This window comes from Hevea brasiliensis, chromosome 1, assembly GCF_030052815.1.
Source record: "Hevea brasiliensis isolate MT/VB/25A 57/8 chromosome 1, ASM3005281v1, whole genome shotgun sequence".
In the NCBI taxonomy this organism is placed as follows: domain Eukaryota; kingdom Viridiplantae; phylum Streptophyta; class Magnoliopsida; order Malpighiales; family Euphorbiaceae; genus Hevea; species Hevea brasiliensis.
The window spans coordinates 118,713,965-118,858,143 of record NC_079493.1 but is presented as its reverse complement, the minus strand read 5'-3'; the positions used below and the strand labels follow the sequence as shown (position 1 = coordinate 118,858,143).

General features: G+C 31.4%; 11 protein-coding genes, 1 long non-coding RNA gene, 2 other non-coding genes and 3 pseudogenes across 15 annotated transcripts; 14 read left to right on the top strand and 3 right to left on the bottom strand.

The window, feature by feature from the left end:
• The first annotated feature begins 3,127 nt into the window (after positions 1-3,127).
• Positions 3,128-12,260, top strand: LOC131180908 (uncharacterized). Of its 2 annotated transcripts, none has more exons than XR_009149584.1 (3): positions 3,128-3,564; positions 11,435-11,491; positions 12,065-12,260. It is a non-coding gene; the product is annotated as an uncharacterized LOC131180908 (long non-coding RNA). The 2 variants fall into 2 exon arrangements; XR_009149585.1 differs by lacking the exon at positions 3,128-3,564 and adding an exon at positions 10,284-10,689.
• Positions 12,261-13,165: 905 nt separating this feature from the next.
• On the top strand, positions 13,166-14,299 carry LOC131183775 (uncharacterized). The gene is made up of 3 exons (XM_058154358.1): positions 13,166-13,607; positions 13,703-14,204; positions 14,290-14,299. Exons 1-3 carry the CDS (start codon positions 13,166-13,168, stop codon positions 14,297-14,299), a joined length of 954 nt encoding a protein of 317 aa, XP_058010341.1.
• An 887-nt stretch (positions 14,300-15,186) lies between these two features.
• On the top strand, positions 15,187-16,507 carry LOC131183773 (putative UDP-rhamnose:rhamnosyltransferase 1). Its single transcript, XM_058154351.1, has one exon. The coding sequence runs from the start codon at positions 15,227-15,229 to the stop codon at positions 16,505-16,507; it is 1,281 nt and encodes a 426-aa protein (XP_058010334.1). The 5' UTR covers positions 15,187-15,226.
• A 23,135-nt stretch (positions 16,508-39,642) lies between these two features.
• LOC131169776 (small nucleolar RNA R71) lies at positions 39,643-39,750 on the top strand. The gene has a single exon (XR_009140683.1). It is a non-coding gene; the product is annotated as a small nucleolar RNA R71 (small nucleolar RNA).
• A 4,672-nt stretch (positions 39,751-44,422) lies between these two features.
• On the top strand, positions 44,423-46,111 carry LOC131180907 (putative UDP-rhamnose:rhamnosyltransferase 1). The gene has a single exon (XM_058149118.1). The coding sequence runs from the start codon at positions 44,507-44,509 to the stop codon at positions 45,896-45,898; it is 1,392 nt and encodes a 463-aa protein (XP_058005101.1). The 5' UTR covers positions 44,423-44,506; the 3' UTR covers positions 45,899-46,111.
• Positions 46,112-50,614: 4,503 nt separating this feature from the next.
• On the top strand, positions 50,615-51,694 carry LOC131183772 (uncharacterized). Its single transcript, XM_058154340.1, has 2 exons — positions 50,615-50,958; positions 51,073-51,694. Exons 1-2 carry the CDS (start codon positions 50,615-50,617, stop codon positions 51,692-51,694), a joined length of 966 nt encoding a protein of 321 aa, XP_058010323.1.
• A 956-nt stretch (positions 51,695-52,650) lies between these two features.
• LOC131180906 (putative UDP-rhamnose:rhamnosyltransferase 1) lies at positions 52,651-54,203 on the top strand (annotated as a pseudogene).
• A 4,309-nt stretch (positions 54,204-58,512) lies between these two features.
• LOC131180905 (putative UDP-rhamnose:rhamnosyltransferase 1) lies at positions 58,513-60,245 on the top strand. The gene has a single exon (XM_058149103.1). The coding sequence runs from the start codon at positions 58,627-58,629 to the stop codon at positions 60,016-60,018; it is 1,392 nt and encodes a 463-aa protein (XP_058005086.1). The 5' UTR covers positions 58,513-58,626; the 3' UTR covers positions 60,019-60,245.
• Positions 60,246-60,299: 54 nt separating this feature from the next.
• On the top strand, positions 60,300-67,732 carry LOC110642121 (putative UDP-rhamnose:rhamnosyltransferase 1; annotated as a pseudogene).
• A 12,832-nt stretch (positions 67,733-80,564) lies between these two features.
• On the top strand, positions 80,565-83,560 carry LOC110642116 (probable disease resistance protein At5g63020). The gene has a single exon (XM_058149093.1). The coding sequence runs from the start codon at positions 80,682-80,684 to the stop codon at positions 83,265-83,267; it is 2,586 nt and encodes an 861-aa protein (XP_058005076.1). The 5' UTR covers positions 80,565-80,681; the 3' UTR covers positions 83,268-83,560.
• Positions 83,561-98,860: 15,300 nt separating this feature from the next.
• On the top strand, positions 98,861-99,471 carry LOC131183766 (probable disease resistance protein At5g63020). Its single transcript, XM_058154325.1, has 2 exons — positions 98,861-99,126; positions 99,204-99,471. The coding sequence occupies exons 1-2, from the start codon at positions 98,861-98,863 to the stop codon at positions 99,469-99,471; spliced, it is 534 nt and encodes a 177-aa protein (XP_058010308.1).
• A 35-nt stretch (positions 99,472-99,506) lies between these two features.
• On the top strand, positions 99,507-101,299 carry LOC110635718 (probable disease resistance protein At4g14610). The gene is made up of 2 exons (XM_058154317.1): positions 99,507-100,405; positions 100,711-101,299. Exons 1-2 carry the CDS (start codon positions 99,507-99,509, stop codon positions 101,297-101,299), a joined length of 1,488 nt encoding a protein of 495 aa, XP_058010300.1.
• A 14,100-nt stretch (positions 101,300-115,399) lies between these two features.
• On the bottom strand, positions 115,400-115,473 carry TRNAN-GUU (transfer RNA asparagine (anticodon GUU)). The gene has a single exon. It is a non-coding gene; the product is annotated as a tRNA-Asn (tRNA).
• Positions 115,474-125,434: 9,961 nt separating this feature from the next.
• LOC110646949 (uncharacterized protein At1g15400) lies at positions 125,435-126,018 on the top strand. Its single transcript, XM_021800576.2, has one exon. It carries the CDS (start codon positions 125,598-125,600, stop codon positions 125,967-125,969), a length of 372 nt encoding a protein of 123 aa, XP_021656268.2. The 5' UTR covers positions 125,435-125,597; the 3' UTR covers positions 125,970-126,018.
• A 746-nt stretch (positions 126,019-126,764) lies between these two features.
• On the top strand, positions 126,765-131,705 carry LOC110646956 (probable polygalacturonase At1g80170; annotated as a pseudogene).
• A 298-nt stretch (positions 131,706-132,003) lies between these two features.
• LOC110646955 (peptide deformylase 1A, chloroplastic/mitochondrial) lies at positions 132,004-134,815 on the bottom strand. The gene is made up of 4 exons (XM_021800582.2): positions 134,340-134,815; positions 133,334-133,423; positions 133,156-133,223; positions 132,004-132,519 (listed from the first exon to the last, which is right to left on the bottom strand). Exons 1-4 carry the CDS (start codon positions 134,772-134,774, stop codon positions 132,279-132,281), a joined length of 834 nt encoding a protein of 277 aa, XP_021656274.2. The 5' UTR covers positions 134,775-134,815; the 3' UTR covers positions 132,004-132,278.
• A 6,220-nt stretch (positions 134,816-141,035) lies between these two features.
• Positions 141,036-142,652, bottom strand: LOC110646950 (glyoxylase I 4-like). The gene is made up of 3 exons (XM_021800578.2): positions 142,330-142,652; positions 142,086-142,191; positions 141,036-141,467 (listed from the first exon to the last, which is right to left on the bottom strand). Exons 1-3 carry the CDS (start codon positions 142,482-142,484, stop codon positions 141,207-141,209), a joined length of 522 nt encoding a protein of 173 aa, XP_021656270.2. The 5' UTR covers positions 142,485-142,652; the 3' UTR covers positions 141,036-141,206.
• Between the last annotated feature and the right edge of the window lie 1,527 nt (positions 142,653-144,179).

The window sequence follows — 144,179 nt, the reverse complement described above, 5'->3', positions numbered from 1 at the left end:
GATTAATATGTATTATTTTTTATTTTAATAATTTAATATTCGTTTTATTTTACTTTCCTAAGATTAATTAATGCTTATTACTATTATTATCTTTATGGCCAATTTATAGCCATTTAACTAAAATGGCCAAGTAGATAGAAAATATTTTATTGCTATAAAAATTAAATTTGAATACTTTTGTTATCCTTTTTCAATTAAATAATATTTAATTATAAATTAATTTTTTTATTTAAATAGTATTTATTTATTTAGTTATTTTTTGTGATCTTATAATCAATAATCGTATAATTTAATCAATTTAAATTATTTCATATATTTAATAAATATTTTTATTACATTGTATATTTTCTATTATTTTTTTATAAAATCTTTATAAAAAAATTTAAGAGACAAAAAGCGTAGTCTATATAAAAAATTATAAAAATAAAATATAGAGATTTTACTTATTTATAATTAGTATGTGTTATTTTTTATGTTAATAGTTTAATATTTTTTTATTTCACTTTCCTAAAATTAATTAATTTTTATTATAATTATCATTATTACCAACTTGTTTTAATTGAGATAGTTAAATAAATATAAAATATTTTACTAGTATAAAAATTGTATTTGAATGCTTTTGTTATCCTTTTTAATTAAATAATATTTAATTATAAATTAATTTTTATTTATTTATTTATGTATAACATGTCATGTGAGACATGTGATATATATCAAACGCTCTATTCTCATCAAATATATCATTTCATCTCAATTCTCTCAAATCCTTTTTGATTTGTACTATTTTTTATTATTTTTTAAAAAGTTATTAGTTATTATTCTCAAAATTTATTTATTTAAATATATTTAATTATTAAATTTTTTTTATAAATTTCTTATTTAATATTTTTTAAACTTTTATATATTTTGTTTCATTATAATTATATATTTAATGTAATTATAATTAATATTTTGATTATTCATATTTTATTATCATTAATTTTTAATAAAATTATTTTTAAATTTAATTAAATATCTATATTTTTAAGTATAAATTATCTTTCAACTATATTTTTATATAAAAGTAGAATTTTAAAAATAAATTATAAATATAATTGCATAAAAAATTTAGCTACAAGTAAATATTATTAAAAAAAGAAGTTATAGTATTAAAATTATGGAATCTGTCTTTTGAAAAATAATATATATTTTTAATATTTATTATATTAATAGAAAATAGCGATATTTTAAAACTTTAATTTTTATAAAATGTATTTATTTTATATTATAAATTTATGTTAAGTGATAACTATTTTTGTCAAAGAATTATTTTATAAAAAACATATCAAATTAATAAAAGAAATTTATACTTAGATATAGTATTTTTAAAAAATAATATAATAAAATATTATTTTTAATTAATAATAATGTTATATATTTTCAATTTATATAAATTATGAGATAAAATATAAAAATTTTATGAAATTTAAATTATATTTTTAATAATTTACTTTTATTACATTTGAAATGAAATATTTATGAAAATTACTATTAATATATATATATATATAAATAATTAAATAAACATTTTAATTAATTATATTATAAATTAATTAAAAATCTATTATTATAACAGGTAAAAGTTTATTCAAATTAAATTAAATAAGAGAAAAATTTTAATTTAAAATTAATTTAATAGTAATAATTTATTTTATTTAAAATATAATTAAAAATTAAATTAAAAATATAAATTTTAAATTACTCATGCATAATATTAATATTATGCTAGTTTATATATATATATATATATATATATATATATATATATAATTAAAAAAAAAAAAAACCTAGAGAGCACTACTCAAAAAGGCAATACCCTGTTGGCATGTGCTCAATATTAGCTGTATCATTCTCTCGCTCCAGAAAATTAGAAAGAGAAGCTCTCAAGTTCTTGTTTTCTATTTTTCTTTTTTCGAGACACAATTATTCCTTTTTCATTGTCATTATCTTCTGTCCCTCTAGACAGGGAGGCTCATTAATAGCTTGAATAGTGACTTTATCCCTCTACCTCCAACTTAGGTGTATGTATTGCTTATTTTTGTGTGTTGCATGCTCAACGGATCTATGGTACTGAGGGACATGGTAGAAAACCGCAGTGGTGTCATTTGTTTAGTTGTGTTTCGTTTTCTTTGCGTCTGATGTTGCTATTGTCCTTTAAGGGTTTCCTTGAAAGTGTAACGCTCGGCATCTCTAGAGTCAAAGAGCCTAGGTGAATGAAAAGCCGAGGTCTGTTTGAACAATGGTGAAAGTGAGTGAGAGGTAAATAAAAGTAAGAAGGGGTAAGAAACTATTTTACATTTATTTGAGAGGAAGTGAGTTAATGTTTATTCCTCAAATTTTAATTTCTCTTACACCTCAAATAGGAGGGTAAGGAGTGATTACAGGAGAGATATAAGAGTTATGAATATTTCTATTTATATATCCTTTAATTTACCCATTTTTCATTTTTTCAAACATAAAAAATATACATTACCTCTCTTTACTTTTCTGTTAATTCACACATTCCTAAACATGAGGTTTTTTTTTTTATTATTATTATTACAATTCTCCTTACTCTTCCCCTTCTTTACCTTTATTTACCCTTCTATTACTTATACTTTCTTCACTCCATCCAAACAAACCTTAAAGAAGGCGAATGTAATACATTGCCTGAGGTCTTTTCCCCTCTCCTAATTTTTTTAATTTAAATATATTGTAAATCTTTCATTAAAAAAATATACAAGATCACCTGCTAAAATATGGGGAATTTAAGTGTGCCATTGTCTCCAATTTTTTTTTTTAAATAGATATATTGTAACTGTAACTCATTGTAACAACTAGGAAAAAAAAAATGATTTGACTGTTGGCATGTGACAGTGGGTTTCCACTGTCACTGCCAACATTTAAAAAAAAAAAAAAAAAAATATATATATATATATATATATATATATATATATTTCAAAAACGGGAGGACCCCCCCCCCCCTAATTTTCCCTTCTCTTCTCTCCTTCCCTCTTCTTCTTCTTCTTCTTCTTTCTTTCTCCGGCGACCTCCCAAGCGGCTCCCCACCGGGCCGGCGACGGCCAGACACCAGAAAACGGCAGCAAGAGAGGGAGAGGAGAGAGAAAACGCGCGCACAGTGGGCAGCGGCTTTCCGGTGCGATTCCGGCTTCATCCGACGTCCGATCGAAGCGATTCAGGTGGCGTTGGAAAGCTTGTTCCGAGAGCTTTCTTTTGATACTCATTTTGCAACAAATGGAGGTCGGATGAGTGAGCCATGGAAGAGAGAAGTTTCGGGTTTTTCAAGCATTTTTGTCAGATCTACGACGATCCGACCGTTGGATCGATGATCCGAGACCACCTATGGACTGAGGAAGAGGAGAGGAATATGGTGGTATGATCAGTTTCGGCAAATGTCACCGGCGACCGGTGGCCGGCCACCGTGCGCGATGGTTCCGGCGATCGCCGGTGGGCTATGGAGATGATTCAACTTCCAGAGGCTTCCTCATAAATTTTTGAAATTTTTGAGACACAGATAAACTTCGGGTAAGACAATTTTTATTATTTCTCTGTCTGTGGAGCATAAATACAGTGTTTCTTAAATAGAAAAAATTGGAGAAAAATTCTAAGAAAAATATATGATGAAAGTAAAATTATTTGGAGATATTCTATGGTGTTTGTTGAATTTTTGAGTGATTGTAGAATATTTTTGAAAAAAATATAGATGGAATTTACTTAGATTTTTAGCATATGGGCATATAAGATTATTTGAAATTAAGATAATTAAATTTTATATAATTGGTTGAAGCTTGAGGATGGAGGTTTAAATATGTGAATATTTAATTAGGTTGAATTAAGAATATGTTAGATGTTAGAAACTTATGGAATCGAGTAAAATTCTTGAATAAAATATTCATGGGTGATTAGAAAATTATAATTCATTTTACAATAGCCTTATAATATTATTAAGGACCGCGGGGCAAAATTTTAAAATTTTTAGAGCTTGTTTGAGTGGATTTTTGAAAAATGTCAATTATAGGGACTAAAATGTAATTTTTAAGATTTTGAGTATTATCTGATTTGGAGGGCCCAGGAGGGGTCATGTGATATTGATGAGATGTGATTGTGGAAATTGAGAATTTAGAAGTGTTATTTGAGCCTTTTTGCAGGTTGGGTAGGTCCCAAGTATAGGGGAAACTCCGCCGGATTTCCGACATGAATTAGGCTGTCTATTGCCTCTTTAGAGTTTTATCTTAACTTAGTACTAATAAATTTATAATTTAATTATTAGGTGATCGAGGTCAGCTATTTTTCTGCATCCAACAGCCACAATAGTCATCGGTGTACTGTGAGTAAAATATTAATTTTAATTGTAATTTCGATATTATTATATGTTCAGGCATGCCCATGCATCACTTATATGTATGTATCTATGTAGTTAAACTCTAGGCACGTTTTATGTTGCATTCATAACTGTGAAAGTGCCATGTGTGTTGTTGTGGTAATTTGGAGCAGTGTGCGTGCGTTGGCGTGCGTGTGATGTGGTGTGGACTATGGATAGGACGGGTAGACACGGCTTAAGATCTTCGCTGGGACCCGGTCCTTCGGGGTAGACACGGCTTGAGTTCTTCGCTGGGACCCCGATTTGGTTATTAAGTGGAAGTCCGAGCTGAGTTCTTCGCTGGCACAGTTGGAATTAAGAGAGCTGTATAGGGGATCAGCTCCCATATATATTATGATTGATATTACTGGTTGCGTGAGTGCTCCAAATTACCTTTTTGCTGTTATGATGTGAAAATGTTGCCGATGTTGCATTTCACTCTTCAGGGTGCATTGGCTTTAGATAGTTATAGAGATTATGGTTAAAATTGATATTTTACTCTCTGAGTCGAACGCTCACTCCTGTTCAATATTTTTCCAGGCCACAGGAGGAGACATTTTTCAGAATAACCTATCTCTTTCCTCACAGGTTATGAAAATATTACTTAACTGTATTATTATTATCTAAATTTGTAATTTAGAACTCCGCATGTACTAGTAGTAGCATTAATCCTGTCAGGGATTGCATGAACTTAAGTTTTTGAATTAACAAATGAAAAATTTTTATGAGTTTTAAATAGTTTGTAAATGGTGTAACAGGGTTGAGCTGGGCTCCCCTAATTTTAGTTTTTGATAATTACTGGGCTAAGTTAGCCCGAAATAAAGTTATAACAGCTTAATTTAAATTATTTCATATGCATATTGGGCCTAAATTATGGGCCTACTCATGGGTTGAGGAATAGTTAGGCTTACTACGGGCCTCGGGGGCTTTAGGCTGGCCCAGGTCCTAGTGCCGGTCCGGCCCATAGGTTGGGTCGTGACAAATGTGGTATCAGAGCTTAGGCTCTAGATTCATGGGAAAGAATATACTTGGGAGTGTAAAAGGAGTCTTGTTAGGATGTTACATGCGGAGTATAGGATTCTGTTTTGTCTTTTTCTGTAATTCTTTGCTTTTAGATTCTGCGTTATACCTCGGGAAATATAAAAGTTCCTTAATTAGTGTATTCATTTTCGTGGAGTACATAGAAATGTGAAATAGAGTTAGTAGACATGTGAGGTCCATCATGACGATACGTACTCCAAGAAATGCTATGTTTCTGTCTGTATGGGTTTAAATGGTGTGCCCATTTTGTGCAAAGCACGAGTACATAAAGGTGAGTCTTGAAAGTACAGTTGCCCTAGATAAGGATGAGAATACCACTGCTGGCAGTCATCAGTGGATGACCCAGTCAGAACAAGTTTATGATAATAGAAGATTCAAGAGAGATAAGAGATTAAGAGACCTAGTCTGTCAGGACGTATCATAGTAACTATACAATGTTCTCGATGTCTGCTCTGTAAGCTGCAGATTACTGTACCAAATTGAGATTATTGTGTAGAGCTACGTACATCCCCGTGGTGCTCCATAATGAGGGTGTTTGCGGATGGCTTCTGTTTTGGTACAGTTATGCCAGAACAGAGTCTATATTTGCAGAGGAGTTGGGAACTCCTGGTTAAGAGTCTAGAGTTAGAATATTGAAAGGTCGTAGTTGGGTGATTACTAGAGTCAGTGACTCAGTTACCCTAGCATGAGCTAGAGTTACATCAAGAGTTGCTATCAGACCAGAGGTTTCGGACTAGTTGCAAAGTAAAGGTGACACTTATAGAGTGAGATCATCTAGTCTTCAGTATGGAATTTTGGATCGTTTTTGTAGTATGACAAACATTTTGCTTAGAGCTTAGTGAGAATAGTATACCTTGTGTGTATCAGTATGGAAGAAAGTACAATCCTACTACCTAGAGAAGGTCGAAATTATGAATTGATGATTTACAGAGCTATGATATGATAAAAAGGACATTAATTTGACATGGTTTTGGGCAAGGTGGTAAATGTAGTATCTTTGTTGCAGCAAGTTAGGGTATAGTCCTATCTTTTCAGAAGGGATCGAAAATTATTACTAATAATGGTGACCAACAAAACAGTGCCCCAAATGGGACTGTAGAGTGTGGTAGAGAGAAGTTAGCTCGGGTATCCTGCAGAGGATACATGTTTCATTATAGGAATCATATATAATCAGATCACAATGGATGTAAATCCTTTGAATTGGATGACGGGTTTGGATGCCCGGAACCTTAAGTTTTGGCTAATTGAGTAAACATGGATAATAATAATAATAACAAATAAATAAAATTACTGCAGAATCAGTTCTCGAGGTGGTAAGGGTATTATGTAAGCTAAAGGATAAGAATAGAAATCATACGATAAAGGTATGACTGCAATTTCCTGAGTTCCTTTCTAACTTCATATTGTTCAAAATAATAGTATAATCTAATTATAATAGTGTTAAGAGTAATAAATTAGCGAAGATAAATTGTAGAAGGCCAATGGATAGAGAAAGTGCAGAATGAAGGCTTGGACAATTGGTGCCAGATCCAATATAATCTAAATGCCAGTAGAAGTACTAGCTAGAGTGGTCAAAGGACCAAATCTGAATAGCACAGATATGTGATAACGTGGTAAAGACTCTGAAAGATATAGTTAGAGGTACAGCTGTCATGTTAGGAAGAAGAATGGAACTAGGGATAGAATAGGTAAGTTCTATTTTGGGTAAGACAAAAGAAATAAATGAAAGGACAATCTGAAGGACGCATAATAGAAGGAACAAAGTTAAGATATAGGGTAAGCTAATCGTTATTATTGGCAAGGTGAATGACAAGGATGGAGAACTCAAAATGGGACCATATTAGTGAGAATAGTGATAGAGGTGTGGAATTTAGTAATGTGATACTTATAGCATGATGTAGTTGAGGTCGTGTCAGGAGCTAAATTATAGAGCTTGGAGTTTCATGATTGGATCATACTCTATCTATTCTCTATTTTCTAAAGTGAAGTGGATAGCAATGGGGCAAGATTCTTTTAATTTGTTAACAGTATCAAGAAGATTAGGCGAGGAATACAATAATAATGAGCAAAAGCTAGAAGGTGTGCAGTGGTATTGCGGATTATCTAATTAGGCAGAGACAAAATAGTTAGTAAGTAGTAAGCTGAATAAAAGTCAATCTAAGGGATCAAATAGGTATTATGAGAGGAAAAGAATGATAGACAATGACACATAGGCTTTAGGTTAGACCTTTGAGATAGTGAGAAGGTAGTTAGGGGTTCGTTATGAATGATAGGCAAACATTTTTAATGTGACCAACAGAATCTCTTTGCAGTGAAGCAATAACGACAGGACAACAGTAGGGGTAGAATGAGAAGTGACAAGTATAGGTGGTTATAAATCACTAGAAAGTTCAAGGATCAAATTAATGACCATAGCTAAGGGTGGAATTAGTGTTGGAAGAATCTATTAGTAAGAGAAATCTTTCAGGAATCAACAAAAGTTAAGGGCACAATATAAATGATAATAGATATGAATCATAGGTCGAGTATAAGTAAAGTTAATAAATTATAAAATATTATGTCAGGAAGGACAATGGTACGGTAAAGGGTTCATGCAGATGATACCTTATAGGTAGAGCACAATTGTGCTAAGAGATGATGAAATTTGAAGAGAAAGACCAAGAAACATAGGTTAAACATTATTATATGGACAATCGAGCGTAGTTGAATATAAGAGTATTTTTCTTTCTTTTCAAGTTTAGTTTGTGCTTTTGGTTCTAGAAGGTTATATAAGGAACATAGACTGAGTCAAGGAGACCTAGTTATTTAAGAGTTTGGTAGGCACCGATCCATACACAATTTCCTGAGATGAGAATGACAGTAAGTGCATACTTAGTGTTAAGTATGAAAGGATGATCAGAGTAATAACAGGAGTTAAATCAAGCTAATTACTAGGGCTTACAACCCTTTTGAACTATAAGCTGAAGGAAGTGCTAATTGCTAATGAGTTAGAGTGAATAGAATTGTTGCTAATGGGAAAAGTTGAGACTGAAGTTTGGAAAGCTATGGGCAGTATATGTGATTATATTAAGGAGAATGAATACGTGAAGTATCTTGTTTAGAATTAAGGCATGACACATATTTCCCACAGCCGTGTTAGTTCAGATGGAACTTATAGTTTATGGGGCTCATATTCATCCAGGATAAGCAATTTCCTACTAAGGCTGGTAGGGAATGATAATGTTCTGATAGTTAAGTTGGAAAAAGGGGATACAAGAAAAATTTTCTATGGTTAATTACAAGTGTTACATAAGGTGAAGAATGTGCTGGTAAGAGTAAATCATAAGGTTAGAATTCTAGAAGTAATAGAACTAGTAATCAAGATAAGACTAAGAAATAAAATGAAAGTTAAAGTTGATGATGGGATAGACATTCTTGAAGGAAAAGGTTTAAGGATGAGATAGGACTAAAATTAAGGAATAAGTACAACAGGTTGAAAAGATATCAACAATACCAGAAATAGGAAAAGGGAAGTGGATAAGATGCAAATGACAGGAAGAAAGCTCGATAGAGCCAGTTATAATGATGAGGATAAGGAGGAATAGGTATGGTAGGAACACACTAAGGGATGTTTAAAATAAGTTATTATGAGATGATAGATTAAAGGAGTAGTGGAGCCTCGATCTGAGTGCCAATGTGTCAGAAGTAGGCCACATAATAAGAAGCTAAAGGAAGAAGTCTAGATATTTCCATTCCAGAGAAGGAGTGAGAATTGATAAAGTCGCATGGATTGAGTTGTCAGGGAATATAAACACTTTTGTTACCTAGAAGGAGAGATCCAGTTTACTTTCCAATGTTGATAAATGATACACTTGGCCCTTGGAGGAGACTCTACCTGACTAATTACATAAGATGGATAGAGGTTGGCCTAAGTACCTTAGTAATGACACAAAAGAGATTAAAAATTTGGAGTATCATGGAAGTGAGAAGATTTATAGGTATTGACCACTGAGGTCATAAGAAGAGTGAAGATCTCGAACAAGATGCCTAGATTAGGTGCTACAGGAAAGCTACTCATAGGATACCACGAAATAAGGAACATAAGTTATGTCATTGGGGAAACAGAGTTTATTAAAACAAAGGAATGATGACTGAAGTCACCAAGAGACATGTTGAGGCGTAATAAAAGTGAGGTAAGCACCAAAGTTGATTGAAGTTATGAGACATCAAGTCTAGAACAGTGAGGTATAGCGAATACTTGAAATGTCAGAAAAATAGTCAATGAATAGTTATAAGATAAAAGCCCTCTAGAAGGAGATGATGACAATATGACACTATAGTAGAATCAGAGAGCGATAAAATGTCATATATAATATACGAAGAGTTTGAAGAACAAATATTTTACCAATCTCTGTATAGCTGAAGGAGTAATGATTGCACTTGTTCTAATAATCTTCTTTTCCTCATTTCTTTGTTTATTTGAAAATTCGAGGACGAATTTTTCTTAAGGGGGGAAGAATGTAACAACTAGGAAAAAAAAAATGATTTGACTGTTGGCATGTGACAGTGGTTTTCCACTGTCACTGCCAACATTTAAAAAAAAAAAAATAAATAAAAAAAAAAAAATATATATATATATATATATATATATATATTTTTCAAAAACGGGAGGAGGACCCCCCCCCCCCAATTTTCCCTTCTCTTCTCTCCTTCCCTCTTCTTGTTCTTCTTCTTTTTTTCTTCGGCGACCAGCCGGCGACCTCTCAAGCGGCTCCCCACCGGGCCGGCGACCCTCCGGCGACGGCCAGACACCAGAAACGACGGCAAGAGAGGGGGAGAGGAGAGAGAAAACGCGTGCACAGTGGGCAGCGGCTTTCCGACGCGATTCCGGCTTCATCCGACGTCCGATTGAGGCGATTCAGGTGGCGTTGGAAAGCTTGTTCCGAGAGCTTTCTTTTGATACCCATTTTGCAACAAATGGAGGTCGGATGAGTGAGATATGGAGGAGAGAATTTTCGGGTTTTTCAAGCTTTTTCGTCAGATCTACGACGATCCGACTGTTGGATCGACGATCCGAGACCACCTATGGACTGAGGAAGAGGAGAGGAACATGGTGGTATGATCAGTTCTGGCAAATGTCACCGGCGACCGGCGGCCGGCCACCGTGCGCGGTGGTTCCGGCGGTCACTCCGGTGGGCTATGGAGATGATTCAACTTATAGAGGCTTCCTCATAAATTTTTAGAATTTTTGAGAAACAGATAAACTTCGGGTAAGACAATTTTTATTATTTCTCTGTCTGTGGAGCATAAATACAGTGTTTCTTAAACAGAAAAAATTGGAGAAAAATTCTAAAAAAAATATATGATGAAAGTAAAATTATTTGGAGATATTCTATGGTGTTTGTTGAATTTTTGAGTGATTGTAGAATATTTTTGAAAAAAATATAGATGGAATTTAGTTAGATTTTTAGCATATGGGTATATAAGATTATTTAAAATTAAGATAATTAAATTTTATATAATTGGTTGAAGCTTGAGGATGGAGGTTTAAATATGTGAATATTTAATTAGGTTGAATTAAGAATATGTTAGATGTTGGAAACTTATGGAATCGAGTAAAATTCTTGAATAAAATATTCATGGGTGATTAGAAAATTATAATTCATTTTATAATAGCCTTATAATATTATTAAGGACCGCGGGGCAAAATTTTAAAATTTTTAGAGCTTGTTTGAGTGGATTTTTGAAAAATGTCAATTATAGGGATTAAAATGTAATTTTTAAGATTTTGAGTATTATCTGATTTGGAGGGCCCAGGAGGGGCCATGTGATATTGATGAGATGTGATTGTGGAAATTGAGAATTTAGAAGTGTTATTTGAGCCTTTTTGCAGGTTGGGTAGGTCCCAAGTATAGGGGAAACTCTGCCGGATTTCCGGCATGAATTAGGTTGTCTATTGCCTCTTTAGAGTTTTATCTTAACTTAGTACTAATAAATTTATAATTTAATTATTAGGTGATCGAGGTCAGCTATTTTTCTGCATCCAGCAGCCACAATAGTCATCGGTGTACTGTGAGTAAAATATTAATTTTAATTGTGATTTCGATATTATTATATGTTCAGGCATGCCCATGCATCACTTATATGTATGTATCTATGTAGTTAAACTCTAGGCACGTTTTATGTTGCATTCATAACTGTGAAAGTGCCATGTGTGTTGTTGTGGTAATTTGGAGCTGTATGCGTGCGTTGGCGTGTGTGTGATGTGGTGTGGACTATGGATAGGACGGGTAGACACGGCTTGAGATCTTCGCTGGAACCCGGTCCTTTGGGGTAGACACTGCTTGAGTTCTTCGTTGGGACCCCGATTTGGTTATTAAGTAGAAGTCCGAGCTGAGTTCTTCGCTGGCACAGTTGGAATTAAGAGAGCTGTATAGGGGATCAGCTCCCATATATATTATGATTGATATTACTGGTTGCGTAAGTACTCCAAATTACCTTTTTGTTGTTATGATGTGAAAATTTTGCCGATGTTGCATTTCACTATTCATGATGCATTAGCTTTAGATAGTTATAGAGATTATGGTTAAAATTGATATTTTACTCTTTGAGTCGAACGCTCACTCCTATTCAATATTTTTCCAGGCCACAGGAGGAGACATTTTTCAGAATAACCTGTCTCTTTCCTCACAGGTTATGAAAAGATTACTTAATTGTATTATTATTATCTAAATTTGTAATTTAGAACTCCGCATGTACTAGTAGTAGCATTAATCCTGTCAGGGATTGCATGAACTTAAGTTTTTGTATTAACAAATGAAAAATTTTTATGAGTTTTAAATAGTTTGTAAATGGTGTAACATGGTTGAGCTGGGCTCCCCTAATTTTAGTTTCTGATAATTACTGGGTTAAGTTGGCCAGAAATAAAGTTGTAATAGCTTAATTTAAATTATTTCATATGCATATTGGACCTAAATTATGGGTCTACTCATGGGTTGAGGAATAGTTAGGCTTACTACGGGTCTCGGGGGCTTTAGGCTGGCCCAGGTCCTAGTGCCGGTCCGGCCCATAGGTTGGATCGTGACACTCATTAAAATAATAATAATAATAATAATAATAATATTTTACTATGGAGTAGAGATATTATACTTTCCAAAAAAATATTCTAAAAGTGAAAATAATAATTAAACAATATAAAATTTAATTGTCTATTTAAAATATTCTATAAATAAAAAAAATTTAAAATAAAGATATAAAAAAAATTTAAGGCACTATCAATTATTTTTTATTTGTGTCAATAGTTAATGAAAATATTAGATGATCAAGTTGAATTAGACGACTCAGCAAAGAGCAAATCTGTTGAAGAAGCTAAAGCATAAATTGGAGGCAAAATTAGTTACCTGAAGAAGTTAATCAGTTCACAATATGTGGTAGTTAATTAATTAATTGTTTTGATTAGTTGTAGAGTTAGTTCTCCAGCTCAGCATAGCAGTAACTTTCTCTCACTTATTTATATGTACTTGATCTGATACAAATAGTATGTAATCCTTCTCTTTTCAAGAATTCAATAAAAGTTCTAAAACTTTCTCCCAAATTCTCATATGGTATCACAGCTTTCTTCCTTCTTCTGTGAATCCTTTGCAAGATCCTTCGAGCCACTACTATTTGCATCCCAATGAAAATCCAGCCTTGGTGTTGGTTTCTCTAGTTCTTACGGAATCAAACTATCACACTTGGTCCAGATCTATGAAGAAGGCATTGATGTCAAAGAATAAACTCAAGTTCGTTGATGGCTCTTTGACAGTTCCTGCCAAAACAGATCCTCTGTATTCTGCATGGGAGAGATGCAACACAATGGTACTTTCTTGGATTGTTCATTCACTTTCTTCTTCAATTACTCAGAGTATTCTTTGGATTGACAAAGCTATTAATGTTTGGAATGACTTGAAAGAACGATTTTCTCAAGGAGATATGTTTAGAATATCAGATTTACAGGAAGAAATTTTTTCTTTGAAGCAAGGGGATCGGTCTATTGCAGATTACTTTACTAAGCTAAAAATCCTTTGGGATGAGTTACTTAATTTCAGGCCTTTACCAGTTTGCATTCGCCCTAATCCGTGTACTTGTGATGCTATTACAAAGATGAAGGGATATCTAGAGGCTGATTATGTGATTAGATTTCTAAAAGGTTAAATGATCAATAATCTACTGTCAGATCATTGATAATGATGATTAAGCCATTTTCATCCATTAATAAAGTTTTTTCTCTTGTTATACAACAAGAAAGGCAGTTAAATCCAGTCAATTCTGTTAATCCTTTCACTATTAATGCGATGGAGTCTAAAGTTTTTGTTAGCAAGGCAGTTAATGGATCGATGGGTAATAGGCCTCCTTATTATCAAAAGCCTGGTGCGCGAAATGCTTACAATTCAGCTGTTGTTGACACTAGATTTTGCACTAACTGTGGCAAATCTAGACATACTGTAGAGACGTGTTACAAGAAGCATGGGTTCCCTCCTGGTTACAGGCGTGGTTATAATGCTTCTGCCAACAATATAATGGCAGATGAATCACAACAGCAATATGAATCTAACCTAATTTCCTCTCAACCTCAGTCTGGTACAAGCACAGGTCAAGAAGATTCAGGTTTAGTCCAAAAGAATTACGAAAATTCCAGCATTGGTTTATCACAAGATCAGATTAAGGGGTTATTAGCATTGCTTCGATCAGCACAATTGGATCCAAAGTCTCATTCCATAAACCAACATGTATCTACTTTTAACTTGTATCTTCTTTCTCATCACTATAAGGTATTCACACTTCTTTGTCATGTCTTACTTTTTCTTCAAACCTGTGGATTATTGACACAGGTGCTACTGATCACATAACTCATTATCTTGATTCTTTTAGTTCCTATAAAAATATTACATCAATTTCGGTTACTTTGCCTAATGGTTCCAAAATTCTTACTAAAATTTCTGATATTGTTCCTTTGTATTCCACTCTAATCCTTCATGATGTTCTTTACATACCTAAATTTTCTCTCAATCTTTTATCTATCACCAAACTCACTTCAAATATAAAGTAATAAAAAATAAAATAATAAAATTTCTCTCTACAAAAATAAAAAAATAAAAATTTAAGGAGAACCTTTCCTATTTTGAAAAAATCTTTCTTCCAAAATAAGTATAATACTTCAACAACCCAATCCTTATCTCAAAAAACTTTCTCCAAGCTGCAAGTTTCAGGATTTTATAACAATTTTTCTTGATCAGATAAAATTGGGAGACTTATCTTCAGAATTAAAGGACTGACGATATTCTTCAAAGTTACATAATTTCTCGCCCCGTCACCACCTCAGTCTTTCTCTCTCTTCATCATTTTTGCCTTTTTTGGAAACAAAGGGAAGACAATATAGCAAACACAGATGCTTAATCACACAAAGCCAGGGAGCTCACACCGCAGCTGTCATGAAGAAGGAGCCCACTGATACCATGGGGATTGGCATCGTCCCAAGTCATTTTTGTTTGTTCATCATTATTGTTTGATATTAAATATGTGTTACATTTTTATTAGTCGAGAGAAATAAATCATCTTTAATGACTGGTTACGACGAGTTTAGCTAATATGATTCCCCTTGAAAGTAAGCGTGCAAAATGAATAGAGAAATAAAAAAAACAAAGTTGCAGAACATATATATTCATATTATAATAATGCAACCGATACCGCATATTTATATGAAATTTAATCTGACAAATCTGCAAAAACAAAAGAATTCACTGGAACAGCAAGACTCATTAATTCAACATGAGTGAAGCTAAAAAGCTGCATGTTGCTTTGTTTCCATGGCTAGCATTTGGTCATATAATCCCATTCTTTGAGCTCTCCAAGCTTATAGCCCTGAAGGGTCATAAAATCTCCTTTATATCCACTCCTAGAAATATCCAGCGTTTGCCAAAATTTCCTCCAAATTTAGCACCTCTTATCAATTTAGTGAGCCTCCCTTTACCCACAGTTGAACATCTCCCACGGAATGCAGAGGCTACTACTGATATACCTTCCCACAAAACTCCATACCTCAAGCTTGCCTTTGACGGCCTCCAAGGCCCTCTGCTTCAGTTTTTACAAACTTCTACTCCAGATTGGATCATCTACGACTTTGCTCCGTACTGGTTACCTTCCATTTTGGCCAATCTTGGGATCTCCGGTGTCTTCTACAGTATGTACGGTGCATGGACTCTATCTTTCTTTGGATCATCATCGTCAGCCATGATTAACGGTGAGGATCCAAGGACTGGACCAGAGGATTTCACTGTGCCTCCTGAGTGGATCCCTTTTCCTTCCAAGATCGCATTTCGGCTCCATGAGGCAAAGCAAGCTTTCCGTAATCACTTTGAGGTAAACGATTCGGGTTTCTCCGATGTGTTTCGTTTAGGTTCAGTAATGGGAGGTTGTGATGTTATAGCTATACGGAACTGCAATGAGCTAGAAAGTAACTTTTCGAGGCTTGTCGGGGAGCTTCACAGCAAGCCTGTACTTCCAACAGGTTTGCTGCCGCCTGCAGACTTTGATGGCAGCAGGGACCAAGATGATGTGTGGCTTACAATAAAAGAGTGTCTAGACAAGCAGAACAAAGGTTCTGTGGTTTACATAGCATTTGGAAGCGAGTCGGAACTGAGTCAACCCGAACTACACGAATTGGCACTTGGGTTGGAGTTATCAGGGTTGCCATTCTTTTGGGCTCTAAGGAAGCGAGATAACTCGGTCAAGTTACCAGATGGGTTTGAGGAGCGAGTCAAGGGACGTGGAATAGTGTGGACGAGTTGGGTTCCTCAACTCAGAATTATGGGTCATGAATCGGTGGGAGGATTTTTGACTCACTGTGGTTATGCTTCAATTATAGAGGCACTTTACTTTGAACTTCCATTGATTATGCTGCCAATCTCTTTAGACCAAGGGTTAATTGCAAGAATTTTTGGAGAGAAGAAGGTGGGTATAGAAGTAACAAAAGATGAAGATGGGTCTTTTAGGAGGGAATGGGTGGCCGAGTCGCTGAGGTTTGTTATGGTTGAAAAGGAGGGGAATTGACCGTACAGGGTCAATTTAAAAAATAATATACCGAAACGGGGTAGAATTTGAGAAAATTACGGGAAAGGGGTGAGAAGGCCAAAAAACGTTAATAAAAATAGCGTCCTAACACGTAGACGCTATTTAAAATAGCGTCCAAAGAAAAACGCTATTTTGAATAGCGTCCTCGCGTAAAAACGCTATTCAAAATAGCGTTTTTACGTGAGGACGCTATTCAAAATAGCGTCCTCATGACAGCGCCCAAACCACAGCGCCCGAAGCAAGCCGAAGCAGACGTGAGGACGCTATTCAAAATAGCGTCCCCACGACAGCGCCCAACCCACAGCGCTCGCAGCAGCCGAAGCAGAAACCGAAGCTACCTGAAGGATGAAAAACGCTAATATGATTAGCGTCCAAGACTCTCCGCCGGCAAAGAATAAAAACGCGTCCTCAAGCATGAAAAACGGTAATCATATTAGCGTCCCGAGACTGATTTTGTAAATATATTAAATTTATAATATTTTGATCGATCATTTAATTATAATTATTTATTATATTTTATAAAATATATAGATTGATTTTGTTTAAAGTTTATTTTATATTTTAGTAGTAGTAATATTTATTTAATATTATATATTTATGAAATTAATTTAATTTATATATTCTAAATAGAATATAATTGTACGGTTTAAAAAATATTTATATTCAAAAAATTAATTTTATATTTTTGTAAAAAAAAATTTATTAATCATAAAAATATTTCTTAATTTATAGATTAAAAAATATAAATGTATAATATTTGAATATATTTGATTGATAAATTTAAAATTATGTTAGTTATAAAAATTAAAAGTTATTAAAGTATAACTAATATTAATTTTTATTCTTATTATAATTATGGATAATATATTTTCTTCATAGCAATTAATAAATGTAATTACTTAATTAGTTTTAATTACTTTATTATTTTCAAATTAATTAAAAATATATATATAAAATGTTTACTAACATGCCATACGAGCAATTGACTTAAAGCAAGATATAAATTAAGATAAGTATTCATAATTATTATACAAATAAAAATAAATATTTAAATTAGTCATGTGCCACAACCAGGTCTTCGAATATGTCGTCTCGATCGAAGAACTCGATGTTGTCCCCTTTCTTGCTGCTCTTCTGGATCACCTTGTGCATCTTGGGGTTGGCCAGGTTGCCCTTGTTGTTGTCCTGATGATTCCCCCCCTGCAGTATAATGCATAGCACCTTGTTCATGGTGTCCAAATAGACCTGCACCAGATGGAATATGGCCTAAGGCACCAGACTGATATAGTGCATAGTATTGATCTGAACCATATCCGCCAAATTGACTCGAAGCATATTGTGATGGCCCAATGCTAGATGGTCTGCCAAATGGAGCAAATAAGCTACTCATTGGTGTATGTGGTCACGACTCAGTGAAGTCAAATGTGCTTCTGCTTTGCACATGAGAATGATATGTCATCCATGGTGTTGATGGGCTAGGTATTTATGGGGTAGGCATCCAACCAGTATAATGTGGGGGGATAGTTTCTGAATATGGTTGGAATACTGTGGATGGACTAGGATGAGACGGTGCTGGAGCTAAGGGAATAGGACCAGCGCGATGCCATGCGTAAAGGGTGAAATCGGCAGTGGGGGCATAACATCATCAGGTGGAGAGGATTGACGCATTTGATGTTGACGACGTCGAGGAGGACGTGATTGACGTCGTGCTGGTCTACGTGAGGGGCCAGGTTGGTTGATGGGTTGGTCCTCTTCCAATTCATCATTAAAAGATTCTGATTGAGGTTCAGACTGAGGAGGTGGCATTTGTCAAAGCATACTTTCTTGTTCCAGAGCAATCATCTTTTTTCTTTATGTACGCTTAACTTCTGCCACGTTTTGTGTTGATGGATTTTGTAATTTTATCAAACAATCCTCAATTGCGTCCTCCTGTAAAAATAAAAAATATATACATAACGTTACATTTTATGTTAAAAAATACAAAATTATTATTATAAGTATTTAATAATGAAAAAAATACATGTTGTTAATCATTACCACACAACCAATAGCAGCTCCACTTATTGAGATCCAACGTCTACCAGCTCGACGGTACCACTCCATATATTCAGAATGATGGTGGAGTGGTTGTCCCATTTGTTGCCCTTGAACAATATATTGTTCTCGCCTATTCCAACGATGAATATATGTTGCATGGTGATGTGCCCAATTACTCTCACTGAGTCGGAGAGTAATATCGTGCAACTCATCTGTTTGCATCGGTGGTGCTGGAATAGGCTGGGCCAAACCAAACTGCCTCATGACTCTGTCAGGTTGGTGCCATTCAATAATATGAAAGCAAATTAATGGCACCACTGTCTTCCAACTGGGACGACCTTGGATACACATGTCTGGCAGCTCATCCAATAATTCCTCACTATATGGTTCCCAAGTGATCTGCAAGTGAATATTAGCAAAACATGAAGTGATTATAAAGGTACGGAAAAATATAACATATTATTTTAAGTCATATTATTACATCTTCAGGTCGCATCCGGTCAAGGTTGTATCGAATTTATGGCAGTACATGAGTTGTTACTTCAGTGATTTGTCGAGCTCTACTCCACCTGTTAGTTGATAAGAAAATTAAAAATATAATACAATAAAAGGCAATTTATTCATTGCTTAATGGATAAAAATATAAATTTAATGACATACCTAGCACCTAGAGGTGCATCATGAGGAGCTGATGGATCCCTTATTGATGGAGAGATTATTTTAAATCTCTCCCAAGCCCAGATCTGCAAAATGAATAGTGGTCCTGAAATCTCCTTTGTTTCAGTAACAGCAACACGGCATAGCTCACGATAAAGGAAGGCTAAGCAAGCTCCACCCCAACTATATGTCCTAGCTTCCCTCAAGTCTTCTAGAAGGGGTAGAAACATCAAGTTGACACGTGAGTTTGTCTTGTTGGGAAATATCGAACTAATGAGTCGTAATATGAATGCTCTTGCATGCCATAATACGGTTAAATCATCAGCTTGATGTGGAATATCTCCAAACTCATCAACTAGCCACGATAATTTGAGTGTATGTCCTCGGATCATTTCTGGGGGTGGTCTAGCTCCCAATAATGTCTCACAAACTTACGGCGATCGGCGTGACATTCGATTCTGAAGACCCATGTACTGGTAAACCGGAAATAATGCTGACATCCTGAAGAGTGATTGTGCACTCACCAATTGGCATCATAAACGTATGGGTTTCCGGTCGCCATCGCTCAACAAAGGCATTGATCAGGAATCAAGAGAAAAAAACCCTAGTCTAGCAATACTAATAAATCCAGAATCACGAAGATGAGGAACAATTCGGTCATCAATGTCAGTATGTAATATTAGCCCCTGCCTCCTGCATGTAACCACTTCATGCTCAACTGTACCATTCCAAATCCCTTCAGAACGGTGTTGTGGCCGAGTCGAAGAAGCTCTTTATCAATTGGACCAGGCACAATGTAATCTCTTCTTTCTTGTTGTGTAGTCATACCTATTTAGTATTACAAAATATACATTTTCAATGGATCTTTTGATAGGTAAAACAATGCACATATGTTTCTTGTACATTAATTAATACACGAATGGTAACAAAAACATATAATGAAGGAATTAAATTATATAAATAAACATAGTCAATACATTACTTAAAAGTACAATATTGTTGAGTACATCATCAAAACATATAAATATACATGAAAAACACATATAAATATTACAACTAATTAGGTCACCCTGACTATTTGATTCACAGGACATGATCTAATTAGCTCATCATAAAGGTCTTTGTCCAATGTGTAGTTGATTTTAGGTAACATGGGCTTCAACAGAGTATGTTTGTTACTATCACGAATTTTTATACCAGTTGACCAGACACATTGTCAAGCGTAGCGACAACTAGCATATTCTTTTGCGAATCCCTTAATTAGCAGTAAATATGATGGGGTACGGTTAGCTTCTAATTTTTGCCATACGCGGTCAAGTATACCCTTGTCGTAGATATAGCTAAAAGCTGACCTTAAAGCCAAATATCTAGGTTTATCTGTTAATAGCTCTCCTTCCCATATGATTTGTTGAATGAGCCCGTTGACCCTTATCATATGCTTAACAATGCAGAGTAGGTAATTCCCTGTAGTTGAGGGTGTTACTTCCATTGGTAGATTAATCAAATTCTTAATTAGTCCATGTACCCTTGCTCTTTGTTGTTGATTGACAATCCTTTTTGGAGTGCGCATTATACGAGCCATTATATTATCTACGACATAAACAAAATGGAGCACAAATAAATATATGAGAATCACATGATAATGCAAACATTATGGGAGATAATGTACTTGATAATAATACATGTTACATTTACACATAAAATTAAAATATAAAAATAAATACATTCCGCAACAATTTATAATAATGATACATATTAACATAATTAACTTATGTTGTTCCTTCGCATGTGACAATTTTTTTTTGTGTGTCCTTGTACATGACATAACGAACAATGATTTACACTCCAATCCATTTCATTCTTCTTCCTTGACGAAATTGGTCGTCCTTTAGACCTTTTCTGGGTTGGGTCAGGTAGAAGAACTGGATAATTATCTGTTGGCCAATCATCAGGATGTCCAAGAGCATGAAACTGCCACTCATAGCACTTAAGTGTTTGCTCCAATGTGTAATAATTTGAAACGTATTGCTCATAATTAATTGACATTGCTTGGCATGCGGCAATCACATGAGAACATGGAATGCATATTTCTTCAAACTTCTTGCATGTGCATTGCCTTTCATCAAGTTTGACCACATGCTTCGTTTCAGATCTTCCCTTCCAAACTTCAAATTCACCACAATCGCGGTTAAAGATTCGGACATTATATGAGCTTGCTTCATTTAAATTGTCAAGTAATATTTGACGACATGCTGGTGTAAATTTGAAGCCCATTTGCAGTTGCTCACGGAGGGTCGTGCGGCGTGTGTCAAAATAATCAACACACTGGAAAAATATTTTTTCTACCATTGCAGTTATGGGTAAAGCACGGATCCCTTTGAGTATTCCATTAACAGACTCAACAGTATTAGTTGTCATGGAGCCATAACGTTTCCCTCCATCATGAGAACGTGTCCATTTTTCCAAAGGTATCTTTGTAGCCCATTCAAATGTATCAGGATGCTCATTCTTGATTGTGTTCATGGCCTCATAAAATTTTTTTTTTCCAATTGTTGTGCTGTAAAAATAAAAAAGCCATGTTATTTGTTGGATACACATGTCAACTTTATATTTAGATTACAGTAACAATAAATAGTCAACTTAGAAAACTAACCTGCCTTTCGGAGAGCTTCTTTCATATTAGTATTCTTAAACTTTGTGTTGTAATTCGATGATATGTCTTAAGCGATGATCGATGATGCCCAGAGAGTGCCACCAATCATGATTAATTGCCTTTTTTATGGCAAAAAGTCTATCTGATATAACACATATTCCATTACGATCATCACAAACACCCTCAAACAAGACATAAACCAATCCCGGTTCCTTGTATTTTCACATCGACTATTGCCCACACAATTGGGAAAATATGGTTATTACCATCAAGTGTTGTTGCACAAAATAAACATCCTTTGTACTTTCCATATAAAAAAGTTGAGTCTATGAATATAACCGGTCGACAGTTCTTGAATCCTTCTATTGTTTGTTTATATGCCCAAAACATTCTATCGAAAACTCGATAAGCAGGATCTAATCTATTATTAACAAAAAAAGGATCATCTTCAATCAAGAACATACTTTCAGGGTTCTGTTTGCACAAAGCAAGCATAAATTGTCGCAACCTTCCGTAAGATTCGTCCCAATCACCAAAGATCTTAATAATTGCATCGTGCCTAGCCTTCCAGGTCTTTCGATAACTTTGCATATATAAAATCTTATCTTTTATTTCGATCGTAACGCTCCTATCTTCACATTGGGTTGTTCACGTACAATGGCGAGAATGAAATCAGATATAAATTTGCTATCCAATTGCTTATGATCTTGTGACAGTGATGGATTAACACATGTATGTGGTCCATTATATCGCGTAATTTTCCATTTATCACTTCCTTTCCCTCGTGAGGCACGCAATCTCCACTTACAATTGCTCGTTGTGTCTTTGCACCTGATGGCATATGTTCTACTCTTTGTCTCCTCATTACAAAACTCATGGTGCCTATGTAAATGATATTCTTTGGCAGCTTTTTGGACATCCTCTCTAGATGAGAATATCATTCCTAATTCAAACTCTTTTAATGGATCCCACATTGAACTACATCGTGGTGTTGACCATGGATCAACCGTTAGCAATGAAAAATCTATTTCACTATAATGCGGAGGAGGGACAAGCGGCATTATTGGGTTTGCAACATGAGTATTATAGTAAAAAGGAAAATCTACTACTAACTCATTATGATGACCACCATCCTCATTCATGTCCCATCATCACTATCAATCCATTCTTCATCGACTCGCATCATCCTCATCATCATCGTGACAATAATCATTGCTAAGCGGATTCAAAATCATCCGTACACTTCAAGTGCTTCAAAGGTAACAATTATTTGATGGGCCCGCTTCATCAACAACATTTGCAGATGGTCGAAAAGTTTCAATATATAATTCAATCGATGACATACCTCCAATTTCATCAATGTAATTAAACATAATATTCACATCGTCATCGTTTGTCAAACCCATGCAATCCCATTTAAATGAGCCATTTTTTTCAATGGGTTGTCTGAATAAGATTTTCGATATAAATTCATGTCCACCTTTAAGATTAATTCCACGGACAATTTTCATTCCTAAAGTACCAAAATCCATACGTTTACCAATAGTAATGACGGTTGATGAACCCCCATAATATTCATAGCCTTCATCATTCATAATGATTTCTCCATCCCAATATAAAGTAGCAAAACTTGGAATTGACATATCTGATAAAATAAAAATCTTAACAACTATCAAAGATAAACGGTCAGTTGACAATACGTTTTACATTGTACATTACTAATTTTTCTATTTTTTTAATTTTAATTAATAAAATAAATTAATATTTTATTTCTACTAATTATATTTTAATTAAATATGCAATGATTTCGACATATTTTTATGTTACTCTTGTTTTAATTTTTTAATCATATTTTAATAATATTAATTTTTTAAAATAATTACATATTAATTGTTATATTGAGTTTCACAATTTTTTTATTTTATTATTTTTTATTTCTTCCATATTATCTAAATCATATAATTTTATAATTTATTTTTATTAATTACATTTTAATTAAAATGCTACTTATTTTTTTTGACAATTTTTTATATTACTAATTTTTCATTTTTTAATAATATTTTATATAAATTTATATTTTATTTTTATTACATCCTTTTCTATAATATATTATGAACACAATTTTCTATTAATAAAGAAATTATTTTCAACAACATTTTACATTACTAATTTTTCTATTCTTTTAATTTTAATTAATAAATTAAATTAATATTTTATTTCTAATAATTACATTTTAATTAAAATGCTACTTATTTTTTTTTGCAATTTTTTATATTACTAATTTCTCATTTTTTATTAATATTTTATATAAATTTATATTTTATTTTTATTACATCATTTTCTATAATATATTATGAACTCAATTTTCTATTAATTTTTCCCTTTCTTCTATAGCTTTTACTAATTTTTAAAAACTTAAACTATTATTTTATTTTATACTAATATTCTCTGTTCAACTTATTAAACTATTATATTATGAGATACAAAAATTATATGACTTAATATAAAATTTATTTTGTAACATAATTTACATTTATAATTTTTATTTTCTCTTTCCTAACATTTTCTTAATACTACAAATTTATATTATTTTTTCTTTACCTTCTTTACTATTATACACTAAAAATATAATTTTTTGTATTATTTTTCCCAATAACTAATACTCATTTTATCAGTATTATGCTATTACTATATATATATATATCAACTTGCTCACAAACATACCAACATGCATGCATAAAAAAAATATATATATATTATTTTCAGCATAATAATTATATTAACACTCAAGCATTTTATATATTGCATGTTAAAACTTGTAACGAAAATTTATTTCTTAAGGAATATTACATTTTTTTCACAATAATATACATTATTATCACCTAAGCATTTCATATATTATATGTTAAAAATTATTAAACAGTCAAAATACATACCTTAATATAATTTTTTTTCAAACTTCTTCTTTCTTTCCTTGTGATCTACCACTGCCTGCACCTTACTCTTCTCCTTCTTGCTCCACCCGAGCTGCTCCACCAAAATGAGACAATGGATGAGGGAATGAAGGAGCGAGGGAGACGATGGACGAGGAATGAACGAGAGCGAGGGGCTTGAGGGCGAAATGAAAGCCGTAAATGAGAGCGCAGGGAGAGAGAGCAGGAGTAGAAATGGTGATTAGCATGAACACGGGACGCTAATAAAAATAGCGTCCCCCCTTCACTGAAGATTCCTGAACAGATTGGACGGGGCGGATCAGCATGGGACGCTAATAAAAATAGCGTCCCGCGTGCAGGAAGATTCCCTGCGCAGATTGGACTTGCGCCAGGCCAGGCTTGGGTGGGAGGAGGCTGCAGCGAGGCTCGGGAGGACACGGTACGCTAATATAATTAGCATCCGGAGCAGATGGGACGCAATATTCCTCCCGTGCTGCAGTGGCTCATTCCGGACGCTAATATGATTAGCGTCCAAGTTTCGGGTGCTATTATGAATGGCGTCCCTTGTTCAGACGCTATTTTGAACAACGTCCCACGCGGTGACCACTGCAACCCGCCCCCTCTTGGTAATTTTTTTTGGTGTTAGCCTATTCTGGTATTTTTCCATTATGAGTTACCTTAGTACGGTCATTTGCCCTGAAAAGGAAGGAAAACCCTATAGAGACGGAGCAAAGGAGATGAAGAAATTAATTGCAGATAAAGATGTTCATGATCGATATGTAGACCATTTTATTGAGTTTATGCAAAATCACCGAGTTGCTTGAAGTTGTTAACCATGTATTATTTACAAATGTATGCATCATTAATTATGTATGGTTGGATTGTTGGGCAGTGCGGGGGAAGATTATACGTTGAGTTTTGGTTGTTTACCGTGCCTAGTTTTGGGTTTGATTGTTGATTGCTTAGATTTTTTGTGGTTTTCTTTTCTTTGTCATGAGAATGAGAGACTTTGGTACTGGTATATGCATACTTGGAAAATTTCAGGATTGGAAAACAGAAAATCTGTAAAGAACTTTTTTAGGAGATTTAGAAACTTTCTGGACATGCATGCCTTCAAGGCCACAATATTAAAGGTGGAAGATATGGCTTCATCCATTTGCACAGAAATGGAAATCTAGCTGAATGGATTAGGCGAATTCATAATTTGTTTATTGGATCATACAAAATATAAGCTAATTTTGCCAATTATTAAGAAGTTCACAATCATTTTAATAAATATAGGGATGAAAAATCTCAAGCTTCAACAAATTCAAAAATGGGGGACTTGAATGTAGGGTGAAGGGGTGCTTACCTACCTTTATCTCCTGATTCTGAAGAAGGACCTTTAGGTTCTTGGGATGGGGTAATGGAACTAAAATTCCTCCTGGAAAGAATGAATTTTTGGTAGAGCAGTTGAAGTATTTGAAACATTTAGATAAGCTGAATGTGAACATAAAAAGTTATGCAGAAGGTTTTTTAAGCTCCCTCAAGCCACAGGGCTGCACTCAAGCTCTCTCCCTCCAGTTCCTTGTTGGTTCTAACCAGATAAATATTTCATTTTTAGAAAATGTGAAGTTTTTGGAGTTATTTTGGATTACTGATTGCGACAGCTCGGAGGAGTTGAAGATTGGCCGGATAAAACTTGGAAAGCAGATAACAGTGTTTATATGGGAATACGAGGTCGGTTAAAATTGCCATGGTAACGAAAATTTTGTAACTTGCAACAGCCGGTATCTAAATTAAAAAAGGAAAAATTATTATTTTACTTTTTTTAAAAAAATAATGTTACTTTTCTTTTTCTCTTTGACATTTTTAATTTCTTATGATCAAATTAATACTTATTTCTCAATAAAATTATTTTATTGTTAATATAAATATTATTTATCAATTTTATATATTTCTATTTGTTATTAGTTTTTTATTTTTAGTTTAAATTTTATTAAACTTTTAATTTAATTTGTACACTAAAAAAAATATAGTAAGTTGCAATGAGGTTAATCCAAATAACAATTAATAATTGAATTGATAATTAAATTAATTAAATTTTAAAAAAAAATTTAGTAATAACTATCAGTTGCTAGTAGAAATTAATTTAGTAATTGAAATCGATTGATAATAGTAAGTAAAAAATAATCAGTTATAAAAAATTTAGTGTCTTTAATTTTATAAATTTACAACAATTTTATAAATTGATTGCTATTTACAACTAATTTAGCAACGGAAAAGTCGATTGTTAATTTAAAAAAAATTATAAAAAAATTAAATATTCAAATAACAAATAAAAAATTCAAAGAAATAAATGGTTCAAAATTACTAAAATAATAAATTATCAATGAAAAATTAATACTAAAAATTAATATAAAAATATTACAAAAAAAACTACTAAAAATAACTATTATAAAAAAATATTAAAAAAAATAAATATAACAAGATATTTATAAGAGAAATTACTAAAAAAATTACCATATATATATATATATATATATATATAACAAAAAATTACTAAAAATTAATATTACAAACAATTTACTAACAAAAGATGTATTTATATAAAAATTTTTATTTTATGACAAAGAAAAATAAATTGAATAAAAAATATGAGAAAAAAAAGAATAATGAAAAAAATAGATAAAAAAAGGATGATGTAGAAGAAAATAGATGAAAAAGAAAAAAAATGATGAAGAATAAAATATATGAGAAAGAAAAAGATAATAAAGAATAAAATATAAGGGAAAGAAAAAGATGAAGAAGAAAATAGATGAGAAAAAATGATAAGAAAATATATGAGAAAGAAGAAAATGATGAAAAAATATGTTAGAAAGGAAAAGATGATAAATAAAATAGATGAAAATAAAAAAGATAATAAAGAAAATGAGAGAAAAGAGAAGAAAGAGAAAAAAAAGTAGTAGGAAAAGAAAATTAGTAGTAACTTATATAAACGAATTAACAAGCTATATTCGGTTGCTAATTTCTTTTAAAAATTGGGTAGAAATTTTTGATGAGAAAATTTTACAACCAATTTCTATTTGATTGCAAAATCGGTTGCAAATAAAAAAAAATAGGTGAATTTTTTTTTTGGAAAAAAATAGGTTGCAAAATTAGTTATTGATAGTAACTGATTTTAATTGATTATAAAAAATAATTACTATTAGCAATCAATTCACAAATCGTTTACAAACAAAAAAAGTAAAACAAAAAATTGAGCGAGAATTTTTTAGGGGAAAAAATTAGTTGCAAATGATTTTAATCGATTGTAAATCAGTTGCAAATAAAATAAAATATAAATCTATTACTATTAACAACTAATAAAGAATCGGTTAAAAATAACAATCAATTTTTACAATCGATTGTAAATCGATTATTAACTGTTGAGTCAATTGAAATAATTTTTTAATTTAGCAACTAATTTCTTAAATCAATTAATAGCAATGAAAAGATTTTGATAACTGATTTCTTAATCGGACTAATTAAGAAATCAATTGTTAACGTATATTTAAGATTTTTTTAATATCGATTAGCAATTAATTATAAATCAGTTGCAAGTAATAACTAATTTAATAATTAATTTTTAAATTGATTGTTAAATTTTTAAAAATTAATTATTTTATTAAAAATTAACATTATAAATTAATTATAAAATTGATTGTTAATAGTAATTTATTATAAAATTAATTAATTTTTTAATAGTAATAATCCGTTGTTTTTTATTATTATTATTATTATTATTATTATTATTATTATTATTATTATTATATAGGTATTTTAAGTGTATATGACATGATGTGATATTATTATCTAGACAAAAAAAGAGCACTTTTTAAATCGTGCTGCCCTCCCACTTATGTTTCTCATCTATTTCTCTGGTCCAGAAATAGCACCACCACCTGTAATAACCTAAAATTATTATTATTATTATTATTATTATTATTATTATTATTACCTTGAAAAAGAAGCATAAGATAATAATTTCTTTTATTTACCTATAAATCTATTGTTGTGGGGTTTAGGGATTTTTTAAAAAATAAAATTAAAATAATCTTATAGTACTAGAATAAAGTTGAGGAATAGACATGAAATAATTTTTAAAGTTGAGAGACAGATGAAATAATTTATAATTGTTTATTTGAAAATATGTTATTTTTATGCCAAAGGTCTTTTAAGCTCCCTCAGGCTACAGAGCTGCAGTCAAGCTCTATCCTTCCGGTTCCTTGTTGGTTCTAACCAGATAAATATTTCATTTTTAGAAAATATAAAGTTTTTAGAGGTATTTTGGATTACTGATTGCGACAACTCGGAGGAGGTGAAGATTAGCCGGATAAGGCTTGGAAAGGATCTAACAGCACCCAACCACTTGATGCAATAAACACCATTACTATAAAATCTTAAAACTTTAATTTTATTGCTAAGAAAATTTCACTGATTTCGCTTAGTCAATTTTCTGTTTTTTTGGAGGCCTCCTCTATCCCATCCGGACAAGAGTCCTCCCACCGGCTCGAAAAGTTTGGTTATCCTCTCCTTTTTTCGAGTTGGGTTGTAAATATATTTTATGATTCTTTTTGATGGCAGATTTGTGGTGATTGTTGAGGGCTTTTCATGATTTGCCAGATTAGTTGTTGTTTTATGAGTGTTGTGTCTCAAAACTTTGTTGTCCCTTTCCTTGGCTCTGTTGTTCTATTGCAAGTGCTTGGAAATTGAAAGTAGAAGAGCTTTAAGAAATTATGCTTTTTTTATTCTCTCATTGTATAAAATATTTACAATGCATTTACAATATATATGAATATAACTAATAAAAATATACAACTTAATTCTAGGAGTTTGATTTGTACAGACTTGATTTTAGGAGTAGATTCTGAACATAATCAATGAAAATTTGACTCCAAAAAATCTGAAAATTTTCTTTCCTTTCCAGCACTCCCTCTCAAACTGGTGAATAGATATCAACCATTCCCAGTTTGCCTATATTAGACTCGAAACTTGATTTCAGCAATGCCTTTGTTAGTGCATCTGCTTCTTGTAGTTTCGTGGGAATATATTGTAAGCTAATTAAACCTTTCTCAAATTCTGATTTGATGAAATTTCTATCAATCCTCACATGTTTCATTCTATCATGTTGAATAGGATTTTTAACAATGCCTATAGCAGATTTGCTATCACTATGTAACTTCATTGGACCTTGTATAGGAATCCCCAATTCTGTTAGCAATCTTTCTATCCAAATTAATTCACAAATCCCTTGAGCAATTGCTCTATATTCTGCTTCTGCACTGCTTCTTGCCACCACAGTTTACTTTTTGCTCCTCCATGTCACTACATTTCCCCATATTTTATTACAATACCCAGTAGTAGACTTTGTGTCAATTGAACCTGCCTAGTATGAATTTGCAAATCCTTCAACATCTCTTCGTTCATTCTTCTTAAAAAACAAACCTTTTCCTAGTGTTCCTTTTAGATACCTTAGAATTTGGTTTACTGCTTCAAGGTGTCTCTTTGTAGGAGAGTGCATAAACTGGCTCACAACACTTACACTATAAGTTATATCCAGTCTTGTAAGTGACAAATATATTAGCTTCCCGACCAATTGTTGATACATCTTCATGTCCATTGGAGGATCATTATCAGTTAGCTTGTGTCTCTAATTTCGCTCAAGAGGAGTTCCGGTAGGTTTGCACCCAAGTTTTCCACTTTCCTTTAGGAGATCGAGAATATATTTCCTTTGACAAATAAAAATACCATGTTTACTTCTCGCAATTTCCATTCCAAGGAAGTATTGTAGCTTCCCAAGATCTTTAAACTGAAATTCAGCTTGTAAGCATCTCTTGAGCTTTTTAATCTCTTGAGTATCATCTCCAGTTATTACTATATCATCAACATAAACTATTAGAATTGATTTTCTTCCATCATCTGCTTGCTTTAAAAACAAGGTGTGTTTAGCTTGCCCTTGCTTGTAGCCAAACCTAATCATAGTACTACTAAACCGAGTGAACCAAGCTCGAGGGGATTGCTTCAACCCATAGATCGATTTTTTTAACTTGCAAACAATACCTAGTTCTTTATCTCTTTCAAATCCAGGAGGTAATTTCATGAAAACTTCTTCCTCCAAATCACCATTAAGAAAGGCATTCTTGACGTCCATCTGGTACAACTCCCAATCAAGATTGGCTGCAAGAGATAACAAAACTCGAATAGAATTCAATTTTGCTACAGGTGCAAATGTTTCTTCATAGTCAAGGCCATAAGTTTGAGTGTACCCTTGAACAACCAACCTTGCCTTATATCTTTCAATCTGTTTATTTGACTTCTGTTTCATAGAAAAAATCCATTAGCATCTGATTAGCTTCTTTTCTTTAGGAAGATTGACTAATTCCCATGTTTTATTATTTTCCATTGCTTTCATTTCTTCCATTACAACAGATTTCCATTTTGGATCACTAAGAGCATCTTGGATGTTTGTGGGAACATTTATACCATCAATTTTTGAAATACATGCTCTATAACTTTGTGACAGCTTGCAATAAGAGAGATAATATTCTATTGGGCACTTAGTACTAGGTTTTACAGATCTTACTCCTTTTCTGATAGCAATAGGAACATTAAAATCATCAATTGAAACATTACCTTCTTGTGGTGGAACTTCAGTTGAAGGATTTGCCTTCGATTCCAAAGATTGGTTTTGAAGAGAAACTTGTGGTCTACTAGTTTCATCTAGATCTAGTTCTCACCCTTGATCTATTTCCTAGATTGAACCAAACTGATTTGAAGATGTTTGAATTTGAGAAGGTACCAGTGGAGGAGCTGCTGGAAGAGAAATAGATGGATCCCAATGATTTTCTTCACTTAATTTCTCCCCCTAAAGAGAAGCATTGGGATAGAAACTTTGATGCTCAAGAAAGGTTACATCATATGAGATTATAAATCTTTTAAAAGAGGGACAATAACACTAGTAACCTTTTTGTGTAGGTGAATAACCCAAAAAAATACATTTAATGGCTTTTGGGTCTAGTTTCCCATGGTTTGGATTTGTGTTATGAACATAAACCGTACAACCGAAAACTCGAGGGGACAATGAATTTAAGATACGGACATGAGGGAAATATTTTTGTAAACAGTGTAAAGGAGTGTGAAAGTGAAGAGTTTTTGAAGGAAGCCAATTAATGAGGTATGCAGAAGTTAATACAGCCTCTCCCCAAAAACAATGTGGGACATTAGAAGTAAACATAAGGGAACGTGCAACTTCTAAAAGATGACAATTTTTTCTTTCGGCTACTCCGTTTTGTTGAGGAGTATAAGCACATGAGGTTTGATGAAAAATACCATGCTCAACAAAATAATCCTTAAGATCATGTGCAACATATTCTTTCCCATTATCTATTCTAAGAATTTGAATAAATGATTGGAACAGATTTTTGACCATTTTGTGAAATTGTTTGAAAATGTTCCCAGCTTCAGATTTTTCTTTTAAAAGATACACCCAACATACACAAGTGTGGTCATCAATGAAAGTAATGAACCATCTTGATCTCGTGATATTAGAGGACCTTGTTGGCCCCCAAATATCACTGTGGATAAGATGAAAAGGTTTTGAAGATTTGTAGGAATGACCAGGTTAATTATTCCTTGGTTGTTTTGCATTGATACAAGACTCACACTGGAATAAAGAGGGATCTTTATTGATTAACAATTTTGGATATAAGTATTTTAGATTATGAAAACTAGGATGACCAAGGCGTTTGTGCCTGATGTGGCCCAACCGCAAGTGTACGGGTCGTACAAGTAATATAGAAAAGATATCGTTCCCACGAAGAGTTGTGTTTATGATTGAATTTTTGATATAAAAGTTAACTAAATTGGACTAATTTTGAAATTAAAGCAATAAATTGATGGGTATTGGAGTATGAAATCTATATATGCAAAATTAATAATCTATCCAACAATGTATCAATTAAACTAAAATCGCATCAATTTAAAATAAGCAAGTGAAATATGGCAAAATTTAAAATGGCAAGCAATTAAATTTGATTAGAAATTAACAATTATAAAAAGGCGATTCCAGAGTTTGGGATTTCATATTCGAGCTATTTTGGGATTTTTAAATTGGTTATCCAATCTCGTGGAACTTACGGGTTTTAAGGAGATTAATTCTTAAATCCTTTGAATACCCTTTCGAGTGGGACAAAGAGTGCCTTAATCAATCTAATCCTACTTTCGTGGAGTTAGAGTTAATTAAGACCCATTAGGTTCTTTAATTAATCTGTGAATCCTCTTAATCCTTAGCCTATTTCTAGGTCTAAGTTAATTAAGTCCAATTCCTTGATTATCTATCACAGGGCCTTCTCCTTTCGGTGCCTCAACCATGGATTAAGAACATCACTTAATGGGATCTTACACTAAGCATGTCATTAAGCACACAAGAAATGAATAAAACTCATTAAGACCACAAAATATGGATTACCCAATCAAAATCCACAAAATATCTCAAATATTACAACCCTTACTCCAGAATCAAAGGAAAACTACTCACTATCCATAATGTTTACAAGATATCCTTAGTTTGTATGGAAATAAAGCTTTAATCTAAGCTAGGAAACAAGAAACTAAACACTAGAAATGTAGGAAAAATGTAAGAAAGGAAAGAAATCTCCAAATCTGATTGGAAATGGTGTGGGAGAGATTTGTGACTCTTCAGCTGCCCTTTTGCTCCTCCTCCTTTCCTTTTTTGCTGCTCCTCTTCTTCCTTCCCCCTAAAATGGGAAATAAGGCTATTTATAGCATTTTCTGACACGGAGCCCTAAAATGGTGTGTTTTAGGAGGAATTTTCTGAGGGAATCTTCTGCCAGCTCATTAATGAAACCTTTGTGGAACTGCATAAGTTATGCAATCCCTTATGCAGTTTTCGGCTGGTTCTGGTTCACTTATGCGAAACTGCATGACTTGGTGCATAGGTTATGCACAATTCCGTGAGATTGCATAAGGGAGGCGTGAATCTGCATAAGCCATGCACTCTCCTTATGCACCATTCCGCAGGTATTGGAACAATGATTTTCCTCCTTATGCAGATCTGCATAGCTTATGCGGCAAGTTATGCACAATTTGGTCAATGCATATTTCAGCTTGAAAACTTGTTTTTGACATCTTTGGCTGTAGAAGTCACTCCTCAATGGCAAAATTTATCTTCAGTCCTTCAAAAACACCATTTTTCCTACAAAACAAAGTAAAAATTACAAATTAATCCAAAATTGACAATTATGAAAAACTAACTAAATAACTAATGAAATTAGCTAAAAATGACTAATAATAAAATAAAATAGCTATGAAATTAGACCTAAATGACTATGCAAAATGTATGCATCAAATACCCCAAACTCAAGCTTTTGCTTGTCCTCAAGCAAACTTTAAAATATGATGCAAAAATTTTTAGGGGTACCTTATCCAAAGAGCTATGAAAATCACCTATTAAAGTAACTTAACACACCTTTAGCCATACCAGCAATCCATATACCCATCCTTCAAAATGCAAAGAATTTAATGCTTATCCAAGCTTTCACCGCTTAGCCATCAAGTCAATTATCATTCAAAATCCCCAAACCAACCAATCAAAAGAGAGAGTCATGCTCAAAAGGAATTCTAGGACCATCAATAACCAAAGTGTCTCTATATAGAATGATGGAATTAAATGAATGAATGGATAATTTTCCAATCCCATAGGCAAATTCCCTACTACTATCTCCACTAATGTAGCAAGTACAATCAAGAGATCAAATGTCTTTTTAGGGATGTGATGGGGCTATGGGGTTCAAAATGAGGCTAAGAAGAAAAATGGGTAAAAAGGGTTCAAAGCATGAGAATATTTTCAATTTTAAAACATAAGGTACACTTCTTATTTTATTATATTTTTTTCTATTTTTATATATTTATATGGGGGAGAGAAATTCACAATGAGGATTGTCAAGTGCTAGCATATTTTACAAAACACATAAAAATGGAGGGACATTTTGATACTTTAAACTTGTATCTTGCATTTTCTTTTGATGATTGTCCCTAAAATTTGCCACCCCCAAACTCATTTCTTTTAATACTTTGGGTGGATTTCTTTCAATTTGTATGACAATAGTGAAAAACACATATACTAGCACTTTTACAAGATGACAAGCATTTCTTCTCCCTTTTATTGAATTTTTTTCTTTTTTTTTTTATGTATCTAATGTTATAAATAATTATTCTTATGAAAAGGGTTGGAGTGTTTGGTTCATTGGCTAGGTAACAATAAGGATTTCAAGAAAAATTAGGGATAAAAAAAGGCTCAAAGGGGTTTGCAAGGGTCAATTTTAATTAGGAAAAGGGCCAAAGATTTAAAATGAGAAGGTTTAAAATCAAAGAATGCCTAATCATCTCTCTTTTCAAGTACAAGCTGGTATTTCACCTTGAAAGGTTTAGAAAATTTGTTCTAGGATTGGTGAGACATCATTTGACTACCTTATATCCAATAACTCCCTCTAAACATTCCAATCTCTAAAGGACTAGTTGGGTGGCTTTTTAGCTAAGAAGATATAGGCAAGGGATAGACACTTCAAAACCTTGCACCTCTTAGGAAACTTTCAATCCACAAACCCAACTAAAGGTAAGTCAAATCACTCTCATAGGTAACTTTTCAATGCTCAAGGGATTTGGCAAAAGATTTTAATGCATGATGCATGATTCCTAAAAATGAGCAATGCATTAACTAAATAGAGGAGATCTATTTGTCTATTTGTGTGCAATGTGTACAATTTCTAAGTGATGTATAATGTGTGTGTAAATGTGTTATGTATATGTATGTATGGATGTATATGTAAAATATTTACAATATATGTAATTAGAATGGGATGAGATGCTCCTATACTCAAAATGTGAAAAATGTATGAAAAATGTAGCAAAAATCAAAATGTGCACCCCCAAACTCAAAATTAGACATTGTCCTCAATGTCTCAAGCAGTGCATTATCAAAACTCAAAGCAAATAATAATTACTAGGAATTGTGAAATTTAAGAGTAAAAAGAAAAAGTTACCTGGTATAGAGCAGATGAGAATTCAAGAGATAATGGGGATGCATAAGAAGCTGCACAGGTTATGCAGAATAAAGTGCTGTCCAGAACATGTGCATAAGGAGGGTGCATAAGCCGTGCGGTTCTGCATGAGTGCCATAAAGTGCTGCAAATTGACGTGGGGGGAAAAAGGAGTGAATAGGAATATCGGGAGGTGGAGGTGGGAAAATGGTGCCGAAAACAAATTTTGATTTGAACAGGGCATGTGTTAAGGCTGCATAAGTGAAAAGTGAGTGTGCATAACTTATGCACTCTCTTATGCATATTTCGGTGGGTGATAAAAAAGTGTGAAAAAATGATTATGCAAGAGTGCATAGCTTATGCGCTAACTTATGCAAGTTTCGGCTTGTTTTGAATTTCAGAGAAATAGGTCATGCGGAAGTGCATAAGTCATGCACCCTCCTTATGCAGGTCTCGGTAGGTTTTGGCTTTTGGGGAGTGTGGTCATGCAGAAGTGCATAAGCTATGCACTGTCCTTATGCAGGTCTCGGCAGGTTTTGGCTTTTGGGGAGTGTGGTCATGCAGAAGTGCATAAGTCATGCACCCTCCTTATGCACCTCTCGGCAAGTTTTGAAATTTGGGGTTGGTGGTTATGCAGAAGTGCATAAGTCATGCACTCTCCTTATGCACCTCTCGACAAGTTTTGGAATTCAGAGTTTTTGATCATGCGGAAGTGCATAAGTTATGCACTCCCCTTATGCAGATTTTGGTGGAGAGAGAAAATGCAGGATTTGAAGTCATGCAGAAGTGCATAAGTTATGCACCCTGCTTATGCAAGTTTCGGTAGGTATGAAATTTGACAAAAATGTGGCTATGCAGAGTTGCATAAGCTATGGACTCTCCTTATGCAGTTTGCAACAGGGGTGAAAATGGCAAGAATTGTGGTTATGCAGGATTGCATAAGCTATGCAGTTACTTATGCATAATTCAACAAGATGGAGAGAACAATTAAAAATGATTTGCAAGTGTGAAAAATACCCCAGAATGAAGAAATATAATTCTATGAAGCATAAACCATGAGAAATTTTCACCAAAAACACATCAATATATACAAAGTCCATCAAAATTTCATCACACAAGCTTGTAAAAATGGATCCTGCATAAAAGACCTTTGTAAACCATGCCATTTTGACTCAAATCCTGTAAATCAACATTTAACACATTAAAACTTAATAAAATCTGCATAAAGTTACATTTTTCCACAAATGAGAAATGACTCCCCAAGTTATGCCAAGAAAATGCAGCATATCCACCTTGAATCTCACAATCCAATTAAGCTCAAAACTACAAAAATGACCACCTTACCACCACATAAACATGATAAGCACAAATACTTAAAAATTACACACCCAACCTCACCAAGAATATAAGTTATCTGCTGCAGACCCCCTCTTTGCTGCAGAATGTCATTTTTTTTCTCTCTGCATAAACCAGGTAGCAGACCTGCACAGGTTATGCAGCAAAAATCAATCAATTTTGGGAGAGTTTAAGGACAAAATTTTCAGGTTAAGAATCACTCCAAAGATTCTGACCTTCCTCCATTGAAATACATCTACAAGGGACAAGATTCAACAATGTCAAAAATTGAATTTGGGGAGATTTAAGATAAAAACAAAAGCTATGTAAATAAAAGTAAATCAACAAAAGTAAAATAAAAGAACTTGGGGTGCCTCCCAAGAGCGCTAATTTATAGTCCTTAGCTGGACTCTTTTCATTTTTCATGGTGGCTGAAATTGGAATTTATTGCCTCTGTTGCCAATAAGTGCTTTAATGAATCTATACTTCATTTTCTTTCCATCACATGAGAAGATCCTTGTTGCTTTGTCTAAAAATCCGACCATTTCTTTCTTGACAACCTTTGGTGCATCTTTTTCTTTGAGAGATGGTTGCTTTACTTCACTTTTCTCCACTTGCTCAACTTGAAAGATTAGTGCCATAGGACAAGGTGGATTACTATTCAAATATTGTGCAAATGCAGCCTCTTTTGGATTTTCATCATTGATACTCCCTTTATGGATAAGACAACTTTCAAGAGAAGCCTTCGGATAGCTCTTTCTAAAGTGCTCTTTTACTAACTCATCAACTATATCAATTCTCAAACAAGAGTCTACATCTTCACGTTGCTTCTTCTTATCATTGCCAATGTTGAAGACTAAATGATCCTCTCCGACTCTGAGAGTAAGCTTTTCACCTTTCACGTCAATCAAAGCACCAGCTGTAGCCAGGAAAGGCCTCCCCAAAATGATTGGCATATGAGAATCCTCTTCCATGTCCAAAATGACAAAGTCAACTGGGATGTAAAATTTTCCAACCTTCAGTGGTATATTTTCCAAGATCCCTTCTGGATATTTAATTGATCTGTCTGCCAACTGAAGAGAAATGTGGGTTGGCTTAAGATCTCCCATGTTAAGCTTCTCATAGATGGAGAGGGGCATAAGGCTTACACTAGCCCCTAAATCACATAAAGCTTTTACAGAACATGATTCCCCAATGTGGCATGGAATTGAAAAACTCCCTGGATCCTTGAGCTTTGGGGGAAGTTTCCTTTGGAGGATAGCATTGCATTCCTCAGTTAAGGCTACAGTCTCATAATCTTCAAGTCTTCTTTTGTTTGAGAGAATTTCTTTCAAAAACTTAGCATAAGAAGGCATTTGGGAAAGAGCATCGATAAAAGGCACATTTATATATAGCTTCTTCAAAACCTCTAAGAACTTCCCAAATTGCTTATCAAGCTTGGCTTTTTGAAATCTCTGTGGAAAGGGAAGCTGTGGCTTGTAAGGCTCTGGAGGTATATATTTCTCTTCTTTCTCTCCAACCTCCTCTTTACCTTTTCTTGCACTCCCTTTTTCACTTTTTTGTTTTTCATCTCCCTCAAAATCTTCCTCATTTTCTCTCTTTTCAACTTTTTCACTCTTCTCATTATGCACTATTTTACCACTCCTCAGTGTGATGGCATGACATTGCTCCCTTGGATTTTCTGTTTGACTAGGAAGTTTCCCCATAGAATTGGTACTTGATGAGCATGCTTGTTGTGCAATCTGATTTTCCAGCATCCTATTGTGTGTTTGCATTTGTTCCAGCCTTGCTTTCATCTCTCTCAACTCTTCATCACGCTTAGTTTGATTAGCAAGAATTTGTTGTAATAAAGCCTCGGTGGTGAAACTTTGTTCTTACTGTCTTGGTAAAGGTGCAGGATTTGCATTCTTTTGCTGAAAACTAGGTGGTTGTTGCCTAGGTTGTTGGTATTGATGCCCTTGTTGTTGTGGTGGAAAGTTCTGAGTTGAAACTTGATTTTGCTGATTCTCCCATGAAAAATTGGGATGATTCCTCCAAGCATATGAAGGATAATCTACTTCACTGCTCATTGTTCCTTCTGCATAAGTAACTTGTTGAGAACTTCCAGAACATGATGATGAACTGACTAGCATACTTAAATCCTCCATTTTCTTAGCAAGGACATTAGTGAGTGCATCAAATTTGGCATTGATCATGTTGAATGGATCAAGCTCATACATTCCAGCAACTTGCCTTTTTTGAGTTGGAGTTGACCCTCTTAGACTACTCCATGGATGACTGTTCTTTGCTATTTTCTCTAATAACTCATAAGCTTCATCTTCATGCTTAATGATGAATTCCCCTCCAGTTTGAGCATCAATGATTCCTCTGATAGCAGGAGTGACATTTGTGTAAAAATTCTGGTTTATCATCCATTTAGGAATGGCATGATGTGGACATTGTCTCTCCAATTCCTTCCATCTCATCCATGACTCATAAAGAGTCTCATCTTCTCTTGGTCTAAAAGCAATCATTTGATTCCTCAACTCTTGAGTTTTTCCAGGTGGAAAGTATTGTGCAAGAAATGCATCAGTGAGTTGCTCCCAATTTGTGATGGAGTTGTGAGGTAAAGAATCAAGCCAATCCAATGCTCTATCTTTCAAAGAGAATGGGAATAGCTTCAATCTTGCTGCATCATCAGATACTCCATGTTGTTTTTGCATGTCACAGATCATAACAAACTTCTTAAGATGAGTATGAGGATTTTCTGAAAGATGACCTCCGAATTGAGAATTCTGAATCATTTGTAGTACTCCAAAATCCATCTTATAACTGTTTGCATCAATTCTTGGTCTTGCTATACTCTCTCTTAAATCATCAAAATGAGGAAATGCGTGATCCATCATACTTCCCTTAGGCACATTAGCATTTACAACTTCTTCACCATGAGCTGCATTTTCATTGTTTCGATCATTTTCAACATTATCACCACCGATTCCAACTCTTTCTTCAGCCATTTCTTGTTCAATTTTAGCTGCTCTCAAAGCTTCTTTTCTTTTTCTGGTTTCTTTCTTGTTGGCTTTACAAAACTTCTCAATTTCAGGGTTGAGCAATAAGGATGTGTCACTTGTACTTCTAGCTCTTCTCATAAAAGATTAAAAGTACCTGAAAAAGAACAAACAAACACAAAATGAAAAGATAACAAAGATAAAACTATAAACAACTAAAATAATCAAGAATTCAATCTTAAACAGACAACTCCCCGGCAACGGCGCCAAAAACTTGATGTGGCCCAACCGCAAGTGCACGGGTCGTACAAGTAATATAGAAAAGATATCGTTCCCACGAAGAGTTGTGTTAATGATTGAATTTTTGATATAAAAGTTGACTAAATTGGACTAATTTTGAAATTAAAGCAATAAATTGATGGGTATTGGAGTATGAAATCTATATATGCAAAATTAATAATCTATCCAACAATATATCAATATCAATTTAAAATAAGCAAGTGAAATATGGCAAAATTTAAAATGGCAAGCAATTAAATTTGATTAGAAATTAACAATTATAAAAAGGCGATTCCGAAGTTCGGGATTTCATATTCGAGCTATTTTGGGATTTTTAAATTGGTTATCCAATCTCGTGGAATTTACGGGTTTTAAGGAGATTAATTCTTAAATCCTTTGAATACCCTTTCGAGTGGGACAAAGAGTGCCTTAATCAATCTAATCCTACTTTCGTGGAGTTAGAGTTAATTAAGACCCATTAGGTTCTTTAATTAATCTGTGAATCCTCTTAATCCTTAGCCTATTTCTAGGTCTAAGTTAATTAAGTCCAATTCCTTGATTATCTATCACAGGGCCTTCTCCTTTCGATGCCTCAACCATGGATTTGAACATCACTTAATGGGATCCTACACTAAGCATGTCATTAAGCACACAAGAAATAAATAAAACTCATTAAGACCACAAAATATGGATTACCCAATCAAAATCTACAAAATATCTCAAATATTACAACCCTTACTCCAGAATCAAAGGAAAACTACTCACTATCCATAATGTTTACAAGATATCCTTAGTTTGTATGGAAATAAAGCTTTAATCTAAGCTAGGAAACAAGAAACTAAACACTAGAAATGTAGAAAAAATGTAAGAAAGGAAAGAAATCTCCAAATCTGATTGGAAATGGTGTGGGAGAGATTTGTGACTCTTCAGCTGCCCTTTTGTTCCTCCTCCTTTCCTTTTTTTCTGCTTCTCTTCTTCCTTCCCCCTAAAATGGGAAATAAGGCTATTTATAGCATTTTCTGACATGGAGCCCTAAAATGGTGTGTTTTAGGAGGAATTTTCTGAGGGAATCTTCTGTCAGTTCATTAATAAAACCTTTGTGGAACTGCATAAGTGGACTGCATAAGTTATGCAGTCCCTTATGCAGTTTTCGGCTGGTTCTGGTTCACTTATGCGAAACTGCATGACTTGGTGCATAGGTTATGCACAATTCCGTGAGATTGCATAAGGGAGGCGTGAATCTGCATAAGCCATGCACTCTCCTTATGCACCATTCCGCAGGTATTGGAACAATGATTTTCCTCCTTATGCAGATCTGCATAGCTTATGCGGCAAGTTATGCACAATTTGGTTAATGCATATTTCAGCTTGAAAACTTGTTTTTGACATCTTTGGCTGTAGAAGTCACTCCTCAATGGCAAAATTTCTCTTCAGTCCTTCAAAAACACCATTTTTCCTACAAAACAAAGTAAAAATTACAAATTAATCCAAAATTGACAATTATGAAAAACTAACTAAATAACTAATGAAATTAGCTAAAAATGACTAATAATAAAATAAAATAGCTATGAAATTAGACCTAAATGACTATGCAAAATGTATGCATCAGTGCCATAAGATGACATCAGAATTGGACATGGTGGACATGGAAAATATTTCATGAATACTAGACTTCAAAGGAGAACCGGTGAAGTAATAAAGACCATTTCATTCCTCAGCATTGCCAATCATCTTCCCCGAAGATAGATCCTGAAATTCACAATGGGTAGGAAAGAAGGTTAATGAACAATTTAGATCTTTAGTGATTCTACTAACACATATGAGATTATATTGTAAACCAGGTACATAAAGGACTGAATGTAACTCTAAGTCACTGTATGATACCCTTCCCATACCAGCAACGGGAGAGTTTTTTCCATCAGCCACTATAACATTAATGTTACCATTACATTTTTTATATTGCATCAAAATTTCTAAAGAATCGGTCATATGGTCTGAGGCACCAGTATCAATAATTCATGCCTCGCAATTATCATTTTTAGAGACAAGAAAAGCTTGGATATTACCTCGCTGAGCAATAGTTGCCACAGAAGTGGATTGACTGACTTCAGAGTCTTTGAATGGTTGAGATGGCTTCAATAGGTTCCTCAATACTTCTAATTGTTCAGTTGAGAATGACATGGAAGAGTTGGTTCTTTGGATTTCTATGGAAGACTGTGCTGCATATGCTGACTTTTGCTAACTTCATGGTTTCCAATTTGCTAGCTTTCCATGGATTTCCCAGCACATCTCTTTTGTATGATATGGCTTATTGCAATGGCCATACCACAATTTATTTTCTTTTGATTTTTTATTGTTGCTGTTGGTTGAGATGACTCGATTTGTTAGGAAAGCCGAACTATTTTAAGTGTTGGAATTAGGGGAACTGTGAAGCATAACTGTCACACCTTATCCCTCCGTAAGGCACAACATGATCATGTAGAATATCTAATAAATTATCGAACTTCGCCTACCGATAACTCATTAAATACACTAAAAGGAATTTTAAATAAATTCAATTCATTTTAAAGTGAAAAGTGATGTTAAAACATTATTAAACAGCCTTTAGTTGGAGTTTATGTCATAAGCAAATATTTTGATAAATTTGATTTTCTGCAAATTTTATAAAAATTTCGGCAGAGTACCAGCTGTATTTTGAGAAAATAGTTCTTTAAAACATGAAAAGAAAGCACTTTCAATACAAATTTTTCATTCTCAACTTCAATACTCCTCAATCCAACACAATCTCAATACATTTTCAATATCCATCAATTCTCAATTCAACACAATTTAAAATAAACATTAATTTTATTTAATGTATCCAATATAAACGCAAAAGTCTTAATCTTACGGAAAATAAAACAAAAATAATATCATTACAATTATACTATACAACTGCTCAACTAGTAAAAAAGATACATATAAACAAAAATATTTACATCAAACTAAATTAAAATTGTTTAAATAATATACCCATGCAAAAATCCTCAAACGGTGCTTTCCTGTCACCAGAGCAGCTCACTCTGTTACTTTGTCCTTTCTCTTATCTGCGACAGCAATAAAAATCCATCGCTGAGCAAACACTCAGTGGTGCACAATAAAATTTTAAAATAGCTGAACATAAAAAGCATACATTGATAAATATATTTTTAAATCCTTTCACAATCACACTTCATGAAATTGATATAAACTTTTACAATATCATTTTATCAAAATAATTTATAAATCACAGTGTTGTCAATCAATACATAACTTAGGTCATGACACAAAATTTTCTATCAATATCGTGTTGCACACCACGACAAAGCAATCTCAACCCCATTAATCAAAATCAATGAGGGAGGTGACTAGCTAGCTATATGAGTACTCATCCAATCTCAACCTCAAACTGGCAAGCCAGAGAGGGAGGAATATAACCAATATCAACCCCATTAATGGAGGAGGAACATAGTGATATTGCCAATGGAGGAGGAACATAGTCATATTGCCATGCCAAGTGTGAATTTAAAACCAAATTTAAAATCATAGTGTTCAAATATTTCATACAAAACACTAATAAATTTTCATTCTAAATTTCTATTTACAAAATAGGCAACACCACATTTCTCAAAGCTATAATAAACATAAATTACTCATAATACATGTTTAAATAAATTTTAAGTAGAAAATAAAAAAATAAACAATTATTGTGCACAAACTTCGTATATGAGCTTTCCTTACTTCACTCTCGTTTAATTCCTTCCTTAGAATGCTCTTTCTCCACTGAAATATAATATTAAAATATTTTAATATTTATTCAAATTTTATCTAACCATAAAAAAAGATTTTTTTATGATAATGCAACGGAGATTCGATGCCATATATTTATATATAATAATGCAATCGAGATTCGAGACCACATTTACTGTAATTTATTTAGAAACTTAATTGGACTGATCTACAAAAGAATTCACTGGAACAGCAAGACCCAGCAATTCAACATGAGTGAAGCTAAAAAGCTGCATGTTGCTCTGTTTCCGTGGCTAGCATTTGGTCATATGATCCCATTCTTTGAGCTGGCCAAGCTCATAGCTCAAAGGGGTCATAAAATCTCCTTTATCTCCACACCTAGAAACATCCAACGTTTACCAAAAATTCCTCCAAATCTAGCACCTCTTATCAATTTAGTGAGCCTCCCTTTACCCACAGTTGAACATCTGCCACAGAATGCAGAGGCCACCACTGATATACCTTCCCACAAAACTCCATACCTCAAGATTGCCTTTGACGGCCTCCAAGGCCCTCTGCATCAGTTTTTCCAAACTTCTACTCCAGATTGGATCATCTACGACTTTGCTCCGTACTGGTTACCTCCCATTTTGGCCAATCTTGGGATCTCCGGTGTCTTCTTCAGTATGTACGGTGCATGGACTCTATCTTTCTTTGGATCATCAACGTCAGCCATGATTAACGGTGAGGATCCACGGACTCGACCAGAGGATTTCACTGTGCCTCCTGAGTGGATCCCTTTTCCTTCCAAGATCGCATTTGGGCTCCATGAGGCAAAGCGAGCTTTCGGTGATCACATAGAGGTAAACAATTCGGGTTTCTCCGATGTGTTTCGTTTAGGTTCGGTAGTTGGAGGTTGTAATGTCATAGCTATAAGGAACTGCAATGAGCTAGAAAGTAACTTTTCCAGGCTTGTTGGGGAGCTTCACTGCAAGCCTGTGGTTCCAATAGGTTTATTGCCGCCTGCAGATTTTGTTGGCAGCAGTGACCAAGATGATATGTGGCTTACAATCAAAGAATGGCTAGACAAGCAAAATAAAGGTTCTGTGGTTTACATAGCATTTGGAAGCGAGTCGAAACTGAGTCAACCCGAACTACACGAATTGGCACTTGGGTTGGAGTTATCAGGGTTGCCATTCTTTTGGGCTCTTAGAAAGCGAGAAAACTCGGTCAAGTTGCCAGTTGGGTTTGAGGAGCGAGTCAAGGGACGTGGAACGGTGTGGACGAGTTGGGTACCCCAACTCAAAATTATGGGTCATGAATCGGTGGGAGGATTTTTGACTCACTGTGGTTATGCTTCAATTATAGAGGCATTTTACTTTGAACTCCCTTTGATTATGATGCCAATCTCTATAGACCAAGGGCTAATTGCAAGATTTTTTGGAGAGAAGATGGTGGGTATAGAGATAACAAAAGATGAGAAAGATGGATCTTTAAGGAGGGAATCGGTGGCTGAGTCGCTGAGGTTGATTATGGTTGAAAAGGAAGGAAGAGGCTATAGAGACAAAGCAAAGGAAATGAAGAAATTAATTGCAGATAAAGATATGCACGATCGATACGTAGACCATTTTGTTGAGTTTATGCAAAATCACCGAGTTGCTTGAAGGCGGTAACTCGACATATTATTTACAAATGTATGCACCATTAATTGGCTCATTAATTGTATAAGTATGTTTGGATTGTTTGTTGGGGTAGCGCAGGGGCAGATTTTATGTTTAGCGTTTGTTGTTTAAGGTTCTGTTGCTATTGTTGTTTCTGCTGATCTTGTATCTATATTTTCTGAAATTTAGTTCCTGCCTCTTCTTAATAAAAGTTTACTCCATATCCAAAAAAAAAAAAAAGATAGTGTAAATGCTAATTGTCGTCTGCTAGATTATGATTGATGAAACTATGAATGACAAAGGTTTGTTTGTATAAATATAATCTACAGTTTATAATAACTAAGTTGATCTTAGATTCAAAAAAATACAGTAAAATATTTTCTTGATATTTAATATGCATATATATTTTATTAATAGAAATTAGAGGTTGATGAAAATTAATTTCATTTAGATTTCTAAAAAAATTATGTAAGAGTAAATAAAAATCAATTTAGCGCATTAGTTATTCATTGCGAAGGATAATGGAAAGGAACCATGCTGCATTTTTCTCACTTAAAAAGAAAAAAATAATAATAATAAATAAGCATTTATGATTTTAGTAGAGCATTAAATATTTTGTAATTAAATGTAATATATAAAAATTATTTATATTATTTTATAAATACTAATTATTATTTAATTTTTTATTTTTCTTTTAATTATTATTATTATTTACAATATTACCTTAATATTTATGATTTAAGTTATTATTTTTTTTAAAATTTGATTTTTAAAAATTAAGACATTTTATGACTAAATGTAATATTTAAAAATTATTTATATTATTTTTTTATAAATTATCTATACAAAAATATTATTTGCCATATGTTACCATCTATAATAATAATAATAATAATAATAATAATAATAATAATAATAATAATAAGTCAACATTAAATTATTTCATATTTTTAATAAATATTTTTGTTACATCGTCATATTTTATATTATTTTTATTATGAAATTTTTACTAAAAAATTTGAGAGATAAAAAGTATGGTCTACATAAAAAGTTATAAAAATAAAATATAGAGATTTGACTTATTTATGATTAATATGTATTATTTTTTATTTCAATAATTTAACATTATTTTTATTTCACTTTCCTAATATTAATTAATACTTATTACTATTATTATTTTTATGGTCAACTTATAGCTATTTAACTGAAATGGCCAAGTAGATAGAAAATAATTTACTACTATAAAAATTGAATTTAAATGCTTTTGTTATCTTTTTTTCAATTAAATAATATTTAATTATAAATTAATTTTTTTATTTAAATAGTTTTTATTTGTTAGTCTTTTGTGATCTTATAATCAACTATCGTATGATTTAATAAATTTTAAATTATTTCATATATTTAATAAATATTTTTATTATATTGTATATTTTTTATTATTTTTATTATAAAATCTTTGTCAAAAAATTTAAGAGACAAAAAGTATGATTTATATAAAAAGTTATAAAAATAAAATATATAGATTTTACTTATTCATAATTAGTATGTATTATTTTTTAAGTTAACAATTTAATATTTTTTTATTTCACTTTCTTAATATTAATTAATTTTTATTATAATTATCATGTTTTAATTGAGATAGCCAAGTAAACAGAAAATATTTTACTGTTATAAAAATTGTATTTGAATGCTTTTGTTATATTTTTTAATTAAATAATATTTAATTATAAATTAATTTTTATTTAAATAATTTTCATTTATTTATTTATGTATAATATATCATGTGAGATATGTGATACACAACAAATGCTCTACTTTCATTAAATATATTCGTTTCCTCTCAAATTTCTCAAATCTTTTTTTATTTGTACTATTTTTTATTATTTTTTTAAAAATTATTAGTTATCATTCTCAAAATTTATTTATTTAAATATATTTAATTATTAAATTTTTTTATAAATTTCTTATTTAATATTTCTTAAACTTTTAAATATTTTATTTCATTATAATTATATATTTAATGTAATTATAACTAATATTTTGATTATTTGTATTTTATTATCATTAATTTTTAACAAAATTATTTTTAAATTTAATTAAATATTTATATTTTTAAGTATAAATTATCTTTTAACTATATTTTTATATAAAAGTAGAATTTTAAAGATAAATTATAAATATAATTGCATAAAAAATTTAGCTACAAGTAAAGATTATTAAAAAAAATAAAGTTATAATATTAAAATTATGGAATTTGTCTTTTAAAAAATAATATATAATTTTAATATTTATTATATTAATAGAAAATGGTGATATTTTAAAACTTTAATTTTTATGAAATGTATTTATTTTATAATATAAATTTATATTAAGTGATAACTATTTTTGTCAAAAAATTATTTTATAAAAAACATATCAAATTAATAAAAAATATTTACACTTACATATAATATTTTTAAAAAATAATATAATTGAATGTTATTTTTAATTAATAATAATGTTATATATTTTTATTATTATTAAAGTTAAATAATTCAATTCATTATTAGTAATTTAATCTTTTTTATTATATTAATAACAAAAAAATATTATATTTACATATTTTTAAAATTATATTATTTTCTCGTTAATCTAATATATTTTTTGTAATTTATAAAATATAAATTTCAATTTATATAAAATATGAGATAAAATATAGAAATTTTATGAAATTTAAATGATTTTTTTAATAAAGTACTTTTATTACATTTCAAACGAAATATTTATGAAAATTACTATTAATTTATATAAATGAATTAAATATGCATTTTAATTAATTACACCATAAATTAATTAAAAATTTATTATTATAACATATAAAAATTTATTCAAATTAAATTAAATAAGAGAGAAATTTTAATTTAAAATTAATTTAATAATAATAATAATTTATTTTATTTAAAATATAATTAAAAATTAAATTAAAAATATAAATTATAAATTACTCATTCATAATATTAATATTATGCTATTTTACATATATATATATAATTAAAAAAAAAAAACCCTAGAGAGCACCGCTCAAAAAAGCAATCGCCTGTTGGCATGTGCAAAATATTAGCTGTATCATTCTCTCGCTCCAGAAAATTAGAAAGAGAAGCTCTCAAGTTCTTGTTTTCTATTTTTCTTTTTTCGAGACACAATTATTCCTTTTTCATTGTCATTATCTTCTGTCCCTCTAGACAGGGAGGCTCATTAATAGCTTGAATAGTGACTTTATCCCTCTACCTCCAACTTAGGTGTATGTATTGCTTATTTTTGTGTGTTGCATGCTCAACGGATCTATGGTACTGAGGGACATGGTAGAAAACCACAGTGGTGTCATTTGTTTAGTTGTGTTTCGTTTTCTTTGCGTCTAATGTTGCTATTGTCCTTTAAGGGTTTCCTTGAAAGTATAACGCTCGGCGTCTTTAGAGCCAAAGAGCCTAGGTGAATGAAAAGCCGAAGTCTGTTTGAACAAAGGTGAAGATAAGTGACAGGCAGATAAAAGTAAGAACGGGTAAGAAACTATTTTACATTTATTTGAGAAGAAGTGAGCTAATACTTATCCTGTAAATCTCAATTTCTCTTACACCTCAAATTGTAGGGTAAAGAGGGATAACGAGAGAGATATAAGAGTTATAAATATTTCTATTTATATACCCTTTTATTTACCCCTTTTTTACTTTTTTAGACATAAAAAAATATATATTATATTTCTTTACTTTTCTATTAATTCACCTATTCTCAAATATGATTTTTTTTTATTATTATAAATCTCCTTATCCTTCTCATTCTTTACCTTTATTTACTCTTCTATTATTTATACTTTTCTTACTCCATCCAAACAGACCTTAAAGAAGGCGAATGTACGTTATTGCCTAGGTCTTTTCCCCTCTCCTAATTTTTTTAATTTAATTATATTGTGAATCTTTCATTAAAAAAAACTATACAAGATCACCTGCTAAAATATGGGGAATTTAAGTGTGCCCTTGTCTCCAATTTTTTTTTTTTAAATAGATATATTGTAACTGTAACTCATTAAAATAATAATAATAATAATAATAATAATAATAATAATAATAATAATAATAATATTTTACTATGGAGTAGAGATATTATACTTTTTAAAAAAATATTCCAAAAGTGAAAATAATAATTAAACAATATAAAATTTAATTGTCTATTTAAAATATTCTATAAATAAAAAAATTTAAAAATAAAGGTATAAAAAAAATTTAAGGCACTATCAATTATTTTTTATTTGTGTCAATGGTTAATGAAAATATTAGATGATCAAGTTGAATTAGACGACTCAGCAAAGACCAAATCTGTTGAAGAAGCTAAAGCCAAAATTGGAGGCAAAATTAGTTACCTGAAGTAGTTAATCAGTTCACGACATGTGGTTGAGAATAGTTATTTAATTAATTAATTGTTTTGATTAGTTGTAGAGTTAGTTCTCTAGCTCAGCATAACAGGAACTTTCTCTCACTTATATATATGTACTTGATCTGATACAAATAGTATGTAATCCTTCTCTTTTTAAGAATTCAATAAAAGTTCTAAAACTTTCTCCCAAATTCTCATATGTTATCAGAGCTTTCTTCCTTCTTTGTTTCTTGAAAAGCTGTTTTTTTTTTTTTTTTTTTTTTTTATTTTTTTTTACTTCAATGAAGAATTTTTTTTATGGAAAATTCTTCTATGAATCCTTTACAAGATCCTTCGAGCCACCACTATTTGCATCCTAATGAAAATCCAGCCTTGGTGTTGGTTTCTCCAGTTCTTACGGGATCAAACTATCACACTTGGTCCAAATCTATCAAGAAGGCATTGATGTCAAAGAATAAACTCAAGTTCGTTGATGGCTCTTTGACAGTTCATGCACAAACAGATCCTCTGTATTCTGCATGGGAGAGATGCAACACAATGGTACTTTCTTGGATTGTCCATTCACTTTCTTCTTCAATTACTCAGAGTATTCTTTGGATTGACAAAGCTATTAATGTTTGGAATGACTTGAAAGAACGATTTTCTCAAGGAGATATGTTTAGAATATCAGATTTATAGGAAGAAATTTTTTCTTTGAAGCAAGGGGATCGGTCTATTGCAGATTACTTTACTAAGCTAAAAATCCTTTGGGATGAGTTACTTAATTTCAGGCCTTTACCAGTTTGCATTTGCCCTAATCTGTGTACTTGTGATGCTATTACAAAGATAAAGGGATATCTAAAAGGGTTAAATGATCAATACTTTACTGTCAGATCACAGATAATGATGATTGAGCCATTTTCATCCATTAATAAAGTTTTTTCTCTTGTTATACAACAAGAAATGCAATTAAATCCAGTCAATTCTATTAATCCTTTCACTATTAATGCGATGGAGTCTAAAGTTTTTGTTAGCAAGGCAGTTAATGGATTGATGGGTAATAGGCCTCCTTATTATCAAAAGCCTGGTGCGCGAAATGCTTACAATTCAGCTGCTGTTGACACTAGATTTTGCACTAACTGTGGCAAATCTAGACATACTGTAGAGACGTGTTACAAAAAGCATGGGTTCCCTCCTGATTACAGGCATGGTTATAATGCTTCTGCCAACAACATAATGGCAGATGAATCACAAGAGCAATATGAATCTGACCTAATTTCCTCTCAACCTCAGTCTGGTACAAGCACAGGTCAAGAAGATTCAGGTTTAGTCCAAAAGAATTATGAAAATTTCAGCATTGCTTTATCACAAGATCAGATTAAGGGGTTATTAGCATTGCTTCAATCAGCATAATTGGATCCAAAGTCTCATTCCATAAACCAACATGTATCTACTTCTAACTTGTATCTTCTTTCTCATCACTATAAGGTATTCACACTTCTTTGTCATGTCTTACTTTTTCTTCAAACCTGTGGATTATTGACACAGGTGCTACTGATCACATAACTCATTATCTTGATTCTTTTAGTTCCTATAAAAATATTACATCAATTTCGGTTACTTTGCCTAATGGTTCCAAAATTCTTACTAAAATTTCTGATATTGTTCCTTTGTATTCCACTCTAATCCTTCGTGATGTTCTGTACATACCTGCATTTCCTCTCAATCTTTTATCTATCACCAAACTCACTTCAAATATAAAGTAATAAAAAATAAAATAATAAAATTTCTCTCTACAAAAATCAAAAAATAAAAATTTAAGGAGAACCTTTCCTATTTTGAAAAAATCTTTCTTCCAAAATAAGTATAATACTTCAACAACCCAATCCTTATCTCAAAAAACTTTCTCCAAGCTGCAAGTTTCAGGATTTTATAACAATTTTTCTTGATCAGATAAAATTGGGAGACTTATCTTCAGAATTAAAGGACTGACGATATTCTTCAAAGTTACATAATTTCTCGCCCCGTCACCACCTCAGTCTTTCTCTCTCTTCATCATTTTTGCCTTTTTTGGAAACAAAGGGGAGACAATATAGCAAACACAGATGCTTAATCACACAAAGCCAGGTAGCTCACACCGCAGCTGTCATGAAGAAGGAGCCCACTGATAGCATGGGGATTGGCATCGTCCCAAGTCATTTTTGTTTGTTCATCATTATTGTTTGATATCAAATATGTGTTACATTTTTATTAGTCGAGAGAAATAAATCATCTTTAATGACTGGTTACGACGAGTTTAGCTAATATGATTCCCCTTGAAAGTAAGCGTGCAAAATGAATAGAGAAATAAAAAAAACAAAGTTGCAGAACATATATATTCATATTATAATAATGCAACCGATACCGCATATTTATATGAAATTTAATCTGACAAATCTGCAAAAACAAAAGAATTCACTGGAACAGCAAGACTCATTAATTCAACATGAGTGAAGCTAAAAAGCTGCATGTTGCTTTGTTTCCATGGCTAGCATTTGGTCATATAATCCCATTCTTTGAGCTCTCCAAGCTTATAGCCCTGAAGGGTCATAAAATCTCCTTTATATCCACTCCTAGAAATATCCAGCGTTTGCCAAAATTTCCTCCAAATTTAGCACCTCTTATCAATTTAGTGAGCCTCCCTTTACCCACAGTTGAACATCTCCCACGGAATGCAGAGGCTACCACTGATATACCTTCCCACAAAACTCCATACCTCAAGCTTGCCTTTGACGGCCTCCAAGGCCCTCTGCTTCAGTTTTTACAAACTTCTACTCCAGATTGGATCATCTACGACTTTGCTCCGTACTGGTTACCTTCCATTTTGGCCAATCTTGGGATCTCCGGTGTCTTCTACAGTATGTACGGTGCATGGACTCTATCTTTCTTTGGATCATCATCGTCAGCCATGATTAACGGTGAGGATCCAAGGACTGGACCAGAGGATTTCACTGTGCCTCCTGAGTGGATCCCTTTTCCTTCCAAGATCGCATTTCGGCTCCATGAGGCAAAGCAAGCTTTCCGTAATCACTTTGAGGTAAACGATTCGGGTTTCTCCGATGTGTTTCGTTTAGGTTCAGTAATGGGAGGTTGTGATGTTATAGCTATACGGAACTGCAATGAGCTAGAAAGTAACTTTTCGAGGCTTGTCGGGAGCTTCACAGCAAGCCTGTACTTCCAACAGGTTTGCTGCCGCCTGCAGACTTTGATGGCAGCAGGGACCAAGATGATGTGTGGCTTACAATAAAAGAGTGTCTAGACAAGCAGAACAAAGGTTCTGTGGTTTACATAGCATTTGGAAGCGAGTCGGAACTGAGTCAACCCGAACTACACGAATTGGCACTTGGTTTGGAGTTATCAGGGTTGCCATTCTTTTGGGCTCTAAGGAAGCGAGATAACTCGGTCAAGTTACCAGATGGGTTTGAGGAGCGAGTCAAGGGACGTGGAATAGTGTGGACGAGTTGGGTTCCTCAACTCAGAATTATGGGTCATGAATCGGTGGGAGGATTTTTGACTCACTGTGGTTATGCTTCAATTATAGAGGCACTTTACTTTGAACTTCCATTGATTATGCTGCCAATCTCTTTAGACCAAGGGTTAATTGCAAGAATTTTTGGAGAGAAGAAGGTGGGTATAGAAGTAACAAAAGATGAAGATGGGTCTTTTAGGAGGGAATGGGTGGCCGAGTCGCTGAGGTTTGTTATGGTTGAAAAGGAAGGAAAACCCTATAGAGACGGAGCAAAGGAGATGAAGAAATTAATTGCAGATAAAGATGTTCATGATCGATATGTAGACCATTTTATTGAGTTTATGCAAAATCACCGAGTTGCTTGAAGTTGTTAACCATGTATTATTTACAAATGTATGCATCATTAATTATGTATGGTTGGATTGTTGATTGCTTAGATTTTTGGTGGTTTTCTTTTCTTTATCATGAGAATGAGAGACTTTCGTACTGGTATGCATACTTTGAAAAATTTCAGGATTGGAAAACAGAAAATCTTTAAAGAACTTTTTTAGGAGATTTAGAAACTTTCTGGACATGCATGCCTTCAAGGCCACAATATTAAAGGTGGAAGATATAGCTTCATCCATTTGCACAGAAATGGAAATGTAGCTGAATGGATTAGGCGAATTCATAATTTGTTTATTGAATCAAACAAAATGTAAGCTAATTTTGCCAATTATTCAGAAGTTCACAATCATTTTAATAAATATAGGGACGAAAAATCTCAAGCTTCAACAAATTCAAAAATGGGGGACTTGAATGTAGGGTGAAGGGGTGCTTGCCTACCTTTATCTCCTGATTCTGAAGAAGGGATTTTAGGTTCTTGGGATGGGGTAATGGAACTAAAATTCCTCCTGGAAAGAATGAATTTTTGGTAGAGCAGTTGAAGTATTTGAAACATTTAGATAAGCTGAATGTGAACATAAAAAGTTATGCAGAAGGTCTGTCCCTCAAGCCACAGAGCTGCACTCAAGCTCTGTCCCTCCAGTTCCTTGTTGGTTCTAACCAGATAAATATTTCATTTTTAGAAAATGTGAAGTTTTTGGAGTTATTTTGGATTACTGATTGCGACAGCTCGGAGGAGTTGAAGATTGGCCGGATAAAACTTGGAAAGCAGATAACAGTGTTATATGGGAATCCGAGGTCGGTTAAAATTGCCATGGTAAAGAAAATTTTGTAACTTGCAACAGCCGTTATCTAAATTAAAAAAGGAAAAATTATTATTTTACTTTTTTTAAAAAAAATAATATGCTACTTTTCTTTTTCTCTTTGACATTTTTAATTTCTTATGATAAAATTAATACTTATTTCTCAATAAAATTATTTTATTTTTAATATAAATATTATTTATCAATTTTATATATTCCTATCGGTTATTAGTTTTTTATTATTAATTTAAATTTTATTAAACTTTTAATTTAATTTGTACACTAAAAAAAATATAGTTAGTTGCAATAAGGTTAATGGCAAATAACAACGAATAATTGAATTAATCGTTAAATTAATTAAATTTAAAAAAATAAAAAATTTAATAAAAAATATCAGTTGCTAGTAGAAATTAATCTAGTAATTGAAATCGATTGATAATAGTTAAGTAAAAAATAATCGGTTGTAAAAATTTAGTATCTTTAATTTTATAAATTTACAATAATTTTATAAATTGATTGTTATTTATAACTAATTTAACAATGAAAAATTCGATTGCTAATTTGAAAAAAAATTATAAAAAAATGGAAATTTCAAATAATAAATAAAAAATTCAAAGAAATAAATTGTTCAAAATTACTAAAATAATAAATTATCAATGAAAAGTTAGTACTAAAAATTAATATAAAAATATTACAAAAAAAAACTACTAATAATAACTATTATAAAAAATATTAAAAAAATTAAATATAACAAGATATTTATAAGAGAAATTATTAAAAAAATTACCATATATATATAACAAAAAATTACTAAAAATTAATACTACAAACAATTTACTAACAAAAGATATATTTATATAAAAAATTTTATTTTATGACAAAAAAAAATAAATTGAATAAAAAAATGAGAAAAAAAAGAATAATGAAGAAAATAGATAAAAAAAAAAGGATGATGTAGAAGAAAATAGATGAAAAATAAAAAAAATAATGAAGAATAAAATATATGAGAAAGAAAAAGATGATAAAGAATAAAATATATGAGAAAGAAAAAGATGAAGAAGAAAATAGATGAGAAAAAATGATAAAAAAATATATGAGAAAGAAAAAGATGATGAAAAAAATATGTTAGAAAGATGATAAATAAAATAGATGAAAATAAAAAAGATAATAAAGAAAATGAGAGAAAAGAGAAGAAAGAGAAAAAAAAAAGTAGTAGGGAAAGAAAATTAGTAGTAACTTATATAAACGAATTAACAACCTATTTTCGATTGCTAATTTCTTTTAAAAATTGGGTAGAAATTTTTGATGAGCAAATTTTACAACCAATTCCCATTTGATTGCAAAATCGGTTGCAAATTAAAAAAAAAAATAGGTGAAAATTTTTTTGGAAAAAAATAGGTTGCAAAATTAGTTCTTGATAGTAACTGATTTTAATCAGTTGTAAAAATTAATTATTGTTAGCAATCAATTCACAAATCATTTGTAGATGAAAAAATAAAACAAAAAATTAAGCGAGAATTTTTTAGGAGAAAAAGATTAGTTGCAAATGATTTTAATCGATTGTAAATCAGTTGCAAATAAAATAAAATAAAAATCAATTGCTATTAACAACTAATAAGAAATTGGTTGGAAATAACAACTAATTTTTACAATCGATTGTAAATCGATTACTAACTGTTGAGTCAATTGAAATAACTTTTTAATTTAGCAACTGATTTCTTAAATCAATTACTAATTTTAAAGTTGATTGCTATTAATAAAAAAATTTTGATAACTGATTTCTTAATCGGACTAATTAGAAAATCGGTTGCTAAACATATATTTAAGATTTTTTTAATATCAATTAATAATTAATTATAAATCAGTTATAAATAATAATTAATTTAATAATCGATTCTTAAATTGATCGTTAAATTTTTAAAAATTAATTATTTTATTAAAAATTAAAATTATAAAATTAATTATTAATAACAATCAATTATAAAATTAATTAATTTTTTAGTAATAATAATTCGTTGTTTATTATTATTATTATCATTATTATTATTATTATATAGGTATTTTAAGTGTATATGACATGATGTGATTTTATTATTTAATAATTCGTTTCTCATCTATTTCTCTGGTCCAGAAATAACACCACCACCTGTAATAACCTAAAATTATTATTATTATTATTATTATTATTATTATTATTATTATTATTATTATTATTATTACCTTGAAAAAGAAGCATAAGATAATAATTTCTTTTATTTACCTATAAATCTATTGTTGTGGGGTTTAGGGATTTTTTTAAAAATAAAATTAAAATAATCTTATAGTACTAGAATAAAGTTGAGGAATAGAAATGAAATAATTTTTAAAGTTGAGAGACAAATGAAATAATTTATAATTTTTTATTTAAAAATATGTTATTATAGATTAAAAGAATTTTTTTGAAATAAAATTAATATTGAGAGATCCTACCGTAATAAACTAAAGCGAGACGAACATTTAATTACCTCCAAAATAGAAGGATGAATATGTAGACCATTTTATTGAGTTTATGCAAAATCACCGAGTTGCTTGAAGGCTTTAACCGTGTATTATTTACAAATGTATGCATCATTAATTATGTATGGCTGGATTGTTGGGCAGGGCGGGGGGCAGATTATACGTAGAGTTTTGGGTTTGATTGTTGGTTGCTTAGATTTTTGGTGGTTTTCTTTTCTTTGTCATGAGAGACTTTGGTACTGGTATGTGTACTCTGAAAAATTTCAGGATTGGAAAACAGAAAATCTTTAAAGAACTTTATTTGAGGATTTAGATACTTTCTGGACATGTATGCCTTCAAGGCCACAATATTAAAGGTGGAAGATATAGCTTCATCCGTTTGCACAGAAATGGAAATCTAGCTGAATGGATTAGGCGAATTCATAATTTGTTTATTGGATCATACAAAATGTCAGCTAATTTTGCCAAGTATTCAGAAGTTCACAATCATTTTGATAAATATAGGGATGAAAAATCTCAAGCCTCAACAAATTCAAAAATGGGGGACCTGAATGCAGGGTGAAGGAGTGCTTACCTTTCCTTCTCTCCTGATTCTGAAGAAGGAACTTTAGGTTCTTGGGATGGGGTAATGGAATTAATATTCCTCCTGGAAAGAATGAATTTTTGGTAGAGCAGTTGAAGTATTTGAAACATTAAGAGAAGCTGAATATGAACATAAAATGTTATGCAAAAGGTATTTTAAGCTCCCTCGGGCTACAGAGCTGCACTCAAGCTCTACCCTTCCAGTTCCTTGTTGGTTCTAACCAGATAAATATTTCATTTTTAGAAAATATAAAGTTTTTAGAGGTATTTTGGATTACTGATTGCGACAACTCGGAGGAGGTGAAGATTAGCCGGATAAGGCTTGGAAAGGATCTAACAGCACCCAGCCACTTGATGCAATAAACACCATTACTTTAATCTTCAAAGTTTTTCGCTTAGTCAATTATCATAAAAGATTTTTTTATGATAATGCAACCGAGATTCGATGCCATATATTTGTATATAATAATGCAATCGAGATTCGAGACCACATTTACTGTAATTTATTTACAAACTTAATTTGACTGATCTACAAAAGAATTCACTGGAACAGCAAGACCCAGCAATTCAACATGAGTGAAGCTAAAAAGCTGCATGTTGCTCTGTTTCCGTGGCTAGCATTTGGTCATATGATCCCATTCTTTGAGCTGGCCAAGCTCATAGCTCAAAGGGGTCATAAAATCTCCTTTCTCTCCACACCTAGAAACATCCAACGTTTGCCAAAAATTCCTCCAAATCTAGCACCTCTTATCAATTTAGTGAGCCTCCCTTTACCCACAGTTGAACATCTCCCACAGAATGCAGAGGCCACCACTGATATACCTTCCCACAAAACTCCATACCTCAAGATTGCCTTTGACGGCCTCCAAGGCCCTCTGCATCAGTTTTTCCAAACTTCTACTCCAGATTGGATCATCTACGACTTTGCTCCGCACTGGTTACCTCCCATTTTGGCCAATCTTGGGATCTCCGGTGTCTTCTTCAGTATGTACGGTGCATGGACTCTATCTTTCCTTGGATCATCAACGTCAGCCATGATTAACCGTGAGGATTCACGGACTCGACCAGAGGATTTCACTGTGCCTCCTGAGTGGATCCCTTTTCCTTCCAAGATCGCATTTGGGCTCCATGAGGCAAAGCGAGCTTTCGGTGATCACATAGAGGTAAACAATTCGGGTTTCTCCGATGTGTTTCGTTTAGGTTCGGTAATTGGAGGTTGTAATGTCATAGCTATAAGGAACTGCAATGAGCTAGAAAGTAACTTTTCCAGGCTTGTTGGGGAGCTTCACTGCAAGCCTGTAGTTCCAATAGGTTTATTGCCGCCTGCAGATTTTGATGGCAGCAGTGACCAAGATGATATGTGGCTTACAATCAAAGAATGGCTAGACAAGCAAAATAAAGGTTCTGTGGTTTACATAGCATTTGGAAGCGAGTCGGAACTGAGTCAACCCGAACTACACGAGTTGGCACTTGGGTTGGAGTTATCAGGGTTGCCATTCTTTTGGGCTCATAGAAAGCGAGAAAACTCGGTCAAGTTACCTGATGGGTTTGAGGAGCGAGTCAAGGGACGTGGAACGGTGTGGACGAGTTGGGTACCTCAACTCAAAATTATGGGTCATGAATCAGTGGGAGGCTTTTTGACTCACTGTGGTTACTCTTCAATTATAGAGGCACTTTACTTTGAACTTCCTTTGATTATGATGCCAATCTCTATAGACCAAGGGCTAATTGCAAGATTTTTTGGAGAGAAGATGGTGGGTATAGAGATAACAAAAGATGAGAAAGATGGATCTTTAAGGAGGGAATCGGTTGCTGAGTCGCTGAGGTTGATTATGGTTGAAAAGGAAGGAAGAGGCTATAGAGACAAAGCAAAGGAAATGAAGAAATTAATTGCAGATAAAGATATGCACGATCGATACGTAGACCATTTTGTTGAGTTTATGCAAAATCACCGAGTTGCTTGAAGGCGGTAACTCGACATATTATTTACAAATGTATGCACCATTAATTGGCTCATTAATTGTATAAGTATGTTTGGATTGTTTGTTGGGGTAGCGCAGGGGCAGATTTTATGTTTAGCGTTTGTTGTTTAAGGTTCTGTTGCTATTGTTGTTTCTGCTGATCTTGTATCTATATTTTCTGAAATTTAGTTGCTGCCTCTTCTTAATAAAAGTTTACTCCATTTCCAAAAAAAAAAAAAAAAAAAAAAATGATAATGTATATGCTAATTGTCGTCTGCTAGATTATGATTGATGAAACTATGAATGACAAAGGTTTGTTTGTATAAATATAATCTACAGTTTATAATAACTAAGTTGATCTTAGATTCAAAAAAATACAGTAAAATATTTTCTTGATATTTAATATGCATATATATTTTATTAATAGAAATTAGAGGTTGATGAAAATTAATTTCATTTAGATTCCTAAAAAAATTATGTAAGAGTAAATAAAAATCAATTTAGCGCATTAGTTATTCATTGCGAAGGATAATAATAATAACAATAATAATAAATAAGCGTTTATGATTTTTGTAGAGCATTTAAGTAAATTTAAATTAAATTTTTTGAGTTAAACAAATCTTATGCTTTTAAATAAAGTCAAATAAATTTATTTTTAATAAAATATTATTTTTTTAATTTTAAATATTAAAAATTATTTATTAATTTTGATTAAAATAAAATTTAAAAAATTTGAAAAACATGATAACAAAAATTGTTTAATATTAAAATTATTATTTTATAATTTATTATTTAAAAATAAAAAAAATTTATTATTAAAAAAATAATATTTTATTAAGTACGCATTTATTTAGTATTAATTAGAAAATATATAGACTTATTTGGTTTAAAATTTAATTTTTAATTTATTTAACTCTTTAAGTGAAAGTGTAAGGATTTATTTAATATATGTATAAATATAAAGTAATGAGGTATTAAAAAAAATGATATGTGATATTTTTTTGAAAAGTTTACTGTATGTTATATTTTATAAATATTTTATTTTATATTAATTATTTTTTATTTTTTTATTTTTTTTAATTATTATTATTATTTATAACACTACTTTAATATTTATTATTTAAATTATTATTTTCTTTAAAATTTAATTTTTAAGAATTAGAACATTTTGTAATTAAATGTAATATAATAAAAATTATTTATATTATTTTATAAATAGTAATTATTATTTAATTTTTTTATTTCTTTTTTAATTATTATTATTATTTACAATATTACCTTAATATTTGTGATTTAAGTCATTATTTTTTTTTAATTTAATTTTTAAAAATTAACATATTTTATGATTAAATATAATATTTAAAACTTATTTATATTATATTTTATAAATTATCTATACAAAAATATTATTTGCCACGTTACCATGCATTATAATAATAATAATAATAATAATAATAATAATAATAATAGAATTATTTTATATCCTTAATAAATATTTTTACTATATCGTTATATTTATATTATTTTTATTATAAAATTTTTGTTAAAAATTTGAGAGATAAAAAGTATAATCTATATAAAAAGTTATAAAAATAAAATATAGAGATTTGACTTATTTATGATTAATATGTATTATGTTTTATTTAATAATTTAATATTCTTTTTATTTCACTTTCCTAATATTAATTAATGCTTATTACTATTATTATCTTTATGGCCAACTTATAGCCATTTAACTAAAACAGCCAAGTAGATAGAAAATATTTTACTGTTATAAAAATTAAATTTGAATGCTTTTGTTATCCTTTTTCAATTAAATAATATTTAATTATAAATTAATTTTTTTATTTAAATAGTTTTTATTTGTTTAGTTATTTTTTGTGATCTTATAATCAACTATCGTATAATTTAATTAATTTAAATTATTTCATATATTTAATAAATATTTTTATTACATTGTATATTTTCTATTATTTTCATTATAAAATCTTTGTTAAAATATTTAAGAGACAAAAAGTATAGTCTATATAAAAAGTTATAAAAATAAAATATAGAGATTTTACTTATTTATAATTAGTATGTATTATTTTTTATGTTAATAGTTTAATATTTTTTTATTTCAATTTCCTAAGATTAATTAATTTTTATTATAATTATCATTATTATCAACTAATGATGTTTTAATTGAGATAGCTAAGTAAATAGAAAATATTTTACTGTTATAGAAATTGTATTTGAATGCTTTTGTTATCTTTTTTAATTAAATAATATTTAATTATAAATTAATTTTTATTTAAATAATTTTTATTTATTTATTTATGTATAACATGTCATGTGAGACATGTGATACATATCAAACGCTCTACTCTTACCAAATATATTCGTTTCATCTCAATTCTCTCAAATCTTTTTTTATTTGTACTATTTTTTATTATTTTTTTAAAAGTTATTAGTTATCATATTTATTTAAATATATTTAATTAATATATATTTAATTATTAAATTTTTTTTTATAAATTTCTTATTTAATATTTCTTAAACTTTTAAATATTTTATTTCATTGTAATTATATATTTAATGTAATTATAACTAATATTTTGATTATTTATATTTTATTATCATTAAATTTTAACAAAATTATTTTTAAATTTAATTAAATATTTATATTTTTAAGTATAAATTATCTTTTAGTTATATTTTTATATAAAAGTAGAATTTTAAACAATTTTTTTTAAACAGATATATTGTAACTGTAACTCATTAAAATAATAATAATAATAATAATAATATTTTACTATGGAGTAGAGATATTATACTTTTTAAAAAAAATATTCCAAAAGTGAAAATAATAATTAAACAATATAAAATTTAATTGTCTATTTAAAATATTCTATAAACAAAAAAATTTAAAAATAAAGATATAAAAAAAATTTAAGGCACTATCAATTATTTTTTATTTGTGTCAATGGTTAATGAAAATATTAGATTATCAAGTTGAATTAGATGACTCAGCAAAAAGCAAATCTGTTGAAGAAGCTAAAGCCAAAATTGGAGGCAAAATTAGTTATCTGAAGTAGTTAATCAATTCACAACATGTGGTTGAGAATAGTTAATTAATTAATTGTTTTGATTAGTTGTAGAGTTAGTTCTCTAGCTCAGCATAGCAGTGACATTCTCTCACTTATATATATGTACCTGATCTGATACAAACTGCATGTAATCCTTCTCTTTTCAAGAATTCAATAAAAGTTCTAAAACTTTCTTCCAAATTCTCATATGGTAGCTTTCTTCCTTCTTTGTTTCTTAAAAAGCTTTTTTTTTTTTTTTTTCACTTCAACGAAGAATTTTTTTCCTTCTTTGTTTCTTGAAAAGCTGTTTTTTTTTTTTCACTTCAACCAAGAATTTTTTTAATGGCAAATTCTTTTGTGAATCCTTTGCAAGATCCTTCGAGCCACTACTATTTGCATCCTAATGAAAATCCATTTTAATTGATATTTGATCTATTTTTTTGTGTTGTCTTAATTCAAAAAGTGTTATGAAGTGTTTTAATTATGTTAGAAAACTTAGACCATTAGGTAATTATAACTAATTAGGAATCTTAACCCTTTAGGAGATTAGAGTTAGAATTCAATGTAAATTGTCATTAATATTTTCTTTATTTTTTTATTTTCTTTAGTTTCTTTATTTTTTATTACAAATAAAATTGGTAAGTAGCCCTGAGGTAAGTACGCATTTGCGTGGAGCTTATATGGAACTAAACAGGAGTAAGCCAGGGATATCATTACCATACTAGAAGAGAATGCCCTTTTTTAAGGGTCGCTTGCCCCAATGGCAACTGCATTTACCAACAGGTAAGTAGCTCTAGACTTGTCGAATAACCATTGGCATGAAATTGTAGTAATAATAGAACTTTTATTTGGTAAATTAAAATTAACTTCGTTTTTAATTTAACTAACTTTTACATATAATTAATTTAAATAAATATTTTGTAAATTAAAATTAATTTTATTTGTAAATTAAACTAATATTGGCATGTAAAATAAATTTAATTTAGTACTTGATAATTGTATAATAAATTTGCATGTTAGAAATCTTTATTAGGTTGTGATTGTTTGGGCCTTATATGAGATTAGAATAAATTACACATGTACATAATTAACTTAGTTTAATTATCCTTAGGGTAACTTGGTGAAAATTAATTAATTAGGTTAAATAGAAACATAGGGTTATTTGAAATTGAATTTATTTGTAAATTAAATTCTCAATAATAAATTAATTTTAGTCATTTGGTAAATATCATTTAAATAATTAGCAACCCCATAGATAGGAATTACTTGTGCATGAAAATTGTGTGTAAACAACAACCCTTTTGTGAATTACTTGCGTGTGTAGGATTAAAATTGCATTTTCTTAGGATAAAGTTTAATAAAGGAATAATAAACAAGACTTCTAGAAACATTAGTAGAGGACTGGCACTTGAATTAACGAGGTTAGACCAGGCGTAAGGGGTGCCTAACATCTTCCCCTTACGTACCCACTATCCTGAACCTAGACATTGGGCTATGGTAATGACGGTTGGGGAAACTCTGCAAGGAGTAAGTTGCTATCTATGACCCTCGGAAGAAACACTTAATATGTCTTGGTTATTACCCGGGTGGCGACTCCTGTCTATCTATGCCTTCGTGGCATAAATCCTTAGTATTGTGGTAGTGTTATGGGAAGACGGTACTTACCAGTGGTTTGATTCTATTATGATTGTATGGAGTGCATATCTAGGAAATGCTGTCTAAGGAGGTGGTACTTAAGTGAGACCATTGTGACTTCACCATCTTTCCTGGGCATTACCTGGTGCATTTTATATAATTCTAATGGATGATATTTCGCCTTACGCCCCCCTCCTACATCCATATTAGAAGTTGAATTGTTTGATGTGTGGGAAATTGATTTCATGGGGCCATTTCCATCCTCAAATGGGAATAAATATATCTTGGTAGGGGTAGACTATGTATCTAAATGGGTAGAAACTATTGCTACACCTACCAATGATGCAAAAGTTGTGGTGAAATTTTTGAAAAAATTTGTTTTGACTAGATTTGGTGGCCCACATGCCATAATCAGTGATGGTGGTAGCCATTTTTGCAATCACCAATTTGAAAAATTGATGAGAAAGTATGGGGTAAAGCATAGGATTACCACACCATATCACCCTCAAACAAATGGCCAAGTAAAAATCACAAATAGAGAACTTAAGCAAATCTTGGAGAAAACTGTCAGCAAGTCTATAAAAGATTGATCCCTTAAGTTAGATGACACTCTTTGGGCATATATAACAGCCTTTAAAACCCCCATAGGAACTATACCTTATAGATTAGTTTTTGGGAAATTATGCCATTTGCCCGTAGAGTTAGAACATAAAGCTTATTGGGCCATAAGAGCAATCAATTTTGATTTACAAGCTACTGGACAAAAAAGATTTTTGCAACTTAATGAGTTAGAAGAATTGAGACTTGATGCTTATGAAAATGCTATGATCTATAAAGAAAGAACTAAAAAATGACATGATAAGCATATCAAGAAATAGGAGAAAAAGAAGGAAATTTTGCAAGAGAGAGAGAGAGAGGAAGAGGAGCACGTGAGATCGGTTTTTGACAGCAGCAGAGGACGCCTTCTGCAACACTCCAGCAGCAGATTCTTCATCATTTTACTGGGTTTTTCTTTCCCTTAACTTAGATTTTTATTATTTTTTCATTTTTATACTTGGGTTTGTCTTGAAACCATGATTTGTGAATAGATCTTTGAGATTCTAGATATGGATTTGTTTGTAAATATTGCTTTGTGTTATGGTTTTTGAACTGATTTAGTCATTTAAATGAGATTTGCTGTATTTTGATTTATTACTTATGAGCTTGTTGCCTTACTTGATGAATGGGCCCTCATTAAGTTAAGTTTTAATCCTTGACAGATGAACTGAAAAGTGAATGTTTGAGATAGATAATCTTGCAATAACCTTAGTTTTCTTGGTGTTAAAGATAAGCTACGAGGATTAAGGGGACTTTCAAAATTAATTAGAGCTTTAATTGGGTTTTTGTCAGGTTTGAAATACTGTGAAAACAGAGTTTGATTTGATAAATACCAACTTTGAAATGCGAAAAAGGTTTCAAAGAACTAAGAATTGATTTCCCTCGAAATTGCAATTCTCATGTGTTTAGCTAAATTGGGGATAAACCACATGCAAACAATATTGAAAATCCTATATCTAGAATCACTTTAATTTTTATTGAATTTAGATTTAATTCCTTCCAAATTTCATAATTAGCAATTTCAATTTAAATTTTAGTAATATAGTTTAATTAATTAATTAATTAATTGTTTGATTTAGCTTAAATTCATCAAATATCAATTTTAATTTTAAATTTCATTTTTAATATCTTTAAATTTTAGTACTCTAATTAGCTTACTCCTTTAATTCCAATTTAAGTACAATTCCCTGTGGGAATCATATTTTTAAAATTATATTACTGTGACCCGTGCACTTGCGGAAAGCTATTTCACAGCATAACATCAAGGTTCAGTAATGGGAGGTTGTGATGTTATAGTTATACGAAACTGCAATGAGCTAGAAAGTAACTTTTCGAGGCTTGTTGGGGAGCTTCACTGCAAGCCCTTGCTTCCAATAGGTTTACTGCCGCCTGAAGATTTTGATGGCAGCAGTGACCAAGATGATGTGTGGCTTGCAATCAAAGAGTGGCTAGACAATCAAAATAAAGGTTTTGTGGTTTACATTGCATTTCGATGCGAGTCGGAACTGAGTCAACCTGAATTACACGAATTGGCACTTGGGTTGGAGTTATCAGCATTGCCATTCTTTTGGGCTTTAAGAAAGCGAGATAACTCGGTCAAGTTACCAGATGGGTTTGAGGAGCGAGTGAACGGACGTGGAATGGTGTGGACGAGTTGGGTAACTCAACTCAAAATTATGGGTCATGAATCGGTGGGACACTTTTTGACTCACTGTGGTTATGCTTCAATTATAGAGGCACTTTACTTTGAACTTCCTTTGATTATGTTCCCAATCGCTATAGACTAAGGGTTAACTGCAAGATTTTTTGGAGAGAAGATAGTGGGTATCATGGTTTTAAATAGCACTCGCAGTTGCAATCGCGGTCTCAGGTAATGAAAATGGGCCCATAACGGCCATAACGTAACTGTAACGGCCTGGTGCTACGTAAATTATTTTGAAAATTTTGTAAAGTTCATGAAGTGAATAATATATATATATATATATATATATATATATATATATATATATATATATATATATATATATATATGCCCCCTGCCTGTAACGACCAATAATGACCGTTACTCGTTACGTAATAGCTGTAGTGGCCGTTACACCCCTAATTTTTTTTCACTGTTAAATAACGATTTTATCAGTAACAGTAGTTGAAAATTCCTGTAAATAACGGCCATTACGTAATATAATGACTGTTATTTCATTCCATGGTGGGTATAGAGATAACAAGAGATGAGGAAGATGGGTCTTTTAGGAGGGAATTGGTAGTCAAGTCACTGAGGTTGGTTATGGTTGAAGAGGAAGGAAAAGCCCCTAAGGACAGAGCATAGAAGATGAAGAAATTAATTTGCAAATAAAGATGTTCATGATCGATACGTAGACCATTTTGTTGAGTTTATGCTAAATCACCGAATTGCTTGAAGGCATGAACTCAACCATATTATTTACAGATGTACACACCATAATTGTGTGTGTGTGTGTGTGTTTAGATGTTGGGCAAGGTTGGGGTAGACTATGCGTTTAGGGTTGGCTTAATGTGCCTAGTTCTGTTGCTATTGTTGTTTGGTTTCTGCTGATCTTGTGTTTTCTGAAATATGTACTTATCTAGTTCTCTTCTTAATAAAAGTTTACTCCATTATTTTTTTTTTTATTTCTCAACCTACTATTTAGATTAAGTGTAACATGATTTATTAATGCATGGTATTGTTATTTTATTATTAATATGTTTGAAAGATGATATAGTATAGAATGATTTAATAAGATAGTATGGTATGATAAAATAAATATAAAAATTATTAAAATATTTTATTATTATTTTTAAATATATAAATGATTTAAAAATATTTATTTAAATAAACTATTAATTTATAAGTAATATTATTATAATAATTAAAGATATATTTTATATTTTTTAATTAATTACTAAATATGTCTTATAAATATATAATATTAAAACCATATAATTAAAAATTTATATATTATGCAGAGATAAAATAAAAAAAATAAAAATTTAAAATTATGACAAACCACTAATTTAATGGTTTGAAAAGCTTTTACAATCCTAAACTAATATTTTTTAGGAATAATTTTTTTAAATATATAGAGTAATTACACCATACAATATAAAATCATTTCAAACTATAAACTAAAAATAGTGTGAAAAAACAGTTCTTATGTACCAGGAACTTTAGAGTTCTTCAATTATAAATTCTTAACTATTTTAATTTTTCCTTATTTTGCCATTGTTGTGCTTTGTTTCTACCTATCAATCTGTTTCAATCCTTTTTGGGTCTCGTCTCATAGCGATAATTTTGATCAAGTACGTGGTCGTCATTTCAAAAGCTCTCGATTTCTTTTCCAAATTGTCCTCGGCAATTACTGAATATAAACAATAAAAATATTCAGTAAAATATCCAAGCAGAAAACCTACTCTGCATAAGATAACAAAAACAAGGGCAAACAATGCGTGGATAATTTTGCTTCTTGATTGTTTTCTTTTCTTTTCTTTATTCTTTCCAATGAAATTCAGATCCATCTTTAATTTTTCTTTATATATATATATATATATATATATATATATATATATATATATATATATATATATATATTCTTTGTTCTTACAAACAATGAGTGTCACACACGTCTAAATTTTATAAATATATATTAATCAAGATTTTGATAGGTTGATTATATTTTTTGAAATTATGAAATTTTAAGTTTGAATTTTAATCAGAATTAATTATAAAAAAATAAAATTAAATATTTTAATAAAAATTAAAAAAACATACCCTTTCTTGCTTTCTCTATCTTAGTTCCTCAGACCTTCAATCAGCTACTAGAATTTGATATTGCTAATTCTGGCTCAAATTTTGGCATTTTGTGAAGGTTGCAGTTTGTGAGAAAATGGAGGAAATATTCAGTGCTGGAAAATTCAATGAAGTTCCAGATGTGGGAGAAAAACCGACGGCATTGGAAGCGCTCGAAGTTCTTGTATTAGAAGATCTGCTACAACTGAAGAGTATATATTGTCCAAAATGATTTTCAAAAAATTCAACGGTTGAGTTTTTTTTTTTCTTTTTTTAATAACTTGAAATTAAATAAAATAATTAATTTTTGTCCAATTCAATTAAAATCTTTTTTCCATAAGTTATGATTTATTTATTTATTATTATTATTATTATTTAGAATTAAGGAATCGTTAAGATGAGATAAACAATAAGGTTGTGCACTGTTTTTAAAGTCTCAAACTGATCTGAGAATTGCACCAAACTTATAGAAATAACGTCAAATTGAAATTATTTTGATATTTTAATTTATTTTTTAATTTTTCACTAAAAATAGAATTAAAATTGTATCGAAATCAAATCAAAACTTTAAATTTATTCATATATTTTTCTTATATTTTTCTAGATGTATTATATATTTTTAATATAATTATATATGTATATTTAATTATGAATTAAATATAATTTAATATTTTATTTTATTTTTTTATTTTTTAATAATTTTAGTTATAAATATATTAAATTATCTTATAATTCTTAATTATAAATATACTATTATATATGTTAATTTATAATTATATTTGTACTTTATAATTAAATATTATATAATTACTAAATATTTAAAATATATATTATGATATATCTATAATACTATATTATATAATATACTTAATTTTAAATTATATATACACTTTATAATTAAGAATTATATAGTTTAAAATTCATTAAAAAGTATATTACATAATATATTATCCATTAATAACTTAATAATTGAAATATGATTTTTTTAAATAAATAATTACATAAAATTATTTTAAAAATAAAAAATCAAATTAAAATTGTATCAAATTAAATCAAAATCAAAAGATAAAGAATTATATCAAATTAAAATTGAAACAATAAAAAATTAAATCGACACTATACTAAAATTTTAATTCAATTTGAAATCTGCTTAAAAATTTTAGCGATTATACTAATACAAGTAGACTCCAAATCCAACTAGAACAGTACATTCTTAACAAATAATGGTGGAAAAATAAAAGTAGTACAACTTTAATTTGATAACCTTTAAAATCTCTTTTGTCAAATTCTACGGTAAAATGCTGACGTAGGTTATTTCAAGAGGCTAATTATTAGATACACTAAAAATATTAAAAAATAATATTTTTTCTCTCACAAAAAAATAAATTTTTTTTATAATATAAAAAAAAGTAAATCTTACACAATTATAAAAAATAATATATAAATATTAAAAATATACCTAATAATTTCCCGTTCCAAGAATAAAAAAAATCATCTCCTCTTCCCGTGACAATAACTCTCTCTCTCTCTCCCATCACTTTGTCCTCTCTCTCTTTTCAATAGTAAAATAAAATAAAAAAAGAATTATTTTTTAATCTATATTTTTTTTTTCTTTGAAATATTCATTATCTTTCCATCGTCCATCTAGGAAAAATGAAATGCTACCTCTCTCTCTCTATGAATGGCGGCTTTATTACTCGAACCTATGTTGAAGCATAGATACAAGTACGTATCACCACTTAGCTAACCCTTCATAAATATTTAGTCAAATATTTTAATAAAATTAATTATTCAATTAATTTATTTAAAAAAATACATTATTTATTTATTTTTAGTATGTGAATTATTAAGTCCTTCACATCATCTTTTTTATTAATTAATTTAGTTAAATAAGAGAATAATTATAATCATTAACTGAATAGTTTATATAGACTAAATAATTATATTATTCAAATTAAAATAAAAACGAATGGTTGAGTTAGAAAAAAACTTACTTTAAAATAATGGGGGACTAAAAAATTTACCAAAAAAAAAACAAAGGGAAAAGATAGTGTATTTTTCAAAATAAATAAAATAAAAAATTAACTCTATTAAAATAAAGAGATTAAATAATATTTTTTCCTAAAATAAATCTTATCAAACCAAAAAAACTTCCTCACTTTTAACTGCTTCCATTTTCCAATTTCCATAACCAAGCCTCCGATCAAAATCAAGCAATCGCCCAACCCCAAGGCTAAGACACTGACCTCCATGGCATGATCACAGGAGCATGGATTTTTTCCTTCCATGTTTGAATTTCTGTTTTCATGGAGCATGGATGAAGCTAATTTTTCATTTGGCTAAATGACCAGAACTTTGCTATTTTGTTAAAACTTGTCCAAAGCCTTGAATTTATCGACGATTTTTTTTTTATTTAAAATGTTGAACATCTTGGCCAAAAATTAAAAAAGTATCCAATTTTTGTTTAGCCTGAGTTCTTCATGAATCCAAAATACAATTATATAGAATCTATGTATTTAATAAATAGATCTTATCTTATATGTTATATTTTAGGTCCATGGTGAACCGAGTCTTAAATAAGACCTGTTGTTTTTGACTTACTAACCTGTGATTACTATATCTTTTGGGGTTTTCATTGAGTATTTACATTTTGGGCTGGTCTAGAAACAAATGACTGCCATTATTAAAGACGTTTCTAGCAAATTGGTACATTTTTTAGGATAGCATTTGGAATTCTAAGTTGTTGTGTGGAGGTGAAGCTTTCTGCACAGGAGCTGCAGTGGTTGTTAATACTGTTGGTAGTGTAACCTATCATCAAACGAGGAAGATCGGCTTGTTCTAGTGATAAAGGAATTACATGAGAGCGTACGTAATAGATAAAATAGAAGGTGAAGGGTTTATGATCCACATTGATAAAATAAAGAATTGACAAAATTGAAAATTTAGACAGTCTCGAGACAATTAAAACTAAATTAATTTATTGCAATTTTGAAATTAATTCTAATTAGGTTTTGTCCACGCAAAGCGTTAATATAATCACTATTAATTAATATATTATTTAATTGAATAAAGATATAATTATATAGCTTTTTCTATATATTTATATTTAATTTACTTAAAATTTTTTAAAAATAGCATGAAAACAATTGTGAAAATATAAAAAAAATAAATATGAGGAATAAATAATAAAATAATAAAATACATATAAATAAATTCTTAAACGATGAAAATTACTTAGTAATATTTATGCCTTATTCATCATCTTTGTCTAATGTCTTGGTTACTAAAATATCATTTAATAGGTTTGAGAGAAAATTTTAACTAGACATTTACTTTTAATTATTCTAATATTAATTAAATTATATCTATCATCATAAATTTTTTATTATATAAAATTAAGCACAAAATATAATTATTGTGAAAAGTAAAAAGGCCTTGCATTGATTTATATAATTTATAATTATAATTCTTAATTTTTTTTAATATTAATTAAATTATAAATATTATCATAATTTTTTTTATTAAAATCTTTATAAGTCTATTCGTATTTATATATCATTATATTTCATTAATTGATATTGTAAAATTGTTAGGAAAATAGGAATAAAATAGGCAAATAAGAAAAAAATCTTATCAAGCACCACTCGTAAATTTCATTTTGAAATTAATTTTATTATATTTATATGATTATTTAATTACAATACAGCATTTTCTTTACAATATTAATTTAATTTTAATTATTTTACTCATTTATGATTTCAGTAAAAGATTGTTACTTTTTTTACATCGTACATTAATTTAATTTGACCGAATACAAATTTTACTCTGAACTTCATTAAGAAACGTGTTGACACTTCAATCTTTTATCGCAGCACATAAGACGCATAATTTTTATTTTTAATATTATTAGACATGTTTTTGGTAGAGATAGCTTGTAAAACACGAGCGATTTAACATATGTGTAAAATGCATGATGATATTTAAATTTAATTTATTATAAATTTAAGATATATATAATAAAATTAATTTATTAAAAATATAAATTTTATATATTTATATTTTAAATTCATAATAAATCTGATTTAAGTTACTGCATCCATTCTCAATTTCTTTTATTCTTCCTTAGTGTTGTATTTGCATCTCGTGAATACAGAAGACGAGAGAAGTATCAATGAGGATAATTAGAAGAAAAAATGGAGGGCAAAATAGTACAATTAAGAAGAGGTTAACCATTAATATATTCTTTAATTATTTAAAATGCCACATAAACTTATTTTTAATGCCACGATAAAATGTGAAGTTATTTGTATTTGATATATAAGTGTCTTGAATCCACAAATTTTAAGAAAAAATTTTCGTTCCTAATTAGAATAAATACCAAAAATAATTAATTGTGTCAAAAAGAAAAATAAATGAACAGTATAAAAAGAAAAGAATACCATTATTTTTTTTTATTAGGGGAATCCATGTCCATTTTGTAGTCTACAAAAAAATTAATCTTTTCAAGATTCGTTATTATCCTTTTTAACAATATTTTTTCCAAATATTCACCATATTTCTTTTTATATAAAAATTAGTGGTAAAATGCATATTCTGCCAATTTAATCTGGATTCTACCGTGTAACTCTCATCCTTAAAGTAGTGAGATTGATAATCTATATTAACACTTGGATTTTTTTTTTTTAGACTGGATCTGCTATAGACTCAAGACACAGAATATATGGTGAGATTCACGACCTATCATGGACCTAAGACACAGGATGTGTAGACACCATATTTTGGTCGACCTCCGAAGTCAAGGAACTTTTAAACCTTTTAACTTTATTGGCCGCTCTTAACCGATGTCCCCAATCACAAATAGCTTTTCCGGACTCACCGATTGCTCGTCCCTGGGACAAACCGATCTCACACTTAAGTTAGTTTGTCCTCCGATCTCTTGACCTCTGTCAGATGAGTTCGAGACAATATCAGGTCTCCGGACCATCCAATCTTGCCTACTAATGTTTTCCGATCTCTCTGAGTACAAACATCGCAGAGCTTCGCTTGACTAATGTCACGATAGGGCTTCTCGTTTGAATGGCCCAGATGTTCCTTAAAATGAAGTTTTCTATCCGGTCTAATAATGGTTCTGATCTTAAGAGTTCAAGTCAATGTCAAATCTTTGCAATTCTAATGTTCTGAAGTTTCATCCGGTATTTGGTTATGACTTAGTCCGATCTCAGGTTCACGTGTAATGTTTTTCCGATCTCTTATCTCCTGATTAATAGTCGCTTTCAAGTTTAATGTTCAACTATGTTCAAACAATTAAGTACTCAGACAATTTGGACGCTTGCCGATCTCATCAAGAAATTGAACAAAAAAAAAAACTATAATGCATTTCAAAGTAAAAATTTACAAGTCATTCGGCTGGAGGGTCTCCCCCAACGTGCTCTCCAGGTACATCATCATTTCTCTCATTCTCTCTCTCTCTCTCGGGCTCCTCCTCGCTCCCTTCTTCATCTCTAGGAACAAGATCCACCATCCAGGAGAAGTCTTCCTCAGGATAGCGCCTTTCAAGCTCGGCCAGAAGATCGCCATGAGCATTCACATAAGCACCAGCTTCCCTTATCACGGCTTCTTCTTCTTTCACTCGGATCTCCTCAGTAAGGCCAGTGACATGGCAGTTTGGAAGGCCAAGCTTTTTCAAGTTCCCGCTCTAGTTCAGCAATCCTGTCCTCATAAGTCTTTGTCCGACCCTCAATCTCGGTAATGTAGTCCTGAGCAGACGAAAGCTAGGATCTGGCGGAAGTCGTGTCCTGGACTGCCTTTAGAATTTTCTGTCTCAAGAGATGAGCCTTTTCTCTGATTATGTGTTGATTCACAAGGCTCTCTACACTCAAGCTCATCGTCTGAGCCAGGAGATCGTCAATGCTATCCAGAGTCAGCCTATTCCGGTCATCCTGGAAGTAGATGGTAGCGCCCAAAACTTTGGCCAGGCTAGGATTCCCCCGAACTAAGTGGTTCTTCTCTAGAAAGTGAATAAGGACCTGGGCACCACGAGAAAGGGTTCTCACAGCAGGTTGGGAAGACCATCCCTCCGCACTTGAAGAAACAGGTGGAGGTGGCGATTCCTCCTGTAGAGGAGGGGAAGGAGCGACCTCTACTTCTAGGATTGGTTGTCTCCAAAGTCGGGATGAAGAGCCCAACACTCCTGCCAAATCTCGCCCTGGCGTCTGGGATACCGCAGCAATCTTCATTTCCCGCACCTTCCGAGCGACCTCTCTTTTTTGCTTGCGGCTCTCCTTTGCGCCTTCGCCTCCAGCCATACCTGCACGGAAAACAAGTTAGTGAGATCACCTAAGTCAGGAGGCTAAAGATTCAGGTTATACCAATCCCGGGTCTGAGGTCAGAGAGCTACAGTTCATAATCTTCATTGGCGATCATCTGCATTAGCCAACACTTCAGTTTGACCATAACGGCATCCAGACAAAAATACTTGTGAGTGGCTGCTCGATCCTTCAATTCCTTTACCATGGCGTCCTCGTCTCTATTTAGGGCGATCTTCTTTGGAACTAAAGGGACCAGGTACTGCCAACTGCATGGAAAACCCTCGAAGCCGTTCGGAATCTTGCTCCTCAATATAAAGAACCGTTCTTCCAATTCTTTAGTGAAGAAGAGAGATCAGTAAAAAGCCCACAGTGCGGCTTTGCTTGGAAGAACCAGTACTCGTCGTCCTTTCGACGAGTGAGCCTATGCAATTCAGCAAAAACCTTTGCTGTAGGCTCGAGCTTTTTGGCTCTACATAAACCTCTAAAAGCCACCAGAATCCGCCATGAGTTCGGGTGCACTTGGGCTACGCTTACATGATGGAGCTTCAGAATGGCCTTAAAGAAATCGTTCAAGGGAAACTGAAGTCCGGCCTTCAATTATTCTTCATACACCATGATCACGTCATTTTCTTCAAATAAATGATTGGCTCGGAGATCGCCATGGCATCTGATAAGCTCGAAAGAGTCAGTTTGAAAGTTGTACTCTTGACTAATGGACTGTAGATCGATTTCCTGGAGGACCGACGGCAACTCATCCACGGGAAGATTTTCTTTCCTTGAAGTAAAGGCCTATTTGGATTAGGTCGCTCGACCGTGGGCTGGGACAGAGGTTGTAGAAGGTTCAGGTCGCCTACTCGGCCTGACCACCTCAACTTCATCTGACGTCCATGAAATATAAACGGAGGGAGGACTAGCAGCTCTCTGACCGTCGGTACCACTCATTTTCAGAAAACAAAAAGAAATTAATCGAGAAGAGATCGAACCCCTATTCGAAGTACAAATCGGTGCCTGAAAACTTTAGAAAATGAGAGGAAATGCTGAGATTGCTAGGGGAAGGTCTGAAAATGACATAAGGAAACAACTGACTCACCTCTCCCTTATTTATACCCTTCTGAGCATTAAATGCTCGCGAAGTCCCAAGCGACGCATCGGTTAGCGGAATCGGGGTGCCTCCTTGACACGTCACAAAAAGGTTCTAGAAACTTAATAAAAAAATCAGATAAATGAGATCGGTTAACTAAGGTCATCGGATTGAACGAACTTCCAAACCCACGGATCGGCAAATGGCGATTCGTCTAGGGATCAGATCGAGTACATTTATCAGAGATCGAAAAAATAATCAATGCAAGTTAGATAGAGAGGAGAGATCAGGAATGAGAGAGATCGGGAAATAAGAGGGGACCAGATGCAAGAGGTGGAGATCGGAATATTGACCCTAAAAAGGAATGGTCATCATGGGAAGATCGGAAGAAACAAGAGACGACCTATAGAGATCGGAGAATGCAAATGGGTTAAATAACTTCCAATTAACTCCCTTCATCGTCAGATCCGAGTTAGTTAAAGCATTTGCAGGCATGATTAGATCCTCACCACACATCTAATTTGCAAGGATGCCCTCCTAGCTGCCAGACACCAAAACAGTTAAAGCAGCCCCGTACATCCCTATCTCCACTGTTGAACATAATCGTCAGGATGGATTCGGAGCCCTCGGATCAAAAAGCAGACAACAGGTTCGGCGCTCTTTATTCCCAGCCTTTGGATCCATTTTGTAAGGCAAGACCCTAAGCCGTTAGATTAAGAAGAGAAAGGACGGATATTCTGAACGGGATCCCGACCCTCCATTTTGATTCTCTTTAATTCTCAGACATCAGATTATGTCCTTTTGAATCTAAACCCTCCATCTCCCCCTGGCAAGATCCTGACCCTTCATTATGGGCACCCATTCCCTATAAATACCTGCATGCAATACTGTAGAGGGGACGGACGGAAAAAACGAGAAGGTGATGATTATAGTAGAAAGACTCTGAAATTTGATTTAGTCTTGCCACTTGCCATTTTGAGCTTTCGTAGTGTTGAGAAACTTTAGAAACCAGTTTTCTTAAGTATTTTCATCAAAAGGAGCTCTAAGTCCTGAAACTTCCATTTTCAGTTTCTGTGCAACCATTTTCACATCACCTCATTCCCACTGCTCTAGTATCTGGCATTACTTTCCTAGTTCAACTTCGTTTCGACCTATTCCCATTGCTTCGGGTAAGTTCGAGTCCTTCGGCCGTCAGCTTTCACCTCTACAAGATTTGTGGATTTCGGAGTCAGCTCATCTGTTTCCTCAACTTCCCACAGGTAAGCGTCTAAACTGTTATTTTGTCGAATATCCTTGTTTTGTTTTCTCCAGTTTTCTTTTAAAATTTCTTTTATATCCAGTCGCACTAAATCTCAAAATGGATTATCTAGGCCAATAGTTATTTCCTGTGTCTTCTTTTATTTCATTCGCAAATTCCATTTATCGTCATTTAGTTTTCATTTCCTTCGAGAGTAGACGTTCAAGTCACAGGCAACTTGTAAATGCTCAAAAGAATATAGGCAGGGGTATTTCGACATTAGAATTTTCAATCTAAAAAAAATAAAAATGACAAAGAAAGATAGGTGTAGCATAGTTTGGAAACAAGAATTGGTCGAACAAATAGTTATGAGGTTGGGCCACGGAACGAGCCCAGGTGATGATATAATAGATCGGGAATCAAGATGAGGTTGGATCCTGGACCAGCGAGTAAAAGGAGATCGGATATCGCTAATTGAAGAGTTCAAATAAAGCGATCATGCGGAAGATCAGCAAGGAGTTCGGTTTTTCACCCACTTTCTAATTATAAGGTCTCGTATGCTAGGAAAAAGCTGTACACGGGTCTCTTGTGTCCTCGATACTTCATTCCCACAAAAGGGGGTCAAGAAGGACCCTTTACCAAAATCCTCAGTTTCAAGTTCTTACAAAACGCCATTCTAATAAACACATTAAGAGTTCAAGGGAGAGTTCTTACCCGAACTCAATCTAAATTTTAACGCAACACATTAAGAGTTCGGGGGAGAGTTCTTACTCGAATTCAATCTAAATTTTAACGCAACACATTAAGAGTTCGAGGTAGAGTTCTTACCCGAACTCAACCTAAATTTTAACGCAACACATTAAGAGTTCGGGGAGAGTTCTTACCCGAACTCAATCTAAATTTTAACTTAACACCAAAGAGTTCGGGGGAGAGTTCTTACCTGAATTCTCAATTAAAATTCTCAACACCAAGAGAGTGGGGGAGAGTCCTTACCCGAATTCTCAATTATAATTCTTAAAACTAAGAGATCGGGAGAGAGTTCTTACCCGAATTCTCAATTAAAATTCTTAACACCAAGAGATCGGAGGAGAGTCCTTACCTGAATTCTTAATTAAAATTCTTAAAACAAAGAGATTGGGGGAGAGTTCTTACCCGAGTTCTCAATTGAATTCTCAACACTAAGAGATCGGGGAGAATTCTTACCCGAGTTCTCAATTAAAATCCCTAAAACTAAGAGACTGGGGGAGAGTTCTTACCCGAGTTCTCAATTAAAATTCTTAACACCAAAGAGATCGGGGAAGAGTTCTTATCCGAGTTCTCAATTGAATTCTCAACACTAAGAGACCAGGGGAGAGTTCTTACCCGAGTTCTCAACTAAAATTCTTAAACACATTACGAGATCGGGGGAGAGTTCTTATCCGAAATTTTCCGCTTAAATTCTTAACAAAATACATCAAGAGATCGGGAGAGAGTTCTTACCCGAATTCTCTTAGCTTAAATCCAAACTAAAAAATCACAACCTCAATATTCAAATTAACCCCTAACAAAAATTCATTATACAGCACCTATTCACTGAAGGACCATCTTATGAACTCGTATTCTTGGGAAACCCAAAATAAGTGAAATATTAAATATTCCTTTTATCCCCACAAAGGATTAACATCATCACCATTCCAACTCCCTAATTATCAATTTTAATTTATGAAGAGCATAACATTAAATCTGCTTACCCTCGTTGAGGGACGAGGTGGGGTGCCTAACACCTTCCCCACCCGCGCATGGACCCTGAATCTAGAATTTCTATTTTCAAAGTGGTTTTTAATCTTTACAAATGGTTTTCTTTAATTTCCCTCAAAATTAAAGTGGCAACTCCTCACTTTTCCTACTTCGATGAGAACTCGTCCAGGCGACCGCAAAATGCCTTGCGACAGGATGTATAGTAGGATTCACATGAATTTCACATGTTTGTGTATTAAATCTATAGTAGACCGAATTTAGGTAAGAATTTATTAATACTTGTGCTTTTAATCCAACATAAATATGAATTTTTTTTTGTTTATATTCGATTTATTATTGACCTAAAATATAAGATGTATAGGGATTGAAATGTTGAGAACGTACAAAACATGTAAAAAGAGAATGAATATAGATAAAGAAAAAGAATAAATATGTTCCAAGTTTGGAAAGACATATAGAGACTAGACACGAAAAGATAAGTAAATAAAGTTGTTGGAACCTACATGGAATGAGATGATAAATGCAACATATTTAAGAGATGACAACTTCTTATCCACAAGAATCTCTAAAGAGCTGTAAGTGAGCTACATAGCCATTTTACTTTTACTTTTCCTTTTGCTTTTGCTTTTGCTTTACAGAAGGTTGCTTTGGCAAAGGGAAAGATAGAATTCCAAAACCTAAACATGATATCTTATCTAGATTAGGTATGGATTTCGCTTATTTATATCTTTAAGCAAACGGTGGACTGAGTCTAGGTACGAAGGCATCTACCACGTTGTCCATGCATCCTGTGAAGAAATCTTCCTGCAGGTACTATTAGTTGATTACCTTTCTTTGTTCTACCTTTTTTAAAAGACGTACAATTGAGGCATTAGTTCCATGCAGCCTGCAAGGAAATGTTCCAGGCCCTACTTGTTAGCCTTTCCTAGTTTCCATCTTCTTCCAATTTTAGCAAGATATAAGGTATCAGCACCAAGCTTGATATACCTTGAGTGTCTGCTGGCAATATATATATATATATATATATATATATATATATATATATATATATATATATATATATATATATGAAAAAGGATTTTAAGAATTTTTCCTATCCTATGAAGTTGTGAAAATAACAAATTTCTTAATTAACAATTCACCAAGTTTTCTGCTTCCTACCCTTCATCATCCATTAGTCCAACTCCACCCTAGAAAAAACATGAGCGTGGAACTTCCCCTGGTGGAATTGCTCTCCTGCTTCTGGACATGCATCACAGAACATGGAGGTTATATTTGTTACGGCGAAGATCTCCACACTTTGCAATCTAACAAGATGGAAATGCTGCGGCAGCTAAGGGACCATTTGAAGAGAAGAGAGGAGACAGGTGACAGACTAAACGAGATGGTGCAGCATTGGTTTTCAAAGGTTGAAATTGTCGAAACTAATACTTTTGAACTGGTGGCTCGGGGCTCTCAAGAACTTGAAAACAACTGCCTTGGAAGCTGCTGTCCCAGGAATTGCTGGTCCAGGCACAAGATTGGAAGAAAAATTCAGAGCACGTTGGCAGAAGCGGCTGCAATATACGACGAAGGAGAACAGTTATTGGCTACACCTATGGAAACAATATTAGGTAAGCTCCGGAGCTACATTGGGAAAGATGAAGTAGGACGCATTGGCATATATGGCAAAGGAGGTATAGGCAAGACTACTGTCATGAATGAAATTAGCAGTAACCTGCTCTCGGAGCACCAATTTGACTACATCATATGGGTCGTGGTGTCCCAGGATCCTAACCTTGAAAAAATCCAAGGTGATGTTGGGAAGGAAGTGGGATTTCTTGAAGAGAGATGGAAAGGCAAAAACCAAGAAGACAGAGCCAAAGAGATCTCTGATATTTTGAGCCACAAGAGGTTTCTATTTTTGTTGGATGATATCTGGAAGCCAGTTGATCTAACTGAAGTGGGAGTTCCGCTTCCGGATAGAGAGAATGGCTCCAAGATAATATTCACAACTCGTTCAGAGGAGGTCTGCAACCAAATGGGTGCTGAAGAGAAGGTTAAAGTCGTCCGATTAACAGAGAAGAAATCTCTGGAATTGTTTCAACAGAATGTTGGGGAAGACACACTTCGAATTGATCAGCAGATCCGTAAGCTAGCTGAAACCATTGCCAAAATGTGCGATGGTTTGCCACTTGCACTTATAACCGTTGGCCAGGCTATGGCTTCCAAGAAGACGCTCCAAGAATGGAATCATTCATTTGAGGTCTTAAGCAAATCTGTCTCAGAAATTTCAGGTGCTAAAGATCCATTCTTTGCTTTGCTAAAGTTCAGTTATGACAGTCTACCCAGTGATGCAATTAAATCCTGCTTCTTGTATTGTAGTTTGTTTCCAGAAGACTTTAGCATAAGCAAATTTAACCTGATAGATTACTGGATCGGGGAGGGATTTTTGGATGAATTTAATGATCCAAGTGGCGCACGAAATGAAGGCAAGAAAGTTATCAGAACTCTAGTTCGTGCTCTTTTACTGCAGGATGACGGCGAAGATGTGAAAATGCACGATTTGATTCGTGAGGTTGGCTTATGGATAGCATGCGAATGTGGGAAGCTCCAGGACAAGTATTTGGTGGAGGCAGGAGCTAATTTAATCGAAGCACCAGAGATCGGTAGATGGGAAAGGGCTAGAAGAATGTCGTTAATGTCAAATCGTATTCAGAGCCTAACAAAAGCACCTAGATGCAATGATCTTTCAACTTTGTTCCTTGGAAATAATCATTTGAAGATAATTGGTAATGCTTTCTTTCAGTTTATGCCTTCTCTGAAAGTTTTGGACCTGTCTGGAAATAGAGAACTAACCGAATTGCCATCAGGAATTCTGAAAATATTTTCTTTACAATATCTGAATCTGTCCAGTACAGGCATAAGACAGCTGCCAGTTGAGCTAAGGAACTTGGTAAAGCTGAAATGTTTGAACTTGGAGTATACTTATGAACTCCAAACGATCCCAACGCGAGTTATTTCTGGCTTTTTAAAACTGAAGGTACTGAGAATGATTCACTGTGCTTCTTCGGATCGAACTGTTGGAGATGGTATACAGACGGGTGGTCATCAATCCTTTGTAATGGTGTTGCAGCAGCTGGAACACCTGAATGAGCTAACTCTGAGCATAACAAGCGAGTATTCTCTCGAAGTCTTTAGGAGCTGGGACAAGTTTCAGACCTGCACGCTAGCTCTATCCCTCCATCATTTCAAGCACTCAAGGTCATATATCGACATATCATTTCTTGATGGCATGAAATGTCTGGCTGACCTTGAATTCATTAATTGCATAAATTTGAAAGAGCTAAGAATTGAGGAGTCATTAATCATGAGGGGAGGAAGCTTCAATAGCCTTCGCAAAGTTTCCCTAGTCAGTTGCTCAAAACTAGAAGACTTGACATGGCTAACTCTTGCTCCAAACCTCGAGTTTCTCATGGTATCAAGATGCTTCAACATGGAAGAGATAATCTGCAAAGGGAAGTTGGTTGAAGGAAATTTCAACTCATTTGGAAAACTTGAAATTCTACGCTTAGTTTCTCTGCCAAAATTGAAGAGCATCTATCCAATTGCCCTGCCTTTCCAATGTCTGAAAGAAATAGTTGTCGATGAATGTCCAAAGCTGAAGAAGCTTCCACTTAATTCTAACAGTGCCAAGGAACATAGAATTGTCATTCAAGGATGGGAAGGCTGGTGGAAAAATCTAGAATGGGAGAATGAAACCACCAGAAATACTTTCCTTCTTTCTTTCAAATCCTGTATGTATTGAATTTACCTTCTGAGTGGCAACAACAACAGCCAATAGGTGGCTTAGCGATTTATTAGCTGAGGGTCTTACAGATGAAGATGTGTTTCCTTTCTACACAGTCGTTTGTCTCCTTTTTGTTTTTTGATCAGTTTCTGGGTCATGTTTTTAGTTTATGTATTCCATTCTGTATCTATGAGTGTTTGTTTACTTAACATTTCAAAGCCATAAGTTAGGTTTATTAGTAAGGGTTTTAGATTGGTTTGATTTATTAAGTTATAAATAAATAAAATTTCGATTTATAAGAAAAAACAAAGGCAATAGGTTTTATCCTTTCGGTTCTGATGCATTTACTTCACGCGGCTTTTATTCAGATTGATAATTCTTTGATCTCGGAGAATTGATCAACTAGTTATGTTATTGTTATCACTTTATGAGACATATTGTAATCCATTGTAATTGCTTTTGTAAGCTATGATATTAGTGTTCAGTTGTGGAATTAGACTTTAAGAGGTGAAGATCTTGTAATTTTTTTTTTATCTTTTCCAGAAAATGAGTGATCACTTTTGATTAGAGTTAAAATAGTAGCTTCTAAATTTTGAGAACTTCTTTTCATAAAATATCAATAATTTTATTTTTTTTCTCATTATATTAACTTATTAATTTTATTAATTTAAAATTTTATTAGTTCACAATTCAAGCAATTAAAAAGTGATAATTTCAATTTTATGAAAAGTTTTATAAGTTAACAATTTACACATGCATAGGGTTACAAAAAAATAATCACACAAGTAGTTAAAAATTAATAAAAATTTTTGTCAAATCTCAATTCTTCTATGTTAAATATCAAAACTTAACAAATACACTTAAAAAGAAATTATCATTTTTAATTATAGAATAGATTGAAAATGAAAAAGTAAAATGAAATTATCAATTTTGATAGGTATTGTAATGTGTATTTAATTATGAATTTGAATAATGATATGGGTCAAGATCAAATTATAAAGAACAATTGGACTTGAATATTAAAAATGAAAAATTTTAGTCTAGGCTGAGGGCAACATTAATCCAATTAGGGGGAGGATAGCATTTAAGAGGGGCGCATAAAAAACAAAAGTCCTTTAAGAATATTTTTGGGTTAGGGAAGACAGTGGGCACTGCTGGCCCCACTGTCCCCACATTGTTAGTTTTAGAATATAAATTTAAGGATAACTGTCAAAACAATTCTTTACTTTGCAAATTTTTATAATTTTGTTTCGTGATATAAAAATTATTAATTAAATTCTAAATTTTTTAATTTTTATTAATTCTATCATACTATTAATAAAATTACTATCTTATTAACGTAGATTGACATTAGATGCCACATCATATTATGATAGGGTATAATTGATAAGAGTTAAAAAATATAAATTTAATTAGTAATTTTTTGAGTGTGGAGCATAATTGTAAAAAAAAATATAAGTGTAACAATTTTTTTTTGGTAATTTTTTCAATCTATTTTAATTTATACAAAATTTCAAATTACTTTAAAATTGAGAGTTAATTAATAATTTAATTTGGATTAATTTGTTTGACCTAAAAAAGATTCAACACTAAAAGATGATAAAATAGTAGTAAAAGAAAATGAAAATAAAAATAGAGATACCTAAAATGACATGAAAGGAAGTAATAATAAAAAATTTACAAACTTTAAATATTGATATGAAATTAGTTTCGAATATAATTAAATGGCAAAAAATGATTCATATAACCAATTTTAATTAGTTTTAGTAGCTTAATTGTTATTGTTGTTGTATATATTTTAATTAATTATACATAACTTTTATAGTAAATATTTAAGAAAAATTTATTTTTTAGTTTTTAGATTATGTTAGGGTTGGGAACGTGTAAAGTACCATGAAAATTTTATGCATAAAATATATTTATAATTAATAATTAATAATTTATATTTTAATTTTAATAATTTTAGAAAAAATTATCAATTAAATCCTATATTTTTTTTAACTTTTACGAATTATGAATTATCATTGGCTTGACGTGATAGCTGATATGGCGGCTGACGTGACACTTTTGTTAATAAGATAACGATTTTGTTAACAGTAAGATAGAATTTGTAAGAGTTAAAAATTTCAGGATTTAATTGGTAATTTTTATAATATAAGATAGAATTATAAAAATTTAAAAAGTATAAAACTTTTTTGATAATTGTCCTTAAATTTAAATATCAATAAATATAGGTATGTGTGCTTGAGTTAATGTGAGAATTATGTGAAGAGGCTATTCATGTATCTAGTATATGAATACTCCAGGATGAAATAAGTGAGCATAGATAAATGTGTGATGCTTAAATAAGTGTGGAATGCATAAGAAAATGTGTGGAACATTAAGAGTGTTGATGAATGTATGGTTAGTGCTATATATACCTATCTACAGTATTGTGATATGTAAAATGGAGTTTTATATATATATATATATATATATATATATATATATATATATATATATATATATATATATATATATATTTATTTATTTATTTATTTATTTATTTATTTATTTATTTTAATTCTGCCTCTCCTTGTGATTTTTAATTCACCTTATATGTTATTCTACTCTTTCCTAACTAAGTGCTATCAAATCTTAAATGCTTCCAACAAAGTGGCACTAAAGCTTGGCATTACTTGGTGATTAGTCTTAGGAATTAGAGGTGAAAGTGAAGAGAAAGGAAAGCAAAAGGCACTCTTATAGAGAATATTTCCATTGAAAGTGTTTCTCTAGGATTGAGATAAGAAACCTATTGAGAGGGTTGTTTGCATTTGAAATCTCTAGACAGCTCGTCTAGAAAGAGAAGAAAAGAAAGAAAAGAAGGTGAGGAAAGTCTTCTAAGAGAGAAGAGAAGCCAAAAAGGTCTTCTGAGAATTAATGAGGGTGTGAAGAAAACCCGTAAGATGAAAGACACCAAAGTATCAAGCAACAACCAAATGTGTGAAAATGGAGACTGAAGTGCCAACTGTTGTGACTATCCCATTTAAAATGATAGTCAAATAGCTTAGTTCATGTGAAATTTTTGGTCCAAATCATTAGCCTATTTTTCTGACAAGATTGATTTTGAAGACAAATTTGGAAGGCATGCACAATATAGATACAAGGTATATACAAAGAAAGATGTTGAAAATTAAACTTCTTTACGTGTAATAAAACATTTAAGATGGTTTTATAATGTTATCATATAAGATGAGAATGAGCGAGAGCTGCATGAAGCTAATCATTTAATTGAAGATATGAATAATGCTTATGAAAATTTGAGAAGAAGATACAATGAAGCTATTGAATTGCTCAATGAATTGAAAAGGAAATCGGGAGGATGATTCTACTAAAACTAGCTTTCTGCACTGTTAGGCGCCTTCTGGCTTCGACAATTGATTTTCACATTTGCTTGGTTTCCATATAGGTAATTATTTTTTGTTTTCAACTTGTTATTTCAAACTCCTTGTAATCTTTCTAATTCTTCCAACCAAACTGACGGATTTCAATCTTTTCTTTTGGTGGCGGAGGATGAGTTGGCAAACTGTAGAGTGGTGTGTTATGGCCAAATGCTGCATTTAGCTTTGGAATTTGGATGCTGTGTTGGTGGAGTTGATTGTGCTGCTTGTGAATTCTCAAGCATCAGAACAGCGATTGTGGCGACGCCTTTGCTATAACTGCATGTGTAGCTTTTTGCTTTGGTTTTATTCTGAGATGTTTTCTTTGCGTTTGTAACTTTCTGTCGCGTTTGGAACTGCTTGTGTTTCATGAGTTGCTTTATTTTGCTCAAATTTGTTTTCTAATGTGGCTGAGAGACGAAGCCAGCATTTTCAATTGCCCTGAAAATTTTCGTCAATTTTTTTTTTTTTATGAATTTCCTGACAATCTTGCAGTTCATTCAAAAATAATTTTGTTGAACAAATTTAACTATTATTGCGTAAATGAAATTGAAAGGCATATTATACATGATTCAAGCTATTCAATTCTCAATCTAAATTTTTTTTCAAGTGCATTATGTAAGGGTAATTTTACTCATAATTCACCTAATTTTTTACTAAACCTTACTATGCTCAATGAAAAAATAATTGTGCCATAAGGTATAAATTGAAATCGAAAATTTACCAAAAGCCATTTGACACTCTTGTTTTGAGAAATTTTGTTTTTGGAAGAAAATTACTGTGTATCTTTCACAAATTAAAAAAAGAAAAAGAAAAGAAAAGTCCATCTGAATTTCTAAAAATTCATTACATTAAAAACAAGTGGACAATTTTCAGAAAGGAAAACAAAAAGACATGGTTTATTTAAAAAAAATAATAATAAAGTACAGATGATGACAGCAAATGAAAAGTGAGAAATGAAATTGCATGAAGAAAGAGAGTTAAAGAAAAGGATTCACGAAGCGAAAGATGAAACAACAACAACAATTAAATTTTAATTTAAAATTTTTTAATTTAATTTAATTTAACTTTTTGTTTTGTCTTAATATAATTTTTCTAATATATATTAATATTGAAAAAATGTTAGACAAAATCTTTAAAATTTAAACAAGAAATCAAATTGGGCAAAGCATGCTTTCTTGTTAGATTGAGTGGATAAAATTAAGTTTTTCGTATTATCAGGTTAAACAAGATATCAACAATTCAACGTCAATATATTTCTTTAAGTTCCACGTTTCTTTTTTGCATAAGAAATTCATTGGCCGTAATTGGGCAAAAGAGAAGATACAAATATCAATTTGCTGCTAGAAATTACAAATAAAAGAATCATCCCTTGGAGCTATAGAAGCTGGATCATGGGCAACTGTATTGCCATCTCTGCACATATACAAAAGAATAGGAAACTTATGTACGATGCCAAGAGAGTAACTTTACATCCTTAATCAGATACTGAATTTCTAAACGATGAAAGGAATAGCTCTTATTAAGAGGATTGATGACTTTTACTTGACAGTTTCCCTCCAAGATGAATCGCTTCTCTACATGCCAGACTTTCCACTATTAAAGCATCAGTGTACCTCTTGCACGAATAGCCATAAGGGCGACTGAAGCTAACCCTAGCTATGGCAGCTACACACCCATAGTTGCGATGAGGATTGCATGCTGCGTCGAAATTGATCTTAATCTTGTTAGAAGGCGGAGGAATAAAACAATCGGGCTAAGTCTGTTGACTGTTGTTGAAAATGATCTCTGAACTGCGAATTTGAGCTGCTTGAGAGTCCTCAAGGTGGTTGAGGGCAATGGCAATAACCTTCTGGAAAGGAATGCTCTGGCTTTTGAAGATGCGTAGATTCCTATTCTTCCATATATGCCACAACAGAAAAATGAAAGTGTTAATCAGCTCAGCTCGTTGGTCATGCTTTTGAAGGTGCAAAACCACCTCTGTCCACACATCATTCATCGTTGTACACTGCAAATAATGGGTGAATAACCGTACAAGAGTTGGGACGCTATTTTGAATAGCGTCTTGATGCGGCCGCACGCCACCCCTGCAGGTGCTACAGATGGAATATTATGTCCCATTGAAAAGTATGGCGCGGGACGCTAGTTTTATTAGCGTCCTGTGTGTTCGATTGTGCAGTCACATCAATTGACATAAGCTTGGGACGCTAATATAATTAGCGTCCTGTGTACATTTCGTGGCGAATCTCCAGTCCCATCCGAAGTCCCATCTCTAGTGAGACGTTGGGGGAAGACAAGCGGAACGATATTTTTATTCGCATCCAGAGTTCATCCCACTCCCTTTATCTCCGCCTGCGCTCTCATTTGCAGCATCCGTCTCTTACGCGATCAAAATTTTTCCAAGAAGCAGCTTACAGTCGGGTGGAGCAAGAAGGAGGAGACAGGTGCAGTGGTAGATCACAAAGAGAAAAAGAAGAAATTTGAAAAAAAATTATATTCAGATATGTATTTTGATTGTTTAATAATTTTTAACATGCAATATAGGAAATGCTTGAGTGATAATATGTTTATTATTTTGAAAATAATGTAATTTTTTTTTTATGCATGTTGGTATGTTTGTGAGAAACTTTTGGTGAGCAAATTGATATTTTTGTATGCATGGCTTAAGAAATAAAATTTCGTGACAATTTTTAACATGCAATATATAAAATGCTTGAGTGTTAATATATTTATTATTCTGGAAATAATATATATATATATTTTTTTGTATGCATGCATGTTGATATGTTTGTGAGAAACTTTTGGTGAGCAAGTTGATATTTTTGTATGCATGGCTTAAGAAATAAATTTTCGTGACAATTTTTAATATGCAATATATAAAATGCTTGAGTGTTAATATATTTATTATTCTGGAAATAATATTTTTTTTTGTATGCATGCATGTTAGTATGTTTGTGAGAAACTTTTGGTGAGCAAGTTGATATATATATATATAGTAATAGCATAATACTGTTAAAATGAGTAAAAGTTATTGGGAAAATATTACATGAAATTAGATTTTTAGTGTATAATAGTAAAGAAGGTAAAGAAAAAATAATATAAATTTGTAGTATTAAGAAAATGTTAGGAAAGAGAAAATAAAAATTATAAATGTAAATTATGTTACAAAATAAATTTTATATTAAGTCATATAATTTTTGTATCACAAAATATAATAGTTTAATAAGTTGAACAGAGAATATTCGTATAAAGTAAAATAATAGTTTAAGTTTTTAAAAATTAGTAAAAGCTATAGAAGAAAGGGAAAAATTAATAGAAAATTGAGTTCATAATATATTATAGAAAATGATGTAATAAAAATAAAATATAAATTTATATTATTAAAATATTATTAAAAAATAAAAAATTAGTAATATAAAAAATTGCCAAAAATAATTAGCATTTTAATTAAAATGTAATTAATAAAAATAAATTATAAAATTATATTATTTAGATAGTATTAAAGAAATAAAAAATAGTAAGATAAAAAAATTGACGAAACTCAATATAACAATTAAAATGTAATTATTAAAAATAAAAAAAATTACATTTATATTATTTTTTAATTTTTTGAATATAAATATTTTTTAAACCGTATAATTATATTATATTTACAATGTATAAATAAAATTAATTTCACAAATATATAGTATTAAATTAATATTACTACTACTAAAACATAAAACAAACTTTAAAAAAAATCAATGTATACAACTAACATATGTAAATTTAATATATTTTATAAAATATAATAAATAAATAAAATTAAATGATCCAAATATTATAAATTTAATATATTTTATAAAATAAATTAAATAAATAAAATATAAAAATTGTGGGCAACGCTAATACTTGGGACGCCAATCATATTAGCATTTTGTTAAGGTACGCAGAGACGCCAATCATATTAGCGTTTTGTTGTTACATGGCGTGCGCGTTTTCTTGTTGCATGGCGTGCATGTGCAGAGAGGCGAAGGAGAGGAGCTGGGACGCTACTATAAGTAGCGTTTTGCTGCTGAAACGGGTGTCGGACAGGCTAATACGAGGGACGCTATTTTGAATAGCGATTTGATATGAGGACGCTATTTTGAATAGCGTTTTGACGTTAGAACGCTATTTTGAATAGCATTTTATAGTGCTTTTCTTTGGAATGCTATTTTAAATAGCGTTTTTCTTTTGGGACTCTATTTTGAACAGTGTTTTTGTGTTCCCTTAACCCCTTTCCATAATTACGCAAAATCCTAACCCAATTCAGTATTTTTGTTTCCACGTTACCCTTGTACGGTCAATTTCCCGCAAATAATTGGCCAGAAGACGTAATGGTGAGTGAAGCCAAACCTCCAAGGCTGTCGAGCAAGTCAGGAAAATGTGTCTAATAGATTCAACCTCTCCACAATATTGACATTCTTTAGGAGTGTGGCACATTCTTTTGTTCAGGAGTTCCCCACTTGGAAGTCGTTCCTTAAGCAATCTCCATAAGAAAATAGACAGTTTTTTTATTACAACTTTAAACTCCAAATGCCTTTCCAGTTGTGAGACACTTGAGTTTGACCTCGGTCCGGGGCCTTCTTGATTTTTATCTTGAGCACTTCTCAACAGGTTGATAGCAATGTAATAGCCAGATCTTACTGCATGCTCACCATGTTTGGTGTAATACCACACACTACGATCTGCCTCTCTATTCAATGGCATTGGAATTGCTAGGATGCTTTTTACCTCTTTTTCCAAAAAGTTTGCCCTTAGCATCCTCACATTCCAAGTTGGTATTGAATTTTCAAAGAGTTGCGATACCCATTTAACCTCTTCATCATGTTGTCTTTTCACTTGTAGAGGGTTTGGAAAAGATTTAGGAATCCAATAATCAGATTTACAAAAAATTGGAACTACTATTCCTTACTTGTCATCGAATCCCTTTAAGAAGTAGTTGTCTACCCCCACATTATATTTCGCCAACCCAAGAAGATTTGCTACCCAGCTTAGCCTCCGTGAAGGAATTATAGGAAAAGTATTTACCCTTCAAAACTAATGCTAGAAAGCTTTGTGGATTTGACAATATTCTCCAACTCTGTTTTGTTAAAAGGAACATATCGAAGGCCTCCAAATCTCTAAAACCCATACCACCCTGGGATTTTGGTTCCCACATATTCCTCCACGAAATCCAATGTGATTTTTATTCTTCCATTTGTTGCCCCCACTAGACTGTGACATGAGGCCATTGATACTTTGGCAAACTAATTGAGAGAGCAGAAAATAGGCCATGGAATAAACTGGAATTGTTGTAGCCACAGCTTTTAATAGAACCTCCTTCCCTCCCATCGATAGAAGCAATTCTTTCCAACCTACTACTTTATGTTGCATTCTATCCCTAATCTGGAGAAATACTTGTTTCTTGGATCTTGGAATGTTGATCGACAACCCCAAATATCTGTCTTGCCCTTCTACAACATTAATATGCAAGAGTGAAGAGATGTCCAAGCAAATGATCCTTGGTGTATTGTGGCTGAAAATAAGAGGGGACTTGCTAAAGTTGATTATTTGGCTGCTAGCCTTTGAGTAATCTGGAGGATTTGCTTGACAATTTCTGCATCATGAATGGTTCCTTTGGAGAAAATTATGGCATCATCTGCAAAAAGAAGATGTGAGACAAAAGGACCCCGCCTTGATATAGATATAGCTTGCAAATGAAAGGTTTGATTCACTGGGATAAACCTTCCATGCAAAAAAGGAGTAAAAAGGGAGATACAGGGTCTCCTTACCTGAGAACTCTAGATGGTTTAACCAACCCAACCTTGTGATTATTAATCATCAGCAAATAAGAAACTGAAATCACACACTCCATAATTGAACCCATCCAGCAATCACTGAAACCATAATAATTCAGCATGTGTTCAAGGTCGGCCCATCCCAAGTAATCTTATACCTTGCTTATATCTAGATTCAAGGCCATGCCAAATTTCCTCCCTTCTTGCTATTTTTTAGATTATGCAATAGTTCATGACAAAGTAGAATATCATTTGAGATAAACGCCCTTTTGTGAAAGCACTTTGCTCTATCCCAATCAACGAATCCATGAATGGTTGTAAGCGCTGAGTGAGAAGTTTGGAAATTATCTTGTAAAGAAAATTGCATAGTCCAATTGGCCGCAAGTCTTTCATTGTCTGCACATTCTTTACTTTGGAAATAAGGGTTATGAGAGTATGATTGATACTACAAAGAAGCCGGCCTTTTTCAAAAAATTCAATAACCACCTCAAATACCTCCCCTCTAAATGGTCTCCCAGTAGATACGTTTGTGGATTTCAGTAGTGTTGGTAAGGCTTGTGAGGAAGATGAGGAAGGCTGTGTGTTTCGAGAGGGACTCGATGAGGCAGTTCTCTATAAGGATTGAAGGGATTTGGCTTTAGCCATGGCCCAAAGGGAGTTTTCACGGTGGACACACTAGGTTTAGTTTCATCCTTGCTGTTCAGCAGACAATCTCTGTTCATATGGGCCATGATGCCACACCTATGGCACAAGTCAGGAAGCTTCTCAAATTTCAAATTAACCCATTGCATGGATCCATCTTGTTTGGGGTATTGAAACCCTATAATCATGGGACTATCGAGAGGAATTTCTGCTTTAATACATAGAAACAGATGGCATCCAATTGCCCCCATCCTGTACGAAATTAGCCTCTCAAAATCTGCCAACCATGTCACCAATTTTCTTGGCATTTTCCAAATTCATCTTGTTTGGTAGTAAACCATGCACTTGTATCAAGATTGGTGTGGAGTTAAAGTTAAGTTCCTTAAAAGGAATATCTAGTGGCCACTCCTGTATAGTTAGCAACTGATTTTACACACACCAAGTTTTGTTGAGAAGTACAGTTTGGGCATCAACCTCGTGATAAAAAGAGATTAAGAACAAATTGTTCCTATTTGGGGTTATGCGAAACTCCGTTCTAGTTTTCCACAATTTAGTCAACGCTGCTTTCACTACTTCCACGGTTAAAGATTGGTAGGATATATGTTTCCCCACTAAGGTTCTTTTCTACAGGTTGAGGTATTGTCTTCTGTGGACGCAAGGTGGAGAGTCTTGTCTTAGTATGGCTTTGTCAATGATCCCTGAAATGTTTGCTTCGTAATTTGACATTATGAGGTCTTAGGTAGGGGAGAGTAAATGCAGTTGGTTGGTCGTTGTAGTAAGGAAGACAATGGAACGGTGATTCAAGGAGGGGAAAAACAGAGGAAGGAGATGGCGGTGATAAGGAAGGTGACACTTCAGTCAAATACGAGGGTGGAAGCCCAATGCAGAGGAGGGAAATGGTCCAGTCTGTAAGTTCCACAAATTAGTTAATCATGACAAGGAAAGATCAATATCACCCTACCTTAATTTCAAATTCTTATCCTATATTGAAGGCGTGAAAGTCCTCTTTTTCATTAGTGTTTCAATAATGACCTCTCTAGGTTTTGTCTAATTATGATTAATAATGTCTCTTCTAAAAATTTATATTACTAACGTCTAAATTTTAAAATATTAATAAGATAATAGGATAAATAAAAATATCATTAACATAAAGATAAAATAACTATTAAAAATTTACTATTTAATTGACATAATTATAAAATTATTATTAAAAAAATTAAACATTTAATTAAATAAATTTTTTTTTATTTATTTCAAAAAATATAAAATTCTAATCTTATTCAACAACAGCTATTTTATTTGTTGGAAATTTATAGCTTTTTTTCTAAAAAAAAAATAATAACTGATATGGTTAACTAATTATTAAAATCAAGGATTTTAATTTTTAATCCAATTTAAGTGTTTCAACCACTTTATTTGTTATAAATTTATAGCTTTTTCTTCCAAAAAACTATTGATATTAATAAAAATATAGTTTTAACCAAATTTAAAATTTATTTTTATACATAAACAAATTTTCATTTATTCTAATTTCATAAAAAAATAAAAATAAAATATTTTTATATTCTCAAATTATTTTCAGGTGTACTAGATTAAAATTAATTTTTGTTAAAACATTATTAAATTTATTAGAATTTGCATTCAAATTTTACTAATTTAGGTAATATAATAAAATTAAATTAATTTCACAATCTTGATAAAATGAAACAAATGAACATTTTAAATAAAGTTGAAAAAGTGCTTAGAGTTTTTTATTAATTAGTCTTATTTTTAAATAAATTTTTATTTTTTTGTCAATAAAATATACTAATTTATAAATTTATATTATGTAGAATTATATATACATGCATAAAATAAATTATTAAAATATATCTAATTATTAACCAAACTTTACATTTATAATCTTGTATTTTTTCTAATATTAATTAACAAATATAAAAATATGAATGTGAGAATTGATTAACTGATCAAATTATATTCATAATTTTTAATTAACAATAAATAATACTGAATAGATTAAAATCTTACTCTTATTTGTAAATCTTATTTCAAAAAAATACTCATAGATATTCTAACTCATATACAATTTTATTAATAATAAATAATACTATGTATTTTAAAGACTTAAAATTAAAAAAATAATTTTTAAAATTTTTACAATTGTAAGCTTTTTTTTTTACAATTTTACCTTAGCGTTAAAAATTTTTTTTAACCATAGTTAAAATCAATTTAAATCAGCTAACGTAATGTAAATTTTACTGTTAATTTCTCTTTCAGTCAATTGATATATCATATTTTTAATAGTCGGTTTATTTCAATTTTCTCCACTCACTAAAAAAATGGATATTTGAAATCAAACAAAAATTTTAAAAATTAAAGAATTGGTTATAATAGCAAAAATCAGAAAAAAAAATTAAATTTTTTATCATCATCACTAATTTAAATTTTTTAAAAAAATATATGAATAATAAAAAAATTAAGAGCAAAAAATATTATATCTAATGAGATGAATATTTCGAATTCTACCTCGCCAAAATAAAAAATATTATTGATAATTAAGAATACATATTATTTACTTTTTTTTTTTAAACAACATCTTATTTACTTAAATTCGCATAACAGAATATAATGAAAGTGTTTTTTAGATGTTTATATAGTTTTAATTTATATTATTTATCTTTCATAGTTTTGTTGTATTATTATACCTGCTCTAGGAAAAAAGTTCTTCATTAATTAATTAACGTAGAAAATTTTTTAAAATTGAATATATAAAAAATTAAATACTGAGTAAATACAATAAATATAAACAATGTGCAATGGATATTTCAAAATATTAGTAATAAATAAATATAAACTATTTTTACCATAAAAAATGTGAGAGAATATAAGAAAAGGGAGAAAGAGAAAAGAAAAAAGGGAAAAAATGATTATATTTTTTTAATTTATAATCGCAAAACATATCAAAATGATTTTTTTTTTTTGATAAAATTAAAATTAAAAAATTATTTTAAGAAATTATAATTGAGTGAGTAGAATGAAGTAATCTCTTAGTACAATTAACCAGACATGTGGGAAGAGGATTTTCAGGTTTTGAATTTGAGCCGATTAATGGTGTCAGAGGCTTCGAATCATACTGCAGGTGATTGAGATGCTGGTTTGGAGTTGAGTTTGGGGTGGGTGAGGACTGGAAAGAGAAGAGCATGGGAAAGAGAAAGGGAGAGGAAGAAGATGGTCTCGTTATTTTTCATTGAGACTTGAAGCAAAGTTAGCAACCTGTGGAATCTTATTGGCCTTTTTGGACAAGTCATCCGCACGACTTCACATCCTATAGTGACTGGCCAATTTGTGTAAAAGTAAAATAAAAAAATAACAATTAAAATGTATAAAATAATAGGTTAAAAAATATATGGTGCAATGGGTCAATCTCATGCATTTGGAGCGTATTTTCTTTGAGTTTTTTACTAAATGGGTGTAATAATAACTATATATATCAAACAAGGTGAATTTAAATTTAATTACGTGAAATAAAAGATAAAGGGACAAGACGTTAATTATAATAACATTTTAAAGGTCTGAACGTTATTATAAATAATATATAAATTTTAAATTAAATAAAATAATTAATAAATTAAAACGAAAGTCCTAAGCTACTTACTTATAGGAGCTTAGTAGCTTACAACTTCCGTTTTAACTTTAAAATAAAATAATTAAAAAATTAAAACGAAAGTTGTATTAGTAACTTATAACTTTTATTTTAATTTTTAGCTTATAATTTTTGTTTTAATTTTTTAATTATTTTATTTTATATTTTAATAAAATATAAATATTATTTTAATAAATAATATTATAATAATTAATATTGTATATTATGATATTTTTATTATAAAAAATTATTTTTTAATTTAAAATTAAATTAAATTTTAATTAAATAAAAAATTAAAATATAAAATGTTATTAAAATAAAATAATTAAAAAATTAAAATGAAAAATTGGACACTAATTATAGTAGATCTGATTTTTATTTTAATTTTTTAATTATTTTATTTTATATTTTAAATAAAATATAAATATTACTTTAATAAATAATGTTATAATAATTAATATTGTATATTATAATATTTTTATTATAAAAATTTATTTTTTAATGTAAAATTAAATTTTAATTAAATGAAAAATTAAAATATAAAATGTTATTAATAAAAAATTATTTTTTATTTTAAAATTAAATTAAATAAAAAATTAAAATATAAAATGTTATTAAATGTTATTTAAAAAATTAACATTTTAAATAACATTTTATATTTTAAATAAAAAATAATTTTTTATAATAAAAATATTATAATATATAATATTAATTATTATAATATTATTTATTAAAATAATATTTAAAAATAAAATAATAAAAAAATAAAAAAAAATGAGAGGCGTTCAACTTTTTATTTAATTTTTTAATTATTTTATTATAATAATATTTTATATTTTAATTTTTTATTTAATTAAAATTTAATTTAATTTTAAATTAAAAAATAATTTTTTATAATAAAAATATTAATTATTATAATACTATTTATTAAAATAATATTTTTATTTTTATTTAAAATATAAAATAAAATATTAAAAAATTAAAAATTTAAAACAACTTTTTTTTAATTTTTTAATTATTTTATTTTATTTAAAACTTATTAAATATTTATAATAACGTTCAGAATTCAAAAAATTATTATAATTAGCATATTGACCTCATTTTCTCACATAATTCACTTTATTTTCATAGTTAAATTCAATTCCATTCTTTTTTGTATATATTTTTTTTATTACAACCCTTTGATAAAAAACCGATTTTCTTTCCCATCGTTCTATGATTCTATCAGCCCCTCTTCAACTCCCGTTTCTTATTAAGAGATCTTGAAATCTTACAGCACATGCTCTTGCTATTAAATTTCTCCATATGCTTTTTTTTTTTTTTTAATTTAGTGGCTCAGCAGATACATGTTTTTGGCTCTTTGTCGGTTTAATACATAAAATACAACCTTCCGAAAAAAAAAAAAAAAAACTCCCGTTTCTTTCTCTGGTTAAAAAAAAAGAAACTTTTCTACTATTTTTCCCGAACAAAGGGCTCTCAATAATTTGGTTTCCAGAATCCAGACATTCTTTTCCACTCAATTTCCTTGTGTCCAATTCCTTCACAAGCTATGGGTAACAACCTTCAGATTCAATGCGGTGATGCCTTGATTGGTCGTTGCTGGGATTGCATTACTGGACAAACTTTTTATGTATGCCAGCTTGAAGATAATCTTGAAGCTCTAAAGACTGGGAGAGATGAGTTGACAGATTTGAGGAATGACGTGATGCAGATGGTCACCATTGAGCAAACACCACAAACGGTGCAGCTGGATCGAGTTGGAGGATGGCTTTCAAGGGTCGATGATTTTATAGCTGAAGTTAATGCTCTGCTACGCAAAGGTACTCAAGAAAGACAGAAATTGTGTCTCACGGGCTGTTGCTCCAAGAACTGCAAGTCCAGCTACATGTTTGGGAAAAGTGTTGCCAAAAGTCTCAAACGTGTAGTTGCTTTCATGAGTGAGAAGTGGTTATCAGGGCCCCTGCTTTGCAGCTTCAAGCTGATCTTGAAGCTTTAAAGACCTCAAGACAAGAATTATAGGCTCTAAAGGAGGATGTGAAGCGGAAGGTTGCCCTGGAGGAAAGACAACAAAAGAAGGCGCTGCAACAAGTTCAACTATGGCTTTCGATGGCGGAAAAGATGACAACCGAAGCAGAGGAGCTCGAAAAAGATGGTCCACAACAAATTCAGATATTGCGAGGAGGAGATAATTCCAACTACATGTTCGTGGGAAGGGTAGCCAAAAAATCAGAAGATGTAATTGCTCTGAAGGGCAAAGGAGACTTTAAGGATGTGGTTGAGGGGACACTTCCAGAACAAGTGGTTGCAAGAAATTATACACCAACCGTTGGCACTGCAACTACCTTAGACGAGGTATGGAGCTGTCTCAGGGGGTATGAAGTGGAGATTGTTGGCAAATACGGGATGGCGGGATCGGAAAAACTACCCTCTTAACCCAAATCAACGACAGGTTTGCGGCTTCACCTAATTTTGATATTGTGATTTGGGCTGTGGTTTCCAAAGATGTGAAACTTGAGAAGGTTCAAGAACAGATTTGGAAAACGATTGGCTTTTTTGGTAAGAAATGGGAAAGAAAAAGCCTTTGTGAGAAAGTGGATGACATATTGCGTATATTGAGTACAAAGAAGTTTTTATTATTGTTGGATGACATATGGCAACGAGTCAACCTTGAAAAGATTGGGGTTCCTCTAACTACAAGACAAAACGGGTCAAGATAGTATTCACAACACGCTCGCACAGTGTAGGCAGGCAAATGGAAGCTAAAAGGATGATAAAAGTGAAGCCTTTGGATTGGGAAGAAGCTTGGGCATTGTTTCAGGTGAAGGTTGAGTGTATTGATCATGATATTCTTCCTGTGTCTCGAAATGTTGCTAAAGAATGTAGAGGGCTACCAATCACACTCATTACCATTGGTAGAGCCATGGCCAATAGAAATACAGTAGAAGAATGGGAACATGCTCTTGAGGTCCTAAGAAGCTCTGCCTCAAGCTTACAAGGCATGGAGGATGAGGTATTTCAAGATGTGGAGGTTGAGGCATTTGCAAGATTGATGTTTAGTTATGATAGTCTGCATAGTGATAAAGTTAAATCTTGTTTCTTATATTGTTCATTGTTTCCGGAAGACTTCCAAATTTTGAAAGATGACTTGGTACATTATTGGATTAGTGAGAGTTTTTGTGCTCACAACGAGGTATATTTTATAATTGGTTCTCTTGTTGGGGCATGTTTATTGGAAGAGAAAGGTCGTCTTGTGAAAATGCATGATGTGATTCGTGACATGACTATGTGGATAGCATGTAAATGTGAAAAAGAAAAGCATAAGTTTTTTGTGAAGGCAAGTGCTCAATTAATTGAGGTACCAGAGGTTGGATTATGGGAAGGATCAGAACAGTCGTCACTGATGGCAAACTCCTTAAAGAGGATCAATGAAACTCCTACATGTCCTGATCTTTTGACTTTATTTCTCAGCCATAATCGTCGCTTATGCAAGATCAGTAATGGTTTCTTTCAGTTCATGCATACACTAACCGTTCTAGACCTATCAAATACTGGTGTAGAGGAATTGCCAGTGGGAATTTCAAAATTGAACTCATGGCAATATCTTAATCTGTCACGGACGTATATAGGGCAATTGCCAGTTCAATTGAAGATGTTGGTAAATCTGAAATATTTGAACTTGGTGTATAATTTCAAGCTAAATATGATTCCAAGGGGAGTCATATCCAGTTTATGATCGTTGCAAGTTTTGAGGATGTACGGAATTGGTATTTTTATGGATGAAAAAGGGGATAATAATTTACTGGGAGAAGGTAATACGCTAATAGAGGAGCTACAATGTTTAGAACACTTGAATGAATTTAGCAACACAATAAGAGGTGTCTCAGGTCTCCAGAGTTTTATCAGAACCCACACATTGCTTAACTGTATTCGAGGTCTAACGCTTGAATTGTTTCCAGGTCCACAAGCTCTCAACATTTGTGGTTTGCAAATATGAAGAATCTAGCTATTCTACATATATTTTGTAAAAGTCATTCAAAAGGGTTGGGTGTGGATGTTGTAATGGAAGAGACAGAAACACACAATGTTGCTGGAGGTCTAGGCATCTCAATCTCACGGGAGACATGCTTTAATAGCCTTCATACATTGATTTTATTGGGTAACTTCAGATTGCGGGATCTAACATGGCTTATTCTAGCTCCAAATTTGATGTTATTAAGGGTCTTTAACAACAAGCATATAGAAGAAATAATTAGTGTTGAAAAGTTAGATGATTTTCGAGTTGGGGTTGAAAATTTAAACCTGTTTTCAAAACTCGAAGTGCTCGAATTGGAGGCATTACCAGAACTGAAAAGCATATATCCCAAAGCCCTGTCCTTTCTCTTTCTAGAAAAAATGGAAGTATATAGATGCCCAAAGCTTAAGAAGTTGCCATTAAACTCCAGCAGCGCAATTGGATGCAAATTTGTGATAAAAGCACAGGACCATTTTTTGAAAAATGTTGAATGGGATGATGATTCTACTAAAACTATCTTCTGCCCAGTTTGACGTCCTATATAGGTAATTGATTTATATTTTCAATTTCTTATTTCAATCTTCTTCTAATTTTTTTGGTATGCTTGACTACTATTGAAATTTAAACTTGGGATTTCACAGTCTAGCCATTGAACTAAAGCTCATTAGTTCACGCCTCTAATACTTTTAACAGAAATTAATGTATCTTTCACTTCGTAAAAAGAGAAAACACTGCTAAGAGATTTTTTGAACAGTAAACTGAAGATAAAGCGTGGTGAACGAGCGTGAGACCGTGAGTAGAGCAACGGAAGAAGGGTATCGTGATTCCTGTGAGCTTGGAGGGAAAAGGTTTTCCTTATTCTGTGGACAGCAATTGCACGCTAAGATGGAGTAGTATAGGAGACCGGAGGGTCAGGATGGATCACAAAGCGGTAATCTTTTAGACCTTTATATATTCTCCTAGTTGATAGAGATTCACGAGTTTATTGCTGCTCGTGTTTACAAAATTGGAGAATTTTCTATTATCTGTGAAAAATGGAGCAAACTACCTTTATACTGTTGGTTGAGTTGCTCTATATAATACATGTGTTTTAAAACTGCAATGCATGAGCTGACCAAGACTATTTCACCATGCTTATTTCTATGGTGATAAGGTTGTTGATGCGTTAAAGCAGAATTTAGGCCTTCAATAAGTGTTGGCAATTGCTTCCTAAAGGAAATTCACAGAGAGAAATTGCTATTCGTTGTTGTAATCGACCCAAATAATATTTTCTGGTCGCATATGCAGTGTTGAGAAGGAAATTTGTTGACCCCGTATAGCTCAAAATGAGCATTAATTTTGATGATAACAAAACTCAAAGAGAATCTATCTAACCCAACTTTAAAGTGATATGTAGATTCTTTGTTTTATGCATAAAGAACCTTTCAAGTTGTATCTAAGGAGAAAAGATACTCAAAGGCATTTCAAGACAAATCCAAAATGAGAAAAGAACAAGACTATGGAAGCCAAGACTCAAAGAAAAGGTATGAAAGGCATAGTGTTAGAGTCTTAGATCTTTTGTGAAAAGAATGGATGAGAATTTAGTCATATGGAGCTCAAAAATGAAATTTTATTTTCTGATTACTTTTTCTCATCATGACCTTGGACACTACTATTGAAACATTTTTTTAAGGTCTAAATCATTTTACATTGCAAGTTGAGACATGCAGCTGTTGACTTAGTTTGCTAATGTGTTTGCTAAAAACGTTAGTTTACTAACCAGTTTACTGACTGCTACCAAAACTTCATTAGTTTGCTAATTGATCAGAGCTGCTCAACTTCGCATAAAAGGACAAAATAACGGCCATTTTGTCTTGGGCAGTGTGTATAACGTTCCAAAAGGGTTTCAAACGGTCTAAAATGATTTGAGACTATAAATACACATTCCTTACTTCATTTTAGTTTGATGAAAGCTTACATTTGAACTCCAACTTTGATTTTTCATTTATTGTTTTCATTCAAGAGCTTTAAAGATTTTGAGCTACCATTGGAAAATCAACTCATCTCTTCTTTATAGTTTGATTTGTATTGAGTAAGAGTGAGTGTTGAAACATTGAATTGCATTTAAGAGAGGTTGTACAAGCACCTATTGAAGCTTGAGAGAGAAAGTGCTTGTGATAGCACTTGTGAAGGTTTCAAGCTACCTTGGTAAAAGCTTGGTGTGGAAAAATTGTAAAGGGCTTTTGGTCTCTTGCCTTCAAAAGAGCAAATAGTAGAAAGAAGACTCAAAGAGGGTTCTTTAAGAGAGTGGATGTAGGCTAGTTAACCCGAACCACTATAAAAATCATTGTGTTTGATCTCTCTAACCTTAACCTCCTTACTTTTGTGCAATTTAAATTTTTCTTGTTATACATGATATTGAATGTTGGTTGAATAGATTGAATTGATAAACTTGAGAATATATTGAGTGACATGAGAAATTAGTTGTATATTGTATGATGCATGTTTTGTTAGATATTGCCATATACTTTGATTGAGGCTTGAATTTCAACTTAGGAACTCATTGTAGAAACACATATCACTATCATTTTGTATAGAGAAGCATCTAGTTGAACAAAGCCACAATTTTTCATTAGGCTACAAGCAAAATTGTTAAAGTCCAATTCACCCCCCTCTTGGACTATTTTGGGACAACAAATTGGTATCAGAGCCTGACTCTCTTGCTTAGGGTATTACAACCTTAGAGTGATCCATAATGGCTGGTTCATCTAGTAATACTGCTGGTATACCCGCACCATTAGCTGAAGGCTACTCAATCACTAGACCACCACTCTTCAATGGCACTAATTATTCATTTTGGAAAGTAAGAATGAGAAATTTCATACAATTTGTAGATATTGATGCATGGAGAATTATTAAAAATGGTCCATATGTTCCTCAAAAGAATGGTCAAGGAACAACAAAAGTTCCAAAACATGAAGATGAATATGATGACAATGATTGGAAGAAAATTTCTATAAATGCTAAAGCTATTAATATTTTGCATTGCTCACTTGACCTTAATGAATACAATCGTGTTTCAGGATGTCAATCTGCTAAGGAAATTTGGGATAAGCTTGAAGTCACTTATGAAGGAACTGATGTCGTCAAAGAGTCCAAAGCAAACCTTCTTATTCGAGATTGTGAGCTGTTTGAAATGAGGCCAGGAGAATCAATTGCGGATATGAGTACAAGGTTTACCGATCTTGTAAATCTTCTCAAAGCACTTGGTAAAAAATTTGAGGAAGCTGAACTTGTGAAGAAAATTCTTAGATCACTTCCAAAATCTTGGGAAGCGAAGACTACAGTTATCCAAGATACCAAGGATTTTAAAACATTCACTTATGATGAACTCATTGGATCTCTCATTGCACATGAGATGGTATACAAGAAAGATGAAGTTGAAAATGAGCAGAAAAAGAAGAAAAGCATTGCTCTTAAGTCAAACAAAGATGAAGATAAGAAGAAAGGAGTTGCTTTCAAAATTGACTCAAGTGACAACTCAAGTGCTTCGAGTGAAGATGATGATGAAATGGCTATGCTTGCAAGAAAATTTAAAAGAGCTTTCAAGAAAGGAGGAAGCAAATACAAGAAATTCTTGAAAAAGTATACTCCCAAGGATAAACACTTCAAAGATTAAAAAGAAGAAATTATATGTTATGAGTGTCACAAACCTGGACATATCAAGCCCAAATGTCCACTACTCAAAAAGAAGAAAGGAAAAGAAGATAGGAGCAAGAAAGCTATGAAAGTAGTATGGAGCAACAGTGAAGAATCTTCAAATGATGAATCAAGTAACAAAGAGGCTGCTCTTCTTTGTATGATGGCACTCGAAGAGAAAGTCGAGAGTTCACAAAAGGAAGAAGAAAGTGACAATGAGGTAAATTCTTATGAATCTCCTAATGTAGAAGAACTTGAACTTGCATTTGCTAGAGTATATGATGAGTATAGAAATTACAAGAGAAAGTGCACTAAAATGAATTTAGAGATTGAATCATTGAGATCACAAAATTTTGCCATGTCCAATGTGTATAAAGAAAATGAATTTTACAAAGGACAAATTGCTTTGTTTAAAGAACTAGATTTAGAGTTGAAAATCTCAAAAGAAACTTGTGAAATGCTCATTGAGAAAAATAAAGTTCTTGAAGCTAAAGTAGAGTCCTTGACAAATGATTTGGCTAAATTTACAAAAGGAAAAGAAACTCTAGATGTACTTCTTGGAAACCAAAGAATTTCAAATGAAAAATATGGAATTGGTTTTGATGGTTTCATGAACTATGACAAGTACAAGAATTATTTCATTAAAGCATTTACATCCTCCTTGCCTAATGTTACATGTTATTATTGCAATAAAAGAGGTCATATGATTAGTTCTTGTGCACTTAGGAAAGGTCATCTTAAGGTAAAGAAGGTATAGGTACCAAAGGGAACCTTACCTAAGGTCACTAACCCCCAAGGACCCAAAGTTGCTTGGATACCTAAAGCTCAGTGATTAAATTTCAGGTTTGTTTCAAAGGGATGAAGGAAAGTGATAAATGATATATAGATAGTGGTTATTCAAAGCACATGACTGGTGAAAAGGACAAGTTTTCAGAAATTATAATGAAAGATGGAGGATATGTAAAATTTGGAGATAAAGGGAAAGGAAAAATAATTGGAAATGGCACAATTGGAACCAAACCTTGTATTGAAGATGTATCGCTTGTTGAAGGTTTGAAATACAACTTGCTAAGTGTAAGCCAACTGTGTGATAAAGGTTTTGAGGTAAAGCTTACTTCTTCTCTATGTACAATCAATAACTTAGATAATGACACATTGTTCATTGCAAATAGATCAAATAATGTTTACTTGCTTGACATGAATAATTTTGAAACTAATCATGATACATGTCTAGTATCTCTTGATAACTCTAGTTATTTGTGGCATAGAAGACTGGGTCATGCAAGCATGCATACACTCTCAAAATTGTCTAAGAAAGAACTTGTTAATGGTCTTCCTAAGATTAATTATGAAAATGAATTTCAATGTAGAGCATGTGCACTAGGAAAGCATACTAGAGCTTCTTTTAAATCTAAAAATATTGTGTCTACCAATAGGCCATTAGAATTGCTTCATCTTGATCTATTTGGACCCGTATCTCCTACTAGTCTAGGTGGGAAGTTATATGCTTTAGTTATTATTGATGACTATTCAAGATATACATGGACATTTTTCCTTGCTCACAAAGATGAAACTTTTGAAAAATTCACTTCTTTTAGTAAAATGGTTCAAAATGAAAAAGGCTTTTGCATCTCATCTATAAGAAGTGACCATGGAACTGAATTTGAAAATCATTTATTTGAGAAATATTGTGATAAATATGGAATCAACCATAATTTTTCAGCTCCTAGAACACCACAACAAAATGGGGTAGTAGAAAGGAAAAATAGGACTTTGCAAGAAATGACTAGAACTATGTTGAGTGAAAATAATTTACCAAAGTACTTTTGGGCTGAAGCTGTTAATACATCTTGCTATGTGTTGAATAGAGTTTTGATTAGACCAATTTTGATAAAGACCCCCTATGAGCTATGGAAAGGAAGAAAACCAAATATCTCATATTTCAAAGCATTTGGTTGTAAGTGCTATATTTTAAATAACAAGAAGGATAACTTAAAGAAATTTGATGCTAAGTCCGATGAAGGAATCTTTCTTGGGTATTCAACAAAGAGTAAAGCCTATAGAGTGTTCAATAGAAGAACTTTTGTTATTGAGGAAACTATTCATGTTTTGTTTGATGAGACTAACCCTTCTATTAGAAGGAAAAATGCTTGTGATGATAATAATGAGCAGGTTTTTGAAAAAGAAAATATAATGTCAAGTCAAGAAATGGAACAAATTGATGACAAAAATGAAGAGACTCAAGGAGAAACTACAATAGATGTCCATGATGCCAATGAAGATCAAATCAATGAAGAAATGCCAAATTTGGAAGAATTACAAGTAAATGAGCCCCAACATGAAGATTTACCTAAAGAATGGAGATTCCATAGAAATCATCCCCAAGAAGACATTATTGATGATCCATCTCAGTGGATGATGACTAGAGCACAATTGAGAAGATATTTTGGTAATGTTGCTTTTGTTTCACAAATTGAACCTAAATGTTTTGAAGATGCTCAAAATGATGAAAGTTGGATTCTTGCCATGCAAGAAGAACTAAATCAATTTGAGAGAAATAAAGTTTGGAATTTAGTGCCTAAATCAAAAGATCATTCAATTATTGGTACTAAATGGGTTTTTAGAAACAAAATGGATGAAAAAGGCAATGTTGTTAGAAACAAAGCTAGACTAGTGGCTCAAAGCTACAACCAAGAGGAAGGGATTGATTTTGATGAAACCTTTGCTCCAGTTGCTAGAATTGAAGCTATTAGAATGTTGTGTGCCTTTGCATGTTACAAGGATTTTATGCTTTATCAAATGGATGTCAAGAGTGCATTTTTAAATGGTTATATTGATGAGGAGGTATATGTTGCACAACCTCCAGGCTTTGAAAATCATGAGCATCCAAATCATGTTTATAAACTTACTAAAGCCTTATATGGTTTAAAACAAGCTCCTAGAGCATGGTATGAAAGGCTTAGTAAATTCCTTTTACAAAATGATTTCCAAAGAGGCAAAGTGGACACAACACTTTTTGTTAAGAAGCATCATAATGATATGCTCATAGTGCAAATTTATGTTGATGATATAATTTTTGGTGCTACTAATGAATCTCTTTGCAAGAAATTTTCTAAGATTATGCAGAATGAATTTGAAATGAGCATGATGGGTGAGCTCACATTCTTCCTTGTACTTCAAATTAAGCAAATGAAAGATGGCATCTTCATAAATCAATCAAAGTATATCAAGGATATGCTAAAGAAATTTAAGATAGAAGATTTGAAGAGCATGGGCACTCCTATGAGTTCAACAATTAAAATGGACAATGATGAAAAAGGTAAAGAAGTAGATACCAAGCTCTATAGAGGTATGATTGGCTCTCTTTTGTATCTTACTGCATCTAGACCAGACATATACTTTAGTGTTTGCCTGTGTGCAAGATTTCAATCATGTCCAAAAGAATCCCATCTAAGTGCAGTTAAAAGGATCTTTAGATACCTCATTGGCACACATTCAATTGGTTTATGGTATCCAAAATGTGAATCATTCAATCTTGTTGGTTATAGTGACTCTGATTTTGCTGGAAGTAGACTGGATAAAAAAAGTACTTCAGGTACTTGTCAATTTCTTGGTCTTGCACTAGTTTCTTGGCACAGTAAGAAACAAACTTCAGTAGCTTTATCTACAGCTGAGGCAGAATATATAGCTGCTGGTAGTTGTGTTGCTCAAATTTTATGGATGAAACAACAATTGGAAGATTTTGGTTTAAAATATAATATTGTTCCAATTAGGTGTGACAACACAAGTGCCATAAACTTGATCAAAAATCCAGTCCAACATTCAAGAACAAAACATATTAAGATCAGACATCATTTTATTAGAGATCATGTTCAAAATGGAAATATCAAAATAGAGTTTGTTGCCTCTGAAAATCAACTTGCTGACATTTTTACAAAACCTCTTAATGAAAAAACCTTTTGTAGAATTAGAAGGGAAATTAGTATGTGTGAACCACTTGCTTAAAATTTAAGTCATAATAATTTCATGTTTTTACATCTTGTTTAATGCGTGTGTGATCTGCTATGATATAAGTTTGCTAAGAAATTTCTAAAGAATATTAGCTAACTTGTTTGTGTACTCGTAAAATTAGTTTACTAAGTTGTATGCTAATATTGCGTGACTAAAATTAGTTTGCTATATCGTGTACTGTTCAAATCTCAAACCAAAATGTGATTGTGCTTGAAATTCTCTGCGTGTCCAGCTATGCATTTATCTTCTCACATTTGATATCACATTCTCAGTGCTGTGTCAGACATGTAGAAATATTTATTTGTGCATATAAAGATAGATAGACTTGTTTAAAATAAAATAAAAAAAAGGGAGAAAACAGGTTCAGAGAAAGTACACTGAAGTAGAAAAGCGCGGGACTCAAGAGAACTTAAAAACCTCTGCCACACGAAACCGTCACCCTGTCTCTCCTCTGCTTCTGTTCACGACACCTCCAAAATAGACCCATTTTCTTTCCAGCAAAATTTATCCAAACCCATCAGACTTCTCGTCTCACATTTCTTCTCCACTACTAACACACTGAAAAACCAGTGTTCAACTTCACCATTTTTTCTCTCTCGTCAATGGCTCGTGCTAAACGGAAGTCTCCAGTTGCTGCGGCTGCTTCGTCTTCCTCGTCAGCCTCCGACGATATCCCTGTCGCCACATTACGAAAGAAATTGAAGGGGAAGAAGAACTTACCTGAATCGAAATCAACTAGTGCCTCTTCCGATCCATCCAAGGATGTCGAACCCACTAAATAGACGCCAGAAAAGAAAAAGAAGGGACAAAAGCAAGGGATTGATACCCAACGAAAAATGCGCGCCGTAAAATCTTCGGGCTCAGTGGATAAAGCACTGTTAGATTGCAAATTTATCAAATGGGAGTACTTTAATCAGGTAAACTTTCAATTCAAAGAGCTTTTTGAGTTTTAAGGATGGATTGATGTGTGTGAATGTACAAATGGGTATTACCCTAGGCTTGTTCAAGAGTTTTATAGGACTTTAAGAACAGTTGATGATGAGGACAAATTTGAGGTGATTTTGAATGACAGTGTATATGATGTCTCTGTTGAATTGATAGCTACGGCTTTACACTTGCCTAATGATGGAAACAAAATTTCCACACATAAGGATGTTGCTAGGGTGGCAAGCTTTAATTTGGTTGAATTTGAAAACGAAGTGTTCCCTGTTAACACTACTGCAAATGAAAAGTCCACTAGCACAAAAGCCCTTCAACACATCAAAATCATTCAAAGTATGGTGAACTACATTTTCTGTCCTAAATCTGGTAGCTATGGTTATTTGAGTCACTTAGACATGTGTATTATGTGGCACATTGTGAATAAAGTAAGGATGAATTTGGCTTACTTGATTTTCAAGAACATGTGCAAAGCTTATGGGATTGGAAAACTGCCTTATGCACATCTTTTGACTGCTGTGTTTAAAGAGCTCAGTGTGAATGTCTCTAAGGAAAACTCTAGGACTGATTTGATTGTGCTCAGAGAAATCCACTCTGACACTGATGGAAGAAAGAAAAGGTTTGAAAAGGGTGGTTCTTCTTCTGCTAAGGTTGGTTCTGATTCTGCTAGTGAATTTTTGAGTGAGATTCAAGGGCTAAAAGTTGCTGTTAATGATCAATTTAGTTCAACCCATCAGTCCATTGAACTATTGCGAAAATATGTGGATGTGGTTGACTACAAAGTGAGTCACCTGCTTACTCAAAATGAGGAATTGAAGAGGCTAATTATGGATCTTCAGCAGGCCAAGGAAACTGGTGTTCCAACTAAAGTTGAGGCTGCTACTCAAGTCTCTGCTGATAAAGGTGAAAGCAATAAGGTTGGTGAGTCTCCTGCTGCTATGGCACATGAAAGTGACCAAGTAGCTGAACCTGAGCTTGAACCTGCAGTAGAAGGCCCTGTTGAGCATGCTAGTGACCAGGTCATTGAACCTGAAATTGGTCCTGCAACTGGTATACCCACTGAGCATGAAGGTGAAAAAGTTGTAGAACATGAAGGTGAGTTACCTGTTGAACCTCCAAGTGCACCACCTGTTGAAACTGCTGCTGCCCCTATACAGCAGAAGGAAGTTTCTCTCAAGGATCACCAAGAGAGTGCTCCAACTCAGCTATCTGTAGCTGCTGCCCCTGCAGCCACGAAAGGTAAGAAACGGTACAAGTCAACTATGTCCAATCCATATCAGACACTAGCTGCTGCCCTTCAACCACCATCTGATGAAGATGAGTCACCGAAGGATGATCAATTGGCTGACCAAGCATCTCAGCCCCCTGTTATTAAACTCCCTAGGAAGAAGATGGTGCCTTCCAAATCCACTCGCTGAAGTAAAAGACTTAAATAGCATCTCATCTGGATTTTTAGTTTACTATCTGCATGATTAGTTTACTAGTCTGTTTGCTACTATTGGTTTTTAGTTTGCTACTGTTTATCCTACTGCATTTAAATTTGGGCTAACATGATTTCTTTTGGTTATGTTCTCCTGTTTCCTTTTTGATTGATGACAAAAAGGGGGAGAATAGGATGGATATGATGGAGATGGATATGTGTGTGAATATGTGTTTATAGGATGGATATGAATGTGTTGATATGTGTTGATACTTGTGTTGATGGATATGAATGTGTTGATATGAATGTGTTCATACTTATGTTTATACTTGTGGAAATTTTTTTTTGAGAATATTGTGAATATGCTTTATAGCATAAACTCAGGGGGAGCTTATGTACAGAAAATAGACTTCTTGGAAATTATGTGCATATATTTAGGGGGAGCATTTTCGGTATACTATACTGCTTGGATTTACATACTCACATAAACTTTCACACACTTTTATTTTTTATTGTTGATTCAGTTGAGTTTTGTCATCATCAAAAAGGGGGAGATTGTTGACCCCGTATAGCTCAAAATGAGCATTGATTTTGATGATAACAAAACTCAAAGAGAATCTATCTAACCCAACTTCAAAGTGATGTGTAGATTCTTTGTCTTATGCATAAAGAACCTTTCAAGTTGTATCTAAGGAGAAAAGATACTCAAAGGCATTTCAAGACAAATCCAAAATGAAAAAAGAACAAGACTATGGAAGCCAAGACTCAAAGAAAAGGTATGAAAGGCATAGTGTTAGAGTCTTAGGTCTTTTGCGAAAAGAATGGATGAGAATTTAGTCATATGGAGCTCAAAAATGAAATTTTATTTTCTGATTACTTTTTCTCATCATGACCTTGGACACTACTATTGAAACATTTTTTTAAGGTCTAAATCATTTTACATTGCAAGTTGAGACATGCAGCTGTTGACTTAGTTTGCTAACTGGTTTGCCAAAATTTTTAGTTTGCTAATGTGTTTGCTAAAAAAGTTAGTTTACTAACCAGTTTACTGACTGCTACCAAAACTTCATTAGTTTGCTAATTGATCAAAGCTGCTCAACTTCGCACAAAAGGACAAAATAACGGCCATTTTGTCTTGGGCAGTGTGTATAACGTTCCAAAAGGGTTTCAAACTGTCTAAAATGATTTGGGACTATAAATACACCTTCCTTACTTTATTTTAGTTTGATGAAAGCTTACATTTGAACTCCAACTTTGATTTTTCATTTATTGCTTTCATTCAAGAGCTTTAAAGATTTTGAGCTACCATTGGCAAATCAACTCATCTCTTCTTTATAGTCTGATTTGTATTGAGTAAGAGTGAGTGTTGAAACATTAAATTGCATTTAAGAGATGTTGTACAAGCACCTATTGAAGCTTGAGAGAGAAAGTGCTTGTGATAGCACTTGTGAAGGTTTCAAACTACCTTGGTAAAAGCTTGGTGTGGAAAAATTGTAAAGGGCTTTTGGTCTCTTGCCTTCAAAAGAGCAAATAGTGGAAAGAAGACTCAAAGAGGGTTCTTTGAGAGAGTGGATGTAGGCTAGTTAAGCCGAACCACTATAAAAATCATTGTGTTTGATCTCTCTAACCTTGACCTCCTTACTTTTGTGCAATTTAAATTTTTCTTGTTATACATGATATTGAATGTTAGTTGAATAGATTGAATTGATAAACTTGAGAATATATTGAGTGACATGAGAAATTAGTTGTATATTGTATGATGCATGTTTTGTTAGATATTGCCATATACTTTGATTGAGGCTTGAATTGCAACTTAAGAACTCATTGTAGAAACACATATCACTATCATTTTGTATAGAGAAGCATCTAGTTGAACAAAGCCATAATTTTTCATTAGGCTACAAGCAAGGGCCGAAAAATTGTTAAAATCCAATTCACCCCCCTCTTGGACTATTTTGGGACAACAAAATTAGACATAATTCGGCCTGTTTCCTTGGTCTGCTAAGGGACGATCTGAAAATCAATAATTCTTAACGTTGGACCTTCATTAACAAATAGACAAATGGTGTGCTATGCATTTAGTTGTTGTAGCAATTTGGGTTTCTATTTGTTGATGTCTCAATATTGTAAATTTGCCAGTATTCTTTTTGTTTTTATTATTATTATTATTTGTTGTGTAAGGTTTGGTTGGAGTTATTAGTGAAATATTTCTCAATTCAGAGCATAGGCTATGTCTGAGACACATATACAATAATTTCAGGAAACATACAAAGGGAAGACTATAAAGACTATAATTGGAATGCAGCCAAGGCTCATATGCCTCAGTTCAAGAAGTGGATTAAAGAGATTGAGAAACTGACTCATGATGCCGAGAAGTGACTTTGATGAGAGGTCAGCTAACCAATGAGTAGATCACATTTTAATACTAGCACCAGATGTGATATTCTGTTGAATAATTTATATGAATGCTTCGACAGCTACACGTTGGGAGCAAGAGACAAAGCTATCATAACTATATTGAAAACAAGTGTCACTTATTGGGAGAACTCACGCTCAGATTCTTCTTTGAAAAAATATTATTGAGAGGAGCAGCTATAAAACTCGAAGTATTAATTTTCTGTGCATCATAAAACGGACATTAAAATATCCCAATCTTGAAAAAGCTTTGCACCATTTTTCTTCTCTTGGAAATGTGGTGCAATCTCCCCTTTGATCTCCTAGCTAATATCTTCTCATTCGTCTCCCCTAACTCCTCGGCACGTGCTAGCTCCGCAGATGGAATTGGAACATGTGTGTCTATCCAAACCCATTAAGGCCAATTGGGTAGTACTATATTTGTGGGTCGCGATACCAATATGTTTGTATAGGGACCTTGAGCCAGGAATGGTTTTGGGTTGAAGGGTGTTGTTTTATTAGTAGGAAACAAATGCAAAATGTGTCAATTTGAGGTGCGTTTATTCATCCAAACCTTGCTCTCTCTCGCCCACTTTCACTAATGAATGAGTAAATTTGTGCCTATTTAGTATACATGTGAAGAATAGAGAATATAGAATGCAACAACATAGATGCAGAGACCAGGGTGTATACTGTTGCGCAAGTGACACAAATCTCTCCTCATTTGTTTCTAATCTGCATGTGTTATTGTTTTAATGGTTAATCCAATAGCTGAAATTTAGAATGTTAAGAAAGATGGAAAAAAAAAAAAAAAGAACAAAAGAAGGATTAATGTGTTTCTAGCTAGAAGCCTATGTCCACGAACACAAAGTCTCAAGGGCTACATTCATTTATTGTAAGAGTCTATATTTATAGTAGATAATACAAAATGTATATGACTATATGGTATACTATTAATAAAACAAAATTACTTCTTTATATAAGCATCAATCAAGTTATTGGTTTTGCTAATTAATTACATGATTTTCTCATAATCATGGAATTTTCAATACTCCCCTCAAGTTGTGCATGGAGTGATGATGATGAATATGGATAATTGAATAGAACCAAAATGCTCATTAATTAGGGGAAGTTAACCTAAGCCTCTTGTTTTTCATTCTCTCATTCTTTTCCTCCTGCCTAGGGTTAGCCCTTCTCCCTGACTCACGGTTGGTCTTCCCCTACTCCTCCAGGCATGGGAAGGCCTCCCTTCCCCTGGCTTGGTCAGTGAGTTCCTTTTCTGCCTCCGGAATTGGGGTGTAGATAGTTGTTTTTTTGGTTGATTTTGCAATGGGTCTTCATTGTTGAGGCTACTTGATGTGGTTTCTGTTTGTGTCTTTACAGGTTTAAGCCATGCAAGAATGGAAGAACTTTTGTTTTTATAACAGTCGCGGCTTATGGAAGACGTCTCTGATGATCGACGATGCTTTTCTTTGTGAAGGTGCTTTCTGCATTGGGATACTTGTTTTTGTCAAGTCATGGTGTTTTGGGTCCAATACCCATTATAGTGTAGGTTTTTTTCTCATGGGCTAGGAGCCTTTCTTGTGGGTGGGTTTTGATAGCTAGTAACTTTATATTAAGAACCTATTCTTGTATTTGGGCCTAAGGCCTTTGTAAACCTACTTATCAATAAAATCCATCTATCTATTAATTTATTTAAAAAAAAAAAAAATGAGCTCTATCTATTGATTAAAAAAAATGCTCATTGATTTGGAAAGATGGAATTATGTTGAAATGGATTGGCTAAGAGATTAATGATTCGGCTGAATCACTTGTTGGATGAAACAATGATGAACCATTTTGAAATTTGGAATAGTAAAAAAATGTCAAAAAGGACAATATTAACGTCGTTTAACTGTCACACAAAATGGCTAAATTTTATTCACTTGTGTTTGTATGTATAACATTTTACGTAAAGAGTTCATATTTTTAGTGGATGATACAAAAAAATATATATATAGAGCACACCATTAATAAAACACGAATCACTCTTTAAAAAAAAATTCATTAATTTTTACTAATCCATCACATGATTTTCTCGATACTATTATATATTATTTAAATTTTCATGTATTATTATTATAATAGAAAATAAGGTTATAAAAATAATAAAATTAAAGAAAAAACTTTAAAATAGAGAAAAAGGTAATATCGCTAGAGGAAGGGGTTGAACCTTCGACCTTGTGGTTAACAGCCACACGCTCTAACCAACTGAGCTACTCCAGCGATCTAGTTTTGTTTTTTAAATTTTTGAGATATTGCTAAAGTAACAAGCCAGTCAATGTTTAGAAGAATGGGGATTCCTTTGCAGCTCTAGCTAGGGATCATCGGAGCCAATCCCTGCGGATGGAGCTGTAAGTCCGTCCAATTTATGGCTGATCCTTTTGCCTCTAGAGCAAAATATTTTGGGAATGTGGTTATTGAAAATGATTCACATACTATCATCAGATCCCTATAAAGAAGTATTGTTCTTATGTCCCTTTAAAGCATTAATTATTTTAGATATCATCCCTGTCTGTAATTCTATCTCATTTAATTTTGTTAAAAGGATAGACAATCAAGCAACTCACAACTTAGTTTCACGAGTTATTTATCCTTCTTTTATAATCTCCAAGAGCAAGTGATCTTTATCCTAATTCTTTTTCTTGCTCTTAATTTGTGGTTATCTTTAATAAAATAAAAAATAAAAATAAAAAAAATAAACAAGTAACCACAAATTGGTGTCATGCTCTAGAGTTCTTTCATATGCTAAACTTATTTGGGATTATATTTATATACCAGCTCCTTTTTTTAGGAATATTCAAATGTTAAAATTTTTATATTGAAATGCTAAACTTATTTGGGATTATATTTATATACCAGCTCCTTTTTTTAGGAATATTCAAATGTTAAAATTTTTATATTGAAATGAGAGGGATGAGTGATGAGAATGACGATAAACTCATTAGTTAGGTTTTGAGTTGAATATGGTATCAAATTTATGAGTGTGTTTTTTCATAAATCTCATAAGAAATAATAACTGAGAAAACGTTTTAGATTTCTTGATTTTCAACACTTTTTGAGAACAGAAACAAGATTAAGTATTTATGATTGAACTTCGCTCGCTAGATAACTGGGTAAGCTAGCTCAATATTCAAGTCAAAAAACAAAAGAGAATGTGTCCACACTTTCAACAATTAAAATACAAATCCATGTTCATATATATTTATGTACAATAAGATCCTTGTTAAATCAGACTGAAACTTGATTTTGAATAACTACGGACTCTTAGAACTCTTATCAGTTATCATCACCCCTTGATCCGCTTGAAGAATCTGCAGGAACCTGTCAATATATAAAAGGCATCTTCTCAATTCTTAAGCATTCAAACAGTTTTGTTGGGAATACTATCCCATTGAAAATTTAAAAAATGAAAAGCTATATATAAATGTTTGACTTCCAACATTAAAATGGTTAGTATGTATAAAGTAATTTAATTATTTATATAAATCCACATTAAAATAAATTTATGTGTGATTTGCATAGCACTCTTTCAAAATTTAACAAGTTTACGCAAATCACGTACATTGATCTTTTTGAAGCCAAGATATGCTATAAAATTAAAACATGTACCTCTGAACTAGCAACATCAGTGCCTTGATAACCAGCTCCTCTAAATATGGAACTGTTATGCATCAAGGCAACCATGTCCTTGGATGCTTCCCTTAACTCTTGCAATGCAGATGTGACTTGCTCCAGCTCAGTCAGCATTTACTACACAGCCAACTTTGATTAATACTGTTTCTGCATCAGCATCAACTTTGCTTCATAGTTTAATTAATTTCCTGCGTGTCTTGCATCTGGGCCCATATTTTACCAATCTCTTCCTGGAGCTTCGTACTGTTTATCTGCTCTTGCAGTCCAAAAACTTTAGTTGGGGGCAGCTCCAAGCCCATAAGTCTTCACCCTTCCATATTGATCCCCATAAGCTCAGTGAAGACATCATTTCGTGGACTTGTGTCATGAGAAGATTCAGATGTGGTTGCCCATTCTTCCATAAGAGCCATAGCTACCTTCTAAATTTATTTCACCAAAAAAAAATGCACATATTTATAATGATATTCAGGATTACCTTTTTTCTTTTGATAAAGATATTCAGGATTACTAAGATAATAAATAATAGCTGTTTTGAGGTGCTACAATTTTTTCCATCTTCGTGCTATGAGAGGAAAGAGTTTTAAGACAGTGGCAGAGCTAAGAAGGGAGCACTAAAAAATAATGCTTCTCTCTCACAAAAAAATAAATTCTTCCTATAATATAAAGAATGAGTCTCACATTATCATGAGAGAGGGTATATGTATATTGGATGCACCTAATAATTTCTCTTTATTTGGAGGAACAAACACATTCGTTTTTTCAATGTATTTCTATTGAAAATTTTATCTAAGCCAATTTTATATAAATTATAATTAAAATTGAAAATTTTAAAGAATTTATTTATCGGTGTACTGTTGTTTTATATGGACTTAATTAAAACAAAAGGTTTTATTTTTAAAGCAAGTTATCAAATGATAATTAAGATAATTATTGTAAGATTTGATGAGATAAAACTTAATTAATTAATATTTGCTTTAAAAATAATTTGACTGGCAAATAACTTAAATGTGAATGCGTCAGATATTGAGTATATCAATTATGAGATTGTACTTTCTAACTTCTGAATTAAAAAATTATGAGAATCAGTTATATTGAATGCAATTTTACCTTCAAACATAATGTGAGTATGAAAAATAACTAAAATTGAAAAGTAAAATAGTATTATTGATGAAAGAAATTATAAGATTTTTGAAGAATAAAATGCAATAGCTTACAAATTAAAAATTACTTGAAATTAAAATTGATAATAAATGTAAAGAACAATAGACTCTAAAGTCTTAAATTAATTGAATTGCTGAAGTTATTGAATTATATATTTGTGTTGATAGATTGAGTTATTGGGGTTCTTCATATTGCCATATATTTGATATTTATAGTTCTCCTTATAAGCACCTGAAAGATTATGAAAAGTCATATTCACGTTTTGCCACTAGCTAACTGTCTATTTACTAACTCTTTCTTGATATTTATTTATACTTATATTTATCTACTAATTTATCTCAACATTTTAATTAATTAAATTAATGAAATTAAATTAATTTTGAAAAAATTACTTTAATTAATTTTGGACCTGAAGACAAAAAAATTCTTTTTTGGTATAAACAATTACTTATAAATATAAATATTATAAAATTTATTTCCTTAAAAGTAGTTTATATAAGAAAGTTTTTCTTTGAAAACAAAATTGAAAATTTATATGTAAACATTTTATTAAAAATAAATATTTTGAAAGAATTAATTATAATAGACAAGTTTCTTATGTACGAAACCTTAACTTTTATGTATAATTAAAGGAATATTTTGAATAGGGCCCTCTGAGGTCTCTTAAAGGCTCCACCCCCTGGTTCAAGAGTTTGCTTGGTTAAAGATTAAATTCACTTGTGGAAAATTACAATAGTTTTTTTGAAAATTTTTTAAAAAATTGAAAACTATAGTTTTATATATACACACGTGGATCGTGGCAATTTTAATTTTCAAAATTTAACTAAAATTTAAAAAATAACTTTAATTTATTTTTAATTGTTTTCATTTTTAACAAAAGATGCAAAATCATAATATCACTTTTTATAACTAAAATTAAATTTTTTTTAAAAAATATTTATTATAATAATAATAAATTAATTATATTATTATAAAATAAATAATCTTTTCTATACTTATATTTAGTATATTAAATTTTTCTTAATATTATTAATATATAAAATTAATATTATATTATGCATTATTTAATAAATATTAAATTTAGGTTATGTAATTAATATTTTAATAAATAAAAATTAATATACTAATATTATATTAATGAATATAAATTTTATAAATTAATTTTAGAGTATCAAATTTACATCAAAATATATTTTAATGTTAATTAATTTGTCAAATTTATTTTAAAATTTCAATTAATATTTTTTAAATTGATAGTTCATTAACAAAAATAAAGAGATGAGTATAACATAATGTTCAATACAAACATAAATAATTAAAATTTTCTATTCAGAGATTATCTAAATAGAGTTAAATAACTTTTTAGATAGTAACTAATTCCTTTTTATTTTAGATGTTCAAAGAAATCTTCGATAATATAATCATCTCGAGAACTTATTATCTCTGTAGCTCACATAATAGATTAAATCATTAAATATTAATGAAGAAACAGGTCGCATTACAAAATACAATTATGCAAAATTTCAATGTGTTTTTCTCAATCTCATATAAAAAAAATATAATATTTATATTTATTTGTATTGTGAGAGTAACTTTATCAATTATACCATCTATATTTTTTTATTATCACCACATACTTTATAAAATATTTTATTTCGATTATAATATAAAATTTTTTGAGTTGAGCTGCAATTTGAGTTCACATAGACATCCAAAATTGAAGCTAAACTCATATAAGCTAGCTAGGCAATAAAGTAGTTTCACAGAAATTAAGTTCGTGATATTCATTATCATGTCTTGTTGGTGGTAAAGGTCAACATGATTGGTTGTCACTATCATTAAGAAGCCAACAAATAATTTCTTCTTATTGGACCAATCATGATAATATTTTTATTGGATTACTTAATTGAAAATGAGACTTTTTATATACGTTCAATGATAATGTTGATGATGTTATAATGAGGATAAAGAAATTAAGGAATTGAGGTGCTTCATTGTGTCTTGGACTAACTTCACATAAATCCGAAATTTTCCTTCTTTTGATAATGCTAGCTTACAACTTTTTTACAAATCTCCCAATAACAAATAAAAATAAATAATAAAATTTAATATAACTTAATTTAATAATTAAGTTTTCCCAGTACACAATATCAAAAAATGAGTTGCCGTATGTGAAAGGGTAACAATCAAAAGCAAAGGAAGCCTCAAACAAGAAAATTAAAGAAAGGTATAATTGCGACAAGCAATTTGGGTCCTCAAAAATTAATATTTTTGACTTGTGTTCTATTGATAATTTTACTGTATTTTAAGATAATGATAAATAATAATAATTATTATTATTTAAATTCGATTCATAGTTGATTAAGAGATATTATATGTGAAATTCGTGCATTTTGACATATAGATTTTTTTTTTCCTCATGTATTATGAATAGGGTATAAATAAAAATTTTTTTATTATAAAAATATTTTAAATTTTAATTTTAATTTATTTTAAATGAAATTCATTTGTATTTGTATAGAGTAACAGTTGAACAAGATATTATTACTCCCTCTGTCCTTGTAATAATAGATGATTTAGAAAAAAAAAATATTTTATTTATTATTATAGAAAATCAAGAAAGTATTAATTATTTTTTTTCTAACTTTATTATGATCTACTATTATTTTTAATGAATTTATCTCTTCTTAATATCTTTATATATTTCAATGATATTATAAGGGTATTTTAATTAATTATTAACTATTTTTTTATAAAATAATATTATTTAATTATTTCTTTAATTTTTATGTAAAAACCTTAAAAAACTATTGAAATGAGATGAAAAGGGTATCATAATTATTAAATAAAATTCAGTTTCACTTTGAAAAATCAAAATGATCTCGTAAAAATTCAACTATTTATTTTATATTTATTTATTATTATTATTATTGAAAAAGAAATTACATTAATGAGATTCAAATATCTTACATTACTCTTAGCAAGTCTCATCTTTGATCTTGATTGAGACAAAGCCATGCAAGTATTGCATACACGAGGAAGAAAAAGGAAAAAAATGGACCCAACATTAATATGGGTGGTGCTGACCATCCCTAAATTAATGAAGATTGCAATCATGAAACGTCATTTAGTGATCAAGTTGCATGAAAATTTTCCGAATGTGATTAGTCAAACCTCACTTTTGAAAATGGGAACTCATCAACTTACCATAGGACCTTTGCTGTTCTTCCATAAACATTAATATTCTTATGCAATTAAAAAAAAATTTTAAATTTAAGGGAGGATCCTCTAAACAAATGAAATCTTAATTATATTAAAATTATTTTAAAAATTATGAAAATCAAATGAAAAAAAATCATAAAACTCACATAATTTTCCTATGGAGATGCAGGTATTTAAAATGCTCACGAAATATGATTTCAAAGGTCAGTTGCAAAGGCTTTGTTTTCCACGTAGTACAAGAGAGAAGTGGTCCAATGACGGTGAAGAAGAAGAGCCGCTGCAGCTCTGAAAAGCTGATGATGTTAGGGTTACTTGGAACATCTGCGGCACACAGATGTAGGCTACCATTATTAAGCTTAGCAGTGTCAGATTTTGAAAGGAAATTATTAAAAAAAAATTAAATTAATTTATGCCAAATTAAGTTTAGTTAAATGAAATAAAAAGAACAAAATACAAGAAAGATAGCTTTGATAATGGAGGGCTTTGAAAGTAAGTTTTGATCAAATTATTACTGCCACAAAAAAAGAATTTACGTTGCTTAGTAATAATTATTATCTTTTTCTATTAAATTTTATTTTTTTTAAGTATCATTATTACTATTTTAATTTTTTATAATTAAAATGATTATTTTTTTATAATTAATTGTCAAAACTCAAAATTTTTTATAATTAAATTTATTATTTATAAATTATTTTATTACTTTTTCAATGAAAAATAAAAAAAAATACCTTTCAAAAAAATTAAAGATAAAAATATAATATTTTATTTAACCTTTCAAAATACACTTACTTCAAATGCTAGCGTTATATATATACTTCATAAGAGCATGTCACATAGGCCACTGTTTAAAAAATTACCATATGTGGCATATCATTTATCTTTATTTTAAAAATTATATATAAAGATTAGTTTATCATATATCTGTATCTGAATATTTTTAAATTTTAACTATTATATTCTTATCGCAACTATTAAAAGTTAAAATTCTTTTTAGTACATTTTTTAATAATTTTAAAATTTTTTTAAGTTTACAAATTCAAAAATTATAAATTTATACTCATGATATTATATATTCCTAAAGCCAATTATTTTTAATTGATTTTCAGTTACATTAGGAAAAAGGATGAATTACTTTTTAATATATATATATATATATATATATATATATATATATATATATATATATATATATACTAAAAATTATTTACTAAATTTAAATATATATTTGTAAAAAAATTTATATTTAAAATATAAGAATTATAATAATGATATTTTAAAAATCACCAAGTAACTCATATATTTTCTTTCATTTTATTTATTATTTTATTGATAGAAGTTAAATAATTTAAAGAATAATAAAAATAATCAATTAATCAACTTATTTTATTAAAATTGAAATAAAATTATAATTAATTAGAATTTTATTATTATTAAAATTTTATAATATAATTATAAAAATATAAAATATACATTAAATTAAATTATTAAAATAAAATAATAAATACTCTACACAACCCGCAAATAGAATGATTTATTATAGAATAACCTTAAATCAATGATTTCCTTCTGTAACTATGTTTTTAATCAATTAAAAAAATTAATTAATTAATTACTCTAATACGTTTGTTATCACGATCCAACCTATGGACCAGACCGACACTAGGACTTGGGTCAGCCTAAGGCCCCCGAGGCCTGTAGTATGCCTAACTATTCTTCAACCCAACTCTAAGGCCCATTTGGACCCAATTTCAAGAATTCTACCGAACAGAGTCCGGCCATAAAATGGACCATTCAATGAGGAGTTTTTGACTCGCCCGACTTGTAAACACAATATATAATAAATTAGGGGGCTCAGCTCACCCTCCACATTATCAAAATGTCATAACTCAAATGGGAGCTTAGCTCCCTCATCCAATCCCATCATGCATACAGTTAATAATTTTAAAGGTCCAATATAACTTTTATAATACAGGCCCAAAATAAAAATAAGTGCTTATAACACATGCGGAGTCTAAAATTTTAACGCAATTGTATAAAATACATTAAATACTATCAATGGACCTACGAAGAAGAAGAGCAGGTTAGCCACAACAAATAATCATCTTGTAGCCTGGAAAAATAGATGAACAGGAGTGAGCATTCAACTCAGAGAGTAAGATACCAATTTTAATCATAATCTCTATAACTATCTAAAGCTAATGCACCTTGTGGAATGAAATACAACATCGTCATAATTTTCATATCATAACAGCAAAAAGGCAATTTGGAGCACTCACACACCCAACACTGTCAAGCAATACATATATGAGAGCTGATCCCCTATACAACCCTCTTAATCCAACCTCTGCTAGAGAGTGTCTTTCAAGCCGGACTTTCACTTAATAAACCAAATGCAGGGTCCCAACAAGTGTCTCTCAAGCCGTGTCTGCCCCAAAGGACTGGGTCCTAGCGAGTGTCTCTCAAGTCGTGTCTACCCGTCCTGTCCATATCCAATACCATACCACACGCACGCCACGCACACACACTGCTCTAAATTACCACAAACAATATCCATGGCACTTCAATAATTATTAATGCAATATAAAACGTGCCTAGTGTTTAACTACATAGATACATATTTATAACTGATGCATGAACATACTTGAACATATAATAATATCGAAATTACAATTAAAATTAAATTTTACTCACAAACTTGAATTGAGGTCACTGCGGCGGCTGGGCGGAGGAGGAAGGCTGTCCCGGTTTACATGACAATTTCATTGTAATTATTTAATATATTTGACTCAATACAAGTTTAGAAAAGACCAAAGACACCCTAAGTTGTGCTGAAAATCCGGCAGAGTCTTCCCTATACCTATGACTTACCCAACCTGCAAAATGGTTCAAATAATACTTCTAAACTAAACTCATATCTCATCATCATTATATGGCCCCTCTTGTACCCTCCAAACCAAGCAATAATCACAACATCAAACAACTCAATTATAAGACTTCAAAACTAATATTTTTAAAAAACTATCTAAACTAACTTTAAAAATTCTATAAACCTGCCATGCGGTCCTTAACAATATTATAAAGCTATTGCAATAGGAATCGTAATTTTCTTATTATCCACGAATATTTTATAAATTTTATTTTAATTCAGTACAAGACAAAAATTGAGTAATGTAGAGTTAGAGTTTATCTATGTCAAATCTGACAACTAGAACGCGTCCAGAACATTTGAAAACGGTGGGGTAGCCTATAATCTTGATCCGATTCTGAAATGGTTTAACAGCTTATCTGCTCGGCCCGAAATTACAGATCAAGGCGACGATTGAATTTTTACAAAATAAAAGTACATATGCGAAGCCTACAATACCAAAATTAGAATAAAATATATATATATATATATATATATATATATATATATATATATATATAATAATTATTTAAAAATTAGAGATTTTACATATGTTCATTAATATAAGAAGTTTATTAGTTGTTATTAATTGTTTAACAATCAAAGGTGATTGAAATTAAAATATATATATATATATATTAAAAATTAAAATCTTCACCTATAAGTTGTAACCACATGGCATGAGCTACTAAAAGAAGACACAATTCCAATTGACAGAAAAATAAAGTGCTTTGAGAATAGAGACTTGTTATTATACATTTAGCAACCACATTTCTCTATCCTTAACAAAATAATGTCAAAACTTTAAATTAAATTAAATTGCTAATTATTTGCAATTAATTTCTTTAATTATCCAAACTTTCCATCCTAAAGCACCCCTAGATTTCATTTCGTTTTTATTTTATTATTATTTGGACTTTTGTTTACATCAATTATCACCGCTAAACACCTAAACCGACCTATTGTTTTAGAAACACAATTAACAATAATTATTAATTAATTAAAAATTTTAATAAAACGAGCTGGCGGCTTCGCGTGGAGAGGATGAGTAAGCCAGGTCAGTAATTGTGGAAAATAATAAATAAATAAATAAAATTTAATCACGTTCAATAAAATAATAAATAATCGAATATTATTAAATATGTTTTTAATTTAAAAAATAATTAAAAAATTTAAACAAATCCTATCTCTCGTTTGATTTCGATCTCAACAGAAAGGGAAGGATTAAAGAAATCTTGATATATTTGACTCAGTTGCCTCGTTATGACTTGACCTTTTATTTCCTTTTATCGTTCCTCCGTTTTTTACTTTCCATAGGTGAGCCTCCTCAGGTCGTATATATACGAGCTAAAACAGCATAACTCAAGGTAAATATTTGTATGCAGTGCTCAGCTAGAAGGATCCAGAAAAGAAAGAAAGAGAAGCTATGGCTGGTTTGCAAAGATCTGCAGTGTCTTTTAGGAGGCAAGGATCTTCAGGTCTTGTTTGGGATGACAAGCTTTTGTCAGGAGAGCTAAACCAAGTAGCAAACGACCCGAAGCAAGAACACGAACAAGAACGAGAACTAGAAGAAAAGCTAGATATTCAGCAAGAAAAAGACGTTAAGCCATCATCGAGAACAGTCAGCACCATAGAAAGAAGCCGATCCAACGGTGGACAACGAGCCTACCGCACCGGCAAGGTCTCTCCGGCTATCGAACCTCCTTCGCCAAGGGTCTCTGCTTGTGGGTTTTGCGGTGCTTTTGGAAAATCGCCAAAGAATCATCGGAAAAAGGCCGGTAAGCCCAGATCACGATAATTTTCCGTGTTTACTAGTGACCGGGGATGGCATATTCCTGTGAATTGGGAGGGGGAGGAGGAGGAGAGGGGTATGATTGTTTACAGTATTCTGGTACTATTTACATATGCTGTTAGAGTTGTAGGGTTAAGACCTTGAAGTTCATCTCAATAAACTGAGATGCAGAAGCTTTTTTTTTTTTGGGAACAGAACTGAGTTGTAATCCTTTATTGTCCTCGTAATTTAGATGTGGTCTCTTTTGGTTTTTTTTTTCGGATTTTAGATATGGTTATGTGTTCTGGATGGATCCAATTATGTGTATATGGTTTGGTTCTTGTTCTTGATCCGGAAATTTACTTCTCTTCTGTACAAAAAGCAAATCTTGATTCTCTCTTTGCTTGAGTTCTCTTTACGTGATTTTATGCAACTTTAGTAGATTGACATGAGATATTATCATGGGAGAAGATTTGTTAGTTAGAATCTATTAATGGGCATAACAAATTAGGATTTCACTTTCTTGATTAGTATAGGATCTCTCCCTCTTTTTTCCAAATTGTGAAAAGATCAGAACCTAGGTGAATCTCCACCAGTTCTGGTTCCTCTGCCAGGGAGATTCTGGCCTTCTTCTTGGGATCACCAATAAAGAGAGGGGGACCCTTTTAATCAAAGTCGTTGCAGTTAGTTAACAACTAGTTATGCCTTTCTTTTGACAAAATAGGGGTTTAGATACCTCATAAATACATAGTTTTATGCATTTTGTTCAATTGATTTGTACCAAATTAGCATCACAGTATTGAACCATAACCCGCCCACAAGATGGATGAGTGGTTGGTTGGTCAGGCAGGCAAGCAAATTCATGAGGTGTGTAATGTGTTGGGTCAAATTTTGTGAAATTCAACATTCTCGGCAACATCCCTTGTGTGTACTCTTTTAATATTTAATGTTGTTGGCTGCACGCTAATTAACCATCTTACGAACTAGCTAAACGCTAATTAACCATCTTACGAACTAGCTAAACGCTAATTAACCATCTTACGAACTAGCTAACTCCTCAGCAGGTGCGGATATAAAAATTTATCCTTCAAATCTAATATTAGAAAGAAATTAAATAAAATTTTGGTAAAAATATAAGGATCAATATTAACATATCAAAATTAAATAAAATAAAAAATATGAACGAAATTTACATAAAATGTAGAAGCCGAAACCAAGGTAAAGGTATTGAAAAAGGAAATAGTATAAAATTTTAGAAGGCGAACAATAATTTTTTAAAAAAAGTATACTAAATCAAATTAGTATAAAATTTTAGAAGGTGAACAATAATTTTTTAAAAAAAGTATACTAAATCAAATTAGAGTGGTTTAGTTATGTTTGATTTTCTTAGGATTTCAGTTTGATTTGTAATATTTATTAATTCGGTTAATTAAATTTTGATGGTTTGATTTGAGCTGAGTACTTGCTCTATATGTGCAATTAAATGTTGTATTAACAGGAAGGAAAATAATTAAGTATTTTCCTGGGTGGAGATTTTTTTATTAATCGTTGTGTAAAAGTTATTAAGTATGAAATTTCTTATTAATTTAATTAGTACTACCGTCACATAAAAATAATCTTAGTTTTTTTTTCATATAAACTAAAAAGATATAATTAATATAATTAAAGTAATAAATTTTGTTTAATTTTTTCCTAATATATTATCCACTCATTTTGCTATATTAAAAATTAAATAACTTGTGTTAATAAATTATTCTTGAAATTAATAGCTTTTACTTTTTCAATTCTTTAATAAATTATTCAAAGAAGTAATTGACTTGTTATTATTTTAGTAAGTCAACTTCTCATAATGTACCATGTAGCAATTAAAAAGAGTGAAAATTAATTTATTAATTAAGGAAAGAAAATAATTAAAAAATAATTAAGTATCTGTTTGGTGTTGAGTTTGAAGGTCTAAAATTATTTTTCTAAATAAAAAAATTATTTTAGTTAGTATTAAAAAAAGATAAGAATGTGCTCATTTTGCTCCTTAGTTCCCAAAATTGATGACATTGAAACAATCTAAAAGGAATTTTGTTTTGAGTAAGGATAATGTTACTCTTGTAACCAATTGATAAGGATGATTGAAGGTTGCCTTGAAGCAATTTTGCACAAAGGCAGCTCTTTGATTTGGGAATTCTGTGTCCTGGTCTCACATCACATGTGCTAAGAGTAAGGCCCCCAATCATTAGCCCACACCTCTTGCTTTTCATTCACCCCCACCGCAAATATAAATAATTTGAACAGCTTGACCACTGCAAATCTCCATAATTTTTAAAGGCCAATCATATCCACTGTGATTATGATATATTATAGAGAGCTAATCTGAAAGGCACATGCACCTGTAGAATCTAGAAAACCAAGATGAGAAGAGGCATGCTCTAACAATAGAGGGTTCTGTTTAAAAATGTTATTTAGTGATGTAATAGCCAAAGATTTTAATTAAGAGGTAAGTGAGAGCTTATGTCAGTTTTTAATATTAATTATATGTTATTGTATTATGATTCAACTGTAGATGGGGTGGGCAAATTTTATTATATTCTGAGTTCTTACCCTTCTCCTCTAGTTCTCTTATCAATCTGATTCAGTGACTCTGCAGCTGTCTCAGATTATGAGCTAATGAATATTAATTTTAATTAAAGTTTGATTAAAAATAAAATTTATTTAATCAAATGAAAGTAGAAATAAGATTTTTTTTTTACCTATTCACTTATGATAATGATAATAATTAAACTTTAATTTCAAACTGATTGAAGTCGGCCGTATAAATTCTAAATATGCTTATGCAATTTACAATTTTCAATCTTCATTTCTTTTGGGCAAATCAACATCACTTAGTGGACGTAGTTGTGAGCATTCGTGCACTTTCAGTGAGTGTCACATGTTCCTGGGGACCAAGAAAAGAAAGAAAAAATAATAATAATAAATGTTGAACGATGGAGATCAAAATCCATCCAAGAAGTGGTCTCCACTTAATGCCCACATCCATTAATTTCCATGAAAAGATCATGCCATATTTATCATCGTCCCTCCGACCATAATTTTGATGTTCACTCGAAGATATTTATGAAGAGTAATTCATTGATTAGTTAGTTTGATAATTCTATATATAATTTTTTATTTAATCCTACTTTAAATAAATATAAAAGTAAAACCTTGATTTCGATGTGAATAATAATGTTAATTTATTATTAATCATAATCAAACAGTTTGTTTCACTGATTTTAGGCTAGAGGTGATGCAGTTAGTAATGATACTCGGGTGACAATCTTAGCTGCTTATGTGTTTTATTTTTATATTTATTAATTCGTTTTCTTATTTGTTTAAGCTGAGATATAATAATTTAATTACTTTGTTTGGATGGTGTCTTGATAATGGGCTCTGTCAATCATGCCTGTTGGTATTAAACTATCAGATAGTTACTATTAGTTGCTCTTTCATGCAAAATTTTTCTCTTTTCTCAGGTTATTTCAAGAATGTTTTTAAATTCCCTTGTGTGTAATTTTATTTTCTGGGTTTTCAGGCTTTCAAGGATGCTTGGAAGAGCGCTTGTTCTTTGCCAGCAAGAACCAGAATTGTAATTCCTGCTGGAATAACTTTGCTGGTCCATCCTTTTGATTTGGCTGGGCCTTGTAAATCAAGAATCACCCTTAATGTAAGAACAAACAGTTATATTACTCAATTTCGCAGCCACATTAGCTGTATGTTTGCATTTTTATGTTTTTTTTTTCTATTTGAATGTGACTTTCCTCTTAGTCATGTCATTGGAATTGTAATTTAATAGGTCTCTGGTAATATCGTTGCTCCCAAAGATCCAGTTTCTTGGAAATGTCTAAATCCTCGTAAATGGCTATACTTCCATGGGGTAAACCGCCTTACAATAGGTGGGAGAGGAACAATCAATGGCATGGGACGGAGATGGTGGTCTTGCAAGATCAATCCAACAAATGTATTGCTAATCATATCCATTCATTCTCAGACTTCATTTTTCTCAATGTGCATTTTAATTTATGCAAATGTCTGAATCTGGCTTTAATTTTTGTTTGTAGCAGCCATGTAGACATGCTCCTACAGTTAGTACAGCTCATATTCTTGAAGCAATGCATTTAGCTCTGTTATATTATTTCTCTCTTATATTCTTCTCTTCTAACTTTGGCCCCAAGAATGCCACCTTTTTATCATAGTTTTATGGACTTAATCTGGTATCACAATTACACTGCAGGCCATGACTTTCCACAAGTGCAAGGATTTGAGGGTCAGAAACCATCGAATTGTCTATGGTCAGCAAATACACATTGCATTCACTAGTTGTATCCGAGTTATGGTGTTCCGTGTCTCAGTGATTCGCCTGCTTTTAGCCCCAGCACCAATAGAATTCACATCAGAACATCCCGTGGTGTGGAGGTCAGAGATTGCATAGTCAGGACAGGTTGGGAATCCATATGGCACTAGGCTTTACACTCGCAATTTTTTGCAGCATTTTTCATTCTGTAGTTCTGATTAAATGATCACATGTGGCATCCAGGAGATGACTGTATCTCTATAGTCAGCAACTCCTCACGGATCAGAATCAGGAGCTTTGCATGTGAACCAGGGAACGGCATAAGGTAATAACTATTTCAGTGCTGTCCAGGATTTGGCTTGAATATATTAACTAATTCTAATCTGCATTATTTAGCAATGGAAGCTTGGGGAAATATAACGCGTCATCAAAGGTGTATGATATAATGGTAGATGGGGCATTCCTGTCCATAACTGATAATGGAGTCCGTATCAAAACATGGCAGGTAATTTTCCCAACAGCTTTCTCTCTCTAAAATGTGTTCTTGTGAAAAATGGATGAGTTGATTTTTTTTTTTTTCACTTTATCAGGGAGGTAATGGCGATGTCAGTCAGATCAAGTTCCAGAATGTTTTAATGGAAAACGTATCAAATCCAATTATAATTGATCAATACTATTGTGATTAGCAAATTCCATGTGCGAACCAGGTAAGGGATTTTTACCATTCCCTTTGAGATCTATAGTGAAGATTGCAAAATCATTGAAGTATTTGGGTGGATATCACATAATGTTGCATCTTGGATTGCCCATTCAGACCCCATTAGTCTGGGATGACTATTTCTTGTCAGTAGTCTATAAACACAAGCGTAGTGACCTCTTATACCATGGAATGCAGAATTCAACTGTTAAAGTGGCAAATATATCCTTTATGCACATCCAAGGAACTTCAGCTACAGAGCATGCTATACATATATGTATATATGTAGCATGCTAGGGGATTTGCTTGCAGTGATTACTCGCCATGTGAAGGATTATATTTGGAAGATATTCAACTGGTGTCATACACTGGAGAAATCTAAAAGTCTTTTTGCTGGGGAGCATATGGCTCAAGTCTGGGTCTAGTCGGTCTCCCTCCCTGCTTCTCATGCTCTGAGAGCTTCATTCAGCAGAAAGTCCCACCTGTCACCTGACTCCAGTTTATCTGAAGACAAGCTACACCGTTTGAATTGAACATATAAGAAAACTAGACCAAAAGATTATTATGGTTCATAAGTTTTTTTGGATTGGCATTCCACATTATGACTCATGCCATGAGGAAGATTAATTTATTTAGTGGAACTATTCTTATATTTTTTTTTCTCAAAATTTGTAGACGCCCCTTATCTCGTTTTAAATCATGGGGAGAGCATAGCGTGGGTAATCATCTGTAAATGGTAGAGACCTCAAAGACACGTTGCTTATCATGAAAAAGAAGTAACTTCGCTAATTCAGCAGCTTTTGATTCTTACTTTTAAGTTGATGACCGCATAGTCCTGGCTCATACACTTTAATATTTAATACTGAGAATGTTGGCTGATCAACTAGAATGAGCGAACTAACAAAACTACATCTACTTTCTGAACATCTTTAACCTCCCAAACTTATTTTCTGTTCTTTGAATCAAAAACGGCCAGCAAGTTCAGAACAGGTCAATTCAATCAAGCAAGAAAAGAGAGAGAGAGAGAGAGAGAGAGAGAGAGAGAGAGAGAGAGTAGATTCTTTTTATTAAAAATGAAACTAAATGCTACACTACTAACTAATAAAAAATAAATAAAATTTGAACAGTACAAACCGTTTTAAATCATGCTGCAAAGTATAGAATTAGACAAACATATGTTTCTCTCCCTTTTTTCCAAGAAGAAAAACATATGAAAACAAGGGACATAAGATTTCAAAGGTAACTGCATAAAGATGAAATGGATCTTAAACCCCTCCTTTTTTGCATTCTTCGGACCATCTTTGTAGCTTTGCACGAACTAGCGGGCACCAAGCTTCGGGCACCCCTCAGCAAGTGGCAAGTCCAAGTTTTCTACGGTTCTAAATGTTCTTGGCACCATCTTATCAACAAAAAGAGTTCCATCCAAATGATCACACTCGTGCTGTAAGATACGTGCCTGCCAACCAGAAGCATCCACTTTGATGGGCTGGCCATAACGATTCAAACCTGTAACCTCGACATCAAGATATCGCTCCACCACTGCTCTGAATCCATCAACACTGCAATGGACAATAGAAATGAAATAAGATGATAGGAATAACAACATGGCGGGCTGGGGCAAGGATTTCCCAGCCGGGGAACAGGGTAGGTTTACCTACAGAGACTTTGTTATTATAATTTATTATTAAATAATATAAATTTATTTATTTAAAAATAAAATATAAGAAAAATATAAGTTTTAAACATAATTTTAATAATATATGCATATTTTTGCAAAAATTATAATATTTAAATACATAAATACATACAAATTAGTTATTTTCAATAAAAAATAATAATATGTTATTATGCGGGGCCGGTCCAGGAAAATTGATCGGGTTCAAAAACTTTTGCCATCCATATAATATAACTAATAGTGGAACCTCGTCAAGTGACACAGTCATGGCTGACTGAAATCGGACACAATATGATTTGAGAAATTGGACACAAAAATATTCACTGTTGTATAACACTGGCAATACCTGAGTTTGTCAAAGATTATTTTCATAGATGGAGAAATTTGGTACAAAATATTTCTGTTCTATAATCTCATGTGACATAAAAGCAAATGAGGGTTGAAAGTGAAAAAAATAATAATAATAAAATAAAGCTTATTTAATTAAGGCAAACATATTCACTACTGAAATTCATCTTACCTTAGACACCCTTCAAAGAAAAATGCAGTCCTGTTGCTTTTCTTGGTAAGCTTTGGGTTCAGGATCACCTGCCTCAAATGAACAAATAAATTGCAAAAGCAAAGTGAAATTTCTTGGACGCTTTAATTCTAGATGTCAACAATTAGAATGTTTCCATTTGCCATGTAAATGAACATACCAGAAGATCAAAAGGGCGTCTGTCCTGTGCTTTGGTCTCTTCCTTCGGTGCATAACCAATATATTCTTTTGTATCTTCCAAAACTATGATCTGCAGAAATGAAATTAACAGAACTTTTGTTACTTTAGGTTTCCTTTATGGGGAATGCAAGGTAGTGAAAACGAGAACAAGAGTGAATCCATTTTTAATTTCTAACATATCAATTGGTTTGTTAATTAAACACATGGTCAGAGAACAATGTTGACATCCATTTGTCCGTCAAATATCAAATATAGTACATGACTACATATGTGAAACCAAAATAATGTTAGGAAAAAAAATCCTTATGGTTGAGTGCTGAGCATTTGGTTGTGTGAAAAGAACAATGCTATTACTTGAAATTCATTTTATATGCAAGTTGGAGACTGCATTTAAGGATTTATCCTGTAATCTAGGCCTTGTGCACAAGAATAAATGACACATTCAGTCGCCATTGCCCATTAATTCATCAGATGGTCTTCAATCCCAGAAACAATAGTATGTATGCGATTGCAAACATCACAATTCATTACTTTCCAAAATGCTAAGAACCCTAATCTTCCCTAACATAGTACTGATTCCTACCATAAGACAAGATCAAGCATTGGCAACATTTAATTAAGTAAGAAAGTAACTCTCACTATAATCTTAAAATCCAGACAATGCCCAAACAATTTCGACACATAGATAAAGCCCATGAAAGCCAAAATCTCAAATGAATTCACATTGTACTGTAACATTTCCATCTATCAAGTAATGTTGGTTACCCTTATACTTCCCATTACTATTACCCCAATAAACATTTAAGAGAGAGGAGAGAGGGACTTTTAAGATTAAAATGACATAAGCACAGTCTTACTCCAACACAAAGGTAACTAAGTCATACTACTGTTATCAAGATTTTAAAAGTTTCAAATTTTGTATGCCTGGCCACAACACATACCATTTCCTTAGCTTTCTCAATAACCAAACACTATCATAAACTAACCCTGAGTGGGATTCCAATTTGAGGAGCAGCGAGTCCAACACCAGGAGCCATCCTCATAGCCTTAATCATATCATCAATTATCGTCTGTATCCTTTCTGACCCAATTTCCTCCGGGGCAACTTCTCGAGCCGGTTCATGCAAAACCGGGTCACCCGCTTTAACAATATCCGGCAAGCTCGTTTTCTTCTTCTCTCCAAGACCCAGAAACCAACCCGCTTTGGCATTTGAAGAGGAAGAGAAAGATTTCCGGGCAGTAAAGTGGGGGTTCGAGGTTATAAATTCGGGTACGGATATGGGCATTCGAGCAAAACGAGATATCGGAGACAGAGTGGTGAGCCTGAGGCATGATTTCATTTCTATTGGATTTGCATCGAGGCATTTTACGGCGAGGTAAATCGGGAGGAGACGAAAGGAGAATCGATGGAGGGTCTCCATGGCTGTTCCGACAGATTTTCGGCAGTGGGTTTAAGGAAAAACAATATTACAAGGTTGCCACTCTAATAATGGGCTTACCTGCTTGGGCTTGGGTTAGTCAAAATTATTTTTTTTTTTAAAAACCAAATTATTCATATCTATCATAATTTAAAAAAATCTTACAAAAATATCTTAGAATTTAATTTTCTTTTAAATTTTGTAATATATTATTTATTTATTGTGTAATAATATAGTTGATTTTATTATTATAAATAAATGTTATAAAAATTTATCGTGTAATTTTATTTATAAAAAATTATAATTTTTATTTAAAAATAATTAAAAAACTTTTTGTAACGATCGGCTCTAAGCACTAGAGGAATTGTTCGCTTTGGCCATAAGCCTTACGATTTTGTCCCATAGGTGGAATGGAGAACTTTCTAGGAGGTCAGGAGGTCACCCATCCTAGGATTTCTCTCAAACGAGCACGCTTAACCCTGGAGTTCTTCCAACTCTCGAGGTCATTCTACAAAAGGCGCCTATAGTAATTAGTTTCACTATTTTATAGAGTTGGGAGAACTCCAGGGTTAAGCGTGCTCGCTTGAGAGAAATCCTAGGATGGGTGACCTCCTGGAAAGTTCTTCATTCCACCTATGGGATAAAACCGTGAAACTTATGGCCAAAACGGATAATTCCTTTAGTGATTGGAGTCCAATCGTTGCAATGGAGTGTTTTTCACAGGTTCCGAAGAACTATTTTCTCTATTTTTAGTCTGTACTCTGTCGAATTTTCTATAAAATTTGCGAAATCTCAAATAAATTTATAATTTCAATAAATGACTTAAATGAATTATATTTCACAAATTGTATTTCATAACTATGAAAAAAATAAATTAAGAAAGAATAAAAATGATTGAAATAAAATATGATATTCTGGTACACTGTGTGACATATCTTACTCGGCTATACTATAGACGGGTAAGAGGTGTCACACTTTTAAAAAAAAAAAATAAAAAACAAACTTAAGTTAAATTATTTTAAACCATAAAATTATTTTTTAAATTTTCATTTAAAAACTGATATATATAAATATAAAATTCTATTTATTCTATTTCTAATAATAATAACAATAATAAGTCTCAAACAAATTCACTCTTATTATTATACATGAACCCCACGCTCAAACTATTCAACAAGCACATCAAGCCACTTTGAGAGTTGACTTTATTAGCAACTCACCTCATAACAACTTAAGATTATAAAAATATTTTTCGTAATTACATTTCTATTTTTTATATTTATATATATATATATATATATATGATTATTAAATTAATATTTTAATGATTCGAAAATCAAATTTAATACCCAACAAAATTAATTTAATGATAGTTCTGAACTATTCATTGATTAGAGTTTCACTCTTTTTTTTTTTTTTCGGTGGACAGAGTTTCACTCCATTTTTTAAAAATTTTGAATGAGTTAAATTAATATAAAAAAAAGTATTCTTAAAATTGATTAAATAAAAAAATTAAATATTGATGTGGATAAATCATTTAAAAATACATTTTAATATAAATTAAAAAAATAATTACCTAACTTGACTTGATTTAATAAGTAAATATTTAATAAATGAACATATATCACTCATATAATAGACTCTAATTTAAGTTTTTACTTCTATAATTTTAAAAAAATATTAGTAAGTCACTATATTTTCAATCAATATCAAATAATTTTAAACTCAAGTTTTGAATAGAGATATCAATGAGCCATTTTTTATGGATATTCAATTTGACTGAAACCCTGATAAAATAGGTTTAGATAATATATAATGGGATTTAGAACAAGTTTAAATTTAAAAAATGACATCTTTAAATTTAAAAAATGATATCTGATACGAGTTTGGGTTAAGCTCGGATTTTATATATTAGATATTTATTATACGAATCCATTTATATATATATTTTAATTAATATAAAATATATATTTTTTATAATAATATTTATAAATTTTATATTTTCATTTTAAATAAAATAGAATTAAATATTTTATAAAAATAATAAAATTTTAAAATACAATTAATTAATAAAAATAAATTTTTATGTAGATTATTATTTAAAATATAGAAAATTAAACGGGTCTAAATATTTTTCAGATAATAATAATTGGGTTTGAAACAAATCCGAGTAGTTGATAATAGATTTTAATTTGATTTGAGATAGATTTAGATTTTAAAAATATTAATTAAGTTCAATTTCAGATAGAGTGATTTTTGTAAATACCCTGCTTATTGTTATCTCTAGTTTTAAACTAAATAAAGACAAAATAAATCCAATCTTTTTGGAAAAAAAATTAAATATTATTTTTTTAATTTTTAATAATAAATAATTTTTATTTATTATGTTGTTTAATTTTTAATTATATTTTAATTAAAAATATTAAATAATTTTAAAAAAATAATATCTTATAAGGTCAGGACTCATTTAGCATTTATTAATTGTTATTTGATTCAAAGTTTCATTTTAAATTTGTTTAATTTTCGACTGAATTTAAAAAAAAAATACATATTTAAAGGAGTGTTTGACGGGCAATGCAAAGGAGCAGCGGTGTTGTACTAAGGAGGTGTTTGGTTTACCTATTGGGTGCAGTTGATAGCTGACAGACACCCAAACAGGTAAACTATAGTGTTTGGCAAGCTAAAAAAAATAAAGCTGATAGCTGATGGGCAACTGATATGATACCCATCAGTTGCAGTTTGTATCAGCTCTATTTTTAGAACTGTTTCTCATCAGCTGATGGCTGATTTGATTTTATTTTTTATTTTGACCATATTATCCTTTTTTATTTAACTAGAAAATTAATATTATTAATATTTTTATTTTTTCATTTTAAATTTTAACATTTTAATTAACGTATTTTAATTTTGATAAAATATTTTTTATTAATAACATAAAATATAAAATATTTATTTATATCTAAAAACTTAAAATTAATTATAAATTTTTCTATTAACAATAATAATTATTTTATTATTTTATTTATATTTTTAAAATTATTTAATTATCTTAAAAAATAATTATTTTCTTATTTCAATAATAAAATAAATGATATAATATAAAAGATTAATAATTATATATTTATTTAAATAATATAATATATTAATTTAATAATTATATATTTAATATAATGTAATAAATTTATAATTTTATATTTATTTAAATAATAAAATAAATTTTATAATATATATCTTTATTAGTCATTTCATATATCAACGGCAACAGCTAAATATAATTTTACCAAACACTTAACATAAAAAACAATATCATCACTATCGCTTATCATTTATCAAAGAATGTTATCAACTAACAGCTATAAGTTGTATTCAACAGTTAAACCAAACATGCTCTAAGACAACATATGCGATGGAAGACCTAACTTTCGGCCCCAAACCGCATCTTAAGCCGCACGTTCTTGAATTGTATGAATGGTTCTTATCACATACATGTGGTGTCGGTAATTCAATAATTTGGGATTTCTTTTCCCAGGTCAGCAAAGATGGCTGTAGTCTTCGCCATTTGTATCTGGGCACTCCTTATTTCACTAATCCAAAATTATGCGTCATCATGGCTGATTTGTTTTGGTTATATCAGAAATTACATTTAAGCGTAAAATTATGGGGATGGCAATCGATAAAATATTAATAAAAATTACTTTAAAATTTATTAATAATTTTAATATTAAATTTTATTTTAAATTTAATTAAAATTTATTTTTAATAATTTAAAATTATTTTAACTTCAACACATATATACATGAGATAAAAAAATTACACATTATTTAATAAAATCATAATAATTTTATTCAAGTATGGTAATATTTATTTTTAGAAGTATGATATATAATTAAATAAATATAAAATAAACAAAATAAAAATATACATTAGTAATTTTTATTTCTTTAATATTAATTTACAATGTAAGAAATAATTAACACACGTAAAGGATGTCCCCTAATATCACATTACTCTAAATATGGAGAAGTATCAAACCTTTGCTTATGGTTTATCTTTTATTAATTAGGGAGGAGTGCTCTTTTATCAATAATAATAATAATATTAGAATCTCTTACTCATTTAAAACAAGTAGCACCGATCTCTTTACTTCTCTCCCATATATAAGGAGCCATATGGGCATGAAATTGATATATCATCAAGAAACTATACAGAGATCAGGCTAGCTTTCAAGGATCAAGAAAAAAAGAAAGAGAAGCAAAGATGAAGAATAATGGATCCTTGCCTTCTCAATACCCCAACTCCAAAACCTTTGAAGCAAGAGAAGGTGCTCGCAGTTTCAAGGAAGAGAGAGCTCCTGTTACAGAGAAAAAAGCAGCAGAAAAGCTAGAGAGCAAGCCATCCATGGACATCAATGAAAGTGCAGAAGCATTCATCAAGAAATTCAGACAACAACTTTTGATCCAGAGGCTCGAATCCATCGAGAATTACGAGAAAATGCTACAAAGAGGTCTTTAGCTTGCTCTTCTTCATCTTTGATCATGTGTAATGTAATAGTTGTGTGATACATATTGGATTAAGAAAGTATACTAATAATAATCAGATATTGATCAATTAGCATGGGCTTTTTTTTTCTGGTTTTTATTAGATATAATATGTGTTTCTCATTCTCTACTTCATAGATTATCTTAATTTCTTTGGCTTCTCTTCTTTGTTATCTCTTAGGTTACTTGTAATTCAAAATTTTTTTATTTAGATACGATTTATCATAATGATGAACTCAAAATATAAAATGTATAACCCGCCTGGCTTTGATCCAGTGGCAAGGGAACAATGAGCCCCGGTTCGATCCCCCCTCCCCATGTGCCTATCGACAAAAAAAAAAGATATAAAATGCATAATGAGACTTGCGTATTAAATATATAAATCTCATATATTTGTGTCTTTTAATCTATGATGAACATGATTTAGACAAATTTTTTTTTTTGCTTTTATTTTATAAAAGTTGCTATGTTTTCTTGAATTACTGACAGGCTATGTGATTGAGTACAGCATAATTTATTCATGTATTGTAACATATTTTATTGTATGATTTTATTATTAACATGTTTGAAAAAATAGTATGGTACATTATGATTTAATAATCTATTTTAAATATATAAATAATTTAAAAATATTTATTTTAATAAAATATTAATTTATAAATAATATTATTATAACAATAATCAAAGATATTTTATTTTTTTAGTTAATTACTAAATATGTCTTATAAATATATAATTTTTAAAATATATTGTGCTAGGAAAACAAAAATTCTAAACCATACTAAATCATTTAAAAAATTATAATAAAATAATAATTAGGAAAACATCATTTTACAACCCTAAATCACATTTTTTAAGAACAATTAATCATATCATACAATATAAAACCATCTCAAACTCGATTCAAACATATGAGCTCAAAAAATAGAATTATATATGATGATAATTAGCGATCCTCTAAAGTTTGTTAATAAATGAATTTCTTAAAATTTTATCTTGCGTTTAAACAGAAGAATTTCAAATATGAAATTTGAATTGGATAATACATAATTTTCTTTACTCGCAGGTGCTGCCTTAGCTTAATGATAACTGATAATTGCACCTATAAATTTGGATAAATTTTTTAGTTAGATTTTTTTTCTTTATGTTAAAAAAAAAAAAAAAATCTTGTATTGAATATGGCTTTTGGGCTTAAGCTAAGGTGACACAGGCTACACAAACCTATTGAGAAGTTTTCGTAATTGTTGCAATAATTTGCTCCACGTGATGACATCCTCTTGCTCCTGCGACGAATAACTCCCATTTTTGTTGTTGAGGATGGTGTCGGGCTCTGCAGTTGTGACAAGAGACAATGTAGGCAATGCCTTCACATTTTCCAAGCTAAGAATTGGCGAGGGTGTCTTATCCAATTCTAAGCCTTTCTGAATCCCAAATCTTAATGAAGACATATGATTCTGTCTTTAGGGAAAAAGCTACTCGTTTCATTCGACTACAGAATCTTACAGCAAAGAGGACAATATCACCAATCTCCTTGGGGGACCTCCTGCTCCTGCATCCTGATCACCTCATCATCAGCAGCAGCTAAATCCATGTTTTGCTGGACTATATGTTACAGATTTTTTGCTTTTCATTAGCATTTTAAATTAGGAAATCCTACGTTTTTGGGGTCTATTTAAATGATCAAGAAGCTTAATCAATGGCAATGAGAACTCAAATGATCATCATCTCCGTTGAAGTTCATCACACTTGCATTTGTCTTATTTTTACCAAAAGACCCGATGATTAAGTAAAGAAAAAGAACAAAAGGGACACATCACATTACAGAATACATAATAAAGACTCCCCCCATTGCCCCACAAACACCAAATGCTACACTATTTCTAGCCTCTACAACTTTCTACTGTTGGACCAGCTGCTGCTGGATCTGCTGCTTGTTATGCTGTATCATTGGCAGATTCACAAGAGAGCACGATCTTGCCATCTCTCCAGCTAGAGGGATCACAGGGAGACTATCACAATTGCATATCTCTATCATGAACCCATCTGGATCGTGAAAGAACAGTTGATCCACTTGAATTCCACCTTCCTCCAACTTGGCTCGCACGTACTTGATTTCCATGTCCTTCAATTTCTTCTCCACTGCTCCCATCCTCTCACACTGTTAACATACAATAACAACCAAGTTTCTCAAGCAAATTGTTGAAATCATGAATTCACCTAAGCTAACACTAGTATGATTTCCAGCAACCTATCACTTATTTTTCAGGATTTATAGTTCTTTTATTTTGATAACTTCTTTTCTCATCTGCCAGTAGACAACAAAAACTTGATTTTCAAGTGCAACTTATCATATTTTGTCCTTTTCGTCCCCCTTTTATTATTTTATTGTAGGATTCCTCCAGAAGTTTCCATAACAAACGAAAACGCCACTACGTAGTGACTGTGAAGCCCGAACCAGATGATGTCTTGGTTCTTTTGTTCATATATATATATATATATATATATATATATATATGTGTGTGTGTGTATTGTCAAAAACTACAAAAATAAAATAAAATAAAATAAAATAAAATTTTCAATCAATCAATATTAATATATAAAAAGGATAACCTGAAGCATCCCACATTGTAAAACTGGTTACCATCGATGATCGTGAGTCTCATACAGTAGTTGCATTTACTCGAACACGCAGAAGTCACGGACGGAGATATTCGCAATATAAATCTAAGTAAAATTAAAACCTTTAAAATGGACCAGAAATTAATTGAAATTTTACCTGGAAAGAGATATGGTTGTCTTTGGGATTAATAGTACTTTTCTTTGGCATGTTCTTTGGATCTTCTGATTGCAATAGATGAATTCCAATTTCATAGCCAAAGAGCCTACACATACACACATATTTATGAATGAACAACGTCACAAACCATAATTAACTTCAAAAAGCAAATTCAACTTCAAGAAAGAAGTAATCTAGTTTGGTTTTCTGTTGTTAATTTATATAATAAATAAAAGAAAATTACCAAGCTCCATCAAAGTCAAAAGATCCTGGCCTCCTAATTGGCACAAAACCAAGAACGTTCTGATAGAAATCAATGGATTCCTCAACTGATGTGCACAAAAGAGAGATGTGATTCAATGACTTGAGATGGAGAGGGTTTTCCATTTTCTCCTTCATTATCCAAGAAAAAAATTAATGGGAAATTAAAGGGAATTGATATCTTGAAAATAAATGGTGGGGGCTAAAGAATCAAACAGAATTATTAATCACGAAAAGAGACGAAAGAGATAAGCCAGAAATGAACAACAAGAAGAAGCAGAGAATTGGTGAATTGGCAGTTGAGAATTGCCATGGAAAAAATAGTAGGAAAGTGATATCTATTTATAGACGTAATAAGGTGAATTTAATTTTGCCACGTGTCCTTCATGCAATATCTAAATGTTGATGACTACGACACGTAGATCTTCAAGGCTGACTGGGATTAGCACCAATCGCAATCAAAACCTGGTCTCAGACACGTAAGCTCTGCTATATTTTTGGGGTTTTTTTACACGTAACCATCATCTCAACTAGTTCTGAGATAGTTCACATTCATAGAGTAATTACTGGTTTGACTCGTATGTCATCTCTCACAAACCCGTGAAATACATTTTTTATATACATTTTTATCATTTTTTTATAAAAAAATAATACTATTTATATGTAGATCGAAAATATTTTATAATTTTTATAAATTCACGTCAGTGAATTTTAATTTGCAGCAGTAGCACCTTAATTTTATATATTTTTTTAAATGGATACGGTTAATATAAGAACAATCTTAATAATTGTTATTAAGACGTATATAATTTTAATTAAAATATGTATAAAAATATATGAATTTAAATATAAATATTTAGAAGGTATTTTGTCTTAAATAAGTTGATATATTTATTTATAATAAATTTTAAATTTATAAATTAAATTCATAAGTTAAAAAAAATAAATTAGACAACTTAATTTTTTATTTGAGTATTTATAAATTAATATAATAAAATATTTTATTATATTATTCTCATTTAATTTTTAAAATTTCATCATAAATCTCATTTAGTATATTTTTTTATCATTTTAATAATAAATGTGCTTATAACTTATTTTTTACTAAACACATCAATTATTTATCAATAACTTATGAACACTTTAACTAAATATGTAACTGTTTAAAATTTTAAATATTTATAAGCTCAAATGAACTTATAAACACTTATAAGTTGATTTTTATAAATTAAATCAAATATTATCTTAAGTTAATAAATATTAAATCTATTTCCATGTCAGCTCAAACTTATAATAATCATATTTTTTTTAAATTTTATAAGAAGATATTTATTTTTCAATTTAAATTTATTACATTCTCATGTGAAGCTAATTGAGGGTGGAGATTGCTCACCATCTCTGTCCCACAACAGATTGAAATCAGGATAAGGTCAGAGCGGGCGAGACGAGTTTCATCGAAGAAATTTTTTTTTTTAATTTAATATTATATTATATAAATTTATTTATTAAAAATAAATTATAAGTTAGAAATATAAACTTTAAATAAAATATTAATAAATATATAAAAATAATTTTTTGAATGAAAAATAATATATTATTATGATTATAGGAAATTGAAATAGGACACTTCTCTCAATCTTCGTCCTGTATAATATTAGAGTCAGAATAAAATTAAAAAAAAAAATTAATGAGTGCTAGACGGATGAGATGCAATTCCACAATCATTATAATACCTAAACTTCAATCAGATCTGAAGAGTTTCATGTGGTTTTTGGAAATAAAAATATAAAATTGAAAGGAGGACAAAATCAGTGATTAAGTAGCAGATGAAGA

Bases quoted from the DNA above. Each gene is read 5' to 3' on its own strand.
- LOC131183775 (XM_058154358.1), top strand. From the start codon at position 13,166: ATGAAGAAGGCATTGATGTCAAAGAATAAACTCAAGTTCGTTGATGGC. The intron at 13,608-13,702 runs GTTAAATGATCA...TTATACAACAAG, and splicing joins TGTGATTAGATTTCTAAAAG to AAAGGCAGTTAAATCCAGTC.
- LOC131183773 (XM_058154351.1), top strand. From the start codon at position 15,227: ATGAGTGAAGCTAAAAAGCTGCATGTTGCTTTGTTTCCATGGCTAGCA.
- LOC131180907 (XM_058149118.1), top strand. From the start codon at position 44,507: ATGAGTGAAGCTAAAAAGCTGCATGTTGCTCTGTTTCCGTGGCTAGCA.
- LOC131183772 (XM_058154340.1), top strand. From the start codon at position 50,615: ATGAATCCTTTACAAGATCCTTCGAGCCACCACTATTTGCATCCTAAT. The intron at 50,959-51,072 runs GTTTAGAATATC...ACTTAATTTCAG, and splicing joins CGATTTTCTCAAGGAGATAT to GCCTTTACCAGTTTGCATTT.
- LOC131180905 (XM_058149103.1), top strand. From the start codon at position 58,627: ATGAGTGAAGCTAAAAAGCTGCATGTTGCTCTGTTTCCGTGGCTAGCA.
- LOC110642116 (XM_058149093.1), top strand. From the start codon at position 80,682: ATGAGCGTGGAACTTCCCCTGGTGGAATTGCTCTCCTGCTTCTGGACA.
- LOC131183766 (XM_058154325.1), top strand. From the start codon at position 98,861: ATGGCGGAAAAGATGACAACCGAAGCAGAGGAGCTCGAAAAAGATGGT. The intron at 99,127-99,203 runs GTATGAAGTGGA...AATCAACGACAG, and splicing joins GTATGGAGCTGTCTCAGGGG to GTTTGCGGCTTCACCTAATT.
- LOC110635718 (XM_058154317.1), top strand. From the start codon at position 99,507: ATGGAAGCTAAAAGGATGATAAAAGTGAAGCCTTTGGATTGGGAAGAA. The intron at 100,406-100,710 runs GTTGGTAAATCT...AATTGTTTCCAG, and splicing joins TTGCCAGTTCAATTGAAGAT to GTCCACAAGCTCTCAACATT.
- LOC110646949 (XM_021800576.2), top strand. From the start codon at position 125,598: ATGGCTGGTTTGCAAAGATCTGCAGTGTCTTTTAGGAGGCAAGGATCT.
- LOC110646955 (XM_021800582.2), bottom strand. From the start codon at position 134,774: ATGGAGACCCTCCATCGATTCTCCTTTCGTCTCCTCCCGATTTACCTC. The intron at 133,424-134,339 runs GTTAGTTTATGA...TCATTTCTGCAG, and splicing joins AAATTGGAATCCCACTCAGG to ATCATAGTTTTGGAAGATAC. The intron at 133,224-133,333 runs GTATGTTCATTT...CATTTGAGGCAG, and splicing joins GACGCCCTTTTGATCTTCTG to GTGATCCTGAACCCAAAGCT.
- LOC110646950 (XM_021800578.2), bottom strand. From the start codon at position 142,484: ATGAAGGAGAAAATGGAAAACCCTCTCCATCTCAAGTCATTGAATCAC. The intron at 142,192-142,329 runs GTAATTTTCTTT...GTGTATGTGTAG, and splicing joins TTTGACTTTGATGGAGCTTG to GCTCTTTGGCTATGAAATTG. The intron at 141,468-142,085 runs GTAAAATTTCAA...GTATGTTAACAG, and splicing joins ACAACCATATCTCTTTCCAG to TGTGAGAGGATGGGAGCAGT.